Source organism: Crinia signifera, chromosome 11 (assembly GCF_055691185.1).
Source record: "Crinia signifera chromosome 11, ASM5569118v1, whole genome shotgun sequence".
Classification (NCBI taxonomy): Eukaryota; Metazoa; Chordata; class Amphibia; order Anura; family Myobatrachidae; genus Crinia; species Crinia signifera.
In genome coordinates, this window is record NC_139227.1 from 91,084,868 (window position 1) to 91,210,068 (window position 125,201).

Sequence of the window (125,201 nt, forward strand, 5' to 3'; positions counted from 1 at the left end):
GGAGGAGGAGGGGTAATTCCCTGTGGCAACGAGCATGCAACCCCTGGTATTGAGCATGAAACCCATAGCAACTGGTATTTAGGTAAGCATCATTTATGTCGGGCTTCTACACTTTCATCCTGGCTCCTAGATTAAAAAAAAAAAAAAGGGGGGCAGCATCTGTGCAATGAATGCCTGGCAGCAAAGTTGATACCACCTTGTAGTGGTTTGTCATGAATATTAGAATTTTTGGTACTCTTTACCTAGCACGGCGCCCATCGCGACCATCGCATGGACTAAAAAACGGGTGCGATGCGATGGCCGCGATTTCCCATAGGGACCAATGTTAAAAATCAGATTGGTCGCGATTTTTACATAGGAATCAATGTTAAATGGGCCACAGAGCCCTAATAGTCCCCCTGAAGTGTGAAATGGCCCCCACAATTTTTAACGCCACCCCACGATCAACGTGAACCCGAAGCGCAGCGGTACGCGTCCTCCGACCTTTACATACCCCCACTATCCACGTCGGCGTGGAGTTGAGAATAGAATAGTGTGGCGAGCGCAGCGAGCGGACGCGGATACCTTCACAGGTAAACGCGTCCCCTCGCGGGCTTCACAGGTGTCCGCGTCGCCACGGACACCTGTGAAGCCCGTGAGGGGACGCGTATAACTGTGAAGGTATCCGCGTCCCCTCGCGGGGCTCGCTGCGCTCGCCACGCTTCGGGCTCGCTGCGCTCGCCACACTATTCTATTCTCAACTCCACGCCGACGTGGATAGTGGGGGTATGAAAAGGTCGGAGGACGCGTACCGCCGCCCCCTCGCGGGCTCGCTGTGCTCGCCACACTTCGGGTTCACGTTGATCGTGGGGTGGCGTTAAAAATTGTGGGGGCCATTTCACACTTCAGGGGGACTATTAGGGCTCTGTGGCCCATTTAACATTGTTTCCTATGTAAAAATCGCGGGCATTGAGCCAATTAACGCTAAAATCGCGACCAATCTGACTTTTAACATTGATCCCTATGGGAAAATCGCGGGCGTCGCACCCGTTTTTGATTTACCCGCGATTTTTTACCCCCGACGCCCGCGATTGTAATCGCGGGCGCCGTGCTAGGTAAAGAGTACCGAATTTTTTTCTGGCCATGTACTGTGTTTTAGGGGTTGGATCACCACTTGGACACTCCAACCAAAAGAAGGTGCAGTAGTTCAGGGCAATACATCTTGGTAAGAAATATCAGTAGTGCCAGCCATTTCATCTATACATCCCAACGCATCTAATATATTTATGGGGGTTTTTGAATTATTGCTTTAAGATCAGGTTCTGGCTTGTGCATTCCCTCGTGAGAAAATAATTATCCGCATTTACACAATAGCTAAATCTTCCATTGAGGTGTCCTGTACAGTTGGAAATGAGTCGGGCTGGATAGCCTCAGCAGGCCTTCTGCATCTCAGCCAGGAATTCTACACTCTGGACCAGTATGTGAAGACATCCTTTCGAGCGTCATGAGCAAATCAGATGGGCTTGCTTCCAGAGATCTGCCTTTTTAGCAAAGAGGTTGCATCTTTTAAGTGTATAACTTCAGAAAAAGGGCACGATATTCTAGATTGAAATTGGCTCCTTGCTTCCAGATTCTGGTGGTGCCCCACCACCTACTGTGGGAAAACCAAATGTGGCTTTAAAGGAACAAGAAAATTGCATCATTTGTGGATCTTGTGATCACTAAATGTACCAATAAGTCAGAAACCGGCAAATCCTGGTTAGTAATGGAGAGGCTTTTCTAGATTACGCTCAGTGTCTTCCTATCTGCTTTATACACTAGGATCTCATTACTCCTATAAGTCAGTGAGTTCTGTTTTTCTTTATCCCTTGGGCACCTTCCCCCTCCTGAGTGCATTTTTTTTAATGGCCCATTCTTGTCGGTTCCAGTTACGCAACATTGCTCAATCAGGCCTTTTCTCTCCCAGAGTGCAACTAAACTTATCATCTACTCACTAGTCTTCTCACTGCTCCACCACTGCAATGTTTTCCCCACTGGCTCCTCCCATCTGTCCTTGACTCTCCCGCCACTCCACTCCTGCCACTCTCCTTTAACAAAATTTGCCCTGGCTGGCTCCCATTCCCCTTTAGAATCCTCTTCAAACACCTCACACTCGCATACAGGGCGATCTCTAATTTAATTTCTCCATATATCTCCAACCTCCTCTCCATACATACCCCCTCTACGATCGGCCGACGACTGTAGTCTCGCCTCCACCCTGATAACTGCTTCCCACACTAGAGTTCAGGACTTTGTCACTACTGCACCCCTTCAGTGGAACGCACTCCCTCGCTCCATTAGACTCCCCAACCTTGCAAAGTTTCAAACGGGCATTGAAAACTCACCTATTCATCAAAGTGTGCCTTTCTGTCTCATAACCAAGTCCCGAGGTTGGTCCTCCAACTCCTGCCTCATGCCTTGATCATCTCTGCCTGCTATTAAGCCACCTCCCACTTGCTTGCACCTCAAGTAATCTGTCTGTCTCCCCTTCCTACTATATTGTAACCTCCTCAAAGCAGGTCCCTCTTCCCTCCTGTTGTCAACGCTCTTCTCTTCACATTTCACTTACTGCTCTCCCACACTCAAACATTCAGCGACCATCTTCGTCCACATCTCCATCTTTTTCCACCAGCCTCTTGTAGTACGTTGATCACGTCCTCCCTACTTGCATCTAAGCTGTACGATATACTGAATTGTGGCACTCTTTACCTGTACTCTATTTTTGTTATTTACTTACTGTAATGTTAAGTATTGTCACCCTGTACTGTTCCTTTGTAAGGTGCTGCAAAACACTTGTGGCGCCTTTATAAATAAATATATAATAATGGAAATAAATTGTCTTAAGGTACCATTATGCTTAAAGCACCAGCTGTTCTACAAACTGGAGCACTCCATGTATATATTTTGTTTACTGTATTTGATGGGAAGAAGGATAGTTGACTTGGAAAACTACATCATAAGCTCTAATCCCAGCAGGCCTGCACTAGACTGATGCACTGGGGGCTCAGACAGGAATTGCCGGAGGAGGGAGTTTTTATGCTGGCAGAGGAGATGCTAATGCATCTTAATTATAAGTAAAATATATAGTAGTCATCTGAGAAATATAGGACTGCCTTCTTGGGTTATAACTTGATGGACTGGGGTCTTTTTTCTGTTCTTTTTTCTGTTCTTTTTTCTCTCCACTCTAATATCCCATCACTGCTGCTTCTTGATTCTCCTTGGTAAAGAGGCAAAACAGGAAGAGCTATTGGGCTGCCTTAATGTATCTTCCCTAAAATGTAAAAAACCTACATGGTGCCTGTGATCTATTTGTATTAGGTCTATTGATTAATGGAAAACTCTGCTCGGTGCCAGAGATGGGCATTATGAATGAATCTTGACCAATATGTTAGTTTATTTGGATGACGTTCTAACATTCTCTGATGCTTTCTGCCTACTACTGGTCCGTGTGCAATAGGTCTGCTCCCGTGTCAGAGAATCCTCTCTATGGTAAATTACAGAAATGCCTGCTTGCCTTCTGTGCACATTCTTGGTTACACCCTTCTCCTGAAGCACTGTGGGTGGTTTTAGTCTATAAAGGGGTCGCTTGGTTTACGCCTGCAGAAGTGCACCTCCCACGTGTTAAATGTCACAGGAAGCGCACAGCCTTTTTTGGGTGTTAGGTGTCCACCCTTAATAGGAATATCTCTGTTCTGACTTATCAGTTCCAATATACCGTCTATTCCTGCTGTAATCTCAACTCTCTGAACAGCAGGGGTCCAGCATCCTTCCCTCTGCAAGGTTATGGTATAGATCAGTGGTTCCCAACCCTGGTCCTCATGTACCCCCAACAGTGCACGTTTTTCAGGTCTCTGCACAGAATCACAGGCAAAATAATTAGCTCCAGCTGCAATCTTTTAAAATGTGTCTGAATAATGAGTGCATCTACCGGGTGACCTGGAAAACTAGACATGTGCAGGTTCTGATTTACTCTGATTTCAAAGCAGGGTCCTATTGGCTATGCCAAATCACATGACAGTTGTTGACAGGGATGGGAACCACTGGTATACAGTAGAGCACGCAGGGGGGGTTTCCGAGTAGCCAAAAACCCTCCAGAAGTATAAGGGCCATAGGCTGAAAGCTGAGGGTCCCCTCTTTCCATGGGTACAAGAATTTTACAAATCGGCCCTTGGGAACCGGAGATATATGACTTCAAAGCAGTAGTCCCCATCCAAGCCTGTTAATTGCTCTTCCCAGTCAGATCTTTCCGGTTCTGTCTGACTTAGAGTTTTTCTGAGGGTATATTCCAAAAGCTGAGACTCTCCCCCTTTGATGGATACTAGTAGCTTGTCTCGACTGTTCCCAGAACCAGAGATATCAGCCTTCCAGCAGCTGGTTACTGCTCCAGTTCCACACACCTGGTATGTAGTTTTATATACTCGTTGGCAGATTGCTCTGCCTCCTGAACTCTGATCCCCTAGTCCCCAGTACCATTTGGTAGGTGGGATTCTCTAGTTTTCAATTCCATTACAATCTAAGAAATCTATTTCCGGGAACTGGAGATATCTGAAGTCAAGCAAGCAGTCCTCCCACCAGAAATTTATGAATAATAAGCCCACTCCACTATACACCCCTCCTCTGCATATTAAACATCCTCTACCATTCTGGAAGTTATTTATCAGGGCCCCTTCATTCAGCCCAATGCCCCCTTCTCCCACCTCATCTCCCACCATCTGTGCAGTAAAGGGGTAATTAGTGGAAATTACTGATCCAGGCCCTACATGCTGAGCAGTTGATATAATACCCCCTACCACCTGTGGGACATCAAAGCTTCCCCCACCCCTACCGCTGGAGGATCGGTAGGGGCCCCAATACATTGCTATGCCCAGGGGCCTACACTGCTGTTGATGCCCCTGTATGTATATATATATATATATGTATGTATATATATATATATATATATATATATATATATATAGAGAGAGAGAGAGAGTCTGCGGCCCGGCACTCCTCTGTCTGGTCAGCTGCCCCGGTGCTCTTCCACAGGGGGATGGGTACAGTAGAAATAAAGGATGGCACTCAGGAGACTTTAAAATCCGTGCTGTATTTAACGTGCAAACAAAGAGACCAACGTTTCGGGGTATGTACCCCTTTGTCAAGGTGCTAGTGAGAACCCCTAGCACCTTGACACTCACTAGCACCTTGACAAAGGGGTACATACCCCGAAACGTTGGTCTCTTTGTTTGCACGTTAAATACAGCACGGATTTTAAAGTCTCCTGAGTGCCATCCTTTATTTCTACTATATATATATATATATATATGTATACATATATATATATATATATTTGTTTTTATTATTTATATACATTTGGTCTATCTATAACACTTTAACTGACCCGGCATATACTGGGTCACCTAAGTGTCCATTTCCGTGCTTTGCTCCGCCCCTCTGGAAACCCCCTTCTGAAAATCCTGCGTTTGCCACTGGTATAGATGATAGACAATGTCTTTAGGTCAGGCATGTCCAAACTATGGCCCTCCAGCTGTTGTGAAACTACAAGTCCCATCATGCCTTGCCACAGTTTTTCTATTATGGAATGCTAAAACTATGGCAAGGCATGCTGGTATGTGTAGTTTCACAACAGCTGGAGGGCCTACCTTTGAGAAAGTTGTCAGAGCGCAACGAAACGCGTCAGGTTAACCCTTGTCTGGACTTTGGATACTACACTCACCCCCCTTGAACCAGCTACCACTTTGCTTCCCCATGGACTCACCATCTTTCATGCCTGCACCCCCAAACTGGATGTACAAATCGGGTAACCAAATACCTGCTAATTTCTGGAGCCCTCTATCCGTGAAGTGAGGTATATACATCTTGCCCACCAATGGAAATAGAGATCAAGGCCTCCAGCAGGAACAACTGGACACCCACAAGTACAAGCTGAATCTGGAATCCCTCCACTAATCCACAGCCCCCACCTTCCCCCCACCCCCCCACCCCTCCTCAAAGCGGGGACTACAAACTTCGATAAGAAGGTAGCATCATCTTGGAACAAGCGGGACTCACTTAAGTATCCAATATTATTAACTTTCAATTATTGATTAATTAATTAATTGAATTAAGTGGTATACTGTATGCCTTATTACATCTCTCATAAGTGCAATTTAATTATGTTTTAAGCATAAATTTATGTGCATCTATATTGATTATGTTTTTAATTGACGTGATAATTAAATGAATTTTTATTTTGTGATACCCAGTTGATCAAATTTATTACTATTTTAAATAACATTTTTCAACTATAAGTGTAACAAATTGCCACAGCATTTATATTAATTTTTTGGCGCTCCACACACACTCTTGTCTTTTCCCCGGAGGGCCACAATTTGGCTGCTCTAGGTTGACCACTAATGGTTGACAGTTATTAGGTCGACCCGAAGAATAGTCGACATGGATGACATACGTTTTTCAAGTTTTTAGGTGTCTATGTCAAAATGGACACAGTATAAGTGTACGGTGTCCTCTCGCATGGCTGGCTGTGCTCGCCGTGCTTCAGGAACCCGTTGTCTACGTATTAAATCTCTTATTGCATTTTTTACTTTAATTCCACTTTGTGCTAAGTTATGTTTATCGGTTGTACCCCTGGATGTTTATATCCAATAAATGCTTGTCAAACCTCAAAGTAAATTGGGTGTCTGAAAGTTCATTATATTTCCCCCAATATATTTGTACATGTAAAGCATATCTCCCCAGGGTTGCCGACTTTTACAGTCTCCTCTCCGGGAGAACCAGGGAGAGGAGACTGTCAGCATCACTTCTGGGGGGCGGGGCCTGATGGAGACATCATCAGTGCCTGCTCCCAGTAATGCAAATCTCGCAATATGCGGGTCTCCGATGAGGGGCATGGCTAAATATGCACAAAAAGCTGTGAATCGCTGCAATTTAAAGCTTCTGCCACCAGGTACATAAGGGGGGGAAGGGGTTGCCCACCTTTCCGGGGGGCCGGGATCCTCCCGGCCATTCTTGGAGGGTTGACAACCCTGATCTTCCAGTATAAGTCTCTTTGCCAGCGTAAACATTACTAATTTGGCTAGTCTGTCCTCATAGCTCAATGACTCCTACCCTTTCAATAGCTTGGGTGCCCTTCTCTGGACTTTTTCCAGTTCTATAATGTTCTTCATAAGAGGAGCCCAGAATTGTACTTCAAATTCTAGATGAGGTCTAACCAGTGCCTTGTACTGTGGCATAATTATTAAGTCTTGTATCTTATTAGCTGCTACATGATACTGAGCACTGCAACCCTGCATCCATGCCTAACCTCCCTTTACATCAGGGATGGGGAACCGCCGGCCCTCCTGCTGTTGTTGAGCTGTGCCTCCCAGAATGCCCTGTACAGTTTTAGCATGGCCAAATATCAAAGCTGTAGCAGGGCATGCTGGAATGTGTAGTTCAACAACAGCTGGAGGGCCGACGGTTCCCCATCCTTGCTTTACATTGTGAGCAGAGCCTTCCTACCTCTGACTTATTACCTAGTTTTGTTTTTCCACTGTTACTTCCAATTGTTTTGTTTTATGTTGTCACTGTTTCCAATTGTAAAACGCGACCGCATTTGCTGCTTTATATTTAAAAAAAAAATAAAGCAATAAATAAATAATAGACAATGCAACACTACAAGAAGTGATGGTTGCATATTGTGCAACTCACAGTATGACATTATACTGTGGAATGCAGTTATTCCCACTTCCACTTCCCCCACACCGTATTTTCCAAATACAGAAACACACGTTCCAGCAATGCTCAGAAACCTTTATTTTGTAAGCAGAACAGCAGACAATTGTTTTCTAAATAATCTGCACCTTGGTATCCGTTTTGCAAGATTCTTCTCCTGTAGGGTTTAAGCCAAATATTAAATGTTAGGCAGTGGAATAGGTGAGAAACCATGTGGGAAGAAGACATAGTTGCCTACCCTCATTCATTCTGCAGGAGACTCCCTGAAATAGCAGCAATCTCCCTCTCTCCCTCATTAGTCTAGCCATCTCCCTCATTGCACCTAGCCCACATTACACTGTTACATTTTTGGGTAAAAAAGGAATGAGAGACAGATACATTTACATTGAATCATCAGCACCATTTCCCAGCACTTTACCAAGTATAGTAGCTCTTACTAACTGCTTTGGGTCTCATCTACATTTGGATATAAGTTTAATCATTTTAAAAGATTCCTCTCAGATGTAGCAGTACACACCCACGCTTCTAGGTGCCACATTCACAATCTCTCCATATATGGATCTAGACACGCCCTTTAGGTGAAAAGTTTACTACCAACTATAATCTCCCTGAAACTAGTTTTCAAAAGTAGGCAAGTATGAAACAAGACATGGAGCTTGTTCTTACCTATCGCTTGGCTTAAATTCCGCGTATATGTGCTTCATTATTTGCAAGGAAGCCACTTTGCCGCGGTTTCTGGATCCCGCCACGTGTCCAGCCTTCCTGATCTCTCCCAACAGGTGTTGGGGAACTGAACCTTGGGTCGATGAGAAAGAAGACTCATGAGGATAGATCTATTTGCTTTGTGTTCAGAAAATGTGCTGTACTACAAAACATAGGGGTTTCTCTCTCCTTTTGGTAAGCATCTGTCTGCTCATTCCGATTAATCTTAATGTTTTCCTGTTCTAGAGCATTTGCCAAGGAAGGTTTAGATGTATGACACATTAATCTATAACAAGCTGAGCAGTGACAATTTTAGTAAGAGTAATGGGGCCTACACACATGCCGATTTTGTGCCATTTTCTAAGCGATTTAGCAAGGTCGCTTAGAAACTAAGCATACATCTGTGTGTGTGTGGGGGCTAAACCGATATAGATGCGCGGCCCCGCGCGTCTAAATCGCATTAAGATGAAGAATGAGCATGTCCCATCAATCTAGCAAAATCGTTTAGCAAGACCCTGCATATCGGGTGCCTTCTGTTTGGTGTCTTTTTTTTGTGCTCAAGTGACCACCGATTTTGCTCATCTGGACACTCCCTGAAGCCCTCCTCTCCATTCTGCACATGCTGCTGCTGTCAGACACCACGCGCTGTGAACCCTCCGGAGCTGGTAAGTACTATGCTCTCCACTATGCACCACCAACGCACTGATCACAGGTGGGGTGGGGTGGGGTGGTAATGAGAGGGGTCCACTGTGCCACCAATGTAAACTTCATGGGTGAGGGTGTCACGTGATGCGCGCTGCACCCACTGTGCGCTGCCCCCCCAGCGCAAGAATATGGGCACAATGATGTTTGGGGGGATGAGAGGCGCCCACTGTGCCACCAATGTTATAAAATAAAGCATGGGTGAGGGTGTCACGTGATGCGCGCTGCACCCGCTGCGCGCTGCCCCCCCAGCGCAAGAATATGGGCACAATGATGTTTGGGGGGATGAGAGGCGCCCACTGTGCCACCAATGTCATAAAATAAAGCATGCTTCTGGGTGAGGGTGTCATGTGATGCCCGCTGCCCCCAGCGCAAGTTTGGAGAGGGGTGATGGCACATTGCTAAGCTAGCCATGTGGTTTTTGCTTGCATGCTCTGGGGTGTTGGCACATTGTAAAAGCTAGTCATGTGGTGTTTGCTTGCATGCTCTGGGGTGATGGCACATTGTAAAAGCTAGTCATGTGGTGTTTGCTTGCATGCTCTGGGGTGATGGCACATTGTAAAAGCTAGTCATGTGGTTTTAACATGCATGCTCTGGGGTGTTGGCACATTGCAAAAGCTAGTCATGTGGTGTTTGCTTGCATGCTCTGGGGTGATGGCACATTGTAAAAGCTAGTCATGTGGTTTTAACATGCATGCTCTGGGGTGTTGGCACATTGCAAAAGCTAGTCATGTGGTGTTTGCTTGCATGCTCTGGGGTGATGGCACATTGTAAAAGCTAGTCATGTGGTTTTAACATGCATGCTCTGGGGTGTTGGCACATTGCAAAAGCTAGTCATGTGGTGTTTGCTTGCATGCTCTGGGGTGATGGCACATTGTAAAAGCTAGTCATGTGGTTTTAACATGCATGCTCTGGGGTGATGGCACATTGTAAAAGCTAGTCATGTGGTTTGAACATGCATGCTCTGGGGTGTTGGCACATTGCAAAAGCTAGTCATGTGTTGTTTACTTGCATGTCTATGATGGGGTAAATGGTCTTACCAGACCCCCTAAAAAAACAGTGAACGTGTGCGCATGTACATGTGGTAGGGACAATAGATTGTAAGCTGACCTAGTTTGGACTGTTTATGTACATAATGGTGGATGCCTATTTGTTAATTATGTATTTACATTTTATACCATATTATTCACACAGAAATGGCAAAACAGAATAGCTCCAAGAAATTCACCACTGGGTTCATCGACATATATCGGGCCCACGAATGCCTGTGGCAAATTACAAGCAAAGACTTTTCAAACAAACAGAAAAGGGATCAGGCCTACAATGCTTTGCTGGCCTATGCTAAAGCCAACAGAAGTGATGCCACCATGGAATGTGTGAAGAAGAAGATAGCGAATTTGAGGACCGTCTTTGTGAAGGAGCACGCAAAAGTGACTGAGTCGCAGAGTTCTGGAGCCGGTGCCGATGACGTATACAAGCCAACGTTATGGTACTACGACCAGATGCACTTCCTGCTGGAGAAAGAATCGAAGACGCATGGACAGAATAGCATGGATCCTGTGCCTCCAATTAGGCAAGAGGAGGAGAGCCAGGATCTGGTAAGTGTGAACACATATAGATATGCTACATGTCATCATTATTCATGGTCCTAAAGTATTTTATTTTACAGGATGCTACTCCGGAGCTGTTTGCGGAGACGTCCGAGACTACAGCGGCTACAGATCTAGAGTGCGAGGAAGTGGAACCCTCGACCTCTACCCCCCTGCCAACGCCAACGCCACCACCCAGGCAGAGGAAGAAGGCAGCCAAAAGATCTGTTGCCGGCAGCTCAGAGCAATTTTTTCAATTTGCGGAGGCAAGGCTTAATAAGCCTATTGATTCAATTCGGCAATTTTCAAACACGGTAGACTCGGAGATGCGTTCTATGGATGACGACACCCGTCGGAAATTCAAATGCATCGTGTACGACGCAATAATTCGGGCACAGGATAAAAACATTCCTGATGACCTCAAATTAATGCGCGACCCGATGCATTACGCATCTGGCGGACCCTCACCACAGTATCCCTACCACCAACCCTATATTAATCCGGCGGCAAATCCTCCGCAGCTTGCCCCAGCTAACACGACGGGAGCCCCTTCACCCAACCCGCCCACATCAGCCACCACCAGCAGTCTGTCCAGTGGAATGTACTCAGCGTTCTCGAGTACACAAGGACAGGACGATGCTGTTTATTATCCATTATAAATTTCAAAACCAAAAAAATTCCAAATTTTAAAAGTTGAAAAAATTGCTCTTCCATGCGTTTTCGATTCCGTGTAGACTATAATGTCTGCTTGTATACGTCATTAGGCCCTGACTCCAGAATGATGCGTTATCAGTCACTGTTGTGTGTCCTTCACTGAAGACTGTCCTTACCTTTGCTATCTCTTCTTTGCACATTTTGTGAGTCATCACTTCTGTTGGCTCTAGTATACTGTTGTGAGTTTGTTGGCCTGATCCCTTTGTTTGTTTGAAAAGTCTTTGGGCCAGAGGCATTTCTCGGCCTGATATTGTTGATGAACCCAGTGGTGTTCAATTTTATACTTTTATAGTATTTATAAAAAATTATAAAAAACACGGTATGGTGTCATTTCATTTCAAAATGTTATTTATTGTTCATTTTAAGTTCAATTATGTACAGGTATGGTTCCTGTTTGCAACACTTCTCCTGACTTCTCTCCCCTTGAAAAATAATCTTTTTCAAGGGGTGAGGAGTGAAGAGAAAGTACTGCAAACACTCTGGTAAGGTGCTATTATGTACAGGTACTCTTTGCAACACTTCTCCTGACTTCTCTCCCCTTAAAACTCCCCAAGAACTCCCCCAGCCCTTTGAACTGCCCATTTTTATTTAAATGAGTTTTTTTTTCTTTTTCCCATGCTTGAGAAGAATCTGGCATGCTTAAATCGCTAAGCAGAATCGCTGAGGCATATCGTTGACACATTTTGCACGTTCTAAGCAATATAGATGATTTTGTGCTCAAAGGAAATCTGCTATGCTAAATCTGGCATGCTATATCTCTGGCCAAAATCGGGATGTGTGTAGGCCCTATTACAATAAAAAAAAGGAAGTGCTCTACAGTGCACACAGTGGACAAGAGTGGTACTGCAGTAGCTGTACTCAGGAAACTCACAGCTAATCCTTTACACTTTACATATGTCACCACCCCATCTTTAAGTCTCCTCCTTCATCTGCTTCAATGAGTCATCAGAAATATAGGCAAGTCTTTCCCATAAGTGCCAGTGCCTCCTACTTTCCTAAGTGTGCCTCTGCCTCCCATTGCCCCGTGCCATATAATCTCCCCTCCCCATATGTACTCTGCAGTGTACCTATGACCTCCGCATAAGTGCCTCTGCCTTCCCTATATGCAGGGCTATCTTTCAGTAGGCTCCAGCAGGAACTGAGGCCCTTATTCTAGTTCACTCTTTCTGACAAAATATTTCTTAGATGGACAAAACCATGTGCACTGAATAAGGGCCTCAGTTCCTGCTGGAGCCTGCAGAAAAATAACCCTGTCTATATGTATCACTGCCTCACCAACCGTGCCTCTGAAGCCTCTCCCCCACAAGTGCCTCTGCCTCCCTCCCTGTGTACATCTTCCCTTCCCATATGTACCTCTGACCACTGCCTCTCCATGAGCGCATGTGCCTCCTACCTCCCAATGTGTACGTCCCCTTCCCATATGTGCCCTTGACTCCTCTGGCCTTTTCCTCCACTTGTTTTCCTCTCTCCTCCCTCATTATATGCTCATCTCTAAGGGGCACATTTATCATAAAATATTTGCGCTAAATCCCAGAAAACACCCGTTTTCAGGGGTTAGCCACAAATATTAAGTATCCCCCGAATGTATCAAAGGGGGACCACAGCAGGAATCTCCGATCCTTACTGCGATCCCCCCTGCATCGCCACCAGACGCCTCCCCCATATCAACATCGGGCAGCCCGGCTTCGCATCCTTGGGCTATCGCCATTCTGAGCTGGCAATAGCCTATGTGCTACACACCGCACTGCCCCGGCGGCAGTGTGGTCGGCGGGGGGATAGCACTAACATCGCATGCGTAGACCCCCCAGCTTTGGGCTTACTACTGCGCTGGGATGGGCTATTTTCGGAGCCCTGTCCCTGCACCTCAGGTATGATACATACCACCGATGGAATCGCATTTTACAATGCGATCCTGGGCGGTAACATTCCGCCCAGATCGCATTGTAAATGCGATCCATGATAAATAGGCCCATATGGCCGCTGATCAGAAGCAGCTTGGAGATTAATCTATGACAAAATGGAGCCAAGCAGTGATGATATTAGTGAATCAGGTAAAGAAATAATCTGACCGAGCGGTGGATGATCAAAGGGGCACGTGTGGCCGGCCGGTGTGAGAGGATATACAGTACATGACTTGTCCACCGTAAACCAGTCTGTTGTGGTGTCAACATGTCTTTCTTTGAGGAGCTCTTTCATTAAAATATTGTATAACACGATGCTGAGACAGAAGGCAAATATAGGTTGTAGTAGACTTAAATCTACAATTGCTCCTGTGCACAGGTGGGGAGGGTCATTAGTATTTACTATGGTTGATTTTTATTGAATAAAATTGATCTTAATCAACGTTGGTCTACTAGGGTTAAATCACATATTTATTAACAGATTTTTTTTTTATATTAATCTTTCCATTTTAGAAAATGTGTGTTTTAACCGGGTATGGATCATTGGATAGACAAACATTAGGTCGACATGGGGAAGGTAGACAGTCAAAATGTCGACATGGTTTTTTTCCACAGTTTTTCCTTCAAAATGTCAACATGGACACCGTAACGTAGTACCGCGTCCCCTCGCATGGCTCGCTACGCTCGGCACACTATTTTATTCTCGCTCTAGTGGATGGTAGGGCATGGAATGCCGCCAGTCGGCGCGTCGGTTCAAAAAACTAAACCCCATGTCGACCTTTTGACTGTAGAGCTAACCCCATGTCATCCTAATGACCCTGTCGACCTAACCCCATGTCGACCTTCATGCATGTCGACCTTCAGAGATCGACCCAGTGACCATATCCCGTTTTAACCAGTTAGCCCAATATCGATTTAGATCCATCTAAAATTGACCTTTAATAAATATAACTGATAGTTAGGGTGGCCGGCTCCATCTAAGTCAGTGGTGTCAAGCGCATGCCCCGCCAGCTGTTGTGGAACTACACCTCCCAGCATGCCCAGCCACAGATTTTATATAATGGATTGCTAATACGGTGGCAGGGCATGCTGAGACATGTAGTTCCACAACAGCTGGAGGGCCTTGAGTCTCAAGCCTGGCATTGGGCATTTTTCAATCCCAAATCCAGGGCTTCAACAAAATGCCTGGGATTGGCCACACTACTCATAGGGGTAACTTTACTAAGATGGGAGTTCTGTTGCCCATAGCAACCAATCAGATTCTATCTATTATCTTCTAGAAGGTACTGGATATAAAGGAAGTAGAATCCGATTGGTTGCTATGGGCAACATCCCATCTTCAATAGAACTCCCATCTTAGAAAATGTACCTCATAGGTCCAGATGTATCAAGAGTGATGAACAACCAGCCAATCAGCTCCCATCTGCCATTTTTCAAACCCAGCCTGTGTACATGGCAGGAGCTGATTGGCTGGCTTTATTATCAATCTCCATTTTATAACTTTTTGAAGCTTAATACGTCTGGCTATTGTCTAGTTTGGTTTCACTTCAGTAACCAGCGGTCATTTACTGGACATGATAGGAGTACGCTCATGAAATAGAGGGTCTTTTGCAACCTGTATAATTGCTGAAGTAACAACCACATGAATGGTGAAAGCAGTAGTAGTTTTATACCATGGACAGGTCTAGTGGAGTATTGGTGTTTACCTATGGGACAAAACATTATACAGATATGATCAGTGAGGGACAAGTTGCTCTGTACAGTATACGGCACCTTAGGCTGTAGTCAGTCAGATAATGCTGTGGCGGCTCCTTCCCAGGCATTACATAGATATGATTATTGTTACTGAATCCGGACGGTTCCTGAAATAGCAAAATAAAAGCCATTCGTCACCCATTTTAAAAGTATTTTAACCTCAGTCAACCACAAGCACTTGTTTGTACTGACCTTCCTACCAACATACATTCTTCCCACAGGATCTTCTGTCTGCTTCGTTGTGGAAAGAGGCTGGAAGCCATCGTAAGGGGCCTATTGTATATTTATCAAGGGACAAATCAGAAGGTGAGGGTAATCACATCAAGATGGCATGACAATGGGATAAAGTATCTGAGTCTTACAATGGTATGACGAGCTTGATGCGACTCTCTGGTGAATCCACTGTCTCTTCCAGAGGTCCCGGACAAAGCTGGCAACAGCTCATTACCCTACAAGAGAATACAAAAAGGACAGATAGAAATAAATGCCAATAGAATAATGACAGTAAATCTCATAGCTAGAGACCATTCCATATGTATGATGGTGAGCAGAAGAAAATATATATGACACAGAGGGGTAGATGTATGAAGTAGGGATAAGGGAGAAGTGAGCCATAGGGCAACCAATCAGCTGCTTTGTATAATTTTATATTATGCAAATTATAGATGTCACATCAGTGCTGATTGGTTGCCATGGGCCACTTCTCCTCTGGCTCACTTCTCCCTTATTACTGCTTCATACATCTACCCCTAAATGCCTCTTATGTAGGGTACACACCAGGACGACCCGCTCACGATGCACATTGTGAGCGGGTCGTCAGTGTCTCGTCCGACCCGCTCACGGTGACGCGGGGGGGCACGACCCGCTCACGATGTGCACCGTGAGCGGGTCCGATCCGATGGCGACCCGCACCCGGCTGTATGGTCGTCATTGAGATCCTACCTGCAGCAGGTAGGATCTCAATAACGACCGACCGACCCGCGGGACCGTGCATCGGATCGGTATCGGTCCACACCAGGTCAGAAAAGGGCCCAATCAGCACACAATCTACATCCAATTGATCGGAATTGGATCTAGATTGTGGGGATCGGGCCCTAGTCGTCCTGGTGTGTACCCAGCATTAAGCCCCATAGACGCTGTGAGGGTACGAGTTCCTCAATCACTCAGACACCGAGCAGATGAAACCAGAAGAATGGTTTATTTTCCACAGCACGCACAAATAGACAATAAACAGTGGCAAAGGTAAATTGCAGAGTAGAAAGATATTCAGGTAGCAGGCCCAAACAGACAGTCCTTGTATAGTCACAGTCCCAGATCAGTTCCACAGGGCAAACTATCACTTATCCACACAGCTGTGATAGCAGAAAACTGTATAAGTCCACAAAACACTGGCAACTCCACAGAAGCGAGGATGAGGCGTTCCACAAGACACAGGTAGAGCATACCTCTGAACCTTAAGACTGCGACTAACCTCCTTCCTCCTCTCTTCTCCTTCAGTTCTCCTTCACATCTCTCCCTTCTCTTCCTGCAAACACCAACTTACATCCCAAAGGCACCCCTCTCCCCCTCCCTCAGGAATTCTTAACCCTTCCTATGCTGGGTGCAGTTGTATGAATATAACAGGGTCTCCTATTACCTGTCCAGGGGCTGATTAACTCACTCCCTTCATCTGGCTTTGAAGCTTGTGTATGTAAGGGATTTCACACCTTCATGTAAACAGATCTCTTCTCTGGAGACTGACCCTGGTGTTATCCATCCTTTAGCTTCTTGTTATTTGGGGGGGAAGTGTATGTCTCTGCCACTACCTGTTGTCTCTGTTACTAAACAGCCTATAAAGAGGCCCTTTGATCCCTGAACCAAAAACTATACACAAACTGACCAGATTGTAATCTAAGCATTTGGTCACTTCTAGCCGGACCATTTGTCTCCACATATACAGTTACAATATTTAAGTAATACGCATTTGGGAAGACTGCCATAATTAACTTCATAGTCACAAATCCCTTATTCATGATACCATCGCAGTTTACTAAGAACATTACCTGGAGGCAGTGACGTAACCACGGGCAAATGGTCTCAATGGTATAATGCTTACATGAATAAAGTCCTGGGAAATACAGACATACATAGGACTACAGGGTACAGACTGACTAAAGTGTACATTTTTCACTACAAATAATAAAATATCATAATTACAGTCTTACGGTCAGCCGGCTAACCTCACACTCCTCCCCCTACATCTTTAGTCACTGTGCCCAGTTGCTCAGGAACCAATAACAACCTGGAATAGCGGGATGCAGAGCCGAGAATCTGGGGTTTGGATGTACCACCGGAGTCCCACAGGGTGACATCATACCAAACCCATCTTGTAAAAGGCGGCTGGTTTGCCGAACCAGCAAGGGCATGATTACAGTCTGAGTCATACATTGGAACTAACAAGGGAGGTAGCGATTCCTCTTCTTCGGATTCTGGGTACCCCCTCTCTGCAACATTGTAACCTACTAATACTTTTGCCTCGGGCACAATGGGGCGGGGACCACTTTCCACCTCCCCCTCTTGCCCAAGGAACAGGGGCCAAACAGCAGGCCAATATAGGGGCTCTGGCCCTGGCACTTCCACCACCCCGTCATGTCCTTCCTCCCCCAAACCCAAACTAGGGGCATGGCAAATTTCAGTCCAGCATTTGTCCTGTTGGCCCCCTGCACCTCGTTCCGCTCTAGGACGGGGTCCTCATCGTCCTCCTGTCCAGGGTGTTCTTGGTCCCATTGTGCCAGCTTTGCCATTAATGCTGCTCTGGTGTCCAATGCCTCAAACTCAATCTGCCTCGTACGGCACAGATCCTGCAGTTGATCCTTTTTGCTGTATCGGTAGCATAGTGGTGCTGGATCCATTCCCTGAGGTGTTTATGACTCGTTGCTCGAAGGTTGGTGTCTGAGTGGTCCCGCCGCTGCCGCCAAATGTGAGGGTACGAGTTCCTCAATCACTCAGACACCGAGCAGATGAAACCAGAAGAATGGTTTATTTTCCACAGCACGCACAAATAGACAATAAACAGTGGCAAAGGTAAATTGCAGAGTAGAAAGATATTCAGGTAGCAGGCCCAAACAGACAGTCCTTGTATAGTCACAGTCCCAGATCAGTTCCACAGGGCAAACTATCACTTATCCACACAGCTGTGATAGCAGAAAACTGTATAAGTCCACAAAACACTGGCAACTCCACAGAAGCGAGGATGAGGCGTTCCACAAGACACAGGTAGAGCATACCTCTGAACCTTAAGACTGCGACTAACCTCCTTCCTCCTCTCTTCTCCTTCAGTTCTCCTTCACATCTCTCCCTTCTCTTCCTGCAAACACCAACTTACATCCCAAAGGCACCCCTCTCCCCCTCCCTCAGGAATTCTTAACCCTTCCTATGCTGGGTGCAGTTGTATGAATATAACAGGGTCTCCTATTACCTGTCCAGGGGCTGATTAACTCACTCCCTTCATCTGGCTTTGAAGCTTGTGTATGTAAGGGATTTCACACCTTCATGTAAACAGATCTCTTCTCTGGAGACTGACCCTGGTGTTATCCATCCTTTAGCTTCTTGTTATTTGGGGGGGAAGTGTATGTCTCTGCCACTACCTGTTGTCTCTGTTACTAAACAGCCTATAAAGAGGCCCTTTGATCCCTGAACCAAAAACTATACACAAACTGACCAGATTGTAATCTAAGCATTTGGTCACTTCTAGCCGGACCATTTGTCTCCACATATACAGTTACAATATTTAAGTAATACGCATTTGGGAAGACTGCCATAATTAACTTCATAGTCACAAATCCCTTATTCATGATACCATCGCAGTTTACTAAGAACATTACCTGGAGGCAGTGACGTAACCACGGGCAAATGGTCTCAATGGTATAATGCTTACATGAATAAAGTCCTGGGAAATACAGACATACATAGGACTACAGGGTACAGACTGACTAAAGTGTACATTTTTCACTACAAATAATAAAATATCATAATTACAGTCTTACGGTCAGCCGGCTAACCTCACAGACGCGAAGCGACTTTTTAAAGGATATTGCACCATTTTCCTTTTCTGAGCGATGCCGTTTAAAACATCGCTTAGTGTGTATGCTAAATATTGGAAACGATGTGTGCTTCCGCGGGTTGTTAACGATGCCCTCTGTTGTCCTGCATGTACAGATGAGGGAGTGCTTTGCTAACCGCATACCTCCCAACATGACCCTCTCCAGGAGGGACAGAATGCTCTATTCCTGGCCTTCTTTCTTAATTTATGATTGCCTTCACCTGTTCTAAACCGGTTATTTGTTAAGAAAGGTATTTCAACACAGGTAACTGTCATCAGAAATTAAGAAGAAAGTCCAGAAATATAGCATTCTGTCCTTCCTGGAGAGGGTCATGTTGGGAGGTATGTAACCGCTTCCCCCTCTGTCACTGCCAGCATCGGCAAGTTTGTATGCATTCACTGATGCCAACACTGCTGTGTCAATGCCACCACCAAGATGGCAGGGCACACACATTAGGTACTGTTTACACGGCTTAACATAGCATAGGAAGTGCCATTTCTCTGGTGTTTATTATAACAAAGTACAAAAGACTCAATATTAGGCCTGATTCACAGTTGATCGCAAATGCAAAATCTTTCTCAAATGGACATGCAGTGAGAGTTAGATTTGGGGGAGTTATTTTGTTTCTGTGCAGGGTAAATACTGGCTGCTTTATTTGTACACTGCAATTTAGATTTCAGTTTGAACACACCCCACCCTAATGTAAATCTCTCTGCACATGTTACATCTGCCCCACCTGCAGTGCAGCATGGTTTTGTCTATAAGGGAAAGATTTTGCAGTTGCGATCAGGTCTTAGGGCTCAATTCAGACCCCATCACAGGGCTGCAAATTCGCAGCACTGCGATTATCGAACGATGGCGCATGCTAGTCATCGCTGTCTGCTCGGAGGGTGATTGACACCCTGCCAGCATTTGGGGGCGGTAACCGTGCATTTACTGGGAGTGTTCCAGAAAACGCAGGCATTCCCCGGTCGTTGGGAGGGAGGGCCGATGATGTCATTAGCGTCCTGCTTCTCCCCACGGCCAACGCAGCCCCAAATAAGTCCTGGCCTACTTACAGGGGGAAAACCATTAGATGGAGAGTGATTGGGAATGGATTTCCCCTCGTGTGCATGGCTAGGATCACATTCGCAGCCGTGCACATGGGTGGGGGAGTGTGGTCGGCGGGCCGATGTTTACCTGATCAGTGCGCTCCGAAAACACGCAGCCCAGCGATCAAGTCTGAATCAGGCCCTTCATCAGGCCCATATTATCATGGATTATCTCCAGTGTCCACATAAACCAGGCATGACCAAACGATGGCCCTCCAGCTGTTGTGAAACTACAAGTCCCATCATGCCTTGCCACAGTTTTGCCATTAGGGAATGCTAAAAGTATGGCAAGGCATGCTGGGATGTGTCATCTCACAACAGCTGGAGGACCACAGTTTGGACATGCCTGACATATGCAGTTCAAAAGAAGAGTATGGGATTGATATACAATACTAATTGCTTGTAAATTATTACACATTATTCAAAATATCTGATAAATTAGCCCTCAGAGAATGTATTCTGGCGAATTCCAGGTATAGATGACAATATAGGGAAATATTAATGAAATATGTTGTGTAATAGTAAGTAGTCACAAGAAAATGAAAACCATGTGTAGCATCCAATAAAAAAAAACAGAATTATGACATTTTGGGGGGTTATTCTGATTCACTCAGAAAGGCACAATCACTCTTTGATAGACAAAACCATGTGCATTGCAGGTGGGGCTGATGTAACATGTGCAGAGAGAGTTAGATTTGGGTGAGTATTGTACTTTAAACTGATATCTATATTGCTGTGTAAAAATAAAGCAGACAGTATTTACCCTGCACAGAAACAATAAAACACCCAAATCTAACTCTCTCTTCGTATGTTACATCTGCCCCACCTGCAGTGCATATGGTTTTGTCCATTAGAGAGTGATTGCGTCTTTTTGAGTGAATCAGAATAACCCCCTTGTTGGTACAGAAGATTACCTTCAAAGTGGAAAGTGGCAGGAAATCAGTCTTGGTGATGCTGTGCCCCATAATCCGGTGGTTCCCTCTCTATATGACACACAAGCAGAAATGAACATTAAAGTGCTAAATAATGCACACACTCTGCAGAAGACTATAGGCGCGTACACACTATGTGATATTGTTAATGATTTTGCCCTAGCACTGTCTATGCTCTCGTACTACAAACCATATAGGGGGTTATTTAGACCTGATTGCAAGGCTGCGAATACGCAACCTGTGGGATAATCAAATGATACCGTTTAGCAGCCACATCCCTGTGAATGCTGTTACTGATGATATAGTCCAGGGTTGCCGACCTTTAAAGCTCCTCTCCGGGAGGAGCCCGGAGAGGAGACTTTCAGCAGGAGCATGGGGGCGGGCTTAAATGTGACATCATTAAGCCCCGCCCCCATGAAGGAAAGTTACAAAATTTACCTCTCTCCGTGGAGGGAGCGGGGCTAAATGACGCGATTATGCCGCTTTAGCCCCGCCCCCTCCCCGGAGATCTGCAGGCATAAGGTAATTTAAACGCCGCAGTCAGGGGGGAGAGCAGCAACCGAGGGGGGGGGGGGGGCAGCGGGGGTCCCCCAGAATCTGGGAGGGTTGGTAACCATGATATAGTCAAAATTTGGCTGCATGTACAGATGACAGGGGGCTCGTTAATGATATAGCACGTACACAGGACGGCATGCACTATAATCTCATTAATAATATTGTGCACATCGTTATAAAAAGTTGTATAGTGTGTTCGCACATTTAGCTGCTCAATATATCATCACAGATGCATGCAGGAGGCAGCTATTTCCTGTAGATGCCTCCTGCTGCAGTTGCATTTTAGCCAGGGTTGCCTACCCTCCCGGAATGGCTGGGAGTCTCCCGAAAATCGGGTCCCCCTCCTGGCCCACCGGAAAGGCCCCCCACTGCGCCCCCCGATCGCGGCCATCTTCCCCCGACGTCGGCATTTAAATGCCGCAATGAGCGGGTCTCAGGAGGGGGCGGAGATAAAACATCACAATCCTGTCATTTTAGCCCCGCCCCCTCCAGAGAGATCCATGAATTTGGCTATTTTGCATCCTGGGGGCGGGGCTTAATGATGCAACACTCAAGCCCCGCCCCCAGAACTGCTGCTGAAAGTCTCCTCTCCAGGCTTCTCCCGGGAGGAGATTCTTAAAGTCGGCAACCCTGATTTTAGCTGTACGGTGTTGCACAGTGAGACGCTTCCCTGCAGCATGCAACAACGTACAGTGCTGAATCCGGACCATTGTATGCAGGTTACAACTGCATTTTATTTTGAAAGTGTTAAAAACACGCATGCTTACATTCATCTATGTAATTTATCCCCTTCTGTTCCTGCCCAACAGCCCCATGACAAGAGCATTATGGGGGATAGATGGGAGTTCTATTTCAGATGGGATGTTTCTATGGGTAACCAGAATCTACTTCTTATATATTTGCCACCCTCTAGAAGATAATAGATAGAATTTTATTGGTTGCCCATCCCATCTAAAACATAACTCCCATCTTAGTAAATTTACCCCCTGTGTGTCAACCCCATTCTTACAGGCACATGGTATTGTGAATGAGGATCGTGGGTTATGGGTTCCAGGTTTGATCCTTCTGTGTATCCTGAATTCTCCATTGCTCCAATAACTGCGCTTTGAGAAGAGCCTGTGGAGAGAAAGACGATGTTCCTCTACATATATAATGTGACGTACAGGTGGAGACATTTGTGAAAATGTTCAAATTCAACTGTGTTGAAAATATGGTAAAGATAATCAGTCAGAAATGAAAAGCTAAGTAATACGGATTTATGAATATACAATATTTGGAAGCTAGTATGAATGCATTTAATAGTACATTCAATTTTAAAACTTTAACACACGGGTGTCAAACACAAGGCCCGCGGGCCAAATCCGGCCCGCCAGACCTCGTCATGTGGCCCGCGCGAGGAGATAGCACGCAGGGGCAGTGGGTCCCAGCTCCTGCCTAGGCCACCTCCTCTCACCCACCCCCCACCCAGCGCACACTCGCTCGCTCACCGGAGCTGCGGGGTTGGTTACTGGGACGTCACACAGCTGGCGATCCGTGCTGGACTGCTGGTAGTAGCGGTAACCGTGTGTGCGAGGCGGCTGACTGAAATAGGTTAGTAGTGTATAGCTCGGGCTGGTCGCTGTACGTGGGGATCTCTGTCACTGATGGTGACATTTACACACCAGGCCATGCTCTCCTCTAGTCACTGCGTGTCTATCTTGCTAGCCCACATTAAAATGTCTTTCCCAAAATGGTGTCACCTCCTCTAGCATCCCTAAGGCAGCTCTGTACCTTCTGTCTCTGTCTACCACTGAACCCTGCACCTCAATATAATTAGTACTGGATGTGGAATTAAATTTCTGCAGCATAGCTCTGTGTTTGATGGCCCACCATTTTTGTTATCGCATTATTGTTATATGCATGTCCTGTTTCATACTGCTTTAAAGTACACCTTGTACAAGTTTTCTGTCATTTGTACTTTTGGGGGGACCGGCCCTTTGAGGGTGACCAAACTGCTGATGCGGCCCCCGATGAATTTGAGTTTGACACCCCTGCTTTAACACATTCTTACTGGGTGACTTTGAGCTGAAAGTCGCTCAAAACAGCATGTTTGAGCGGCATTCTGTGTATGCTCCGGCGATGAGCGCTGCTGCTCGCTCCCGCATCATCCCCGGAAAGCCGCTCATCTGCTGGTTATACCAGCAGATGAGCGGATTTGAGGACGGCTTTGCATAACTCTGCGCTATGCAAAGCCATCCTCCCCCCTCCGTCGGCGCCGGGCAGGGGGAAAGCCGCTCAGTGTGTGTGCACTGAGCGGCTTTCCCCGCAGCGATGATAGCAATCATCATTGTCCATACATGCTGGGCATAGTCTCCCAGTGTGTATGGATGCCTTAACTCAGTGGTCTCCAACCTTTTTCGGGGCAGGAGCTACTCGCGACAAAATAAACCGCCCGAAGAGCTACTAAATTTTTTTTTTTTTTAAAAGCTGCATAATATCCAAAAAAATGCCCTTTACACATTATGCCACACACCGTAATGCCCCTGACAACTTATGCCACACACTGCAATGCCCCAGACACAATATGCCACACACTGCAATGTCCAATATGTCACAAACATACCTCCCAACACGAGGCAGAGGAGAGGAGACATATGTGCGTGCCTTCGGCACGCGGCAAAAATTAGAGGGTTCACCTACTACCGTGGAACTCCTGCGAGGCTACATCCCCCATTTTTTCCAATATGAGGGCATGGTCAGCTCTTTAAGAGCTGTAGCCACATGGGGTGCAGCCATGGAAAATGGAGGTGTGATACACATATGCCCCCAATAGTACAGTGCCAGATACACATGACCCCAATAGTGCAGTCCGTGATGCTCATTATACCTATGCCGCATACTGTGATGCCCATTATAAATATGCCCCGCACCGTGATGCTCCATTATACATATGCCCCACACCTGGATGCTCATTATACATATGCCACACGCATGATGCCCATTATACATATGCCCATTATACAGTACATATGCCCCACAACGTGACGCTCCATTATGCAAACGTTCCACAGCATGACGCTCCATTATACATATGCCACACACATGATGCCCATTGTACATATGCCCCACAACGTGATGCTCCATTAAACATATGCCACACACCGTGATGCTCCATTAAACATATGCCACACACCGTGATGCTCCATTATACATATGCCACACACATGATGCCCATTGTACATATGCCCCACACCGTGATGCTCCATTATACATATGCCACACACCGTGATGCTCCATTAAACATATGCCACACACAATACCCATTATACATATGCCACACACATGATGCTCCATTATACATAAGCCCCACAACATGATGCCCCATTATACATATGCCCTACACATGATGCCCCATTATACATATGCCACACACATGATGCCCATTTTACATATGCCACACACATGATGCCCATTGTACATATGCCCCACACATGATGCCCATTGTACATATGCCCCAAACATGATGCCCATTATACATATGCCCAACACATGATGCCCATTATACATATGACCAACACATGATGCCCATTATAGATATGTCCCACACATGATGCCCATTATACATATGTCCCACACATGATGCCCATTATACAGCAGTGAAAGCTGTATGCGGATCGGAGTCACAGGCAAATACGCACTGCACAGTTTAAAAAAACAACAGCAAAGCATACCTCCCAACATGACCCTCCCCAGGAGGGACAGAATGCTCTATTTCTGGACTTTCCTCTTAATTAATGATTGCCATCGCCTGTTTTAAACAGGTTAATTGAAAAGAAACGCGTTTCAACAGAGGTGATGGTAATCATAAATTAAGAGAGAAGTCTAGAAACAGAGCATTGTGTCCCTCCTGGAGAGGGTCATGTTGGGAGGTATGGCAAAGTGACAGTTACCAGCTACGGGAGGTGGTGGCGGCAACGGCATTGGGGTGAAGGTGTGAAATCTCCTGCTGGGAAGTCACCTCACGACGCACGATCGTGGAGCGGCAGGAAGTCACTTTCTGACCTCCTGCCGCCAAGCGAGGAACCAATACATGCCGGCAGAGCGGCAGGAGGTCACTATCTTGCGCATTTGACCTCCTGCTGCAAAGTGACACCGCGAGCTACCGCATAACACCCGGCGAGCTACCCGTCGCTCGCGAGCCCTGCCTTAACTCTTTCAAATGAATAACTGCCCCCTGAATATTGTGGTATATAGTATAGGGTTGTTCCATCCAAAAAAGACAGGTACTGTGGTACATGTATAATAAAATATAAATAGGCTTTATAGTCCCATAACAGTAGATTAAGATCATGACATAGATTTTGCATTTGGGAAGCGCCTGTAACTCCAGTAAGTTGATCATTATGTATATAGCGATGAGCTGTCCATATGGTTAAACTTGTGGCAAATGATCCTTCCTTGGAATATGAAGTAACAAGTAACAAGGTTATTAATAGTTTTAAATATTTATTGAGAGTTGTATCATAAGGATTGTAGAGCTGGCAGTTAGGAAGCTACAGACTGGTAGTGGAAAGAGTAGATGTTCCCTAGCAGCACGCAGCAGACATATGAGGCTCCTTTCATACTGACACAAGACAAAAGCAGCCCCAAAAGGCACTTTGCTATGAGTCATAGGGGGTCATTCTGACCTTATCGCAAAGCAGCATGGTGTCCAGCAATGTAACGTGCAGAGAGTAATGGGGCCTACACACGTAGTGATAAAGGGCTGTTTACTAAGCGATCTGACTTATTTTGACTTGAAAATTAAACCTACATCTTTATGCGTGTGTAGGACCCATAGTGATATCGATGTGTGTCACTAGGGGCGGGAGATGTATAACCAGCCGATAGTGGGCGATAGCGATCAGCCATCTGCATTAACTTGCTAAACTTAAATCTCCCACGCCGGTGCACATCGCTGGCACTTTCTGAGCGATCTCTCATGTTGGATCTCCCATGCTAAATCTCCAGCACAAATCTCTAGGTGTGTTATATTGTTTCTGTGCAGGGTAAATATTGGCTGTTTTATTCTTAAGCCATGTACACAGGGGACTCAGTCCCAGCGATTTCGACAGAGCGCCGTGTGTATCAAGATATAGTAACGCCATCAGAGAGACAGCTAACTACATCCTGCCAGCGGCCAAATATACAGTGTAGGAAGAATATTCTTGCCTGCACTGACTATTTGGCGGGCGATAGCAACGCTGTGGGGCCATGCATCACTATCGCCCGCTGTGTACACACAGGGCGATTCAGGCAAACCGCTTAGAAGAATCGCCCGTGTGTACACCCCTTTGCACTGCAATTTAGATTTCAGTTTGAACACACCTAACCCAAATCTAGCTCACTGCATCTTACATCTGCCCCACCTGCAGTGCAACATGGTTTTATCCATTTACTAAAACGCAGCTTTGCGGTCAGGTCTGAATAACCCCCATAGTTCATTATCGAACCTGCTTCCAAGTGCTGTCAGAGGCTGAGGGCTGATAACTCTCCAATAGTTGTGTTGTTAAAATGAATGATAAAATGTTAATTGTTAACCCATGATTAGTTGTCAGTGTGACTGTGGAATCTGATAATCATATAGAACGTGATCATCATATACAACTGGCAGGTGCAGCTGATTTGAGATGTGGCCTGATTTCTTCTTTGTATACAGTAGGGGTACACGCTTCTGTTCTCAGTTTATGGATACACCATTTACCTATAGGTCTCACCTGGGTGATGGAGCATCTGCGCAGTGAATCTGGTTTTGTATTCTGATGACATGAATGGACTCTGTGACAATAAGACAAATGTTAGAAGCTGAGAGTTTGCAGATTATTCCTGTCCATACTAATGGCAGCATTTTTTTCACTCCTGCCCAAAACTTTTGCACGCCAGTGAGTGTGTGTTTGTCTCCAGGGCAGACGAAAGGAATGCTGGGCCCCGGTAAAATTTTGGGGGCGTGGTCTAAGTGTGAGAGGTGTGGGCACCTCCCACACTTAGGCCACGCCCCCAAAATGTTTAGAGGAGGGTGAAAGAAAACTCTAAAAACTGTAATCTCAGCAGCAGCACACACCGACAGCATGTGCTGTGCTGACAGCAGGCTCAGCATGACCTCTCACGCTGTCAGTGAGACACTCATGCTGAGCCTGCTGTCAGCATAGCACATGCTGTAGGTGTGTGTTGCTGTTGCTCTCCGGGAGGGACGGATGGGGAAGGGAGGGGTCGGACCAGGGCCCCTGTGGGGCTCCTCCAGCAAGCCTGGGCCTGGGTAATTAGTACCCAATCCCCCCCCTCTCGGCTGCCCTGTTTGTCTCCAATCCGAATCCAAAGGACCCTCAATTTTAAGAGCTGAAACACATGCAATTTGACAATTTTCATCTGATTTCTTGGCCCGATCCGTCGGAATGGGATTAAAAGTGCCCAAAATCGCACTCGTGTCTGGGCACCTTTAGTATAAATCGCCACAATTCCCACCACTCACGGTTCTGGATCTGGGGTGGGTGACTTTAATGTTGTTAATGTATCCGCTTTGTAGGGAATTGAGGGTCTTGGGAAGTGGCTCAGCTCCTGTGACCTGTTGATGAGCGTTGAAATCCCTTTTAGTAATTGATGTGTAATTGTTCCGCAGCATCAGCCTGATATACAGGAGAAGGTAAGCAAGATGAGTATGTGTCCTCTTAGTAGAGGAGCCAATCATGGATCACAGAAAACAAGGTAAGAACAAAGGTTTCAGCAAATGACTTCATCAATTAATAGAAGAGGCAGAGAGGTGAATACGATATATAATACGGCAATAGAAAAAGAGGAATTAAAGGCTCACCCCATATGTGGGTTATCCTTTCGGTCCAGATTGGGTGAGTAGTATACAGCCGGCCTAAAGTTGGACTGGTACCCGGTACTGCGATGGGTGATAATGCCACTAGGATGGGCACTATCTGTAACCAACTCTGAGCGACCTGCAAGAATATTTTGTGAATAACTTTAATGTTCCATTACAGAGTATGTAGTATATGGCAGGGGCAGTATAGGGAGAGGGTGTGCCTGACTTACAGGGACAACTATATGGAGCGATATCGCTCAGAAGGGCTAAAATTAGTGATATCATTCATTTATTGCCCAGTGTGTATGGGGCTTAAGTCTTGAAAGTGCTAAAGTGGAGACAGATACCAGCCAATCAGTGGCGTAACAATAGCTCTACAGACCCCGCGGTGGTGGGAGTTGCTAACTAAGCGGGGTCGCCAGGGGCTATCGCTGCACAGCTGTCGCCTGCCAGGACCTGTCTTATTCCGCCGCATCTGTAGCCAGGACCCACAGAACTACTTGTCTGCAGTCTAGGTGCTCCTCCTGGCTCCTAATGAAAAATGTCCCTCACAAAATGTCTGCCCCCTTAGAGCAGACGGTTTTTGAGAGGCCACCTCTAGCATCCTTAAAAATGGTCTGCTGTTAGGGGAAGCCATTTTGTGAGGGTCATTTTTCATTAGCAGGAGCCAGGAGGAGTGCCGGGAACACAGACAAGTAGATCTGCGGGTCAAAGCTACAGGTGCGGGAGCAGCAAACAGGTGAGTTAAGACAGGGTTGGGGGGGGGGGGGTTTCTTAGCTTTACTGGGTGGGGGGGGGGGGGGGGATTTTCCAGCAGGGGTGTGGAAATGTTGTAGTTATGCCACTGCAGCCAATCAGCTCCTAACTTTCATGTGTTTGAAAAATAACAGGAGCTGATTAGTTTATGGTTTATTTGAGACCACTTTATCATTCTTCAAGTACATCAAACCATGTTTTTATAGTCCATGCTTTGTGCACTGGGGCACAGTCATGTTGAAATAGAAAAGGGCCTTCCCCAAACTGCTGCCACAAAGGGCAGTATTCAATGTTCCCGATTCACCGTTTGTTTTTTTCGGCGAATCGGGCTGTTTTCACTCCTTGTGGTGAATCTTTTTTCCTGAAAATCTGATCCACCCTATTCAATGTTCACTGTTCGCCGAAAGCGAACAGTGAATTCTGGCCAGTTCTCCGTTTCATGCTCGCTGCAATTCGCTGATGTATTTCAATGGGGTTTTCACTGGGATTCGCTGAGAGTGTATTCAATGCTAGGATGGAGAACTGCTTTCAGCATGATTTTGCCATCATTCACCGTTTTGCATTCGACATCTTTTTAAGGTGAACTGGAAAGTGATTTTTGCAGCACATGAATATATATTTAATTTAAAAAAAATATATATATTTTTTTTACACATTTGCCAGCAGGGGGGCGGGGAGCCGCTCATTAGATATTCACTTCACACTGGTCACGCTCATTACATATGCGCGAGCGGGACCAGTGAAGCGGCTCCCTACCCCCGTCCCCTGCCAGCTTTCCCGGGGGTCAGTTTCTGCTGCATGTGTCGCCGGGAGCACTCCTTCCCCCCACACATGCCGGCGCTTGCAGGGAGGCCTCCATCTCCCTGCCTACCGCCATTCCCCGGCTCCCTGCGGTGGTTAAAAATCGCCATCAGGGGCAACGAGCCCCTGCGGTGTTGAATAGGGTGACAGGGAGGGCTGGCAGAGAATGTGCAGCGAATCCTAAACAGGATTCGCTGCACATTGCTAGAAATTACAGTGAATATCTGCCAAAGTTGGAAGCATAACATTGTTCAAATGACATGGTATGCTGATTACCCTTCAGTGGATATATGAAACCCAGAAAAACAACCAAACACAAAGTATCCCTCATCTACCAAACATCACAATGGAGTCAGGCAGGTAATGTTTCCCTGGCCGAACCCAGACTCACCCATCACTACCAGAGAAGGTTGATTGGTCACTCCACACTTTTCCAATGCACCACAGTCCAGTGTGCTTTAACAGCAATTGACCCTGCTCTGTAATTTTACGCTGTGCTTTGCTTCATGACTAAATTGTTCCAAATAGCTTCCACATTCTGATAATGGGGCAAATGTATAAACTAGCGTTAAGTGTATATGCTGCCCTCAATGCTAGTTAACTGGGGATGATGTTTTTTTTTTATGTATTACCAGCGCACCTAACGTGCGCTAGGGACAGCAAGCCGATTAACGCTCCTTCAATCCCCTAGTCAGTAGCAGTGCAGGCGATGTATGAACAATGTATGAACAACCTCCTAGGCATACATCGACCAATAAGCCGCCCCGCAGGGATGCTGGCCCTGTCTCCCGATAATAGCTTATTCATTGAGGGTTTTCGGGATCTTCTGCTGCAGCAGCTCTTCCCTGCTGTGGTTGGGAAGGGAAGATGGATATGGTATGGATCATTAGGTCACCAGCATTATGGTAGACAAGAATTTGGTCGACATGCATTTAGGTCGACATGAGTTAAGTTCGACATGCAGGAAGGTAGAGATGACTTTAGGTCGACATGGGTAAGGTCGACATAGAAAAAGTTTTTTTTGTTTTTTTTTTAAACGTAATGTCAACACAGTCATCATAAACACTAAAACATAGCAGCGCGTCCGCTCGCCATGCTTCGGGTGCGGTGCCGCACTACACTTGGCACACTATTTTATTTCTCCTCCACACTCTAGTGGATGGTAGGGCATGAAATACCGCCTGTCGGCACATCTATGCTAAAGAAACAGTTAAAAAACCTATGTCGAACTAATGACCCTGTCGACCTAACCCATGTCGACCTTCCTGCATGTATACCTTAAGTCATGTCAACCTAAATAATGCATGTCTACCTAATGGTGACCTTCTACTTGTCTACCATCATGCTGGTGACCCAATGACCGTATCCCGGTGGATAGTTGGAGACTTGATCTGGCTGCTGCTGCATATGTATATATATATATATATATATATATATATATATATATATAAAACACAGTTTATCATTGGTCTCAATTTTAAAGCGCAACATAATTATCGGTGCTATATAAAAACCTGTTCATAAATAAAATTATAACTATTGGCAGACTATATGGGCTAATTGGTTCTTATCTGCCGTAAAACTCCATGTTAAAGGCAAATGCAGGCAGCCTGCTTGATGACAATAAGTGATTATATAGGTATGTCTCAGGTAGACAGAGGAAGAACACAGAGGGTTTTGGGGCACACTTACTAAAAAGATTAGTGAAACATTGAGAAAATAGGAGGTGGGAGAGAGAATTCGTATTCCAAAATGATAACGATGTAGAATGCATTCCGAAATCGGATGCGCTACATCGATGACATATTCATCATTTAGAAAGGTTCCCAGGATCAACTACTTACCTTCATCACCAAACTAAACGCGAATGACCTGAACCTAAGAAAAGTAGTTCGACAAGCATCACCTTTTTAGACCTACGCCTATACCGGGGTGAAGATAACAAATTGTCCATGGAGCTCTACAGGAAATCCACAAACAATCTGCTATACAGTACAAGCTCTCACTTTCCACCCACGGTTAAAAACCTGCCTAAAGGAGAATTCTTAAGAGTCCGTCGCAATTGCTCGGAGTTTGCAGCCAAATGTGAAGAATTATCATCTAGACTCCGAGAAAGACGATACTCCAACAGAACAATAAAGAAGGCGAAGCGAGCGGTTTAAACAACTCTGAGAGATGAAATCGCAAAGTTCCACCCCCCGCATCAGTGGGTATGTCCGCCCCGGCAGGTCTGCATGCCCCCCCTGCTGGATGAGCGGGTCCGCCCGCAATCCCGCCCCCCCCCTGCGCGAGCAGTGGGTATGCCAGGTATGCCTGCACAACCCCCCCTGGAGCAGTGGGTATACCCGCCCTCCCCTGGAGTGGCGGGTCTGCACTAGGGAAGCCAATCCCGGGGCATTTTTTCAATCCCGGGATTCGGGATTGAAAAATGCCCAATCCCGGGATTCCCGGGATCCCGGGATTGGCTTCCTATACAAAATCCCGCCCCGGCCGCCCGCATATTTACTTACAATTGCGGTGCGGCCGGGACGGTGGGCGATGGAGCTGGGCATGGAGGAGGATGCAGCCTGGGTGGGTGACTGGCTGGTTCGTCGAGCGATGCTTCGGGGTCCATTAAGAGGCCAGTGCAGGAAGCCTGGGTGGGCGGTATCATCAAGGCGGCTGGAGGTCAGTGTGGTGCGCACGGATGAGGCGGCTGTTTGTGTGGCCTGCGCAGCGTGACCTCTGACGCAGTCTAATCCCGAAATCCCGGGATTGGAAACTCCAATCCCGGGATTGGAAACTCCAATCCCGGGATTGAAATCCCGGCGTTTTAGGGGCCAAATCCCGGGATCCCGCCGATCCCGATCCCGGGATTGGCCACCCTAGTCTGCACGCACCCTCCCCTCCCCCCCCACCCCCGGTGCAGTGGGTCTGCCCGCACTCCCCCCCTCGCTGGAGCGGAGGGTCTGCCGACACCGCTGATCCAGCAGGGGGGGTGCGGGCGTAGCCCCTTACGACGGTGTGAAGAGCGCCCAGAGGGAATCACCTACTACCTATATAATCAATTTAAACAAAAATAGATTCTCAGTCAAACAGCGCTTTCAACCGCAGCTGGATTGCTATCCAGGAGCACCACTCCTTAGCACTTATACATAAAACAAAAAAAACAGGAATATCGTTCATCTATCATCCATTGGATCCAACCAGCGCTGGGAAGCTAACCTCTATTTTAGTTTTACCTATATAATCAGTTATCTTGCTTAACTCTTTTTGGGAGCACTACCGACCGAGTACGCAGCTAGATTTATTAGCTAAACAGGTCTTATGTTGGCTTTTTGTTACTTATATTTGCTTTAATTATTATATTATTGTGCCTGTAACAATCCTACCACTTAGTAAAAAAATTGATGCCAATAAGACCAACTTGCAAAATAAAAACAAGCAACACAGTATAGGGCCACAATTTTGGGGCTACAGTTCGTGCACAAGCCTTAAGCTAAGTACACACTAATAGATATATCTGCAGATCAATTTATCTGCAGATATATCTACAGATGGATCGGGCAGCGTATGCTCCATTCACAAAGCCTGATCCGTCGGGATTGACATCACATTTGGACACCCATTGAGCTGTCAATCACCTGCGGCTCCCTGGCGGCTGGCTGATCACCCGATATATTTCTAGATATATCATACCTCCCAACATGACCCTCTCCAGGAGGGACAGAATGCTCTGCTCCTGGACTTTCCTCTTAATGTATGATTACCATCACCTGTGTTGAACAGGTAAATTGCTAAGAAAGGTGCATCAACACAGGTGATGGTAATTATAAAGAGGGAAGTGCAGGAGCAGAGCATTGTGTCCCTCCTGGAGAGGGTCATGTTGGGAGGTATGGATATATTGTGTTGCACAGCTGACGTGATTTATGTGTGAACAAAGCCGTTGCCAGATATATCGCTCATACACACTGGCTGATGTTGTATTGATATATCGGCCATTCAATTAGACAGCAGATTTATCGGCCAGTGTGTACACCCCTTTACGGAAGGAAAGATCCACCCAGACACACACATTTCCTCTTACCATATGAGCTGTTGTAATTGGTACAATAAAAGTTCAAAGGGTCTCCACTTCCTTTCAAACTGCCTGGAATCTTTGGAGACATCCTGCCAGCTGGGAGAAGTCCCACTCCGGACACTAGGTTTTCAGAATACCTTCAAAAGTTTTCATGAACACACAATGCATAACAGAATGTTCTGACATCGGTAACTAGGCTGCAGTCACTATGGTAACGTAAACAAATGTGCAGAGTTCTACTCTCCAGAGATCAAATTCACCTTTACTCCAGTGCAGCAGTGGCGCTGTGCCTAGCCTAACTATACCATACCTCCCAACATGACCCTCTCCAGGAGGGACACATTGCTCTGTTTCTGGACTTCCATATTAATGTATGATTGCCAGCACCTGTTTTAAACAGGTTAATTGATAAGAAAGGTGCTTCTACACCGGTGATACTAATCCTAAATTAAAAGCGAAGTCCAGAAACAGAGCAATGTGTCCCTCCTGGAGAGGTCATTTTGGGAGGTATGCTATACTATACCTTTAGACATGGGGGTTATTCTGGTCTGTTCGCAAGGACCATACATTCGCATGTGGACCGATGTTTGGCGTATGCGCAGCTGCATTTCCGCACAAGTGCACATGCTGGGTGTGTGGGGCGGCGGCAGACAGTTCCGCCCATGGGAATGCTAGGCGTTCCCATGGAAATCGCCCACTGATGTGTGCGCCGGGGGCAGGCAGCTGACATAACCAGATGTCAGCTGCCCGCCCACTTCCTTCTGAATGCCCATCCACACCTGTTACCTCAGAGTAACCTTAGATATGCTTGTGCCACCCACATCATTCGATGGTGGGTGACCATCGAATAATGTAGATGTTCCTGCACAGCCTGTGAATGGATGTTTATGTTAGACATCCATTTGCAGCCCATGCGTACGAACACGGCACGCGAAGGGGGGGGGGGGGGGGGGGTGGAGCATGCGTATCGGCATTCACAGTGAATTCGCAGCCTAAAAATGAAAGAGGTGATGTTGTCCATAGCAACCAGATACTATAATTTATCTTTTGCACCCTAGAAAATTATAGACATTATCTAATTTGTTGCTATGGAAACATTACCTTTTTTTTTATTTTAGAAACTTTAGTAAAATGTCCCCATTGTTACTTTCAGCTTAGTTTAATCATGAGGGATGCAATACCGGTACGGTATTCATAACATTAATTTCATGTATGACTTTTTGTGTGGCTTAAAATGTTATTAATTAATTAACCTCACCCATATAAAGCCTTCCCATTGAAAGTATAGCAGCACCCACCTGTGCACAGGGTTCAGTGTTTTGGTATAGTTGGATTTATTAACCTTTTGAAGGCCAAATATTTTTTCATTCAAACAGTCTGGTTTAAATGAATCATATTTTTTTTTATTATTCAAAAAATGGTGTACATTGAATGTTGAACGATGTTAGTGTTCTTATTTTAAAGTGGCTCACCACTGGATCTGCTACTAGCACTAGGGCTGTTGAGCCTGACTAGACGTTGGACTTGAAAGGGTTAAAAAATGATTTGCTTGGTCCAACAAAATGCTGTATGACTGATGGTCAGTGATAAAGAAAAACATGCATCCACTTTACCAAACAATAATTATTCTGATAGTACAGGGGTAGTCAACTCCAGTCCTCGAGAGCCACCAACAGTTCACAATTTCCAGACCACCTAGCTGCTGCACCGGTGCACTCTTTATTCACTGACAAATTACAAAAGATCCACAGGTAGAGATAATTACTTAACTTGTGATTCTGTGAGGAGACCTAGAAAATGTTAAATGTTTGTAGCTCTCGAGGAATGGAGTTGGCTACCCCTGAGATATGTCACCCCGATTCATCATCGTTCTCCTCCTGCTCAATCACACAGACATTTCCAGCCCATACACACTAGAAGATTATCTTTCCAATCTGGCTGGTTGGAATGAAAATCTGGAAATTTTGGGGAGCAAATGACAATTGACCATTTGCTCCTAAACATGGAAAACAGACACAAATTGGTCCTACAAATTGGCAATTTACGGCACATACACACTAGGAGACATGAAAGAAGAAAGATAGTGATGAACAATTTCCCTTGAGCTGATCATGAAAGATATTGTGCATCCACACTGAATGATGGGTGCAAACTGCATGAGCAATAATGGTCCAGAAGATATCAATATCGTCAATGAGTGGGATGGGGGGGGGCATTGTTAATGTCAATGTCATTCAGAAGGCCCTTTCTAAACAAGATTGATGCCAATATCTTAAAGTGTGTTTGGTCCTTTATGCAGATTACCGCTTTTGTCCATTTTCCAGCGTTTGGGAGCATTGTAATTTGTTCCCAGAAAATTCCAGATCTTTATTTCAACCAGCCAGATTGGAAAGATAATCATCTAGTGTGTATGGGCCTTTACTCACACGTGTCTCTCCCTAGCCTGCGGCCGCTCCTGTATGGTTACATGCTCATTACGGCTTCTGTGGCAACATACACCAGCCCCTCACTACAATTGCTGTGGGACATATTATTATTATTATGTAATATATGGCGCCACAAGGGTTCCGCGGCGCCTGACAATACATAGATCAGCAAAAGAACAAAACAAGAAAATAGTGATTAAATGCAAACAAGAACAAGTACATGGTAAATAAAAGACAGTTGTAGCAGTGGAAACTGATGCATTTATACCAGCACTGGGATTGTCTGAAGAAAAGGAGAACAATTACACTGTAGACGCATGCCTATATGTATTTTAAGACAAACTTTTATTGATTATTTCTTAAAAAGAAAAAAGAGAAGTCCCTGCAGTCTTTTAATATATGGGATTGCAGCGGAAACTCTATTCTGAGGTGAAATTTTTAAGGATTAAAATCATAACATCACACAACATATAGACATAAGTTTTCACAAAAGAAGAATAGTGTATAAAGATTTAAAATTGAGGGGTTGGCTGTCAAATTATTTGGGATTATGTAGACTTCCTGGGGTCTGTGCAAAAAAGATAAATGATTATTTATACTGGGGAGTTTGTTAGTAATATGCTGATTTAGCATTCACTCATTCCCTTACTTGTGCTATATTGTAGCAACATTTACACTGTGTGGGGTTATTCTGGTTCACTCGCAACAAGATATTCACTCTCAGATGGACAAAACCATGTGCACTGCAGGTGGGGCAGATGTAACAGGTGCAGAGAGAGTTACATTTAGGTGAGGTGTGTTCAAACTGAGATCTATATTGCAGTGTAAAAATAAAGCAGCCAGTATTTACCCTGCACAGAAACAAAATAACTCACCCAAATCTAACTCTCTCTGCACATGTTACATCTGCCCCACCTGCAGTGCACATGGTTTTGTCCATTAGAGTGTGATTGTGCCTTTCCGAGTGAACCAGAATAACCCCCTGTGTGTGTGACACTTCCCAAAGGAAAATGCTGATATATAATATGGGGGCATTTCAGATCTGATCGCTCAGGTCCTAATTCGCTCCCCTGGCCAATGGTGGGGGTTTGCACATGCGCAAACCCTGGCACATTTCACACACACCGGGGGCGACCGCCCACCGTTTTATGGGTGCTGGGTGTACCTCTGCGGACGCAGACGTGCCCGATCATCCTCGGGGTGGGCGGTTGACGTCACATGACAACAGCACCCACCCAAGTTTGGCAGATAGCAGCTTCAGCGCACACACCTGTTGTGTGTTGTTTTTTTTTTGCTCCCAAGGAAGCCAGAGTGCTACATCCAGGGAAACGCGTTGAGCTTCTTCAATTTGCCCCCAACTGGCATCATGGTTAACATGCTGATTATTTGAGAACTCATCATCTGTCACTGGACACTGCATATGGGACATCTGCTTTGCCCCTAATTAACCAGTACAGCAAGTGGTTCCCATAGACTCCAGCAATCCTGGTAATTTACAATCTAATCCAGGGGTTCCCAATCTATTTTGAATCACGGCACCCTAGAGTATAAGAATTTTTCCACGGCACCCCTAGCCCCCCCTCCCACCCACAAAAAAAATATAACGAAGTAGATTGTGTTTATATGTGCTTCTTTGGTTCAGTTATGTGATAAAGGGTAAGATTTGCTGCTGTTTGTACACATTTTATGATTGCCAGCCACCAGCACTGGTTTTGTCCATAAATAATCGATCATAAATCATTTGAATTGGTCCTGGACCACCAACCCGTGGCACCCCTGCAAGTGTCCCGAGGCACCCCTGGGAGCCACGGCGCACAGTTTGGGAACCACTGATCTAATCATATGAAGATTGAGGGGACACGTTTTGCAGACATGGGACAATCAATCCCCCATCATTTCCAATGACCATAAAACAACTGAACATCATGGAATAATTCTATCAGCACAATTCTACAACCGTTGACTGGTAATATCAACCCTCTATTATTTATCCAGTTGGAACTGTTCCCTTATAGCAAATATAGCACCAGATACACAAATTCAATGCCTGTTGACGACCCGCTGGTATGATGTTTCACAGGGGGCGAGCCGTCCATCTCCGGCAAACAGCGCAGATGGAGGTTGCTGTAATGCCAGGAATCACAGATGTTTGGACACAGTGCAAACACTCACCCAGGTTGCAGTGGCTTGAATTACCAGTCGGACGCCGGCTGTTTGTTGATGACAACACACTGGGGAGGTTACTGTGGAGCAGCTTGGAGATTTTTGAGGCAGATTGAGACAGATTGTTTAGCGGTTGCTCTGAGTCGGCTGCACGGAGTGCAAACTGGTATAATCCCTTGGCGCGTTTCTCCGCTATGTAGATAAGCAGCGGTTTCTTCAGAAGGTAGATAAAACAAGGTTTGTGAGCCAGGTTATTTAAAGGGCTGTCATCCAATCATCTCTATGCACTAATTAGTGCTTCTAGCAAATGTCCCAGTGCAGGTTGTAAGTTAACCCATTAACGGGTTGGGTTTAAATAGAAGCACTTTTTGCTTGATCATGATATATAATATGGGGGCATTTCAGACCTGATCGCTCAGGTCCGAATTCGCTCCCCTGGCCAATGGTGGGGGTTTGCACATGCGCAAACCCTGGAACGAATGCCTTTGGCACGTTTCACACACCCCGGGGGCAACCGGCCACCATTTTATGGGCGCTGGGTATACCCCTGCGGACACAGACGTGCCCGATCATCCTCGGGGTGGGCGGTTGACGTCACATGACAACAGCACCCACCCAAGTTTGGCAGATAGCAGCTTCAGCGCACACATCTGTTGTGTGGTTTTTTTGCTCCCAAGGAAGCCAGAGTGCTACATCCAGGGAAACGCGTTGAACTTCTTCAATTTGCCCCTAACTGGCATCACGGTTCACATGCTGACTATTTGAGAACTCATCATCCGTCAATGGACACTGCATACGAGACATCTGCTTTGCCCATAATTAACCAGTACAGCCAGTGGTTCTCATAGACTCCAGCAATCCTGGTCATTTACAATCTAATCATATAAAGATTGAGGGGACACGTTTTGCAGACGTGGGACAATCCATCCCCCATCATTTCCAATCATCATAAAACAACTGAACATCATGGAATAATTCTGTCAGCACAATCCTACAACCGTGGACTGGTAATATCAACCCTCTACAATTTATCCAGTTGGAACTGTTCCCTTATAGCAAATATAGCACCAGATACACAAATTCATTTATTATATGTATTTTTTTTAATCATTTATCTTTCTAAGGTTATTGCGATACATGTTATTAACCCCTTCACGACATTTGACGTATATATACGTCATGGCCGGGAAGTACTTCCCGACCGTTGACGTATATATACGTCATGGCTTAAAACTGTCACTGCGTCTAGAGACGCAGTGACAGAGGGACGATGTCTGCTGTCCCTGACAGCAGACATGTCCGTGCATGCCCAGGGGGGGCGGCGATGCCGCCCCCCCGTCGGCGATCGCTGTGATTGGCTGTTCATTGTGAACAGCCATTCACAGCGTTTTCTGTGTCACCGGCGAATAACGTTCGCCGGTGACACGGGATCGGAGGTGATTGGTGCTGTAAAGTACAGCACCAATCACCGCGGGGTGTAAGGGTGACACTGGTGTCACCCCACCTCACCCCTCCCGCCCCCAAAGGCCGTGATTGGTTCGTCGGACCGACGGACCAATCACAGCCATGGAGGGGGGTTTAAACTAACGGTGACTGCACTGCAGACGCCATTCCGGTCTGGAATAGCGTGCAGTGCGGTCACCGTGCCCAGCTGCCGCCTATACTGACCAGAATCCATCCAAAATACTTACCTGATCATTGATATTGCTTATGCTTGTGACATCTTGTGACATCCTGTGACATCTTGTGCTGCTGCGATTTATTAGATAGAGAGAGAGTTAGAGAGAGAGAGATAGAGAGAGATAGAGAGGCCTAGTGCTATATTTTGTGCTGCTGCAGTGTGATAGAGCTATAGATAGAGAGATAGAGAGAGATAGATAGAGAGAGATAGAGAGATAGAGAGAGAGATAGTGACAGATTGTGCTATATATTTTTTATATAACTGAAAGAGATAGAGAGAGATAGAGAGGCCTAGTGCTATATTTTGTGCTGCTGCAGTGTGATAGAGCTATAGATAGATAGAGAGAGATAGAGAGAGATAGAGAGAGAGAGATAGAGAGATAGTGACAGATTGTGCTATATATTTTTTATATAACTGACTGCTGCCCCCCCTTTTGTGCTGATCAGTATAAATTAACTGATCAGCAACTTTTTGGGGGCGCAGGTTTTTTTTTATATATAGATATACCTGTCAGTGCTGCTGCTGCAGTGTCATAGAGTGATAGATAGTGAGAGATAGAGAGATAGAGAGAGATAGTGACAGAGAGTGATAGAGAGTGCTAAATTTTGTGTCTGCTGCCCCCGCCTTTTGTGCTGATCACTATATCTGAGGTGATCAGCAACTTTTTAGGGGTGCAGAGGTTTTTTTTTTTATATATACCTGTCAGTACCACCAAAGGTTGTGCACCTGCTGCCCCTCACTGGTAATCAGTGTCGCATCACTGATCACCTTTTTTTATTTTTTGTGAGTGCTGTGGGGTCTTTTTTACATTTTTTTTTTTTACACACACTGTGATTTTGTGTGTGTCCTGTGGCCACTGTTTCCGCTGATCAGTGACGTACATCACTGATCAGCTTTTTCGGCACAGGGTTGATCTATTTTTTTTTTTTTTTGGATCAAATTCCTGTTGCCTTTGAGCGCTGTTCAGTGACGGACGTTACTGACCAACATCTGTGCTCAATTTTTGGCGCAGGACCTTTTTTTTTTTTAACCCCTTCCATTTTTTTTTTAACCCCTTCCATTTTTTTTTTTTTTGAACCCTTCAATTTTTTTATTTTTGTATTTTTTTTTTTCTGCACTACATACATACACACTACACACTACATACCCCCCGGGTTGAAATAAAGTTTGTACCCCCCCCTACACTATACACGTGTTGAAACATTTCACTACCAGTAACACAAAAATATAAATGGCATCCCAAATGTCATCCCAAATGTCGTCCCAGTCATCCAGGAGAATGTATTCGGTGGAGGAGGCATATGCCATGCTTGCCTCTGACTCTGACACAGCCAGTGAGGCAAGCGGGGAATTTGAAGGATTTGTCTTAAGCTCCTCTTCCTCCTCTGATGATGAGGGACCCCCTCAAAGACGCCCCCGTAGAGCAGCTGAGACCCCCCCCCCCCAATAATTGATCTCGTATGGACCCCACCACCAGACAATTTTGAGCCCCAGGTTCCTGAGTTTTTGGCCATCCCAGGAATCCAATTTGATTCAACAGGTCTCAGAGAAATTGACATTTTTAAATTATTTTTCTCTGATGATTTTATAAATTTAATGGTGGACCAAACTAATTTATATGCCCAGCAGTTTATTGCTCAAAACCCCACGTCATCATTTGCTAGGTGGACCCCTGTAGATGCAGTAGAGATGATGACGTTTTGGGGTCTGGTGTTACATATGGGCATAGTAAAAAAGCCACAAATTAGGCAATATTGGAGTACAGATGTTCTGTACAGCACCCCATTTCACCGTATGGCCATGCCCCGGGCTCGTTTTGAGGCAATCCATAAATTTATACATTACACCGATAATGCACAGTGCCCACCCAGAGATGATCCCACCTTTGACAGGCTATTCAAAGTCAGGCCGGTCATTGATCATTTCAGTGCCAAATTTGCAGAGCTATACATCCCTGATAAATGTATTAGTATCGACGAGTCCCTTATACATTTTAAAGGAAGGGTTAAATTCCGCCAGTACCTTCCCAGTAAGAGGGCAAGGTATGGCATAAAAATGTATAAGCTGTGTGAAAGCACCACAGGGTACACCCACAAGTTTAGGGTATATGAAGGGAAGGATTCAAGAATTGAACCACCAGAATGCCCCCCCTCCCTCGTAGGTGTTAGTGGAAAAATTGTCTGGAATTTAATGCACCCCTTCCTGGATAAGGGTTATCACCTCTATGTGGATAACTTTTACACCAGCATCCCCCTGTTTAAGGCCCTTGGTTCAAGAGGTACAGCAGCTTGCGGTACTGTGCGCAAGAACCAAAGAGGCCTCCCCAAAACGCACATTGCCCAAGTAATGAGAAGGGGTGAAAGCAGGGGAATATGCACCGAAAATTTGTTGTTGGTCAAATATAAGGACAAGAGGGATGTCCTTATACTGACAACAATTCATGGAGACAGTACCACCTCCATCCCTGTACGAGGTACCAGTACCCACACCTCAAAACCAAATTGTATCCTAGATTACAATAAGTACATGGGCGGAGTGGATCTTTCAGATCAGGTACTGAAGCCGTACAGTGCCCTGCGGAAAACAAATATCTGGTACAAGAAGCTGGCCGTGTATATCATCCAGATGGCACTGTATAACGCTTACGTGCTATTCCGTTCTACCGGCCAGAGGGGGACATTTATGCACTTTCAAGAGGAAGTCATAAAGAGCCTAACATTTGGGAATCAGCAGGCAGAGGGCCCCAGTACTTCTAGTACTGGCCCCCGTATTGTACCAGGGCAGCATTTTCCCAACGAAATCCCCTCCACTGCAAGAAAGGGCAGGACACAAAAAAGGTGCAAAGTTTGCTATAAAAAGGGAATAAGAAAGGAAACTATTTTCCACTGTGAAACTTGCCCCGACAAACCCGGCCTATGTATAAAGGAGTGTTTCAAAATATACCACACATCTATGGATTATTAGGTTCATCATTTCACCGTGCTTCGGGGGTCTTGCTAATGCCACATAGCACCCACCATTCATTCCACCAGAATCTGAGCTGCAAAAACCAAAAATCACTCCTTCCCTTCTGAGTCCTGCCATGCACCCAACTGGTATTTTTTGGTCACATGTGAGGCATTGCCGTACTCTGGAGAAATGGGGGCACAGATTTTGGGGTGCTTTGTCTCCTTCATTCCTTGTGAAAATGAAAAATTTTGAGCCAGAAGTACATTTTTGTGTAAAAAAATGTATTTTTTTCATTTTCACTGCCCAGTTGTACCAAAATTGATGAAACCCCTGGGGGTTTGAAATGTACACTATACCCCTAGATGAATTCCCTGAGGGGTGTAGTTTGCAAAATGGGGTCACTTGTGGGGGGGTTCCACTGTATTGGTAATGCAACATAGCACCCACCATTCATTCCACCAAAATCTGTGCTGCAAAATCCAAAAATCACTCCTTCCCTTCTGAGTCCTGCCATGCACCCAACTGGTATTTTTTGGTCACATGTGAGGCATTGCCGTACTCTGGAGAAATGGGGGCACAGATTTTGGGGTGCTTTGTCTCCTTCATTCCTTGTGAAAATGAAAAATTTTGAGCCAGAAGTACATTTTTGTGTAAAAAAATGTATTTTTTTCATTTTCACTGCCCAGTTGTACCAAAATTGATGAAACCCCTGGGGGTTTGAAATGTACACTATACCCCTAGATGAATTCCCTGAGGGGTGTAGTTTGCAAAATGGGGTCACTTGTGGGGGGGTTCCACTGTATTGGTAATGCAACATAGCACCCACCATTCATTCCACCAAAATCTGTGCGGCAAAATCCAAAAATCACTCCTTCCCTTCTGAGTCCTGCCATGCACCCAACTGGTATTTTTTGGTCACATGTGAGGCATTGCCGTACTCTGGAGAAATGGGGGCACAGATTTTGGGGTGCTTTGTCTCCTTCATTCCTTGTGAAAATGAAAAATTTTGAGCCAGAAGTACATTTTTGTGTAAAAAAATGTATTTTTTTCATTTTCACTGCCCAGTTGTACCAAAATTGATGAAACCCCTGGGGGTTTGAAATGTACACTATACCCCTAGATGAATTCCCTGAGGGGTGTAGTTTGCAAAATGGGGTCACTTGTGGGGGGGTTCCACTGTATTGGTAATGCAACATAGCACCCACCATTCATTCCACCAAAATCTGTGCTGCAAAATCCAAAAATCACTCCTTCCCTTCTGAGTCCTGCCATGCACCCAACTGGTATTTTTTGGTCACATGTGAGGCATTGCCGTACTCTGGAGAAATGGGGGCACAGATTTTGGGGTGCTTTGTCTCCTTCATTCCTTGTGAAAATGAAAAATTTTGAGCCAGAAGTACATTTTTGTGTAAAAAAATGTATTTTTTTCATTTTCACTGCCCAGTTGTACCAAAATTGATGAAACCCCTGGGGGTTTGAAATGTACACTATACCCCTAGATGAATTCCCTGAGGGGTGTAGTTTGCAAAATGGGGTCACTTGTGGGGGGGTTCCACTGTATTGGTAATGCAACATAGCACCCACCATTCATTCCACCAAAATCTGTGCTGCAAAATCCAAAAATCACTCCTTCCCTTCTGAGTCCTGCCATGCACCCAACTGGTATTTTTTGGTCACACGTGAGGCATTGCCGTACTCGGGAGAAATTGGGGCACAGATTTTGGGGTGCTTTGTCTCCTTCATTCCTTGTGAAAATGAAAAATTTTGAGCCAGAACTGCATGTTTGTGTAAAAAAATGTAATTTTCCATTTTCACATCCCAGTTGTACCAAAATTGGTGAAACCCCTGGGGGTTTGAAATGTACACTATACCCCTAGATGAATTCCCTGAGGGGTGTACTTTGCAAAATGGGGTGACTTGTGGGGGGGTTCCACTGTATTGGTGCTTTGGGAGTCTTGCTAATGCAACATAGCACCCACCATTCATTCCACCAAAATCTTTGCTGCAAAATCCAAAAATCACTCCTTCCCTTCTGAGTCCTGCCATGCACCCAACTGGTATTTTTTGGTCACATGTGAGGCATTGCCGTACTCGGGAGAAATTGGGGCACAGATTTTGGGGTGCTTTGTCTCCTTCATTCCTTGTGAAAATGAAAAATTTTGAGCCAGAACTGCATGTTTGTGTAAAAAAATGTAATTTTCCATTTTCACATCCCAGTTGTACCAAAATTGGTGAAACCCCTGGGGGTTTGAAATGTACACTATACCCCTAGATGAATTCCCTGAGGGGTGTACTTTGCAAAATGGGGTGACTTGTGGGGGGGTTCCACTGTATTGGTGCTTTGGGAGTCTTGCTAATGCAACATAGCACCCACCATTCATTCCACCAAAATCTTTGCTGCAAAATCCAAAAATCACTCCTTCCCTTCTGAGTCCTGCCATGCACCCAACTGGTATTTTTTGGTCACATGTGAGGCATTGCCGTACTCGGGAGAAATTGGGGCACAGATTTTGGGGTGCTTTGTCTCCTTCATTCCTTGTGAAAATGAAAAATTTTGAGCCAGAAGTACATTTTTGTGTAAAAAAATGTAATTTTCCATTTTCACATCCCAGTTATACCAAAATTGGTGAAACCCCTGGGGGTTTGAAATGTACACTATACCCCTAGATGAATTCCCTGAGGGGTGTAGTTTGCAAAATGGGGTCACTTGTGGGGGGGTTCCACTGTCTTGGTGCTTGGGGGGTCTTGCTAATGCGACATAGCACCCACCAAAATTCCACCAGAATCTGAGCTGCAAAATCCAAAAATCACTCCTTCCCTTCTAAGTCCTGCCATGCACCCAACTGGTATTTTTTGGTCACATGTGAGGCATTGCCGTACTCGGGAGAAATTGGGGCACAGATTTTGGGGTGCTTTGTCTCCTTCATTCCTTGTGAAAATGAAAAATTTTGAGCCAGAACTGCATGTTTGTGTAAAAAAATGTAATTTTCCATTTTCACATCCCAGTTGTACCAAAATTGGTGAAACCCCTGGGGGTTTGAAATGTACACTATACCCCTAGATGAATTCTCTGAGGGGTGTACTTTGCAAAATGGGGTGACTTGTGGGGGGGTTCCACTGTATTGGTGCTTTGGGAGTCTTGCTAATGCAACATAGCACCCACCATTCATTCCACCAAAATCTTTGCTGCAAAATCCAAAAATCACTCCTTCCCTTCTGAGTCCTGCCATGCACCCAACTGGTATTTTTTGGTCACATGTGAGGCATTGCCGTACTCGGGAGAAATTGGGGCACAGATTTTGGGGTGCTTTGTCTCCTTCATTCCTTGTGAAAATGAAAAATTTTGAGCCAGAAGTACATTTTTGTGTAAAAAAATGTAATTTTCCATTTTCACATCCCAGTTATACCAAAATTGGTGAAACCCCTGGGGGTTTGAAATGTACACTATACCCCTAGATGAATTCCCTGAGGGGTGTACTTTGCAAAATGGGGTGACTTGTGGGGGGGTTCCACTGTATTGGTGCTTTGGGAGTCTTGCTAATGCAACATAGCACCCACCATTCATTCCACCAAAATCTTTGCTGCAAAATCCAAAAATCACTCCTTCCCTTCTGAGTCCTGCCATGCACCCAACTGGTATTTTTTGGTCACATGTGAGGCATTGCCGTACTCGGGAGAAATTGGGGCACAGATTTTGGGGTGCTTTGTCTCCTTCATTCCTTGTGAAAATGAAAAATTTTGAGCCAGAACTGCATGTTTGTGTAAAAAAATGTAATTTTCCATTTTCACATCCCAGTTGTACCAAAATTGGTGAAACCCCTGGGGGTTTGAAATGTACACTATACCCCTAGATGAATTCTCTGAGGGGTGTACTTTGCAAAATGGGGTGACTTGTGGGGGGGTTCCACTGTATTGGTGCTTTGGGAGTCTTGCTAATGCAACATAGCACCCACCATTCATTCCACCAAAATCTTTGCTGCAAAATCCAAAAATCACTCCTTCCCTTCTGAGTCCTGCCATGCACCCAACTGGTATTTTTTGGTCACATGTGAGGCATTGCCGTACTCGGGAGAAATTGGGGCACAGATTTTGGGGTGCTTTGTCTCCTTCATTCCTTGTGAAAATGAAAAATTTTGAGCCAGAACTGCATGTTTGTGTAAAAAAATGTAATTTTCCATTTTCACATCCCAGTTGTACCAAAATTGGTGAAACCCCTGGGGGTTTGAAATGTACACTATACCCCTAGATGAATTCCCTGAGGGGTGTACTTTGCAAAATGGGGTGACTTGTGGGGGGGTTCCACTGTATTGGTGCTTTGGGAGTCTTGCTAATGCAACATAGCACCCACCATTCATTCCACCAAAATATTTGCTGCAAAATCCAAAAATCACTCCTTCCCTTCTGAGTCCTGCCATGCACCCAACTGGTATTTTTTGGTCACATGTGAGGCATTGCCGTACTCGGGAGAAATTGGGGCACAGATTTTGGGGTGCTTTGTCTCCTTCATTCCTTGTGAAAATGAAAAATTTTGAGCCAGAACTGCATGTTTGTGTAAAAAAATGTAATTTTCCATTTTCACATCCCAGTTGTACCAAAATTGGTGAAACCCCTGGGGGTTTGAAATGTACACTATACCCCTAGATGAATTCCCTGAGGGGTGTAGATTGCAAAATGGGGTGACTTGTGGGGGAGGTTCCTAACTTTTAGCACTTATGGTGCCTAGAAACCTACATGGTGCCTAAAAAAAAATCTCATAAAAAGGAGGCTCCAAAATCAAGTAGGTGCTCCTTCTATTATGAAGCCTGTGGTTTGGTCAACGTGCACACTAGGGCCACATATAGGATATTTTTGAAAACAAAAGAATTGGGGGAATCAATTTTTAGTCACATTTCTCTAGTAAAATCTACTGTATTCGTTAGAAAAATGTATTAAAATTGAAACTCTGCAAAAAAAAAGAAATTTTGAAATTTCACCTACACTTTGTTTTAATTCCTGTGAAACACCTAAAGGGTTAACAAACTTCCAAAATGCTGTTTTGAATACTGTGAGGGGTGCAGTTTTTGAAATGGCATCATTTATGGGGGTGTCTCACATACAAGTCCCTCAAAGTCACATCAGAACTGAACTGGTCCCTAAAAAAATCAGTGTTTGAAATTTTCATGAAAATTTGAGAATTTGCTATTCATATTGTAAGCCTCCTAGTGTCCAAAAAAATTAAAAGGAAGTTGAAATAATGATGGAAACATAAAGTAGACATATGGTCTATGTTAGTTATTAACTATTTTGAGTGGTATGATTATTTGTCTCACAAGCAGAAAATTTAACATTTTGCAAATTGCTAAATTTTCCATTTTTTCACGATATTTTGGTATTTTTCACAAAAAAACACAGACTGTATCGACGAAAATTTACCACTAACTTGAAGTACAATGTGTCACGAGAAAACAATCTCAAAATCACTGGGATAAGTAAAAGCAAAAAAAAGTTATCCCCACTTAAGTGAGACATGTCAGATTTGAAAAAAAGGGCTCTGTCATGAAGGCACAAACTGGCTCTGTCATGAAGGGGTTAAGAACAATTGTTCTTTCATTAGAAAATAAATATATGATTTTATTATCACCGTCTAGTAAACCAATCAGCCAGCGCTGGTACATTTTTTTTCTTTTCTTGTATACAAAATGATTAGGGGAGTGACTACCCCAGTGCCAGCTGCTGTTAATTGCGCAACACACAAATCTTCTAGTGCACATCTGCTTCCATGCTTGTGCGGGGACTCTCGCAGGGAGGGGGGGGGGGGCGTCTTTTTTTCAGCAGGGCAGTGTCTTTTCTGAATCGGGCTCAATGTAGTCATACTTCTTAGTAATATTCATGGAGTCTGTGTTGCACTATGTATACTTGCTTTGGTGTGGTTTTAGTATATAATGTACCATGTCAATAGATACACAGATTTGTGATAAATAGAAGTTTAATTTGTATATCAGCGCTTCACTTCTGGCTTTAAATACTTAAATGAAAGTGCATTACACCCACCACAAAGACTTTCACATCGCAGAACCCCTACGGTCCACGCTGCCAGGAGTTGCATCGTCTATGTCCCTTCTTTGTGGAAAGTGCACAAAGCAAGAAACATCTCTGTTTACAGATCATACGTAATTGAGCAGGATAGTGTGCATGAAACAAAGAGCTTACACTCCATGCATTCATCATGCTCATATCGGCCCGCAGGTTTCCCTGTTAGGAGGCAGATCCTCCACTGACACACAGACAATGGCTGGGGCTTGCAGAGAACAGCAAAAGCACACACACCCATCACACACCTCTCTCTATATATTCTTATATACATGGGTGACTTTTGTAAGTCGGACTGTATACAGGGAGGTGTCAGTTGACAAACTAAAGCCCCTCCCCCATATCACTGGGACTTTTGGAATAGATATTCCAGGTCTGGCTGCCTGAGACGTTGTTCCATGTCCCGGTTCTTGGCAAATTCCTGCAGCCAATGCATTATCTCGTTGTCAAACTGTTCTGGGACATCCTGGGCTCCTGCAAACAGAATGACAGAGATACTAAGAACAGGTCACAGCAAGAGAGCGGGGATACAAGATTGCGTTTATCATGGCAGCTAACCTGTGACCCAGTAGTAGATGTCCCAGTCATTGCTGGGCTCATTGATTAGCCGATCGTACTGTGACAGCTGGCTGTCCGTCATGGTGTTCAGATGTTTCTTAGCAAACAGACTGCAAAGGAGACAAGATTTACCTTGAAGACATGTAAGGAACCTTTCACAGAAGACAAATACGGACAATAGAAGAGTACTGTATATGCTACACCTCCATGTCTCCACATGGTGGCGCTGAAGGTTGACTATAGAGACACACAATAGGAGACAGACAGCACCCTACTTGGGAAATTCACTCATGTGTAATGTGTAAGACATAGGAGTCAAACTGCTGGGTGTAGTATATTATTATTATTATTATTATTAGTTATTATTGCCAATCGTAGGCCATTGGGATGTCAATCTTCTGAACCTGTCGACAAAAAACACAGTCGACCTTTTATTCGTCAACCTTTTGACCAGGACTATTACATGTCGACTTATTGACTTTCTAACTAGACACTGTCTATCCACTGAACGGGACACATACTGCCAATAAAATACATACATAATTCTATGACAATAGCTGGGCTTCCAGGGATGAAGAGGAGTCTGTGACAGATAACAGAAGAGGAGTCAGGGATTTCAATGTGGAGGTTATGTCTCTCATGCAAAATAGTCAAAAACTAAAATTATAACGAGTGGGATAATTATTTTAAAAAGTGGTAATACCTTAAGTATGTCTGTCAAGGCATATTTCTATATAATAAACCTGTGTAAGCCATATCAACCAATCAGCAGCTACAGTTTAATGATCTACAGTAATACTATGCAAGCCAATCACTGGCTGGGCACAATGATGTGTTGCATATCACAGTGGGGCAGATGTATTAAGCTTTAACAAGAGATAAATGCAAGGGTGATATGGAGAGATAAATGTCCAGCCAATCACCTGCTAACTGCCATGTTACAGGCTGAGTTTGAAAAAAGTCATTAAGGAGCTGATTGGCTGGACGCTTATCTCTCCTTATCACCCTTGCAGCCAATCAGCTCCTTACTGACTTTTTTCAAACACAGCCTGTAACATGGCAGTTTGCTGGTGATTGGCTGGACGTTAATCTCTCCTTATCACACTTGCATTTATCTCTTGTTAAGGCTTAATACATCTGCCCCATTATGTGTTAAGGTCCATACTGGACAATTTTGCCCAGCCTGTTTGGACAGCGATGATGGGGAAAATCACTGGGCTGAAAATCGCTCAGTACATATATACTGAGCGATTTTCCTGGGGTGGACGGCTTTCCATAGCAGGACGCTATAGGCATTATTCTGGTTCATTCGCTGCGGCCGCTCGTTCGCATCGGGGATGGATGTTTTGCGTATATGCGCAGCAGCATTTCTGCACATGTGCATACGCTGGGAGCATGCAAACTCGCAGCTTAATCTGTTCGCCGATTGCACGCTCCTTGTCTTCAAAGCGGGGGGTGGAGGGGGGCGTGGGGTGGTGGCCAGGGGCATTTGCATATGCCCAGCGTTTCGTGAGCGTTCCCAAGAAAATGCTGGGCGTACTTATGGTTATGCGGTCGTGACGCACGTGCGGGGGGTGGGCAGCTGACATAACCGGATGTCAGCTGCCCGCCCAGATCACTGCATTTCATAGTTCACCGGTATATAGGCGTGTGCCTTTCCCATTATTTAATGGTCGGCAACCATCGATAGATGGGGGAGGTTCCCACTGGCATGCAAATGGTTGTTTATGTAAAACATCCATTCGCGTGCCAGACGAACGAACCCAGCGTGCGAAGGGGGGCGGGTGTACCACCATTCGCCAGGCACGTTCTGGATGACTTGCAAGGGGGCGAATTCGTGCCCAAGCATGTCATCCAGAATAAGGCCCTCTGGAAAGCCATCCACCCTGTCACTCATCTGCTGGTAATACCAGCAGATGAGCGGCGTCCACGGCAATGATGCAGGATTGAGCATCAGCGCTCACTGCTCATCGCTGCTCCGTACACACTGGGCAACTTCTCAGCTGAAAGCAGCTCAAACGACAAAACTGAGCTGCTTTCAGCTTACAGTCGGCTAAAGTGTATGGGCCTTTAGCTTACAGCAGTATCCGTCCTTATTAGGTATCCTGTGGACACAGGACATGGGAGTATCCCTATAACACACAGCCCATTACTAACCTAAGCAGTATACAGTTTTCCAGCATGCCTCTTTTACGGCTCTCATATAAGAGTCTTGCTCTCTTTATCTCTGGTGTTTCATTGATGCGCTCTTTCCAAGCGGGCAGCTGGATCTCAGTATCATTTCTCCTTCTACCGCCGGTGGTTATAAACCTTGGTCCCCGGCAAATAAAGATGGAAGACAGAAGAGCACTCTATAAGAAGAGAATACGGAATGTTAATCCACGGCTCTTATAGGACAATACAAGTATACTGCAGGTTGCCTCCCAATCAGCTCTTCTATCAAGGCTGTAAGGGGACAGTTACCCAATGAAATGCTTTTCCCAGGGCTGTATGGGGACATTTACCCATTGAAATGCTGTGTCCAGGGATGTAAGGACACAGTTACCCAATGAAATGCTTTTCCCCAGGGCTGTATGGGGACAGTTACCCAATAAAATGCCTTGTGAAAGGTTTTCCTTCGACAAAGCATTTAACTGTGAAACGCACATACGAAACTTATTTCAACGTATTTGCTTTCTTGGTTTACTCTAAAGGTGTGGATCAATAGTTGACATTGACAAAAGATTGACATGACAAAAAGTTGACACAAGCAAAAGGGTGGCATGGAAAAAGTCGACACTTGGTACTATTCTGGCGCAGTAAGGTACAGCTCTATACTGGTGTAGTATCTGTTACTGGTGCATGAAGGTTACATAGTTACATAGTAGGTAAGGCTGAAAAAAGACTTGCGTCCATCTAGCTCAACCTAGAATAGATTATCCATTGCTGTTTAGTAGGTTCTGATATTTTAAAGACAGATTATATTTCTTATTTGTACCCATGGATGTTTTTATCCAGTAAGTGTTTGTCCAACTTTGTTTTAAATGTATTTATTAAGCCAGCCGACACCACCTCTCCAGGAAGAGAGTTCCAGAGTTTGACTGCTCTGACCGTAAAGATTTTTTTTCTTCTAGCTGAACCAAATCTTTCTTCTAATCTATACTCATGCCCTCGCGTCCTAGATTTCTTTCTAGTAGAAAAAAGGGTGTGTGACAGTTCCTTATATTGCCCCCTGATATATTTGTACATGTTGAGCATGTCCCCCCTTAAACTTCTCTTTTCTAATGTAAATAGTCCCAAATTGCTTAATCTCTCCACGTATCTTAAATTCTCCATTCCCCTAATAAGCTTTGTTGCTCATCTTTGGAAATTTTCGAATTCTATGATGTCCTTTTTATAGTGTGGGGCCCAGAATTGTACTCTGTATTCGAGGTACGGTCTTACCAATGCTTTATACAGTGGCATAATTACCCTTGAGTCCCTAGTTTCCATGCCCCTTTTAATGCATGCTAAAATTTTGTTGGCCTTTTTTGTTGCAACATTACATTGGGCACTACACCCCAGTTTGCTGTCTATTTGGACTCCTAGATTATTATTATTATAATTTTATTTATAAGTCGCCACAAGTGTTTCGCAGCGCCGTACAAAGGAACAATACAGGGAGACAAAACTTGGCATAACATTGAATAAATAACAAAAATACAGTACAAATAAAGAGCGCCACACTTCAATACACATTACAGATTAAATATAAGTTGTGAGGACTCAAACATACTATAAGAGGCTTGAGGCCAATGATGGAGAAGAGTATGCAGACGAAGATGGTCACTGAGTGTTTGAGTATAGGAGAGCTGTGAGTGAAATTTGAAGAGTAGTGGGCTTTGACAACAGGAGGGAAGAGGGTCCTGCTCGTAGGAGCTTACAATCTAGTAGGAAGGGGAGATAGACAGATTACAAGAGGTGCAAGCAAGTGGGTGGTGGCTAGATAGCAGGATATAAAAAGGCAAGGGGTCGGAGAACCAGCTAGTTCACGCAGTGGAAGGGTACGCTTTGATGAAAAGGTGAGTTTTCAGTGCCCGTTTGAAGCTTTGCAAGGTCGGGGAGAGTCGAGTGAAGCGAGTTCCACTAAAGGGGTGCAGCACGGGCAAGGTCCTGTACTCTAGCATGGGAAGCAGTGATCAAGGTGGAGGAGAGACGACAGTCGTCAGCCGACCGTAGATCCTTTTCGAGTATGGAATTACCCAATTCCTCTCCGCTAAGGTTATAACTAGCACACTGGTTGTGTCTCCCAAGGTGTATAACCTTACATGGTACAGCTCTATACTGGGGTAGTATCTGTTAGTATAGCTCTATACTGGTGTAGTATCTGTTAGTGGTGCAAAATGGTGACACGGCACAGCTCTATACTGGTGTAGTATCTGTTACTGGTGCAGAAAGGTGACGCGGTACAACGCTACACTGGTGTAGTATCTGTTACTGGTGCAGGCAGGTGACACGGCACAGCTTTATGCTGGTTTGATATCTGTTACTGGTGCAGGCAGGTGACACGGCACAGCTCTATACTGGTATGGTATCTGTTACTGGTGCAGGCAGGTGACACGGTACAGCTGTATACTGGTGTGGTATCTGTTACTGGTGCAGGCAGGTGACACGGCACAGCTCTATACTAGTGTAGTATCTGTTACTGGTGCAGGAAGGTGACACGGCACAGCTCTATACTGGTGTGGTATCTGTTACTGGTGCAGGAAGGTGACACGGTACAACGCTATACTGGTGTAGTTTGGTATCTGTTACTGGTGCAGGCAGGTGACACAGCACAGCTCTATGCTGGTGTGTTATCTGTTACTGATGCAGGCAGGTGACGCGGCACAGCTCTATACTGGTGTGGTATCTGTTACTGGTGCAGGCAGGTGACGTGGCACAGCTCTATACTGGTGTGGTATCTGTTACTGGTGCAGAAAGGTGACACGGCACAGCTCTATACTGGTGTGGTATCTGTTACTGGTGCAGGCAGGTGACACGGCACAGCTCTATACTAGTGTAGTATCTGTTACTGGTGCAGGAAGGTGACACGGCACAGCTCTATACTGGTGTGGTATCTGTTACTGGTGCAGGAAGGTGACGAGGCACAGGCCTATACTGGTGTGGTATCTGTTACTGGTGCAGGCAGGTGACGCGGTACAGCACTATACTGGTGTGGTATCTGTTACCGATGCATGCAGGTGATGCGGTACAGCTCTTTACTGGTGTGGTATCTGTTACCGGTGCTGGAAGGTGACGCGGTACAGCTCTCTACTGGTGTGGTATCTGTTACTGGTGCAGGCAGGTGACGCGGCACAGCTCTATACTGGTGTGGTATCTGTTACCGGTTCAGGCAGGTGACACGGCACAGCTCTATACTGGTGTGGTATCTGTTACCAGTGCAGGCAGGTGACACGGCACAGCTGTATACTGGTGTAGTATCTGTTACCGGTGCAGGCAGCTGACACGGCACAGCTGTATACTGGTGTAGTATCTGTTAGTACAGCTGTATACTGGTGTGGTATCTGTTACTGGTGCAGGCAGGTAACACGCTACAGCTCTACACTGGTGTGGTATCTGTTACTGGTGCAGGCAGGTGATGCGGCACAGCTCTATACTGGTGTGGTATCTGTTACTGGTGCATCAAGGTGACACGGTACAGCTGTATACTGGTGTGGTATCTGTTACTGGTGCAGGAAGGTGACACAGCACAGCTCTATGCTGGGGTGTTATCTGTTACTGGTGCAGGCAGGTGACGCGGCACAGCTCTATACTGGTGTGGTATCTGTTACTGGTGCAGGCAGGTGACGTGGCACAGCTCTATACTGGTGTGGTATCTGTTACTGGTGCAGAAAGGTGACACGGCACAGCTCTATACTGGTGTGGTATCTGTTACTGGTGCAGGCAGGTGACATATCACAGCTCTATACTGGTGTGGTATCTGTTACTGGTGCAGGCAGGTGACACGGCACAGCTCTATACTAGTGTAGTATCTGTTACTGGTGCAGGAAGGTGACACGGCACAGCTCTATACTGGTGTGGTATCTGTTACTGGTGCAGGAAGGTGACGAGGCACAGGCCTATACTGGTGTGGTATCTGTTACTGGTGCAGGCAGGTGACGCGGTACAGCACTATACTGGTGTGGTATCTGTTACCGATGCATGCAGGTGATGCGGTACAGCTCTTTACTGGTGTGGTATCTGTTACCGGTGCTGGAAGGTGACGCGGTACAGCTCTCTACTGGTGTGGTATCTGTTACTGGTGCAGGCAGGTGACGCGGCACAGCTCTAAACTGGTGTGGTATCTGTTACCGGTTCAGGCAGGCGACACGGCACAGCTCTATACTGGTGTGGTATCTGTTACCAGTGCAGGCAGGTGACACGGCACAGCTGTATACTGGTGTAGTATCTGTTACCGGTGCAGGCAGCTGACACGGCACAGCTGTATACTGGTGTAGTATCTGTTAGTACAGCTGTAAACTGGTGTAGTATCTGTTAGTACAGCTGTATACTGGTGTGGTATCTGTTACTGGTGCAGGCAGGTGACACGGTACAGCTCTACACTGGTGTGGTATCTGTTACTGGTGCAGGCAGGTGATGCGGCACAGCTCTATACTGGTGTGGTATCTGTTACTGGTGCAGGAAGGTGACACGGTACAGCTCTATACTGGTGTGGTATCTGTTACTGGTGCAGGCAGGTGACATGGTACAGCTCTATACTGGTGTGGTATCTGTTACTGGTGCAGGCAGGTGATGTAGCTCTATACTGGTGTAGAAAGGTGACGCGGTACAATGCTACACTGGTGTAGTATCTGTTACTGGTGCAGGCAGGTGACACGGCACAGCTTTATGCTGGTTTGATATCTGTTACCGGTGCAGGCAGGTGACACGGCACAGCTCTTTACTGGTGTGGTATCGGTTACTGGTGCAGAGAGGTGACACGGCACAGCTCTACACTGGTGTGGTATGTTACTGGTGCAGGCAGATGACACAGCACAGCTCTATACTGGTGTTGTATCTGTTACTGGTGCAGGCAGGTGACACGGCACAGCTCTACACTGGTGTGGTATCTGTTACTGGTGCAGGCAGGTGACGCGGCACAGCTCTATACTGGTGTGGTATCTGTTACTGGTGCAGGAAGGTGACACGGTACATCTCTTTACTAGTGTATCATGTTACTGGTGCAGGAAGGTGACATGGTACAGCTCTTTACTGGGATTCAGTATTGAATCCCGGCGTTCAGAATCCCGACAGCCGAAATGCCGACAAGGGGGGGACGTGGATCGCCCCCCCTTGCGGGCTCGCTGCGCTCGCCACGCAGCGGGCCCGGTGCCTCGCTACGCTCGGCACACTAATTTATTCTCCCTCCAGGGGTGTCGTGGACACCCACGGAGGGAGAATGTGTCGGCATTTCGGCGTCGGGATTCTGAACGCCGGGATTGTAACTGCATCCCCTTTACTGGTGTAGTATCTGTTACTGGTGCAGGAAGGTGACACGGCACAGCTCTATACCGGTGTGGTATCTGTTACTGGTGCAGGCAGGTGACATGGTACAGCTCTATACTGGTGTAGTTTATGTTACTGGTGCAGGAAGGTGGCACAGCTCTATACTGGTGTGGTATCTGTTACCAGTGCAGGCAGGTGACGCGGCACAGCTCTATACTGGTGTGGTATCTGTTACTGGTGCAGGAAGGTGACACGGTACAGCTCTATACTGGTGTGGTATCTGTTACTGGTGCAGGCAGGTGACATGGTACAGCTCTATACTGGTGTGGTATCTGTTACTGGTGCAGGCAGGTGATGTAGCTCTATACTGGTGTAGAAAGGTGACGCGGTACAATGCTACACTGGTGTAGTATCTGTTACTGGTGCAGGAAGGTGACACGGTACATCTCTTTACTAGTGTATCATGTTACTGGTGCAGGAAGGTGACATGGTACAGCTCTTTACTGGGATTCAGTATTGAATCCCGGCGTTCAGAATCCCGACAGCCGAAATGCCGACAAGGGGGGGACGTGGATCGCCCCCCCTTGCGGGCTCGCTGCGCTCGCCACGCAGCGGGCCCGGTGCCTCGCTACGCTCGGCACACTAATTTATTCTCCCTCCAGGGGTGTCGTGGACACCCACGGAGGGAGAATGTGTCGGCATTTCGGCGTCGGGATTCTGAACGCCGGGATTGTAACTGCATCCCCTTTACTGGTGTAGTATCTGTTACTGGTGCAGGAAGGTGACACGGCACAGCTCTATACCGGTGTGGTATCTGTTACTGGTGCAGGCAGGTGACATGGTACAGCTCTATACTGGTGTAGTTTATGTTACTGGTGCAGGAAGGTGGCACAGCTCTATACTGGTGTGGTATCTGTTACCAGTGCAGGCAGGTGACGCGGCACAGCTCTATACTGGTGTGGTATCTGTTACTGGTGCAGGAAGGTGACACGGTACAGCTCTATACTGGTGTGGTATCTGTTACTGGTGCAGGCAGGTGACATGGTACAGCTCTATACTGGTGTGGTATCTGTTACTGGTGCAGGCAGGTGATGTAGCTCTATACTGGTGTAGAAAGGTGACGCGGTACAATGCTACACTGGTGTAGTATCTGTTACTGGTGCAGGAAGGTGACACGGTACATCTCTTTACTAGTGTATCATGTTACTGGTGCAGGAAGGTGACATGGTACAGCTCTTTACTGGGATTCAGTATTGAATCCCGGCGTTCAGAATCCCGACAGCCGAAATGCCGACAAGGGGGGGACGTGGATCGCCCCCCCTTGCGGGCTCGCTGCGCACGCCACGCAGCGGGCCCGGTGCCTCGCTACGCTCGGCACACTAATTTATTCTCCCTCCAGGGGTGTCGTGGACACCCACGGAGGGAGAATGTGTCGGCATTTCGGCGTCGGGATTCTGAACGCCGGGATTGTAACTGCATCCCCTTTACTGGTGTAGTATCTGTTACTGGTGCAGGAAGGTGACACGGCACAGCTCTATACCGGTGTGGTATCTGTTACTGGTGCAGGCAGGTGACATGGTACAGCTCTATACTGGTGTAGTTTATGTTACTGGTGCAGGAAGGTGGCACAGCTCTATACTGGTGTGGTATCTGTTACCAGTGCAGGCAGGTGACGCGGCACAGCTCTATACTGGTGTGGTATCTGTTACTGGTGCAGGAAGGTGACACGGTACAGCTCTATACTGGTGTGGTATCTGTTACTGGTGCAGGCAGGTGACATGGTACAGCTCTATACTGGTGTGGTATCTGTTACTGGTGCAGGCAGGTGATGTAGCTCTATACTGGTGTAGAAAGGTGACGCGGTACAATGCTACACTGGTGTAGTATCTGTTACTGGTGCAGGAAGGTGACACGGTACATCTCTTTACTAGTGTATCATGTTACTGGTGCAGGAAGGTGACATGGTACAGCTCTTTACTGGGATTCAGTATTGAATCCCGGCGTTCAGAATCCCGACAGCCGAAATGCCGACAAGGGGGGGACGTGGATCGCCCCCCCTTGCGGGCTCGCTGCGCTCGCCACGCAGCGGGCCCGGTGCCTCGCTACGCTCGGCACACTAATTTATTCTCCCTCCAGGGGTGTCGTGGACACCCACGGAGGGAGAATGTGTCGGCATTTCGGCGTCGGGATTCTGAACGCCGGGATTGTAACTGCATCCCCTTTACTGGTGTAGTATCTGTTACTGGTGCAGGAAGGTGACACGGCACAGCTCTATACCGGTGTGGTATCTGTTACTGGTGCAGGCAGGTGACATGGTACAGCTCTATACTGGTGTAGTTTATGTTACTGGTGCAGGAAGGTGGCACAGCTCTATACTGGTGTGGTATCTGTTACCAGTGCAGGCAGGTGACGCGGCACAGCTCTATACTGGTGTGGTATCTGTTACTGGTGCAGGAAGGTGACACGGTACAGCTCTATACTGGTGTGGTATCTGTTACTGGTGCAGGCAGGTGACATGGTACAGCTCTATACTGGTGTGGTATCTGTTACTGGTGCAGGCAGGTGATGTAGCTCTATACTGGTGTAGAAAGGTGACGCGCGGTACAATGCTACACTGGTGTAGTATCTGTTACTGGTGCAGGAAGGTGACACGGTACATCTCTTTACTAGTGTATCATGTTACTGGTGCAGGAAGGTGACATGGTACAGCTCTTTACTGGGATTCAGTATTGAATCCCGGCGTTCAGAATCCCGACAGCCGAAATGCCGACAAGGGGGGGACGTGGATCGCCCCCCCTTGCGGGCTCGCTGCGCACGCCACGCAGCGGGCCCGGTGCCTCGCTACGCTCGGCACACTAATTTATTCTCCCTCCAGGGGTGTCGTGGACACCCACGGAGGGAGAATGTGTCGGCATTTCGGCGTCGGGATTCTGAACGCCGGGATTGTAACTGCATCCCCTTTACTGGTGTAGTATCTGTTACTGGTGCAGGAAGGTGACACGGCACAGCTCTATACCGGTGTGGTATCTGTTACTGGTGCAGGCAGGTGACATGGTACAGCTCTATACTGGTGTAGTTTATGTTACTGGTGCAGGAAGGTGGCACAGCTCTATACTGGTGTGGTATCTGTTACCAGTGCAGGCAGGTGACGCGGCACAGCTCTATACTGGTGTGGTATCTGTTACCAATGCAGGCAGGTCACACGGCACAGCTCCATACTGATGAAGTATCTGTTACCGGTGCAGGCAGGTGACACGGTACAGCTCCATACTGGTGTGGTATCTGTTACCAGTGCAGGCAGGTGACATGGCACAGCTCTACTATACTGGTGTAGTATTTGTTACTGGTGCAGGAAAGTGACATGGCACAGCTCTATGCTGGTGTGGTATCTGTCACTGGTGCAGGAATGGTGACACGGTACAGCTCTATACTGGTGTAGTATCTGTTACTGGTGCAGGAAGGTGACACGGTACAGCTCTATACTGGTGGGGTATATGTGTCCTGCCTCCAGCAGGCAGGACACAGGTATATACACAGAACCATCCCTGTCTCACCCCGCGGGCTCTGATCACCGCTGCTGGGAACATCCCGCCTGATGCTGAGTGTCCAGGTCCCGGCTGCGGATCAGCTGCTCAGAAGTCAGACAACGGGCAGTGACGTCACTCCCGGGCCCGGAAGTTGAGAGAACGGGAATCTCGCGGAGCGGAAGTTCCGGTGGGCGCGGGATCAGCGAGTAGACTGTGTGTACGGACAGCGGCAGCAGGGCCCGGGGACTGAGCATCATCAGTACGGGCGTGGGGAGATCACCGGGTTACAGTCCGGATTCAGCATCCGGAGCCGGGGATGGCGGACGGGACTGACCTCATAGATATCTACGCCGAGGAGGAGTTCATCCAGGTGGGGGAGGCCCGAGCGGACGCAGAGACCGATGAGCAGCTATTGATACACCTGCAGGTGCTTTTGCCTTACACACGTCACGTACACTGCTCTTCTATATCTCATGCACACACAGGATTTATGTACGGCACAGGCACAACATGTACATATGATGAATGCACGACACAGGCATGTTATGTACCTACAGATATGATAATGATCATTATGTGCATGCAGACATGATAAATGACGGACCCAGGCATGCCATGAACATGCACACACATGATGCATGGCACATTCATCTCTGCCACACACACACAAATTAAATACACGGCACACACTATAGATTTGGGTGGACTCACCATAATTCCCACACAGCCTGCATCTCACAGGCCATTACTTAAGCCCCATGGTCTTTCAGGGTACACGTGATAAATGCATAGCACAGGCATGTCCTGTTCATGCATATTCATGTTACATGCATGGCACAGGAATCGCCTGACCCCACATTTATGATAAAATGTATGGCGCAAACATAATGACTGATTAATGTACAACACAGATATGATCTATCTTTACATAAATGATAAATGCATGGCACGTGCATGACCTATCCGTGCACATACATGATAATTGTACAGCACAGGCTCAACCTGAACATGCGCAGACATGACAAGAGTACGGCACAGCTATGACTTGTACATGCACCCATGATAAATGTGCGTCAGAGGTATGACCTGTACTTGCAACACACACAAACAGGACACGGCACAGGTATGATCTGTACATGTGCACACATGACTAGAGCATGGTTTAGGCTGGGTCACACTAGTAGATATGTCTTCATATGTATCTCCCGGCTGTCTGTCTGTGAATTACATTGTTCAGTTGTATTACTGGTGCACACTGTCCTATGAGCCATTGATAAATCTTTGATTCCAGTGAATGGCCAATATGTCGGCCAGCATGAGTATGTCTAGGTATAACAGCCTGCATGATGCATGTTGGTTTGTCATATATGTTTAAAATACGGAATTCATGCACAGCCTGTATCTCACAGGTTATTACATAAACCCCATGGTCTCTCCAGGTACACATGATAAATACACAGCACATGCATGATGTCCATCCACATTTATGGTAGATGCATGACGCAGACATAATGACTGATTCATGTACGACATAGGCATGATATATCCGTGCACACGCATTATAAATGCACAACACAGATTTGATATGTTTTTGCACACAAATGATAACACCTGACTTCTAAATATGTGCACACACAATAAATGTTATGTAGTGTGAGCTGTACATGCGCCTACATGGTATATTCTGACAAATTGCGTGAGGCTTGTCCCATATATGAACACGCATGAGAGATTAATGATGGAGACGTTCTATTGTTCACAGTAGGGGCAAGGTGATGATCAGTGAGGAGGGCAGATTTTAATTTTGAAGGGCAACATTTTAGGCATTGTATATCTGTGGTTGAAATGAACACTACATGGGGGGAGCAGCATGCCTTCTGTGTGTGCACTGAACATGCCAGGGGGGGGGGGGGGGGGGGAGACACACCTGCCCTGCTGCTGGGGACCTGCTCTGCATGCCCTATATGTGTACAGTGTACATGCCAGGGGGTCTGCATGTCTTCTGAATACCGTACATGCTGGGGGGGCTGCATGCCCTCTATGTGTACACTGTACTTGAATGGGGGGGTCTGCATGCCCTCTATATGTACACTGTACATGCTGGGGGGGCCTGCATGCCTTCTGTATGTTAACTGTACATTCAGGGGGTCCAGCATGCCTTCTGTGTGTGCACTGAACATGCCGGGGGGCCTGCACTGCTGCTGGGGACCTGCTCTGTTTGGTGGTACTAAACCCATGCATTTGGCCAAGAAAATGCGAGTAAGTAATGTAATGGGCACCCATGGCACTTGCAGGACAATTGAATATTGCCCATTGAGGATAAAAATTTTGCTTTAAATTTTTTTTGTAATTTGATCACTCTGCCAGTGGTTTAGCTGAATCTATAATTTGTGTGTGCTTTGCATTGTAAGCTTCTGAGCTGGACCCTCTTACCTCCCTTTTGTGTGTTGTTGCTAGTTTCAGTTATAGGCCCTTATTCTGGTCCATTCGCACGGGGACCAATGTTTTTGCACTGCGCATGTGCACACGAACAGACTGTTTGCCGGGTGCACGCACCCAGGACAGAGGCTGGGGGTGGAGAGGGGCATGGGGCGGCCCCATTAGCATATGGGCAGTGATGTAGCTAGGTGCCACGGTACAAGGGCATCCCCCCATTTGTAGAAAGCTGCTTAACATTATACCACACACTGTAATGCCCATTGGACATTTTAGCGAATTTTGTAATACCCATTACACATAAAGCCACATGCCGTAATACCAATTACACATAAGGCCACATGCCGTAATGCCAATTACACATAAGGCCACACATGATGCCAATTACATACTATATAACGCCCTTTGATGTCTCTGCACCCTGAGCTCATGCTCCACCGGGTCCGCCCTCCCTATGCCCCTGCATATGGGTGCCCAGCACGGGGTGGCCCCATAGCTGGGCGTTCTCATGCTAATGAAGCCATGACACGGGGGGCGGGCAGCTGGCACCACTGGATGCCAGCTGCCCGCCCATTTCCTTCCCAGCATGCGCACATATGTAAGCGACTTGAGAGCCCCTTTTTTATATGCGTGCACCTTCCACATTTTTCGATGCCCCTGCGAGCGAGTCTCCCTTGTGAATGGGCGGCCCCAGCCAGTCATTCCCAAGCACGGTGTGGTGGACTCGCAAGGCTGCAAATTCAACCAGAATAACCCCCATAAAGTTCGGGTGAGTATGGTGCAACATTATATACGGATGACTTGTAGACAGTGTCTAGGTTTGACAGACAATTGGTCGGCGACCTATGGTCGACACAAGCACAATGTCAACATGACTGTGGTCGACACCATTTAAAAGAACTCCATCCATGCAAACTCTGATTGGGAACAACAAAGTAGGCCAGAAGGAGTCCATGTGCTCATGTGTTGACGGTTTTGCCCCCCAAAAAGAGATACTCACGTTGACCCTTTTGTGTCGACCTAGACACCACCGATATAATATACCACCCCCATTATATACATTATATGAGGCAGTTATATGCTGATGCTTGTTGGCTATTGAGTGCATTGCTGCTTATAGAAGAACTAGACAGACACTATATACTATACTGCTGCTAATATGAACACTTCCACACTGGAGACATTTGAAAAAATTGGGGCAGATGTATTAAGCCTAGTAATGGGAAAAAAAGCAGTGATCAAGTGGAAGGTGTTAACACACCAGCCAATCAACTCCTAACTGTAATTTGAAACACAGCTGATTGGCTGATTTGGAGAAATGGCTCCAGGCTCATCACTTCAAACACAAGTTGTCATGTTCTCCTGCACTAAGTTGTTCATGTTATTGGGCTGATGAGACATGTCCTGCATTGTTGGCATGATTGCTTCAGTCTATCCACTGATGATGGCTTTCTCTTCTTAGGAGTCTGAATTTGCTGCGGAGCAGGTGGACCTGTATGATGATGTACTGGCAGTGGCATCTCTTGGCTCTTCTCACAGTGATGGAAAGGGTAATGACCTAGAGCCAACCTCCCCTGTACAGGCTACCTCCGCCAAGTCTAACAACCGGACGCCGGCCATTTTGTACACGTACAATAATTTGCGCAAGAAAGCATCTGTATATATTGGCAATTTTTCATGGGTGAGTACAGTATCAAATGTTTTCTTTTTTTTTTTTTTTTTCGTTCCTGTACTTGGAGCTGCTGGTGTAATCCGAAAGCAGAGTTGGGGCTGGTAACCCGGTTGTGCTTCTTTCATCGACTGACGCTAAGCTTTAACCGTTTTCCTTTTTCATTCGCCAGTGGACGACAGATCAGCAGCTCCTCTCTATCATACGCTCTGTCGGCGTACGGGACCACGTGGAAATAAAGTTTGCCGAAAACCGAGCAAATGGCCAGTCAAAAGGGTGAGGAAGGGGCAGGAGCCGGATTATTTAAGTACTTTTGTGAAAAATAATAGTAATAAAAAAAAAAAAAAGTACATTTTGTAACATTCACAAATAAGTTTCAATACCTTAATACTTTGAAAGGGTCCATAGCCCAAAACCTATTCGCTTTAAAACATTGTCAAGTTAATACAGTTGTTAGCTGTCAAGTAAGCTGCCGTATTTGGACCACTTTAAGATCACACATTTGTATTTGTCTGCACAAATTGTCTTGTTGATGCCATTGAAGTATACCGGAACAGCCCTTTTTTTTTCTTGTTCGCATTAGTAGATGTCGGTCTCTCTTGTATGGAATTTAAAAGAATATGTAATTCTGGGTAGCTTAAGCTACAGTATTCTGAACTCCTGAGTTTACAACATACCATCATACGTGCTTAAAGTCGGTTCTCTATGGGCCAGGAGGTTCTACCTCTGAATCTGTTTCTTGCCATATTAGGAAACTTGGTTACATGTTAATTTACCGGATCCTCACTTAAACTTAATGGTAAAGATTAACCTGAATTACAGATAGGTCCGATAAAACATGCCATCTGTAAAAGCAATGGACCTTTCAGCAGCACTGCCTGGATTGCATTAATATAATTACCTAGTATTCAGCGGATCTGTGTTGATGGTGCCCAGCGCATATTTTGGTTCCAGTTCCTTAATAACACAGTTATACAGTGTGTTCTGGCTGCTGTTGTGCTTTGTGAGTTGTGGTTGTATGTGTGCAGTGGAGCCGATTTGAAGACTGGAGTTTGTAGTGCAGTACCAGGCAGTGTTACCTTATTGACTTTGTAATTCTCTGCTTGCTAAGGAAATGGAACTTGAAAGTATACTCACCACTGCTCTGGGCCCCTGCATTGTATTTGTTGACCAGCATTTCATAGTGACATCGTAATTAAGGCTGAAAAAAGAAGTTAGTCCATCGTGTTCAATCTATCAATCCTTTATTGTGTTGTCTTCCGCCCCCGCCGATACCAACCCCTTTAAATCACATAATAAAGTTCTAATACCTAATCCTGCCAGCTTTGAGAGAGCGGGCGCTGCCGCCAGTCAGTAAGCACTCCGATTGCAGGACTGATGGCATAAATAGTTTTTTTTTTCATTACTTTTAAATTGACTTTAAGCCTCCAACTTCAATATGAAGGTTTAATTGAAGTGTTTTCATTTTTGTGTTTAGTTGTACATTTAAGGCAGTTGAACACAGGGGGAAGCAATGTTCCTTTATCCTCTCAAGCAGGAATCTATGAATAAAGTTCCCATAGCCCTGGAGGAGTGCAAAGGAAATCCTTTCCTCAACCCTCCCTTCGGTCTGGAAGCCACACAGAATTTCATATTTCTTATGTCCTTCCGAGGTATGGAAACGCCAACATATACGTTTGTGAATGTTACCAAATGCTTTTCGTATAGGACTAATACAGAACTTTGACGTTTTACCATGCTTGCGCTATTGTTAATGGTTTCTGTAACACAGGTACGCAGAGGTGGTGGTCTCTTCAGATACGTCTTTGAATCAGGTTCTGGAACAGTTGCCGCAAAAGAAACTCAATGGGGAGAAACTTGATGTTCGGCCGGCCAACCGCCAGAACCTCTCATTTTTTGAGGCGTTAGCACGAAAAAGTAAGACCGCCCAGCACCCATCAGAAATAGGTCATAAGCCTTTCCTGTGCCCTTAGGAATGATGGTTAAAGAGCTTGTATCCTTCTACAGGACTCTTCTCTGCAGCTGCTGGTAACATGTCAATAAAGGTGGGCATACACTGCGGCGACTTCCCCCTTTGGAGAAGCTGCCAGCGATCCCTCCTTGGGCAGGGGGCAGGATCTTATGCGATCCCAGCCCAAGCATGCCGGGCTCAGAAGCAAATCAAGAAATTGCTTGCACAGCCAGTGCGACTCGCAGACTCCGGTGCGATGTGATTAGCATCGGACCTGCTGTCATTCACCTGCAATTTGGGCTCTTTTCCTGCGATTAATCTCCGCAATCACGGGAGAAGTCCCCAAATCGCAGGCGAATTACCTAGTGTATAGGGACCTTAAGGCTTATTCTTCCATCACCTTTCAACCATGCACGTAATAGTCTGCAGAGCTGATTAAAGCAATCAAGAGGCTAGCTGTGTTCCATCTATTTCCAAGTCACTGTAAGGACATACCATGGACAGCTATGTCACATGTACTATTGAGTCCCCCCAGCATATGAGAAGATAGCTCATAGATTAATGTGGAAGCAGTGAAGCAGGCCAAGTACTATATTTAGAAGGCAGTCAGCCGATCCTTTACAAATGGTTCAATTCTGTTTCAATAAGTTCTCCCACAAAGTCCTAGCTTGGTCCAATAATTCTGGCTATGCATCTGATGTCCTATTTTACTAGCTTAGCATTTGTCTGTTATCTCTCCATTGTGGCAGATACTTTATCTGTATTCTTATGTTACTTTCTGTTCTCTGCAGAAATACCCCCAAGAGCTAATTCAAAGGGTTCCGTGGACTCCGCAGATGGCTCTCCTACCCCAACTGATACTGTTGTGTCCTCGCCGCTTCCAGAGACTCCCAAAACTATAATGCCGTACTTTATACGGCCACCGTTCATTGACAACCCTTCCCGAATCCCTGTCATGTCCCTCCCTCGACCCCCAATGTCACTTCCTCCCCCACCGTCACCCGCAATGCAAGCTGCATACAGAGCTCCCCCATTACCTCCTATGCACTATCCCCACTTAATGCCCCCACCGTCAAGGATGCCGCCTCCATTAGGCATGCCACCCCCAACTGGTGTGCCCCCAGCTCTCCATCTAAACCCCGCGTTCTTTCCCCCTCCAAATTCCTTTGGGGCACCTACGCATGATCAATTCAAGATGCTTGCCAACAACCCCTATGTGAGAGGACGGTAAGTGGAAAGACATAAGGGAAGGAGGGTGATGCCAATTGTTTTTCTCTGAATGCTGTATACATAAATCTTTTTTGTATTTTGATGTGTCCGATGATTGCGGTTAGGTACTTCATCTTTAAAAAGATTTGTTTCTTAACACTTTCGGTGGCATGCCCGGAAATATTCCGGGCTCTGCTGTGCTGCTGACTGTCCCGGGAAATTTCCAGCCATACAAATATTCTGCAGTACGTGCGCGCCAGTGGTGCCTCCAGCTGTGCACCTGCGCACCATCTCTAGGGTCCCACCCTTCCAGTGTACAAACGCCGGGGTGGAGGTGAGGGGGGGCCTACGTTCTGTGGTGGGTTTTGCTGGGGCAGGACAAACCTACCCTGGTAGGTTTGTCCTGCCCCAGCAAAACCCACCACTCAAGGGATTAATGCAGCTCTCTTTATTTAAAACCTGAACTGAATGAGGAGGCAGCTCCCTTAGTGACTGTATGCATACAAGCATCCCCGTTATACCATTTATAACACACTTTTATATGGCAGCCATTGTAACCACTTCCTTTTTGACTTCCTAGGGACATGAAAATGCAGCTCCCTGTCAGTGACGCAGAATTCGAAGAGTTAATGAACAGAAACAGAGCAATCTCACGGAGTGCGCTTTCCAATGCAGTATGCGGGGCCACATCAGGTTCTGATTTTTAGTTCTTCCCTAAATGACCTTTATCCCCGCTATCCTTTTTGACTAAAACACCTCATAGTATCTGGCTTTTAACAATGCTCTTTTCCACACAGGGGATTATGGGACTGCAATAAAAACACTCGAAACAGCAATTGCCGTTATTAAGGAGTCTCGAGTGGCCAATGATGAGCGCTGTCGTGTCCTCCTGACCTCTCTGCGAGATTGCCTGCATGGAATACAGGACAAGGCCAACTCTTCCAGGTACTGATCACAGATCCCCAGTAGTATCGATCCGACCAGTGAGGCATTGTATGTATGCATAGGTAGAGACCAGGGTACACCAATAGAGGTAACTGTTTTATTCCGCTTTTTGTCCTGACAGCAGGAAGCGTCACCGATCCAGAGACAGGTCACCTAGCCGATCACGAGAAGGCAGCAGCCGACGCCACAGAGACCCACATGAAGACCGGTCGGATGAATATTACCATGATCGTCATCGCGACAAGGACAGACATCGCTAACAGGTGGGTGTCTTGTTATGAGAGCACTTGCTGAGCTATAGTTGAGCTGTGAAATGCCTCGCTCCGATTGGAAAGGTTATGTCCCTGCTAAATACTCCGTACAATGTAAAGTGACGACATATTTTCCTTTATAGTCCGTTTGTCACGTCCAAGGGTATGAGCCATCGTCAGTCCAGCAGCTAGTAGCAACTTCATCACAGTTTACAAATGTGTTTTTTTTTTTTGTTTTTTTTTGTAGACCACTAAGTGGCAGATTCAATTAGCTGGCTTATCTCTATAGTGTTAGTGCTGGAGGTGTCCAGTGGAACCTGATGTAATATTTGCTGTTTGATATACACTTTATGGAAGTATATTAAATGCTGAAATGTCAGGTCAATCCTGTTTTCTTTTTAATTTTTCAAAGGGTTATTGTCATTTTTAACTACTGTACTAGGAGCTATAAAAAGAAGATTATCAGATGTTTATTCAGTACAATATATGAAATTAAGCAATATTTTTCTCACGGCCGGCGGTGCTTGGTGGGAATTGGGGGGTATTCAAGGAGCGGAGATAGAGGAGAACAACTTCTTTTAGGAAGTGCAGCCCGTAGCTCCTCCCCCTTATACCCCTTCCTGTCCTCAGAAAACATTTTTTTTCATTGGTGCTCTGAGTACAGGGGACCATTATTAGGAGAGGGCTGTTAAAGCCCTGATTTTACTTTATTTTAAATATCTTTTTTTTTCCTTGCACTCGTGTCTGCTCTGCAGCAGCAATACACTGACACCCACCCTGTCTTCTCCCCGGCGACTGGTGGACGGACCCCACGGCCGCTCACACCAGTCACCTCCCCGCACTTGGAGGGAGCCGCGGCTGAGGGAGAGGCAGCAGGTAAGCGAGATGGAGACGTGGCTCACACCATCGGTGGGGGGGCGGCGGTCCTGGCAGATGAACTCAGCTCATGCAGAGAAACTGCTAGACCACCAGAGAATGTTTACCTTAGTACAGGGCCTTAAGCAGGGGCTTCCTGGAGGGGGTGGACTAAGCCTTGTTTGTCCGTCCTCCCTTCTTTCCTCTGCTATGGCTCCTCCTGGGTTCCTGCCGAGGGCGCTCCTCTCCTCCCACCTCAGCACCTGAGGGAGGCCTTTTTACGCTGACAGATGGGTCTGGCTGACCACAGGAGAGAAGCACATTAATCGTCCTTTTGCCTTCACTGTGTTCATTGACCAGGTTTAACTCCCTCACCTCACTTATTGTGTTGGTGCTGGGAATAAGTGCATTTGATTTTCTTCAGTTTGTTATTTTTCTTTAATATGCAGATTCATATCTGCACATCACCCTCTGCTGGCTAGCAAAGTATACAGTATATAGTCGCTAATTTCTTTATTAGTGTCTGTCCAGTACTTTCTTACTCCCCTCCTCCCACTATAGTCTGTATAGGACCTTGATGGCTAACCTTGACACTCCAGCTGTTGTTGAACTACACATACCAGCATGCTCTGCATCAGATTTAGCATGGCCAAATAGCAAAACGGAAGCAGAGCATGCTGGGATGTGTAGTTTAACAGCTGGAGTGTCAAGGTTAGCCATCAAGGGTATAGGGGGGTTACATTTGTGGGAAGTAATAGCCACAGGTTTCCTACAATGTCTTCTAAGGGTTCAGGAAGGGGAAAGCTCCAGCACTGCGCGCCTATTCGTGCACTTCATGTCATGAAAATTTTGCATGTGCTGAGCAGGACCACACTGCCATTTGTGAACGCTGCTCTCTGACGGGACCTAGTCCGCAGGCCGCTGTGGAGGTTCCCTGCTAGCCGGACTGGGCTACTGCCTTGTCTTCAGCAATGAGGGAGTTTGGACCCTGATACAGATGCCCCAGTGGAGGATGATTCCATGGCCGGTGAGTATCACATGACTCAGGCCAGGGTGGATAGTCTGATTAAATCTAACCCACTGACCTTACAAATCAAGGAATCAGATTCCCAACCTCCTTCTGAGGCCCTGCTTTTTAAGCAGAAAAAGACAGATCCGGCAGTGTTCCCACAGTCTTTCCAGCTAGACAAAATATTTCAGGAAGCTTGGAAGCATCCAAATAAGAAATTCCTGCTTTCCAAACGCATTTCCACCTTTTTATCTTCTACCTGAGGATCATAAAAAGTGGGAGGTTCCTCCTCCTGTGGACACCCACATAACCAGGATAGTTAAAGCTACCACCCTACCTATACCGGATGTAACGTTTCTTAAAGACCCGATTTAATAAGAATTTAAATCAATTTCTAAAATCAATCTATACTAATGCAGGGGCTGTCATTCGTCTAAATTTTGCAGCCGCTTGGACTACCATCGCAGGGCTGATGCTTTAACAGAAGGTCTGCAGTTGGGTACACGCAGAGCAGACCTCTTGCCCCTAGTGGACAATATACGAGAATCAGGCACCTACCTCAGTGAGCATGTTTTCACTTCTAATTTATCAGCGGTTTTGGTGGCAGCAAGACAGGCTCTCTGGCTCAGATCTTGGAAGGCGGATAACGACTCCAAAAAAGTATTGGCAGCTTTACCTTTTTTAGGATCCGTGCTTTTCGGTCTGGAATTGGATAAGATTGTCGCTTCTATAGCTGCCTCTAAATCTGCTTTCAGGAATTTCAAAACTAAGGCAACAGTCCTTTCCGTTTTTTTTCGACCCCAAAGTAAGGCAAGAGCTCAAACCTCTACAAGAGTTCAGCCTGCCTTTTCAAAAAAGAAAAAATCCAAGCCTCGACAAGGCTGGGCCAGTCATTAACAAGCCCCAAAGCAGGCTGATAAGGTTGCTGCCTGATGCGAGAATACGATATCCGGCTGTGTCGAGGGTAGGGGGTCACTTTCTTCAATTCCCAGGGTTTTGGCCAAACTCAACGTCGGACTCCTGGCTGTTGGATGTATTGTCACAAAGCTACTCCCTCACCTTTTTGGTCCAGACTTCCAACACAGTTCTTTAAATGGGTCTTCCGCCCTCGCGACAGCCATATCATCTGTCTTGGAATCATAGGTGATCGTTCTGTTCCTCCAGCACAAAGAGGAACAGGTTTCTACTCAAACCTTCTCTTAGTCAACAAACCGAACGGTTCATTCCACCCCATACTCAATCTAAAGAGATTGACTCTTTTTCTTGGAGTGCCAAAATTCCAGATGGAATCCCTCAGGTCAATTCTACACTCCTTCGAACCAGGAGACTTTATTGTACCCCTGGATATCCAGGACGCGTACCTTCACATACCCATAAAGTTAGCGCATCAGCGTGTTCTCCAGTTCGCAGTGCTAGAGCGCCACTTCCAATTTCAGACACCCCATGTCTTCACAAAGATCATGGTGGTAATGGCAACTCACCCCACCTACAAGGTATACGGATTCTTACCTACCTGGACGACCTTCTCTTAGCTCATTAGACTGAAATTCTCTGGTCTCATTTACAATTGACGATGGACCTCCTCCAGTATCACGGTTGGATAATCAACTGGAAGAAGTCCAGCCTGGTTTCCTCCAACCTCCATGATAAAACTGAGGGCTCTCATAGACACAATATCAGAGGTTTTTTTTCTACCCCGAGACAAGATGATGGAATTACAGGCCTTAGTTCAATCCTTTCTGAAACATCGCATGTAGCGATACTAGTTTTCCCCCTAGAAATTTTTTGGGGCAGGGCACCGCTGTACGGGATGGGTGCGGCCCGGGCCCTCCGACGTCATCGTTGGAGGCGTGCCCGGGCCGCCGCGTCACCAGAGGCGGCGTACCGTGGCCGCCGCGTCACCAGAGGAGGGGTGCCCGGGCTTCCTCCATCTGGCCCCGCCGAAGTCCATGAGCTGCCGGGGAAGCCTAGCGCCGCCGAGATTGCGGTGCCTGGAGCTTCCCCGGGCACAACATTAGTCAGGCAGCAGGCTCTTTTAGCGGGGCGCTGCTGGAGGGGCAGGGCGCATTTTGCCCTTTAGAAATCGGGCAGGGCGCAGCGCCTCGCTAAAACAGCCTAGCGGGAACACTACGATACTCCTATGCATGAAAGTGGTTGCGAAACCTGTGTCAAGCTTTCCCATGGTCAATTTAATTCTCGCACTCTCCAGCTCGCACTAGTAGGTTGCTGGAATCGCTCACATCTCCACCTAAAAACACAGTTTCTGGTGTTGTCAAGGGATGCTCGGATCTCTCTTATGGTGACTGCATTAAGCAAATCTCATGAAAGGTCATTCATTTGCCAGTCACGATTGGGAGATAATGACCACGGATGCCAGCCTGCACGGATGGAGCGCTGTGGTAGAGCATCACTCCTTTCAGGGACTTTGGGCGCGTCAGTAGACCACCCGGGTGTTTGAATTGGAAGGCCGACTTACTGAGTAGTCAAACAGTACACTCCGGGTAGTGGTCTTTCCATCCCAAAGTTTTCTCTCTCCTGTGGGATCATTGGGGTCCTACACAGGTGGACATCATGGCCTCCCGACACAACAGAAAACTGCCCTTGTACGGCTCGAGATTAAGAGACCCTCAAGCCTGTCTTGTAGATGCTCTATCCACCCCATGGCACTTTCGGATAGTCTGTTTTCCCTCTGGTTGCTCTTCCGTGCCTCATTTGACACAGCAAACAGGAGGCAGTGGTAGCAATCCTGATCGCACTCAATTGGCCAAGGCGGTCGTGGTACCCGGACCATCTACAAATGTCCCAGGCCCCTCCAATTCCCCTGCCACTAAGCTGGTTGGCTTTGACGGGAGGGCTGTTGAGCAGTCGGTCCTGAGGGCTAGGGTTTTTTTGAGCACGGTTATCAGAACCATGCCTGAAGCCAGGAAACAGTCATCTGCGAGGGTTTACCATCGCTTTTGGCATAAATATTTTCTTTGGTGTGAACCTACAAAATGTAACCTTTAGGTCTATCGTCTATCCAGAATTCTAGCATTCCTACAATCGGGCCAGGCCTTGATCTGGGCCTTAGTCAGGCCTCCTTGAAAGTTCAAGTGTCTGCTTTTTCTGTCTTGTTTCAGCGGAAGATAGCTATGTCATCTATGGTTCATACTTTTTTGCAGGGAGTTTCACACCTGCAAATCCTTGGGACTTATCTTTGGTTTTAAGATATTTGAGCAAACCTCCGTTTAAACTTCTAGTCAGTGGTACTCTCCTGACTTACTTCGAAGATATTGTTTCTATTGGCAATCGCTTCGGCTAGCAGAGTCTCTGACAGGAGCTCCCTCTTGTAGATCTCCTTTTTTGATCTTCCATGAAGATAGAGCGGTACTCCGTACCAGACTATCTCCCCAAAGTGGTTTCTAGACTCCACAATAACCAAGAGATTGTGGTCCCCGTTTATTCTCCATCTCCTTCCTCATTGGATGCGGATAACCTCTCGTGGTGGATGTTCTCCATCTCCTTCCTCATTGGATGCGGATAACCTCTCTTGGACGTTGTTAGGGCCTTGCGCCTTTTACGTTTCCAGGACTGCAGCAATCAGAAAATCTGATTCTCCGTTTGTCCTGTACGATGTTCGGAAGCTTGGTTGACTGGCATCTAAGCAGGATTTATCCCACTGGTTGAGATCCACAATATGACAGGCGTATTTAGGTTTTATGTTAGCAGTTGATTATCTGCCCTTTTTTGTGTGTTGTGTTGAATGATTCTTCTCGCCTATCCTTTATTCCTCGGCTTGTTAGTTTAAAACTAGTCTCTTAGGACAGGAAGGGGTATAAGGGGAAGGAGCTATGGGCTACATATTCCAAAAATAAGTTGTTCTCGTTGGTGCCTGGTCCTGGAATACCCCAGAATTCCGAGCATCCACCTTATCCTACGAAAAAAGGATTTTATATGTAAGAACCAAAAATCCCCTTATATCATCAGACGGTACAATCAATACGTAAATGCATTGGTAATATAAGGTGGATTCGGCATGCACAGGAACATGTTAGAATATAATATAAAATACTAATTTGCCATCTACAAATGTGAGGATCGCTGCATTTGCAAATGTATTTCATGTACAAAGTTCTACTCCTTAATGTCATGCTGCTTTCAGACCGCATAACTGGCTTTGACCCTGTATTTGGAAACGTTTCCAAAAACGGGTCTGCCAGATAAAACCCCTTTCACACCGCAGCACTTAAACGGTATATTACCGTTTAAGTGCCGATTTTTTTACACTGGCAGACCCGTTTTTGGAAACTTTCCAAATACAGGGTCAAAGCCAGTGCAGCCTTCAGCCCTCCCCTCCGTGCAGCTCCCCCCCCCCTCGCGTGTCGACCGAGAGCATGTCGACGCCCCCCGCGCGTGTCGACGCCCCCCCCCCCCCCCCCCCCCCCCCCCCCCGTGTCGACTTACCCCGTGCCGGTACCTCCGTTGTGGACTGCAGCTCAGTATGCTTGGAAAGCACTTATGAAAAAAGTGTCTTCCAGAAAATGGCTGCCCCATAGGAAACCCTGTTTAAAAAAACTGTCTTCCGTATGGGGGGCAGCCATTTTCTGAAAGACACTTTTTTCATAAGTGCTTTCCGAGCATACTGAGCTGCAGTGCCGGGAACCACAACGGAGATACCGGCACGGGGTAAGTTGACACGGGGGGGGGGGGGGCCGACACGCGCGCGGGGGGGGTCGACGCGCGCGGGGGGTGTCGACACGCGCGGGGGGGGCTCCAGTGCTGTGAATACTTAATGAGCGCTCATTAAGTATTCACTGTGCTGAATTTAGGACCCAGCTCATTGGCTGGGTCCTAAATACCGTTTCTGAGCCGATTTTTGCGCTAAAATACCGGTTCAGAAACTGGTAGGACCCTGCATTTTAACCGGTTAGAAAAAACGGCATTTTCTAACCGGTTAAGTGGGACTGGACCTTTCAGACCGCACACATTACCGTTTTAAAACGGTAAAAAAACGGCAATTTACCGTTTTAAAAGTGCGGTCTGAAAGGGGCATCAATTCTTGGCCAGGTAATATACATTTGAAGCTGTTAGTATGGCTTAAAGAGCCAGCATTAGTATACCAGTCGTTCACGTGCAGAGTAATAGCAGAGATCTCCCAGCTGCTGGGGAAATCTCTGTGATACAGCCTTCAAGGTAGTGGTAGATTCCAGTCCTCTGCAAGCCTCATCAGTATAAGACCAAGGATTACCAGCTGGTGGCTAGTGCTGCCTTCACATGTCCCTTAATGCATTTCCCCCAACTCCACAAATGTCCAGTAGTCCACCAAAGGCTTCTCTGCTATTACTCTTCATGTAAAAGGCCTTAAAGGAATACTAATGCTGGCTCGTGAATCCACACATCCTCAAATGTATACTGCTTTGCCAGGAATGGACATTCTGTGGATCATTAAGTAGAACATGAAGCCTGCTGCATGCGGAAATGAATTTCACTAACCAAGTGGTATTTTATATTCTATTCCAACACTAATGCTACTTTCACACTGCAAAACCGGCTTAGACCCGGTTTTTAAAACGTTTCTTAAAACGGGTAAAAGCACCCCACTGAGGCATCCTATAATTTCTCTCTCCCCCCCCCCTACCTTGGCAAAGCAGGGAAGGGATCCAGGCAGCAGGGTCAGGTTGGCAGTGCTGGTGGGCAGGGGGGTCCCTGTGGCGTGTACGAGATCAGTGGCAGGGTCCCTGTGGCGGATGGGAACTACTAGTTCGCCGCAAGGACCCCGCCACTGATCTCACATACGCCGTAGGGACCCCCTGCCCGCCAGCGCTGTCGACCTGATCCTGCTGCCTGGATCCCTTCACTGCCTTGCCCAGGTAGGGGGAGAAGAAATGATAGGCATCATCCTCCCCCCCCCCCCACTGGGGTCACAAGGGGGGGGGGGGAACCCCAGACCTCTGTGCATATCTAATGAGCGGGCCCCCACCCGCTCATTAAATATTCACTGCACTGGGTCCTGCTCATTAGATAGGCACAGAGTGGGACCACTATTGGCTGGGTCCTAAATACTGTTTCACACCCGTTCAGAAAAAAAAAAAGAATCTGAAACCGGTAGGACCCTGCTTTTTTACAGTTTCCAAATACCATTTTTTTTTTTGGAAACTGTAAAATCACTGTGGACCTTTCAGACAGCACATATTACCGTTTTGAAACTGTTAAAAAACTGCAAAATACCGGGTAATATGTGCGGTCTGAAAGGGGCATAATTGATTTAATGGTTTGTTTGACGTCAATACTTTTATCATTTGTATTTTATATTGATGATTACCATCCGGTGAGCTATAATCTATATTGTTTATTAACCCTATGCGTGCCAAGGTTGCTCTGAGAGATCCTTAAAATATCCACTAAAAATGCCAGCGCCCCTCACAGCGACTCTTTTTTTTTTTTGGGTGCAATATTTAAACTTTAAATGAATTGACTTGGCTGTATTTGTATTTATACTAAAAGAACAGTCACTGAGCGACGTTAGCATTTTTTTTAGTGGATATTTGACGATCTCTCACCGCAGCGTTGACAATCAAAGGGTTCAATGTTATATAATGTATTACATATCTTGTCAACCATCACTACTTTTTACATTTTATTATAAACTTTTTAATGGTTGAGAACCGTTGATTAGGAGCTGCAGGCTTCCAGATTAGCTGCACATCTTGGTGATTAGCGCCAGGTGCCTATCATGTGCGTTGGTGCACTGCATGATAGAATCTGTGAGACCCTTGGAACCAACACGTAACCAGTGCTCTTCTCTCCGCAGGTCTCCGGAATGCTGCACAGATGCATATTGTTTGTTTTCTTTTTTTTTCTTTTTAAAGTAAGAGACTCGCATTTTGTTGTCGTGTCCTAGAAATGATGCCTGGCCCTCCAACACAGTGACATCTGTTATTGCAGCCCCTCTGGGAGTTGTTCCATTTCATGCAGGGACCAACTAGTGCACCAGTCTCAACCAACCGCTCCCAACCAACAGTCTCGCCTGGACACTCAGAAAGCCGCACAATCTCTCCACACCGCTGACCCAAAGTTCTTTTGGAACATCTGTGCATCTCCCACCATTATAAGCAGTGTCTATAGATCTCTCTTTCCTTGCATTCTCCCCAGTGTTTTAGTCCTGTTGCATTTTGTTCATGTTAAGAGGTTACCTATATAAAGTGAAATGAACTTCTCTACAGTGACGTATGTAACTTTCATGTCTGTCTGTAAGTGCCCGGAGTTGGTATGTCTGATCCTTATTTTTTTTTTTTTATCGTTTTGTTCTGGTCGGCAGACTGAGGTGAGGACATGTTTGCAGTGAGTGCAGAAAGCGGTGTTGGGGGGGACCGGGGGGGGGGGGGAGACTAGTTACTGTGTGGATGGTGAACGGAGATCCCTGTACTATCCATTCATAATCACATTATTTGGTTGTGTAGATGGGACTGCCTTTAGCTGAGATTCGGAGGGGGTGAGTTCAGTGCTCGGTCTAAAAAGTTTTTATTTTTAATTTTTTTAATTTTTTTTGTTAGCATATTAAGAGAAAACAATCATCAGGATTTTTAGTTGCTCACCTTAATGAGGGGCTTTGTACTAGCTTATGGGACACCATTGAGTGTCTCTGCCCTCTCCTCCCCCCAGTTGCAAGGAATTCACCCCTCCCATAATTATTCATTTTCTCCACCTGGAAATTGTGAATAAACTTGATAATGTTGTCAATCTTTTACATGAGTTGTCTGATTTCATTTTTATTTATTTTTTTAATTACAGGAGACCATGTTTGTGTATAAGCCTCATTTATCAAAGCCATGTCTTTGGTTATTGTTATAATAAATATTTTGTTTAATTGGAAAAATTAAAGAAGTGAATTATGAAACCTTTTACCATATTTTCTATCTAGCCACAATCAAGCTATATTCATTACCATCCTTTTTATGGCATCACCAGGGTTCCACAAAATACATAAACAAATACAACAAGAAAATGAGTCATTTATAATACAGGACCATGGTGCAGATGTATTAGGACGATAAAGCGGAAGGTGAGAACACACCAGCTAATCAACTCCTAACTGTCACTTTCAAACACAGCTGTTTGGCTGTATCACTTTCAGCTTTATCTCCACATTATGACGTCACCGGGCTTAATACATCCGCCCCCATACGAGACAAGTACATGGCTTATAGAAATTATTGCAGCAGCAGAAACTATGGGTTATAGGTACCATTGTAGGGAGTTTGGAGTAGATAGCATAAACACAAAGCACATGAGGATTGAGGGCCCTGCTCATGAGAGCTTACATTTTTTAAGGGAAGGGGCAGAAGACCGGGGTGACACAGATGGGTTGACAGTAGGCTAGGATGAGAGATGACTGGGTTAGATGAAGATGTGGGTGTTGAGAGCCCATTTGAAGTGTAGAGAATTGGAGAGTCTGATAGGGAAGATAATTTGAGAGGTAGGGAGCAGCACAGGTAAATTCTTTACGGCAGGAGAGGTGTAATTTTATTTGGGGAGCAAAGAGGGCGTGAGTGTGAAGGAAGATGAGGTCATATATGTAAATTTGAGAGGAGCGGGTGAGTGCTTTGTAAGTGATTTGTGAGAAGCTTGAATTGGATTCAAAAAGGGAGTTAGGGATGTACAAGAACAAGGATGAGTTGATGAAATTTAATACAGAGCATGAGGAAGAAGTAGAAAAAAATAAGTTCAAATGTGTGTAGCACCTGCCTGTGAGGGGTGTAATCCCTGTCTGGATTTAAGTCCCATCACCTAATGATGCTGTTTTAAGCTCCGCCTTGTAATGTCGACTGCTGTCACCAGTAGGCAAGTCTTAAGGAAGAGGCAGACTGCAGCAAGGGATGGGTACAATACTGGCTCTGCCCGTTACCAGATAGTGCAGGTATGGCTGCTACTACAGAATTATTTATAAGCCATGAGTAGCTTCCAAACTCGCTCGTTGTGGCCAACTCCAGGTTTCCTTCATTTGCCATCCTTGGCCAGAATGAATGTACCCAAAAATGGGAGTTGAGGATAACTCAGACATTCGTTCTAGTTTGTGGTAGAGGTCATTATAAATATTATATATGAATAACTTGTTTTAGGGGTACATATGTCTGACTGGCAGTCAATATATCTCAAAGGATGGAATCCCAACAGGGGTCAGGTAAGTATACTTATAGTGGCACCTGTAAAGTAAAGGGTTAAGTATTTTTTTTTTTTATAAACGTCATACAATATTTACAGTCCTTGCGGGTTCCGGGTATGATGGGCCATTGTCCATAAACCTAAAGTTCTATAAAAAAAAAAAAATCTCATTATATAAACTTTTGTGTTTTTCCATCTATACAAAAATGTCTTTTTTTTTTTTTTTTTTTTTTACAAGCTCACCCGCTTTAAAGACACTGCGGTTGTGTTTCTGCATCCATCTCTGAATTAGACCGAGTTGCTGAGGGTAGGCAAGGGAGCATGTCACATGTGACCTGAATTCTACTAGGGAAGAACAAGAGGCTTAAGAGCATAGGTGAATGTAGAAATATGGTAATAAGTGGTCCCAGATCCAAATACTAAAGCAGGTTGGACCGTTGTGTGTCAAAAAGGGGGCGTGGCCTCATGGAAAGGAGGTGTCATCACAAAAAGGGGCGTGATATTACACATTATACCACACACCCGTAATGCCCATTACACATTTTAGCAAACTCTGTAATACCCATTACCAATAAAGACACAAGCCATAATGTCAATTACACATAAGGCCACACACCATAATGCCCACTACACATTGTGCCACACATCATGATGCCCATTACATACTATATAACAAACCGTAATGCCCATTACATATTTGACACATAAGTGCCGCTTACCTACATGCTCATTGCTAGGGGGTTCTTGCTTAATGCCAGGGGCTTCATGCTTGTTGCCAAGGGGGGAATACATGCTTGTTTCGAAGAGGGAGTTGTTAAATGCTCTATGCAAAGGGGGAGTGGAGATTGCTAGTTGCTAAGGGGGAATTAAATGCTGATTGCAAAAGGGGAGTGAATTTGCTTGTTGTGGGGGGAAATTTGCTCGTTGCCAAGGGGGAGGGGGATTGATCATTGCCAAGGGGGAGTGACACCTGGCGCACACAATTTATAGAAATGACAGACGGGCAGAGCTGTGCAGCGGGAGCATTGAAGATATCGACGGACCTGCTGCTTTCCTTAGACATTGACTATACAGCCGGGCAGTGCACAGCTCTTTCTGTCCGGCGGTCATTTCTTTAAATTGTGTGTGTGGTGGCAGCGGCTGAAAATCGCTCAAAACAGCAGGTTTGAGTGTCTTTCAGCTCAAAGCCGCCCAAACCAGATGTTTCTTTCTGTGATGTCAGGAGAATGTCCCGGTAAAACATGCATGACCAAACTATAGCCCTCCTGTTGTTGTGAAACTACAAGTCCCATCATGCCTTGCCACAGTTTTGCTATTAGGGAATGCTAAAACTATGGCAAGTCATGCTGGGATGTGTAGTTTCACAGCAGCTGGAGGGCCACAGTTTGGACATGCCTGCGGTATAAGCACCATTAGATAAGCATATGAATAGAAAACTTCTCATGCACTGTGCTCTGTTTCCATGATATCAATTGAATGGTGCTTTCTATAAATAATAGAATAAATTAATTAAATGAATATGAATATACACCACAATGTTCTGCTTTTATGATAAAAAGCACCAATAAATGAATAGAATAGAAATAGCTACCCAACGATAACATGCTATGTAGATTGTCATTGTAACGGGATTGAGGTGGATTCAGTTTAGAGCAACTTGCTATCTTTTACTATCTCGTCTAGTGTGTATGAGGCTTAACACAGGAACATGGATTGTGATGTCACTTTAGGTAATGCTACGGTGGGAAATGTTTTCTATTTGTGAATCATTGATATGAAACCCTGATTTCTGTGTATAGCTAGTGGAACGTCCTTGCTCTGTGGTGTAACTTGGCACTGGACAAGGTTGCAATAAATGTGAGCCTGGGTATTCATAACCTATAGCTGTGCAATCTAACTATTATTTGCCCAACACTTTGAAGCCATACTGGTAGGTTAGTTGGATTGTGGCTATAGTGTATGATTGCAAACTCCACTGAGACAGGAGCTGATCGATATTACTTATACACACTGTGAAATATGTATGTCACTATAATCTATATAATAAGTTGAATATGTGTATGCGTGCATGTGTGCGTGCATTACGGACACACCGTGGCACTCAGAGACACCAAATTCTGCAACAAGGTACCTCTGGACCTTGTGGCATGCACCTCCAAAGCCGTTTTTGGGAAATTTCACTTATACCCCTTTTACACCGCCGAAAAATCCGGGTCAGCAGCGGGTCAGACCCAGATCTGCGGCGGTGTAAATGGGGTCAAGCTGTGTCCATTTACACGGGTCCTCTACCCAGGTCCTGACCTGGGTAGAACACTGTTAGGACCTGTGTAGAGGCCGGTGTAAATTGTCCCACTGCCGGTTGAGGCACCAGCAGCGGTGTCCGTGCACAGCGTGCAGCGCTGGGGAAGCTGTCCCCGGAGGGAGATGGAGGGGATGCTGGCCACGGGTGCTGCTGTAACTTCCCCCTGCAGCCGCGGGGTCCCTGCGGCATACGGGCTCTCAGTGGCGGGTTCCCTGCAGCGGATGGGAACTAGTAGCGCTTCCCATCCATCCACTGCAGGGACCCCGCCCGTTACAGCCCACCGGCTGCAGGGGGGAGTTACAACAGCAGCTGCGGCCAGCAATCCCTCTGTCTCCCCCCCCCCCCCCCCCCCCGCAGCAGCCTGACAGCTTCCCCCCCCAGAAGACGCAGACACCCTCCTCCTCCCGCAGTACAATAAATGAATGACAGACAGCAGGGTCTGGGGGTAGTTACAGATATAATATATATATACCCCACTGCACTGCCTTGCCCTAATGCTCTCAAGATGGCCCTGCCCCTTGGCAACGAGCAATTTCACCCCCCTTGGCAATGTGCAATTTCACCCCCCTTGGCAACAAGCAAGCATGTTTAATGACATCCACAAGAACAAGCAGGGCTGACCCAGGTCGAAGTGCTGTGTAAATGGGGTATAAAGAAGGGTCAGATCCTGGAAACTCCAACGTTCAAAGACCAGGGTCCGACCAGGGTTTGTTGTGTAAAAGGGGTATTAGAAATGTAAAAAACACCAAGGTTCAATTTGCCTTTTTTGATGAGCCAGGGAAAAGATTGATGATCTGGGAAACCAAAGATGAAGGAACAACACCACACCTGATCATTGCTGTCATTGAGTATAACTGTGTACACACGGTGCAATATATTTCTCAGTGTCCAGTTTTCATCAGCGACCAGAGATGGTCGCTGATGAACAGGAGACTCTGGCAGGGGAGCCTCAGAGGGAAATAGCTGCGACCAGCGACCATTAGGAGACTGAACACGGGAGCGTGCACCTGGAGATTTATCGTTGCAGCACAAACAAATCACTGGCAATATGGTCGCTCAGCAATCATATTTCCAGCGATATTGCACCCTGTGTACACAGCTTATGAATGCAAACACATTCTAACATTATGGTGGAGGCTTTCAACGATTGGGAATAATTGGGGAAATACATAGACCACACACACACACTGTACATGCACACACAGCACACAACACACACATATATACGTAGCACACCTCACACACTTACACATTGGACAGACAACACACACACACATATACATAACACACCACAAGCAGTACAAAACACACCCATATACACTACAACACACCCAAAAACAGTACAGCACACACAGAACACACACATACTTTTACACCAAAAATCCCAGATCCGACCCAGCATTTGGAACACGGATCCAAGCCAGGTCAGATCTGGGATTAGCACCGTTTACACTGTGGTGCCTACCTGCAGTGTAGACGGAGGTGGTGCTTGAAGATGACCATCTCCAAGTGCTGGGATTGCAATCACCCCTGACGGGACTGCCGATCATCGCGCTGGGGGCAAGCCCAGCACCAAGGTAAGCTGCTGGGCAGCTCCCGTGCACCCACCAAGCCACTGTCCGCGAGGTGAATGGATGCCATTCGACGCCTCCGCTGCTGTCTGCATACACACTGAGCGTCTTTCCCCCTGCCCAGCGCCGACAGAGGGGAGAGGACGGCTTGCATAGTGCAGAGCTATGTAAAGCCATCCTCAAAGCCGCTTATCTGCTGGTATTAACAACAGCTGAGTGGCTTTCCCAGCGATGATGCAGGAGCGCGCAGCAGTGCTCCCCGTTCATTGCCGGGGCATACACACTAGATGGCTTTGAGCTGAAAGCCGCTCAAAAATGCTGTCTTGAGCGGCTTTCAACTCAAAGTCGCCCAGTGTGTATGGGCCTTAAATCTTCTGGTGCAAATGCAAGTGAGAAATAAATATGCTATTTCTCATAGTAAACAATCATGTAGTAATCTTCATCCAAGGGTGGGCAATAAGTGGCCATCCAGCTGCTGGTGAACTATGCATCCCACCATGCCTTGCAACAGTTTTAGCATGCCCTGATAGTAGAACTTTGGCAGGGCATGCTGGGAAGTGTAGTCCCACTATAGCTGGAGGTCCGCTTTATATAATTCTTGGTTTATCATTGGTACCAGTAGCGGTTGCAGCCCCTGGGCTACGATGACGACTACTAGGGTGGGTCACTTAGCACATGTTAGGGCAACATGGACGGTGTAACGGTTAGCATTACTGCCTCACAGCGCTGAGGTCATGGGTTCGATACCCACCATGGCTCTAACTGTGCAGTGTTTATATATTCTCCCTGTGTTTGCGTGGGTTTCCTCCCACAATCCAAAAAATATACTGGTAGGTCAATTGGCTTCCAACAAAAATTAACCCTAGAATGAATGTGTGCGTGTACATGTGGTAGGGAATATAGATTGTAAGCTCCACTGGGACAGGGACTGATGTGAATGTTCAACTATACTCTGTACAGCACTGCGGAATATATGTGCTACTGTATATATAAGAAACTGGTAATAAATAAATATATAATATATGTTGGCTGGTTATTGTTTCATGGGAGTCTTGGGGCGTGTTTAGGAGAGTGAAGCCAAAAGCTGAGTTCCAGGTGTCATACGCCGCCTGTGATATACACAGCTCAGACGATACCCAGCCAGCACATATGATACATACAGCATAATATGTTGAGATGTGCTATAGGCCCCCTTCCCCTGTGATTTCCGCTGGGTTGGTAATGTACAGTACAGAGTACACATTACTGTGCATTATGACTTCAGTCATGCACCTCCCATTGTACAGTCTCTGGTAGCCTGAGTGTTTGTCTCAGAGCCTCTCTAGAACCTGATAATGACTATATTTTATTCTCCTTATTTTGCTGTCCCATGAGTATAATGCAGTGCCTATTAAGAACAGCAGGTGGCAGTAACAGATCTTTTTCCCCTGTTACTTGGAAACAGATTTGTTGTATTGATGAATAAGTACAGGCAGAGCCAGTGCAGTAACACAGGGACAGGTGCACCAGAGATAATGAAGAGTGCTGGCAAAAAAGTAAAAGTGCATAATACAAAAAAAAAAGACCTTAAGTGCGTTGAGGACACCGAGAGTCAAACAGAGCAAACAGGTGAGAGCGCAACAGATCTGATGCCAATAACCTGTTGTTCACACACATTGTAAACTGTTGTAGGGTGTAAGGGAGAGAGTTAGCAAACCTTGGAGAGAGATAACGCACCGCACAGCTGCTGTCATTTGTCTAGCCCAGCATGTAAGATGACAGGCACGGCCGCTATACGTCAGAAGGTTGTGTGGCGGGCAACGCGAGCCTGCCGCCGATGTGGTATAAATCACAGACAAGGTCTCATTACACAACCTCACTTTTTTTGGTGTTAATGTCGACGCCTGAGCACATTATACGGCTTTCAGACCGCAAATGCCGGGTCGCACTGGAACTTTGAAATGGTCCAGACCTGGAGTGACCCTGCATTTTGGTCCATTCAGATCGCTTCATATATATATACACACACACACACACACCTGCTCAGGGAGGTCAGGCTACTGCTGCCTGTACTTACACTCCTGCCCGGCTTCATGCAACAGGGGAGGGGAGGTGGGATCCGGCCCCTCCATCGGGCTTGGACCCAGGTATTTGGTATAAAAGGGATATTATAAAGCTATTATGGTTGTGTTATGGTGGATGGTAATTTCAGTGTACAGTACATTAATTTTGCCTGTGTGTTGTGTCAGCACATAATATAATGCATATGTTTTTTTCTCTTAGAAGTAGAGAGTCACGTGGAAGCTGTACACAAAGTAAGTTACTGTGTTCTAGACAAAGACTACAATTCTCAGCCAACGCTGCGTATCCTAATGGTGTTCTCAGCCAACGCTGCGTATCCTAATGGTGTTCTCATCCAACGGTGCACATTCTAATGGTGTTCTCAGCCAACACTGCACATTCTAATGGTTTTCTCAGCCAACGCTGTGTATCCTAATGGTGTTCTCAGCCAACGCTGCGTATCCTAATGGTGTTCTCAGCCAACGCTGTGTATCCTAATGGTGTTCTCAGCCAATACTGCATATTCTAATGGTGTTCGCAGCCAACGCTGCGCATTCTAATGGTGTTCTCAGCCAACGCTGCACATTCTAATGGTGTTCTCATCCAACGGTGCACATTCTAATGGTGTTCTCAGCCAACACTGCACATTGTAATGGTTTTCTCAGCCAACGCTGCGTATTGTAATGGTGTTCTCAGCCAACGCTGCGCATTCTAATGGTTTTCTCAGCCAACGCTGCCCATTCTAATGGTGTTCTCAGCCAACGCTGCACATTCTAATGGTGTTCTCAGCCAACGCTGCACATTGCAATGGTGTTCTCGGCCAACGCTGCGCATTCTAATGATGTTCTCAGACAACAATGCGCATTCTAATAGAGTTCTCAGCCAACACTGCGCATTCTAATGGTGTTCTCAGTCAACGCTGCACATTCTAATGGCGTTCTCAGCCAACGCTGCACATTCTAATGGTGTTCTCAGTCAACGCTGCACATTCTAATGGCGTTCTCAGCCAACACTGCACATTCTAATGGCATTCTCAGACAACTCTGCACATTCTAATGGCGTTCTCAGCCAACGCTGCACATTCTAATGGTGTTCTCAGCCAACGCTGGGCATTCTAACGGTGTTCTCAGCCAACGCTGCGCATTCTAATGGTGTTCTCAGCCAACGTTGTGCATTCTCGTGGTGTTCTCAGCCAACGCTGCGCATTCTCGTGGTGTTCTCAGCCAACGCTGCGCATTCTAGTGGTGTTCTCAGCCAATGCTTACATTCTAATGGTGTTCTCAACCAACGCTGCGCATTCTAATGGTGTTCTCAGCCAACGCTGCACATTCTAATGGTGTTCTCAGCCAACGCTGCACATTCTAATGGTGTTCTCAGCCAACGCTGCATATTCTAATCATGTTTCACTGTCATTCAGGACCCAGCAGTGTTTGAGGGTCTTTGTGAACAGATGCTGTCAGCTCTATGCCTTCTGCAGACCAGTGTATCTGAAGTAAGAACACTTGGTGGTGAGACATTGGTGAAGTTACTGTCCAGAAGCTGCGGCCCACATTGTTTTAATTTCCATCTCTAGGTCCTGGATGTGAAGGATGAGCTGATTCTGCATAATGTGCCCAGCTCTGTGCAGGCTCAGCTCTGTCTCTCCACGTCAAGGCTTTTTAGAAGGTGACTAGTATCAATTCAACACTATTTTTGTGCGTTTGTGTTGCTTATTTTATCCTATAATTTGTTCTTGCAATTCTGTAATGGATTTGTTGTCCTTCAGTCTGACAGATCTGTACGTCCCCAGCACAGAACTTGTCCGTATGGTCCGTGTGTTTGGACCTCAATGGGAACAGAAACGTCTAATCCTGGAACAGCTCCAAGGAGAACATGAAAGGTGATAATGGGGTAAAGAAGTTTAGTATGGTGAAAAATCCATAGTGCAGAGTAGCCCTGAACAGCAGATTGTCATTTACAAGAAGTATTGTACAGTATTTACATATTGCATGGGGCTGACAGGTTGCGGTAAATGTTGGGGTTGGGATCATTTAGTCTACAGCATGATGGTCGACAGTCATTAGGTCGACACCATTAGGTCGACACGGGAAAAGGTTGATATGGGTGTAGGTCGACATGGGAAAAGGTCAACATGGTTCTAGGTAGAAAGGTCATTAGTTCAACAGGTCGTCAGTTCGACAGGTCATTAGTTCGACAATGTCTAGGTCGACAGTCAAAAGGTCGACATGGGGTTTCTCAGTTTTTTTTTTACCTGAATGTCAACACAGACACAGTTTAAAGTGCACCGCACCGCATCGCTCGCTGTGCTCGGGTTGCGCCGGGCTCGGGTTGCGCCGGGCACTATTTTATTCTCCCACCAAGCCCTAGAGGATGGTTGGGCATGAAATACCGCCTGTCGGCACATGTTGGCTCCCAAAACAGTGAAAAATTCCATGTCAACCTTTTGACTGTTGACCTAGACATTGTCGAACTAATAACCTATCAACCTAAAACCATGTCGACCTTTTCCCATGTCAACCTAGACCCATGTCAACATAATGACTGTCGACCACAATGTTGTAGACCAAATGACCGCATCCCAAATGTTGCTGTGGGCATGTGCTTCCGTGTCCAAATGTTTTTGTATGTGACCAACAGACTCCAGCGGCTCCTGTCCTTGTCTCTCCGACGGGTACAACATTTAGAGGCTCAGGTACAGTAGCTATGTCTATGACTATAACTTTATAAAGACAAATACATCTCCAGATCTCCTCTGTAATAAATAACTGACTATAGTTTCAATGTTTCCCTCCGCAGGTCCAGAGGGACGCGCAGTCCCAACAATACAGGAACTGGGAGAAGCTCTTTGTCAGGCTAATGGTAAGTGGCTATTCTACAACAGGCCCGGCCAACCGGTAGATCTCCAGCTGTTGTGAAACTACACATCCCAGCATGCTCTGCCACAGCTTTAGCATTCCTCAATGGCAAAACTGTGGCAGGGTATGCTGGGACCTGCAGTTTCACAGCAGCTGGAGAGCCACAGGTTACCCAGGACTGTTCTAGCCCCTTGTCACCTTGCTAGAAAAAAACAGCCACACTGATGTATTATTAAATAGTATATGGAAAGTCATTTTGACTTTTTCTATCTGCTGCCTTAATCCTCTTTGCAAGTTGTCCCTCCATACAGTCAGGGGCATGTTACACAAATAAGAGGGAATAGGCAAACTCAGCAGGAATCCTAGTCTCTGACAGAGTGCATTTCTGCTTCCAGTAAAATGGTGAAATGTTATTCAACATTTTAGAGATGACTTTATTGGACATTTAAACATGCGGCAGATTTGTTTAATATTAAAGTTTAATAGAGCAGCGGTTCTCAAACTGTGGGTCCTGACCCCCAAGTGGGTCCCGACCTTCTCAGTATGGGGTCGCAACTATTCAAAAATCTTTTGAATTGTTTATTTTAGACTCTTCCCATCATGTTTTGCCTCCACAATGCTGCCATGCAGGTGCTCTCTGATGACTACACATGTTATGCAGGGTTGCCGACCCTCCCGCATTTCGCGGGAGTATCCCGCTTTTTGATTCTTTCTCCCGGTCTCCCGGGAATCTACTGGATCCTCCCGGATTTTAGCCGGCCTGGCAAAAAAATCAGTGACTGCCATGCGCAGGTCACAAAGCGCAGCGCCGACGGTAACCTCTGTGCGGCTGTCCTATTAAATGACAGCCGGGGACCGGATGTGGTCACCATCATAGCGGCAAGCCGGCAGCAGCAGCACAGCATGGGGCAGCCGTGGGATCATCAGCAGAGCACAAGCGAGCAGCAGAGGAGAGGAGGCAACAGGACTCAGGAGCAGCAGAGGGCAGGCCGACAGTGCCGCAGATGACAGTAAGATAGCGGCTGACTGCTTCGGCACTTCCCTCCTGCTTCTCTCCCACTGCTCCCCGCTGCGCTGTTTACTTTAATAAGAATCAGGCTGTATCTCAATCCCCCGCCCCCCTCAATACAGACACCAAAGCTGCCGCTGCTTCATAAAAATTGTTCTCCTCCCCACTGCCTTATAACATTTTTATGAAGCAGTAATGAGGGTGCAGGAGGAGAGGAACAATTATTTTTATAAAGCAGCAGCAGCAGCAGCGTGGAGGGAGAGAGGGAGGAAACAAGAAGGATTCCAAGTTTGAAAAATGTAAGTAGCGCTAACTTTCTATAGTACCATCTGAAATATACTTTGGATAGCTCCGCCCATGGCCCCACCCCATTTACATGCCGTAAATGGGGTGGGGCCATGGGCGGAGCTATCCAAATTACAATTGAGTGCTCCCACGCCCCCACTCTCCCGCAAAGCCCAGCTAAGAAGTCGGCAAGTATGATGTTATGTGATCTTCTGCAGTAACTTTCTGGGGTCCCGTAATTATTTTTATTGTCTGGTGGGGTCCCAGAGCAAAATAGTTTGAGGACCCCTGTAATAGAGCATTAAGTATCAGTGAATGAAAACGTATTATATGGAATGATGTGCTCCCCATTGATAAATAAAATGACTTGCATAGAAGCTATTGGAAGCGGATTGCTAAGGAGCCTGTTGTCAGAGCTGTCTATAGTCTGTTTCCAATGTCAACAGAAATGAATGGTAAGCAAGCCTGATATATTGTATCTTACGAGGTCAAATCTGCAATGTACCGTCACTTTGAGCTGTGACAGTTTTTAGCCCACAAACTCTCCACCTCACTCCCAGTCCCTATCTGCTCCTACCTCCAGTCTCGGTCTTCACAGCTCCCTCTCTCTCTCTATATCCAGCAAGTTTGAAACAGATCAATGTCCCTGCAAAATTTCTTTCACTTTCTGTTATGGCATATTTTAGCACATAAAGGAGTAATTTGGTCTGTCGAAGTGGCCTCTAGTGGTCACTGGCAGTACTTCACCTCAGAGGTGAGGAGTAGTTAGTCTTTTATATATAGATATCAGGGATGTGATGATTTCAATGATTGGTGGCTTTAACAACCCCCTCCATAGTATATCTACCCCTTGGCATCTCTCTTACAGGTATAGAGTACTTAGCCTAGGAACCCAAAGGCTCCGTACAGTGTATGTAAGATATTGTGTACCACCAGCACTGCAATCAGTACGGCTGGTGTTGGCAGCATGGATGGTATAATGGTTAGCATTATTGCCTCACAGCGTGGAGGTCATGGGTTTGATTGATGGGTTTGATGGATATGGTCCTACTGTGCAGAGTTTGTATATTCTCACTGTGCTTGCGTGGGTTTCCTCCGGGTACTCCGGTTTCCTCCCACAATCCAAAAATATATTGGTAGGCTAATTGGCTCCCAACAAATTAACCCTGAAATGTCTGTGCGTTCACATGTAGTAGGGAATATAGATTGTAAGCTCCACTGGGGCAGGGACTGATGTGAATGTGCAAATATTATCTGTAATGCGTATGCGCTATATAAGAAACTGTTAATAATTAAATAATAATACAATCAGGCATCTTTAATGCATAAAAGTTGTATAGTCTGACACAGAGGGGATAATGACACTGTGTTATGTTGTTTACACAGAGGATAAAACCAAATGAAACATCTTGTGAAACTCAAAAAGACTGGGACAGTACTAGGTGATGGACAATCCCCGCCCAGGTAATAGTAATGATACAGGGAAGAGGCAGTAACTCTCTGCAGCTCAAGAAAACATCAGTGCAACCTGTCTACATTAGCCCTGGATGGGGGATGCAGTTACAATCCTGGCGGTCGGGATCCCGGCGTTCAGAATCCCGACGCCGGAATCCCGACCGCCGAAATACCAACACATTCTCCCTCCGTGGGTGTCCACGACACCCCTGGAGGGAGAATAAATTAGTGTGCCGAGCGTAGCGAGGCACCGGGCCCGCTGCGTGGCGAGCGCAGCGAGCCAGCAAGGGGGGGCGATCCACGTCCCCCCCTTGTCGGCATTTCGGCTGTCGGGATTCCGGCATCGGGATTCTGAACGCCGGGATCCTGACCGCCGGGATTCAATATGAATTCAAAATGAATCCCTGGATGGTATTAATAGTAAGTCAGACTTAGGCCAGATGCACTAACCTGCCATGTCACAGACTCTGTTTGAAAAATGTCAGGTAGGAGCTGATTGGTTGGTTGTTTATCATTCTCCATTTGATCACTTATGAAGCTTAATGCATTTGGAAACAGTCCCTGCTGGGAATTGTAGTTCCCCTACAGCTGGAGAGCCACAGGTCGCTATGTTCTGCTCTAAGCTTCCATGTTTGGCTGATGTGTTCTCAGCTGCACTTTAAATAGTATCCAGTTTGTACAGTATTATACAGGTTATGTAAGAGGATAATTAGAAAACCTTTCTCCTTCACACTTCATGGCAGCCTTACAATGGGTTAATCCCTTATCTCCTAGTATGTAGACAGGTAGTTTTTTCCACGTGACACTAGGATCCTCCCCTTGCTCCTCCTCCTTATGGTATATCTGCTCACTCCCCTGTTCCCCCTCAGTCTTTTTCCTGTCTCCTTAGGAGTAGGTGTAGGTAGATAGGTTTATTATTTTGTTACCTGATCGGTGTGCTGGTTATGCGGCTGATCCATGGGCAGCAGAGTGGGATGGCGGTGCCGATATCCCAGCGCTTGGTCCGGGCCGGTGGCAGTGACATGTGCGCAAGTAAAAGTCTCTCCATACCTGAGAAGTTGGAGCGTCTCAGCAGGACGGTATGTTACAGCGTGCACGCTCCCGGCGGCTATTAGTGCTGTCCGGTGGGATGACGCACTTCCGCTTCCGGGTCTGGTGCGTTCCACGATATCGGCGTGCGTTCCAGCTAGCGGAAGGGCTGTTTGGACGCGGCAATATCAAGGGTATTTAAGCCACAATGCTGTGTATGCTGATGTGTGCTAACACTATGGCGGAGCCCTCTAATACTGTGATTGCGCTGCCCAGGTAAGTCCTCATAGAGGACTGGTTATTAGTTTAGTAATAGGGAGTTGTTAGTAAGTATATTTTCTTTATTTTCTTTCTTTTTTGTAGTGTGCCTTCAGCACCAAAAAAGAGGACGGCTAAGAAAAAATACACATCTAAGCAATGTTTGTCATGCGATGTAACCTTTGTGGGATGCATAGGAGCCACATTTTGTGAACAGTGCATTAAATCCAAAACTCCTGCACAAGAAACACATAATGTCCCTGCTCAGTATTCTGAGCTAATTGAATGGATGAAAAAGAATTTCATGTCCAAGAAGGATTATTTATCCACTTCTAAAAGAAGTAGATCTCAGGCAAGCCTGGATCAGGATTCAGAAAATCTTAACCCTTACTTGTCAGATAATGCTGATTCCTTACATACTTCTATAGAGTCAGGTGAAGTGGTGGAGGATGACTGTACATTTAATCTGGATATTGTGGATGTGGTGCTCAAAAATCTGTACAAAACCTTTAATTATAAGGAAACAGTTAAAGAGGAAAGTGATGTTCTTTTTGAAGATAGAGATAAAAAAGGCAGACACTTTCCAATACATAAAGTAGTCAAAGACATACTGACAAAGGAATGGCAGAATGCTGAGAAACGTATTGGGAATATGAAAAGAATTGATAAAATGTATCCTATTAAGGATGAAGAGTTTTTAAAATGGTGTACTGTACCTAAGGTGGATGCTGCGGTTGCAGAAATAACCACTATTCCTATAGAAGACGGGGCATCCCTGAAAGATCCTATGGATCGCAAAATGGAAAGTGCATTTAAAAGGTTGCATATTTCAAATGCAGTTTCTATAAAATCTGGTGTGGCGGCGGCCTCAGTGTCTAGAGCATTACGGTTGTGGTGCGCTTCTCTGCAACAATCATGATAGAGTGCCTAGAGAACAGATTGCAAAAAATTTGTCTTCCATTCAGGCGGCAGTGGATTATATCTGTGAGGCATCTTTGGATACACTAGATTTCTCAGCAAAATCTATTACTTCCGGTGTAATAGCGAGAAGAGCGCTATGGCTCAGATCATGGGCGGCGGACTCGCACTCCAAAAAGAAGTTGGCAAATTTACCTTTTGAGGGATCATGCTTGTTTGGCACTAAATTGGATGCCATGATTCAACGCATGTCAGGGGGAAAAACGGTTACATTACCACAGGATAAACGTAGCAGATATGGTGAATTTTCATCTAGACAGACATTCAAACAGGTCCTGGTCGGTCCTATAGGGACAGATATGCTTCAGTCACGACGAGATCATTTTTTTCGTCAATCCAACAGTGACTACTTAGATCCTCTGGTTACAGTAGCGGTGGCAGGAAGACTCGTGGGTCTTACAAATTGTAACCAGGGGGTATCAATTGGAGTTTGCCACAAAGCCAAAAAGAGACACCTTCATAGAATCCAGTCTTCCATGTCAGAAGACAGAAAGATCAGTATTATGTCAAAGTATACAAGAGCTGGTTCTTACAGGGGCTGTGGAAAAAGTGCCAGTCTCGGAAAGAAGAACAGGATTCTATTCAAGAATATTTACAGTAGAAAAAGCATCCGGAGGGTTCCAGACAATACTAGATTTACGAAGGCTAAACGAAAGAATGATAAAGAAAAAATTCTATATGGAAACTCTAGATTCCATTATTTCAGGAATAAGGAAAGAAGACTATCTAATCTCAGTAGATTTAAAAGATGCATGTTTCCATGTTCCAGTGAAAACGGCAGACAGAAAATATCTAAGATTTTGTGTGAAAGGAACACATTATCAGTTCACTTGTCTGCCATTCGGCCTCACTTCTTCACCAAGAATATTCACAAAAGTTTTAGTAGCATTAATTGCTTATCTCAGAAAAAGAGGAATAAAAATGTGGGCGTATCTCGACGATCTCCTCATCACAGGGGCCTCAAGAGAAGCGGTAATGGCAGACACAGCTATGGTATTAGAAATACTCCAGAAGCATGGATGGCTGATAAATTGGAAAAAGAGCCAACTACAACCGTCAAAAATTATCCAATTTCTAGGGGTAATAATAAACACGACAGAATTCACAGTAGCTCTGTCAGAAGAACGGTGTGCAAAAATACAACAATTAATAGATATCGTCCAAACAAGAAAACATATTCAGCTAAAGGTGGCAGTAAGTATTCTGGGAATGATGTCATCTGCTATCAAAATTATTCCTTGGGCCAGATGGAGGATGAGAGTTTTTCAGTGGAGTCTGTTGAGGTATGCAAGACATCAAACAGCGCAAAGTTACTTCATAACCATTCCAATAGAAGCAAGAGATTCTCTAAGCTGGTGGAACGGAAATCTTCTAAGGGAAAGATTCTCATCTCTAAAAATTCCTCAATTTGTCGTCATCACCACAGACGCAAGCGCAACAGGTTGGGGTGCTCACACGAGGAACAAGACTTGTCAAGGGACGTGGTCTCCTCAAGAAAGCGAACTTCCCTCAAATCAAAGAGAATTAAGAGCGGTGTGGAGAGCTATGTGCGCATTCAAAGATCAAATCCAAGATTCTCATGTAAGAATGAAACCATTGAAAAGTCGTTCAAAAAGAATTGGAAAATTCTACTAAAAGATCCCATCATAGGTACCCACCTACCGAAGAAACCTAAATTTATTTATAAGAAGGCACCGAATATCAAAAATAAACTGGTAAGGAGTGCCTTAAATACAGCTAATACCAATGGCAGAGTTCGGACAAAGGGTTTCCACAGGTGTGGGCTGTGCAAAGGATGTCAAACAATCAAAAGTAATGGACATTCAAAAACAACAGAATTGACAATAAATGGAAACCCCCTTCAGATAGAAAATTTCATTACGTGCAATACCCCTAACGTAGTGTACGCCATCGAATGCACTTGCAAACTTTTTTATATAGGTCGCACATCCAGACCGCTCAAAACTAGGATCACAGAACATCTGAACAATATTAAGAAGGGCCTCGAGACGCATAGCCTGTCACAACATTTTAAAACCGTGCACAATTCAAACCCCAATCAAATTGTCAGATTCCTGGGCATCAAGGAGATAAAGGATGACCCGAGAAAAAAGAATAAAACATCAACACTGGCCAAGGAGGAAATGAAATGTATTTTTAATTTTAACACATTACTCCCTAATGGTCTTAACAAAGACTTTGAAATCAAATGGTTTTTATAGTCCCTTTTTTACCATCCCTAAAATAATTTTTTATCATCCGTAGTATGTATCATTTTAATTTTTGCATCAATTGTATTTTTATATGTTGTGCCGATTTTATTCTAATTATGTTCTCCCTTCTGTCTATTTCTCCTCTGAAAACTATTCGTTGGAGGAGAACTTTTCCACATAATACAACTTCTCATCGCTCTGTTTCTTTGTGCATATACACTCTGATATGGATATTTTGTGGAAAGCAAAAGATAGGACGTATCTAGAGGTCTCCGGGCGCTGCTGGAGCGTCTACAACGAAAACCGGAAGTGTGGCAAAAGACGCAACACCCGGACAAGACGGAAGTGGGGCAGCACCAGCGCTGACTACTTCCGTCATTCGCATCCAGGAACTGTTTTTGGCGCGATCAGACGGACTACCCTGATTGGCCATAGACCTTCATAAATAGAAGAAATGACAGCCTAACATTACATCCTTGAAAAAGACCGCAGCAGGCGGTTGAAACGCGTCGGATCTTTTGACTACCGATCTGGGGACTTGTTGCCGGAATAACGGAGGGTGTCTACCTGCCTGAAGTAAGAGAGTTTCCGGGACTCCAATCCTCCACGCTCGTTTGAGAACTTTGTCCACCAAGTTCTCCACCCATTCCGGTAATTGTTCGATTCCCCCCATACGGCTGTCTTTTATACCTTCACCACAGAACTTTTTATTTGATTTGGTTTTTAATCATTTTGTGTGTCCTGAATAAAATTGTGTTACACTATATCCGATTATATCTCATTTCCATATGGTGTCCCGATCTATGGCCTGATATATGGGAGAAGAAAGGATATTTATGCGAACAGGTGTATGACCAAATTATATTACCTCGGAGAAGAGGAGACGTTAAATCCCTTTTAAGGGGCGTACGGTACCTATAAAGTGAGGTGCAGGGGTGCACACTTTTGTTTCGATATTTGATGAAATAAGAACACACGGTGAAATAACTTGTTTATATCTAAACCTTCCTGAGGCGGAGAAGAGGAGCGTTCCTTATGATACAGGGACGTTACTCTCCATCCATATACCCATTGTGATAAATTGCCTATTTACTTATCGTGAGGCGGAGAAGAGGAACGTTCCTTTTGAGATAGGAACGTACTTTTTCACTCACATATCCACAAAAGTTCGCAGGAGGATTTTTGGAGTGCAACAAATGTGTCTTGTACACATTACCTTCTAAACTCTATTTTTGTGGTACGGGGTTTACCACACGCATTCCATATCCACCTGCAGAACTTTAGCGCTCTGTTTCGGTTCACCGTCTTTTGTGTCTCATGTAAGAATGTCAGACAATATTACTACGGTGACATATATAAACAAACAAGGAGGCACAAAGGGGCAGATGTATTAAGCTTGGCAAAGAGATAAACTAGAGTTAACGTTGAAGGAGATAAAGCACCAGCCAATCAGCTGTGTTTGAAATATGACAGTTGGGAGTTGATTGGCTAGTGCGTTATCTCCTTCCACTTTATCTCCAGTTTATCTCTTCACCAGGCTTAATACATCTGCCCCAAAAAGTGCAAACATGTTGAAAGAGTTGGAGAAGATTATGTATTGGGCAGAAGCAAACCTGCAATCAATATCGGCCTTCTATCTTCCGGGCAAGGAGAATCAGACGGCAGATTTTCTGAGCAGAACAGCAATATGTCCAGGAGAATGGGAGCTGCAGAATTCCTTGTTTCAAATGATAGTGCAGAAGTATGGAAAACCGGAAATCGACCTGATGGCAAGCAGCAAGAACAAGAAGGTGAATCATTTCTTTTCCAGGTATCAGATGCAAGGATCATCAGGGATAGACGCTTTGGCTCAGAAATGGGAGTTCAGACTGGTGTATGTGTTCCCACCTTTTCCTTTAATATCCAAGGTGTTAAAGAAAATAAGGGAGGAAAAAGTGCAAGCTATAGTGATTCTCCCTTATTGGCCAAGGAGATCTTGGTTCCCGATGGTTCTAGACATGGCACTAGAGGAACCTTGGACCTTACCGACATCCCCATACATGTTGAGTCAGGGTCCCATCTCCTACCAGGAACCTCAAAAACTGGCTTTGACGGCATGGAGGTTGAAATGTGATTATTGAGAAGTTAAGGTCTTTCAGAGTATATTAAAGGACTCCTTCTTCAGGCAAGAAAGAAGGTAACTTCCGAAATTTATTATAGAATTTGGAAGACTTTCCTTGAATGGTGCAAGAATAGATGTGATGTGAACAATTTGAAGATTTCAGATATCCTTCAATTTCTAGGTGATGGTTACAAAAGAGGTTTGGCCAGTTCAACGCTAAAAGTACAGATTTCAGCCTTGAGTATTTTACTGGATAAAAAACTGGCAGAAGAAAAATTAATTACTCAATTTTTTTAAAGCCATGAGAAGGATAAGACCTAGAATAAAATCAATTATACCTCAGTGGGACCTAAATTTGGTTCTTAATGCTCTTATGCGGCCTCCATTTGAACCATTAGATAGAGAAAAATTTAAATTTTTAACATGGAAGACTATATTTTTGATTTCCATCACTTCAGCTCGAAGCAAGGGCGTAACTACCATAGGTGCAGGGAGTGCAGCTGCTATGGGGCCCAGAGCCGAGATGGGCCCACTTTGCCTGTCAAAGTATCATGTGCTGTATACATATTTCAGCATTAGGTGATAAATAGGGGCCCTTGCAAACTTTTGCTATGGGGCCCACATGTATCTAGTTACGCCACTGGCTCGAAGGATTGGAGAAATACAGGCACTGTGGGCGCAGGAGCCTTACTTGAAGATGTTTAAGGACCGTATAGTGCTCAGAACAAATCCATCCTTTTTGCCAAAGGTAGTGTCAACATTTAATATAAATAGAGAAATCATTCTTCCATCCTTCTATCCAAAACCATCAGGTAGAAAGGAACAGGATCTTCATACTTTAGATGTGGTGAGAGCAGTATCAATTTATTTGAGCAGAGTCAAAACATTTAGACATTCGGAAACATTATTTGTTATTCCATTGGGCATAAGAAAAGGTTTTATGCCATCGAAACAAACCCTATCCAGATGGGTTAAAGAGACTATTACATTCTGTTATAAGAAGGTTGGAAGACAATTACCAGGAATTGTAAAGGCACCCTCGGCAAGAGCAATGTCTGTATCTTGGGCTAAGGAAGCAAAAGTGTCCATGAAGGACATTTGTGAAGCTGCGACGTGGTCTTCTATTCACACGTTTGCTAAACATTATGAATTGGATGTGTCTAGAGAACAGTTCGGGAGACAGGTTCTCAATAAAGTCATGTCCTAAAGGTATTGTATTGCCCTCCCTCATTTATGCTTTGGTATGTCCCATTGTAAGGCTGCCATGAAGTATGAAGGAGAAGATAACGGATTATACTCACGATAATTCCTTTTCTTCGGAATACTTCATGGCAGCCCGTATATACCCTCCCTCTATGTGTTTTTTCACGGCTAGGATCCAGAGGAGACATTCAAAGACTGAGGGGGAACAGGGGGAGTGAGCAGATATACCATAAGGAGGAGCAAGGGGAGGATCCTAGCGTCACGTGGAAAAAACTACCTGTCTACATACTAGGAGATAAGGGATTAACCCATTGTAAGGCTGCCATGAAGTATTCCGAAGAAAAGGAATTATCGAGAGTATAATCCGTTATCTTTGCTTTTATTTTGGTCAATATTCAGCAACTGCCCCATGGCACCTGATCTCTAGTCCCTGATATACCCTCTAGGACTGGAATGAGGAACCTTTGGCCATCCAGCTATTGTTAAACTAAACATTGCAGCATGTCTTGCAACAGTTTAAGCATGGCCAAAAAGCAAAACTGTAGCAGGACATGCTGGGATGGGTATGATATAAGTCCCCATACCAGCGGGTGCTGGATGAGTGACTGACAGTTGTTTCTCCGACATCGGAATCCTCGCTCGCCACCTTATTCTGTTCTGCCTCTATGGGGGTCGTGGACCCCCACGAGGGAAAATAGTCTGTGTAAGTCGGGATTCCGTCTGTCAGGCTCCGAACAGTTGGGATTCCGATGTCGGAGAAACGACCATCAGGATCCTGACTGTCGGTCACTCATCCAGCACCCACTGGGATGTGTACATCAACAGCAGCTGAAGCGCTCAAGGTTCCCCGTTCCTGCTCTAGGACTAGTATGAAATTGTGAAAGCATACTTATGGTACTTATGCCGATGGCCTGGGGACTCACACTTATATTGTTCTTTCCATAGATCACTCAGTTATAAAGACACATAAAATGTGAAGTGTATAAAGCCGCAAGAATTTTAAAGCAAGAACAATGAAGGGACTCTCCATTCACCCGAGAACATTAAGAGTACGTAAAGGATATCTTCCGCTGCAATGACGCGTGTGTCTGAATATGGAAATTAAACAGTTAAATGACAAACTGGGGACACGTGTCCAATATGATGAATAATCACACACAATTGTTAAAAAAAAGCGCCATTTTTATTTCTGCCATGTCACAGAAAAGAATAAATCACACGCACGCGTACACGCAACCCCATCCAAACACACATGACCAGAGGCTGCTATTCAGTGATCCAATCAAGTTCTTTCCAGCAGTGGGGAGGGTCACTTTACAGCACTGAATAAGAGCCTGCATAGAAGCCCAGGGCTCCTGCTATTTGCACAGCAAACAGAGATGAGACATTCAGGAAGCAGGAGTCATCCTGGTAACAGTTCTGGTCCCACTAGTAACTTGGGTCTCTACAGGAAGGAAGAAGAAAGCACAAATGTTATATCCTTAAATAACTCAAGTTGCCTCCCTGCCTCCCACCCCTGCATGGGGTCCCAATTTTTTGCATAAATGGAACACTATGGGTGAAATTTAATAGGATGAGAGATTCAAAAAGTGAGAGATTTGGTAAGAAATTGCCATTTTTTTTTAAAGCGGCAATCATTTACACTGCAAAATCAAACTGGTTTATGATTGGCACTTTAAAAAAACCCTGAAGATTTCTTATCAAATCTCCTACTTTCTGAATCTCTCATCCTATTAAATCCCCCCCCTATTTGTTATAGAACAGTTGGCTGGGAAAATTGACAAATAGATTAGAAGAATTACCGTAGAATGTTCTTGAAACTACAGTTTTGCGGTTTTACAGCGAATCAGGTTGAGGCGACTTGTATAGAGATTGCTATAAGGCATTACAGTCCAGGTTTTAAGACTATCCATGCTTGAATACAGATGATTAAATTAAATGTACTAATACACTAATTAAGTATACTTAAAATCTGATCTGATGGGGGGGAAAATGTATTCAATTGTCAGTGATGTTCACGAGGTACCAGCACTCGGACAACTTTTCCGAAAACAGGGTGCACAGAAAAGCTGCTGTATTGGTATATCACTAAGTGGTGTGCGCCAATGCCACTAGCTACATTGCCCTATACCTATGTCACATTATGAGAAAAGGTTTGTTAAGTGCTGGAAAGTTTCTGTGCCTCTGGCTGGACACCCAATGGGATATACACTTGTAAGCAGCAGTACCCACACACCTAATAGGTGGACAGGGAGGGGATCTAACTGTACATGGCTGTATAAGCTAATAATTAATGCTGGGGTAAGGGCAGATTTATTAATTTAATGGTAAGTGGGTGGTAATTATGTATTTGTGGGGCTATGTGTTTGATGGTACAGGCTATTAAATGAATAGTTGATTATTTAGCTTAAGTGGGGAACGTTTCCGTCAGTTGGATTCACTGCAGTTTTCGACCCATTCCCACTGTAACTTAACAGCCGGTATTTGATGTTCCGACTGTTGAAACGGACGCGTTTTGTCAGAAGGCTTCAATGCTGTCTGAAACGGCAGCATTGAATAGGCGAGTGCAGCTATTTCTGCCTGTGGAAATAACGGCACAAATTGAATGCCCCCTGTTTTATAGTGATAGTGGTGGCTGCAAAACCTGAGCAAGGAGAGAGCAGAATAGTTTCCCAATTCTGTTGGGACAGCCCTGACTGAGCCCTGCACTTAATTTTGCTTTACTCATAAGCAGTGTTCCCTCTAAGCTGTGCGCACGTGCGCGCGCACACAACTCGATGAGCGTGCGCACAGACATTATAACAGAGCGCACAAAGCAGCAGTGGTCCCTTTTTGCAGTTGTGGACTCAATTAATGTGTGTTTCACCCATTAACTACATTGTGTGCTGTGTTTTGAATATTTAAATGTTCAATATCTTTTTGAAGTAAAGTTAACACAAATTCTGAACGTCATTTTCCAGTTATATATAAGTGACACACAAAAATTAAAATTTCCTGCCAAAGTTGCACAGCCAAAATCTTTTGCCGCACACAGCCTTCGTAAAATTAGAGGGAACATTGCTCATAATGGGAGTGTTGCATTTACCTTATATACCCTTTCCACTGCACAATAACCTGCGTTACTGCCGGGTTTACCTAAGTCACTGCATGGAGGAAAAGGGTCAATGATAAAGAACTGTAGGCAACCCAGGTCGGACCCTTGTAGCTACCAGGGTTGGATCCAAGTAGCCTGTGGTTTAAACGGTAGTGGCTAGTTCCTATCTTGTGAATGTAGTTTGGACCACGTGACCGATAGACTATATAATGTGGCAGTGGCAGCAGCAAAGTCAGTGGAACACCAATTTTATTATCCAACCCACCACCGGTTGCCTTTAGCCTGAGAGGGAACACTTTATGTGTCCTCTTAGCTACTTTCAGACTCCCCCTACCCTCACAGCTCCCTTGGTATGTCCCGTCAGTTGGAACATTTACTCAGGAGACTACATACACCACCCTAAAAGAATAGAGAGAGACCAGATCACCGATGCTTGGAGATGATTTCACCTCCAGGCGCCAGCAGAATAGAGACTGCACAAGGTGCAGTCTGAAAGGGGTCTACCAGCCTATATGTTGAGTCTAGTCTGCGGTGTGAATGGGGTCTGACCCAGCTCTGACACTGGTTGGACCAGTGTTCGAAAATCTGGGTCGAAATCTGCCTTTTGGCGGAAAGGAGTATAACTGCACCCTGAATTCCCTGTGTATTTGAAACAGATGTGTAGGGGTAGTAGAGCAACCTAACAATGGCTAAAATAACGCTGGTCATGCCCATTCTGAACCGGTAGTATGGGATAAAAACCCCATTTAAAAAAACTGCATTTTCCCAGATGAGTGATTAGGAATTACCTGCAGAATGTGATGAGAGCAGCACAACTCAGGATGATTTCTAAGCCATAGAACAGCAGGATGATGCAGCTCAACACAGTCTCAAGCCGTAATGCATAGGTTTGGAGAAACAGGAAGTATAGCGCAAGCAATGCAGCTGGAATGGTTAGACCAACACTGACCACCAGAGGGAGTTTGCGCTCACACTGGTTACCACGGCATCCTAGCAAAGAGATTAACAAAACAGTTATATGCAAAAATTTTGAATACCACAATTAAGTGGGTAACAGCAATGTTGGCTGAACCAATAGTCAGTATATTCAATATTCATGAAAATGCAGCCTATGTTCTCTTCTGCACTTGAGCCACTTGTCTAAATATAACATCAGAAAGAAGGAACAGCGGTGGGAGGAGCCTGCTGAATGGTGGTGGGGAGGAGCTCTGCACATGGGCTGCCCAGCCCCTAAAAAGCCTTTTACTAGTCATGAAGTTTCTGTGTGAAGTCACTGTTTCCTAATGAACTGACAGGACGACTTTCTCATTGGCTGCCTACACTGTAGGTTGTCCTAAATCGGAATTTCTCTTCCGGACACAGTGTTGGAGTAACTTACAATAGGCAGCAGCACTCCAGTAGCTGTAGATGGCTGTGCTATGATTATACACAGTGTTGGAGTAACTTACAATAGGCAGCAGCACTCCAGTAGCTGTAGATGGCTGCGCTATGATTATACACAGTGTTGGAGTAACTTACAATAGGTTGCGTCACTTTAGTAGCTGTAGATGGCTGTGCTATGACCAGACACACTGTTGGAGTAACTTACAATAGGTTGCGGCACTCCAGTAGCTGTAGATGGCTGTGCTATGACAAGACACAGTGTTGGAGTAACGCTTCGGGTTCACGTCAATTGTGGGGTGACGACGGGGCCATATATAATGTGAAATGGGTCATATTGGCCCATTTCACATTTTTTACTATGTGAGATGGGCCAATATGACCCATTTCACATTATATATGGCCCCGTCGTCACTCCACAATTGACGTGAACCCGAAGCGTGGCGAGCGCAGCGAGCCCGCGAGGGGCGGCGGTGCGCGTCCTCCGACCTTTTCATTCCCCTACTATACACGTCGGCGTGGAGTTGAGAATATATAGTGTGGCGAGCGCAGCGTGCCACCGAGCCCGAAGCGTGGCGAGCGCACGCGTATACCTGTGAAGTTATACACGTACGCTCGCCACGCTTCGGGCTCGGTGGCTCGTTGCGCTCGCCACACTATATATTCTCAACTCCACGCCGACGTGGATAGTAGGGGAATGAAAAGGTCGGAGGATGCACACCGCTGCGCTCGCCACGCTTCGGGTTGGCGTCTATCGGGTGGTGGGGTTTACGTTGTAAAATTTGGGGGTCTAGGGAATATTTTACATTGAATCCAATGTAAAATCGGGTCCCAGGGACCCTATTCACATTTGATTCAATTAAAAAATCGGGTCGGTCGCATCGCATGCGATCGACGCGATTTTTCCGACACGACCACCCCGATGGAAATCGGTGTGGCCGTGCTAGGAAACAAGTACCGCATATTCATACCTGCGCACACGTGGTTAACCCAGATAGACTCTGGCACTGACTAATACCCCTTTCACACCAGAAAATGCAGGGACCCACCCGGGTTGGCCCCTTTCACATCAGAAAAGTCCCTGCATTTTCTGGTGTGGAAAGGAGGCGGAATGGCGGGCGGAGAGCACTCATCCCGGGTTGCTGGTCCTCGGTGCAGGCCGGGGATACACACAGGCGGCGGGTGCAGATGACGCAGCTCTCCAACTGCAGTGAGGGCGCCAGAGAGCTGCTTCATCTGCACCCCCCGCCTGTGTGGATCCCCGGCCTGACAGCACACCGAAGACTAGCAACCCGGGTGAGTACCCAACCCGGCCAGGAACCCGGGAACAACCCTGCTCCATATGTATGCGCTATATAAGAAACTGTTAATAAATAGCAGGGTTGAAATCCCAGCAAAATTTCTAATTTTCCTGGCCCAACCCAGGAATTTAGGCTGGTGTGAAAGGGGTTTAAGCCACCTGTGCCCAAGCATGGATATCCTGAAAACCTACACTGTCAGGGTGCCTTGAGAAGTAATGCTCTAGTATATTACTCTATAATGTCTAGCAATTTAGGGTGTCATTTAAAGTAAAATAAACAGTTTTTCATCATTAAGGATCTAATCCATTACTGGTCATGAAGAGTTGCAGACAATAATAAGAACACTCAGGCCATGCCATAATATAGTATTTCTGGCAGTGTGGAAAGTGTAATAAAGGAATAATGGCTTACATACAGTGTCGTAACTGGAGATGCTGTAAAACTTTCCTCACAATGAGATCTAGTAGGGCTGGTAGTGGGGTCAGGTGACATAACAGGCACACATTACATTTTAATGCCCTCATCAGACAGTTGTTCATTTCACACTTCACCAGTTCCACAGCAAACTGCTTAGCAACCTTTCCCTGCCTCATCAAGTATTAACCTCACACAGGACGTCCTATTGTCTAACACCCTCCAACAAATGGTGATGCCGGTGTTCTCAGACTGTACAGCAATAAGTCATGATTGGGTATAATGTATAGAAGGTAATCCGGTCTGAAGAACTAACCCAAACTGAATCCATTGCCGACTTACTGCCACTGCCCCTTATAGAGATAAATAGGGGAAACCCTCTATTTACACAGACTACTCACCGAGAAACAATCGCGTGACCTCAATGCCAAGGTACAAGAAAAGCAGCACCGCTTCCAGTATGATGTTAGATGTAGGGTACGGTAGGATTAGACCTATAGCCATGAAACAAAAGAGGATTTATCAAACCCAACAGGCCTCATTATGGGGGTTATTCTGGTTCACTCCTTCTGGCAAATTCCTTCTCAAATTCACAAAACCAGGTGCACTGCAGGTGGGGTAGATGTTACTTGTACAGAGAGAGTAATATTTGGGTGGGGTTTTACTTCATAGTGGCCCTTATTCAGATCTGACAGCAGTACAAATTTGGAAAATGGGCAAAACCATGTGCACTGCAGGTGGGGCAGATGTAACATGTATAGAGAGTTACATTTGGGTGAGTTATTTTGTTTCTGTGCAGGGTAAATACTGGCTGCATTATTCTTACACTGCAATTAAGATTTCAGTTTCAACACACCCCACCCAAATGTAACTCTCTCTGCGCATGTTACATCTACCCCACCTGTAGTGCACTTGGTTTTCCCATTTTCCGAACAAATTTGTACTGCGATCAGATCTGAATAATGGCCAGTGACTCACCCAAAAATTCTCTCAGCACATTTTACATCTGCCCCACCCCCTGCAGTGCACATGGTTTTGTCCATTTCAGAAGGAATTTGCCAGTAGTGAACCAGAATAACCCCCAATGTCTTATTCATATTCTCAGCGTTGCTACTGCACTTACATCTAACCAATTAGTGTGCCTGTTCTACTTTGCAAATGTTTCTCATTAAGGCATGTTCTACCGTGTTAATCAGTAATATTATTGTATTAGTAATCGAACTGTGATTTATGGCTAACATTTTGCCATATACATGGAATGCTCTGTCGCCAGTGCAAGCAGAATATGGGAGGCAGGAGAGAGTGTACCCAATAATACTGCATTAGCCATGAGAGCAAAGGGTGTGATCCCTTCTGCTGGACTGCGACATACTTTATGCTGCACTCAGAGTATACAGCAAAACAACGGTACAATGCAATGTGTACATGTTAGTGCACGGAACAGGGAACTCACAGGCTGTAGTACAGTATAGTAATAACCGACATTTCCATCCTTCAGGGATTACCATTAGTGATTCAGCCCCAAAGGGATCGGAAATGTTAACCATTACTATGCATTAAATTGAAAGAATCATTTACAGGTTGAGTCTCCCTTATCCGTATATTCCAAAAACCAAAATATTGCGACAACCGTGGTTTTTCAAAATATTTTGTATTTTTTTTTTAGTTGTGTCGTTTTCTCCCCCACCTTCTTTTTTTTCTACTTACCTGGTCCCAAGGATGCATAATGCACCCCCTGGGACCAGAGATGCCTCTGCAGAGGATTCCAAAGGCCACCGTGGATGCCAGGGGACAATGGGTCACCACCGGGGGGACCAGGTAGCTAAGAAAAAATGCAAAAATCCCTCATCCAAAATGCTTGTGTTACCGAGCATTTCTGGATAAGGGATACTCAACCGGTAATTTTTTTTTTTTTATTATTATCTACATAGCTGTTGAGTGCTGTATTGTGGACTATGAATGCATGCTGTATGCATGCATGCATGTACGTACGTACGTACTTACGTATGTATGCCCTACTGTGTTCCTAAAAGAACACCCCTATAATTGGATCATGTTCAGCCCTCTACACACTTGTCGACTCCCCCCGGACACAGATACCAGTGGCGGTGGGAACACACTTGCCAATGCTGGTGGGGGAAGGGAGTGACGATGGGAGGGGGGGTGTGCACTGGCCATGCTGCTTGGGCGTAGATAGCGAGGACCTCCTTCGCCTGAACCAGCGATATTAAGTGCACACACTAGAAGATATTGTGAACAATATTCTGAGTGATACTGTACTGTTCACAATATTGTCTAGTTTGTATGGAAATTAACTGAGTGTGTATTGTGTGTAACTCAGATGTATATATATTTACTTATGTTATTGCACTGCCTTGCTGCTGTGCAATACGATACAACTCTCAATCAGGCCCTATGTCTACATAATGTCTGAATATGTTAATCAGTTATTGGAAAGTGAATGCAAATAACAGAATTACATGACGTATATAACATAAGACTATAACAGACAGTCATAAAGTAAATGAACTTGATACTCACCTTTATATATAAATATGAGAGTCTCAATTAGGAAGTAGGAAGCACAGTACCATCCATTGAGGAATAAGAGCACTTCCAGGGGGGTGGAGGAAAGCTATTCTTGTCAAGAAAATATCTTTAGCATGTACTTGTAGATATCATTACACACATCTATCAGAAAAGCATGCAGGTCTAATGATCACAGAACAAATCAGAACTTATGGGGCCTACACACGTGGCGAATGAGGCGTATTCTCTAAGCTAGGACAGGCCAACCTGTGGCTCTCCAGATGTTGTGAAACTACAAATCCCTGCATGCCTTGCCAGTTTTAACACTCCCTTATAGCAAAACTGTGGCAAGGCATGATGGGATTTGTAGTTTGACAACATCTGGAGAGCCACAGGTTGGTCAGGCCTGCTCTAAGCGATCTCACTAGCTCACTTAGAAAATGCCTCTACATCGCTTTGTGTGTAGGGGCCATAGCGATGCGTGGACAACTGCATTGCTATCGCCCTGGTGAGTAATATCCAGCATGCCGGATAAATTTAGAATCTTTGGGGTCAGGACCAGTGTTCTCACGGCTCTGACCTAGAAATATCACTTACACTGCATATATACCTCAATAATATCTACACATTATAAAAAGGTACAGGTTCCATTTTCTGTTAAGTATAAACATCACATATAATGTGGGGGGGGGGGGGTTTACGCATTTTTAAGGGTCTGCCCACTTATAGGCATTTCATATAATGGTTGAACCCATATACACGAGACATTTTAGTCTGACCACACAGTGAAACGAAAAGCTATTAGCTATACCAATTGTTAAGACTAACAGTGCATACATACCTCCTTGTCAATAATCGTGTTCATTCTAGCACCCGTTATCTTTGAATACCCATGCAGTTCCTCTTCCCTGCCTGGGGTGTTGCTGTCTGCTGTAGTGCTTCTAGCACAGTGTGGTCTGTATATCAGCACTGATATGCAAAAACAGACCTGTGCTAGAAACACCACAGCAGACAGCGACACCCCAGGCAGGGAACAGGAACTGCATGGGTATTCAAAGATAACGGGTGCTAGAATGAACACTAAATAAATATATATTAGAGCAATAATCCCATGAAACAAAAACACTTATTAATGTATGTAGGATTCTGGGATACCATGGTAACCACAGTAACATGATACATATGTGAGCAGATTGACTTTGAAATGCTCCACTGAAACATACTTTATCTACCATCACATAACATGCTGACATTAGTGAGACTGTTGGTTTTGGTGGATGGAACTGTAGTCTTCCTGAGCATCCCTTGTAGGCTGCCTGGGTCCTTCTGGGTGTTCCCAAACACCTGTGGGTAATTTGGTGAGACTGCCAATGATAAGCCCTGTACACATGCATCGATTTTTTCCGATTTTTTTATTTGATTTTGCTTATAGAAGCAAAATCGACTCCTTAACGAAATCAAATGGTTTTTAAAGAGAATTTTAAAATAATATGATGGCGTTTAGGACAATAGCTAAGGAAACAAATGGCAATCTGATGCATACTCAAAAGGTACTTGCCTATTAAATAAATATATATGTGTATATATGAGTTAAGTACCTTTTGAGTTCCAGAGTGCAGAGAGGGTTCCATTTAGATCCATTCTCCACTTTTTGGGTGTGCTTTAGACCGGAGATCTAACTATGGAATTTGCAAATGGGGTGATTATTGAACGACTGCACATGCAAATGAGCAAGGGTGATTAGCAACTGAAAATGTGTATGGCTCGTAAACATTATGTGGCTGGACGTTCACTGACAAGAAGCCAGCATTTGGAGTAGAAACCTGCTGTATTATTTTTTCTGTCTGGGCGGCGGCTCGCTCCTTGAAGTCCAGTGCAAATTCTCAAAGTAGCAGACAGGTCTGAATCATGCCCTGTGTGCATGTTTGTAATCAGCTCCCGCATGTACACTAAATAAGCCCCATACACACTGGGTTAAGGAGCATCTGAGCGATAGCTTTTAAAAAGTCAAGTGTGGACACTTAATATTGTGGTCCTGCGCTTCATTAACAACCCCCCCCCCCCCTCCCTTCCCGTCAGCTGAACACAGGGCTGCCATCAAAAATTGTGGGGCCCAGGACTGCTAAATAGGCAGGGTTCCCGTTCCCCCCCCCCCCCCCCTACCCCTTGTGGAACCCCTGGTGTGTCTAGTTAGACCTCCCATGTCCACAGCACTGGCCGCACTACTTAACCTCTACAGGTACTGTACATTGCATTAGGTGAAATTAGGATAAATTATACTAGATAGTCTCCAGTCCTGGGCCCCATTAATGTTGGGGCCCAGGACTGGAGTTCCCACAGTCCCCTCCGATGGCTGCCCTGGCTGAACATGCAGTTCAATTTTGGCTGTATAGCCAACAAACTGAATGTTCAGTGGGTCCTGCTGACAGCACTGAACGGTATCATTCAGTGTGTATGCTCAATGGATTTACCCACAGCTGCGGACGATTATCATTAATGACATCCACCACAGTGACAGTGGTAGGGGCATCGGTCAGCAAGTAAGCAATGCTGAACATTTTTAAATGAGGTAAAAACTGGACCCTGAATACCGGACCAGACCAGACATGCTCCATACATCAAAATGCCATTCGAAAGCTTGTAGAGTACCGTCCAGGGGATGCCTAGCTATGACAGCTGTCACCTCGGAGACGGGGAAGAACAGATTACAGCCTCCCTGTATGGTCAGGACTGTTCCAGTTTTTACTACATTCCTGGACCATACAGGGAAATTGTAATATCTCGCTCCCCATCTCTCTGGTGACAGTTGTCACGGACATCCCCACCAGAAAGGACACCCTAAGAAGTTCTGGAACGGCACAGTTTGATGACTGGAGCCTGTCTGGTCCAATGTTCCGGGGTCTGGCCAGCATTCCAGGGTCTGGTCCGTTCCCATTTTTTTTTACCCATTCCCAACACTTTTGTATCCACCTTCAGCAATTGCAGCCAGTTGCACACATAAAGGAAATGACGGATGATGGGGCTTGGTAATAAATAGACCCCTATGGGAGAGATGTACCAAATCTTATAGAGAGGAAAGGTGGAGACGCAACCAATGGGCTTATAGCTTCCATTTTATAGCATGATATAGCTAAATGAGAACAAGACACTGATTGGTTTCTAGGGGTCACTTGCGCTCTTTAAATGGTTGGTTACATCTCCCCTTGTCTGCTGGTGACCACAAGTCCCAGCTGACCCTGACAGGATGCACACCATGTAGAGAGACCGGCTACACCCGGTGCAGACCAGCGATACTCCGCCGGCTGCTGACAGCCCTCTGCGTCCCGCGTCCCAGCAGATGAAGGATACAACTCCGCGTCTTCTCCCTGGTAGACAAAGCACAGTGATACGTGGGGTTTATAGGCGGAACACGGTGGGTAAGGGGTCGGGGTGCTGTATGAGGGGGATAGCGGTCACCGGGACATACTGCTACGATGTTCGTATGTATCGGCTAATCCGCAGATACTAACCTCTGGACGCCATCTTGGTGCTCTAAGGACGCGTCTGACGTCACTTCCTGGATACAGTCAGAAGACCCGCCTCTTTTCATTCAGCTGCATAGATTACACACTGTAGCCAGGTGACATGGTTATCAGTGGGTGGCTCGTGTGTGTGTATTGCATTGTACTATATCTATAGGATAATATACATTACAATGCAATATCTATGTTTGTGGAATTATTGGATCCCCATATAGGTCACATATATTTTGGGCAAGGACTGATGTATATCTTGTATAATGTGCTGCAGAGTAAGTGCACTATATAAATAACTGGTAATAAATAATGATACATGCTCAAAAATCGTTCACTGACGTCACCCACCTATCCAATATTGATGACAGGTGAAGTCATTAACGATGAGCAGAGCATGCAATTAATGATGTTAGCACCATAGACACAGCCTGTGCGAGTGCCCACCCCCCTGTCGCCGCCCGTTTCACTTGTTAACAATGAAGACACATCCCTTTTATGTCTCCACAGCAGGAGAAATGAGTTCTCCTGCCTTCACAAATAAAAGTCAGTGGAAACATTTGTGTCCGCCAAAGACTAATATCATGGATGATCAATTGCAATTGATACTCAGGGCTATTGATACCTCTGCCCAGAGGATTATGGATAAACTTGGAGATGTGATCGATATGCTTATAAATCCTCAGAATATGGCCTACACTACGTTGGAGTCTACAAATATCCTGGATCCGCCCTGTCAGTTTGAGAAGTCCCTCGCTGTCCCCGAGGACGGGTGCCTTTAATACCGGGTGGTGCCGTATCAAAGTGAGATGTCTCCTGTTCATATTTTGCTTCCTAGCAGAGGATATCGTCCGGATGTTTGTCCTTCACTTGGGTTATGTGACCCATTTATATTTATGCCATCCTTTACATCAAGTGAGCCCGCGAATCCCCTTGATATATGTGGCAGGTCCGGGATGTCTTCTGCGCCTCCAGATGCCGGTGTCAATATTTCCTTGATTCCATTCTATCTTACTGAGTTGTCTCATCCTGTTCCTGACAATAGTTTGCCTCCTACCAGATGGTGCTGCTCAGTCATTTGTTACATGACCTTGGTGGAAATTTCTGCTCTCCAAGATTCCTTTTATCCCTGCCTCTGGATCCAGTTTACATCTTCTCGGTTTCACTACATGACTCTGCTCTCCTTGCTGCAATACTCCTGCTTCCCGTATGTGTACCCCTGGGTGCGTACTAGGGAAACTACTATCCATTTGGCTCTGGTGCTCCAGAGGGCCTGGCCGGACTAATTAATATTTCTTACCCCTGTGCTTACTATTCCTATTTTATTTTTGGTATAAGATATATTTAGGATAACTAGTACATTTCATTCCCTTTGACATGGACAATTCTGCTAATGTTTTTCCAATACTGTTTTAAGCTTACTTTACCCATGAAATCTGTGTTCATTCATTTTATAATGTGTGCCTTGCACAATGTGGGTGATGGGAAAACCGAGTTAAGTGTTTTCTGTTCCACATATCCTGACTCTCTGAGTACACTCAAAATATTTGCGGCTTTATTCGATTCAGACTTCAAGGGCTCTGCTACTTTACACCCGGACAATATGGGTGGGCTACTCCGAGCAGTGTTGGGGGCTTTTAAATATTCTTATTTTAGCCCCTGTCAGATATCCGTATACATATCCTTCCTTACTTGGGTGGGTGGGATGGGGTGGGGTAGGGTAGGTTAGATTAGCGTTAGATGGGTATTATGGGAGAGGAAGGTTAGCTTTTTTCTGGCTCAGCTAGCTACCATAGAAGCTAGAGGCCACTAACTTACTTGCTCCTATGGTCCCCATAGAATTAGATATAGTTGGGTGGGGTACAGTTAAGGGATCCACGTACACCTCAGTTGGGGGCGGGTAGTACAGGGTGGGGGGTTATAGGGGAGGTTTGTTTTGGGTTAGTGATAGTGGGGTAAGAGTTAGGGGCTCCAGGTATGCCTAAGTTGGGGGTAGGTTATACAGGGTGGGGGGTTTTAGGGTAGGTTTGTTTTGGGCATTATTTTATTTATAATTTTGGGTAATTGGGCATATAATAGGTACTCTAAAGTCTATTTGGACATTGAACAATATAGCAGGAGTCCCCTACTAAGTGGGAGGTTGATGAATACTCCGATCCGTAATTAATATTATAATATACGTTTTTTATGTACATGCTTGGTCATCCCCGAATGGCGCCTTCGGGAAATGTAATACCATGATTGCTCTATATGTATCCTGCTGATGATCACAAGACCATTTACTCATACTGTATTTCTTCATGTCCACCTTGCAAGTTTATGTTGTTGCCCTAATTGCACCTCTATGTATAAGGGGTGCTGTAGTTTTGTTATATGAAAAATCTCAATAAAAAATATTGAATTAAAAAAAAGACAAAGATGGGGGGAGCGGCTGACATCCTGTGACATCATACGCCCAAACAGGCAGGCATCAGCCCGTCCGTGTACCCATAGATACGCCCAGGGTTTTCATGGGGATACCCATAAAACCCTGGGCGTTCCCATGGGCAGCTCTAGTCCCCGCCGCCGTCCGTCTCTTGGCCACCCCAAACTTTGTGAACGGCTTGGCAACTATGCCAGTCACCAAAGCCACTCGCAAAGGGGACCTGCACATGTGCATAATACACCGTGCGCAGATCCCCTAACATTGGCCCCATCCAAATGAATCAGTCACCCCCTATATGTTCTAATTTACATTTCCACGGGAGCATGCAGTACCTCCTGATAATTGATTACCCCCCCCCATAAACTGCCCACATGCAATGGACAAAGCCAATATGGCTGGTGCCGCCTCTTTTCAGTATTCACGCAATTCGTTATTATTACCTGCAAGATGTGCGTTTTATATATAATAAAAGTCTGCCCCCTTCCCCTACCAAATCTTGTGTTTGCCCCTGCAAACTTACAATGTGACTCAACTCACAACAAAATTTGGGACATAGATATAAGTAACTCAAACTTATCATTGGGTAAAGTTAATTATTTATTAAGTAAATACATTTTGGACCATGGCCATAATGAGTGAAACTGAACGGTTATTTCTGGGTAAATATCTAAATGATCAGGAAGTCCCATCATTCTGACATACATCAGTTATTATATATGCAGTCACTTAAGAGTGGCAGCGGGGAGCATTTTGCACGCCCAGTTGATCTGATGCAAAGATAAAATTAAAAGACTTTGCAGTCAGACAACTTCATTGTCATTCATATAACACATTGGCTAAATTACCCCAATTTCTGGTTGATGTTTTTATATTGAATTAAATCAGAAACACCATCACATTATGAAGACACAAGGTAGATATCATTGGTTTAAATGTTTTGTCCACACCTTTGCAGGGTACACAGATTGTCCCCTGTCTGAAAGGGGGAAAATGGAGGCCTTTAATTAGTTAACTGTTTAGTCCCACAAGGTGAATTCACTGCACATTTGCATTGTGAATTACAGTAGTCAAAAATGGCAAATATGAGGACAGTAGCATGATGTAACTCTATTAAAAGGAGCTTTTAAGGGTTTCTTCACCCATAAAGTTAATGTTCATTCTAGCACCCTGCATTATTCAAATGTGTGCAGTTCCTCTTCCCTGCCTGGGGTGTCTCTCTTTGCTGCAGTGCTTTCAGCATTGGTCTGGTCTGCTTATCAGTGCTGAAATACAGACCACGCTGTGCTAGAAGCACCACAGTAGAGTGTGACACCGAGGGAGGGAAGGGTTTTGGAAGATGCAGGGTGCTAGAATGAACATTAAATAAGGTATTCAATCATGTATACCGACTGTCGGAATGTCCCGTCAGTCAGAATCCTTGGCAGATTTCGTTTCTTTCGGTTGACGTGTTACAGTCGGAATTCAATGTTCCAGCTGTCCATGTGTCGGAAACTCCACGCATTGGCGAAAATGGCCACAGATTGTTAAACATCCATTAATTGGACAATCCACGTCAGTTTCAGACGTAACAGATCCAACTTTAAAAAGTCGGACCGGACAGTCTTCAATGCTGTAGTTAACAGCAGCATTGAATAGGTGAGTACCAATATTTCCCCTGTCGGGAAACATCGCCACAGATTGAATAGCCCCCAAAAAGTTAATAGATATTTCTTTTATAATTCAAAGACTGAGTTCTAAATTCCTCTATAATGTTCTTCCACCTGTACCTTTGCTGAAAGCACAAACCCTAAAATGTATATATTAAAATAAAAGCAACCCGATTCTATTCAATAGTTGCACATAGGCAGTTGTTTTTGTAAAGTAAAAAAAAAAAGTATCAAATCTGTTCTTATTCAGATAAAACAAATATAGACACCTTTTAGTAAATACATTTATTGTATCAGTTTTCCTGTTCAAATGAGATTTAAAAAAACAAACAGACAAATAAATATAGCCACATTCTATGTAACTGCAATAATTACAAATATAAAAAGCTAAAACGCCCAAAACATTTAAATATTGACACATGCACACTTGTTTAAATAGCAATTTAAAAAATATAATCTAAAAATATATATTTATCTGAAAATACTGGAATCTTTGATGAATTAGAATGATGCGTGTTCTTTGGAACGTTAGAGGATTTAAGGCAAAATCTTGGGTAATGTTGTTGCCTGATCAAGTTCATGTAACAGTTCAACAGGAATGTGTGTTCTGTTTCCAGAGGCCGTCAGGAGACCCTTCATGACTTGTCCAGAAAGCAGTGAGGTCTGTGCTCTCCTCCAGAACAGTGCAGAATGGTATACGGGTGGCTATGGTCTTTTCCTTAGTGTGTGCTGTTAACAGATGCTCCATTTCTAGGTGTTCTGGAAGTTTAACCTCGTATTCGTGCAAACTCATTGCGTAGCCATAGAGAGTCCCGGTAGTAACAGGGATCCCCCAGATTTAGAGCCGCCCTTTTGTAGAAGTAAAAATACAACACAGCCACTGTGGGAACATAGAAGAGTAAAATTACATGGTGCAGGCTCAATGGGCTCCGGGTTAATATACTGGATTCAGCATTCAAAAGTAATATGTGACACAAGTACAAAATCCTATGTTCACGCATCCCATCACACCTAGCCATGTATGTTTTATTTCTTCATACGTTACAAAGGCAATGTCAAGATTCCACTAACCATTCACCAGTGTGGGAAACACAGGGAGGTTTAGGACGCGGTAAGCTCTAGGTCAATAAGCATCGTAATTGGTCAGGAGACTTGACAGGTGCAGGAAATACCTTACCAGAGAGGGCATAAGAGACCTGGATAGGACACAAGATCACCACCCCTACCCTGGAATATACTCTCATCAATATACTGCCTTCTACTGCCAAGCCTCCTGACCATCACAATCAGAAGATGCTGTATTTCTATGTCCTTTGCAGAGTTCCTCTTGTTCTCTATTTGTAATGCTGCTTTCCCTGGTTGTGGAGGAAAGGGCAATCCTTCACAGGTCACCGGCAATTAACTGCACCCCCCCCCCCCCCCCCCCCGCCTGATAATACCAATACTGCTAGCTTTGTAAATTCCCATAAAGAGACACCTGTAAGGTATTTGTAGTGTACCTATTGCACACTCCACAGCCCAAACACTAGTGCAGTCCACAGCACAGCCTCCGATCTCCCCTTTCTGTCTCGTTAAATCAGCTGTGTGGCACACAGGATCCAGTATTACATTTATTGGCAATTATGTCTATTTTATGACCATAATTTACATAAATCATAGTTTCCATAAATGTTCAGTGTTACTTTACCACATATGGCACAATAATAAAAGTCTAATCTGAAATATTATCCATGTAAAAAGGTTCAAGATGTGACACGGTTTCTCAATACAGATGGAGGGAATAATCTCCCAGCACTACACTGTAGCAATCTAATCCATCAGAGGCCACGCATTAGGTGTACAGTATACAAGGCTGCCACCACCTACATGCGCACACTCACCGAATCTCTGCAGAACAAACAATGCCTGCAATCCATCAGACCAGATAAACACATTACCATTTTTCCAGCGTAGATTCTATGGAGAGAACAAAAACCGTGTAAGAGGTATTACATAGGGGAGCTACAACAGCAGGGTGACTATTTATCGGCGCTGGTCTTAGCATGATCCACACATGTAATGATACCCTAAGGATATGGTCTTACCATGATCTGTACATGTAATGATACCCTAAGGATATGGCCTTACCAAGATCTGTACATGTAACAATACACTGAGGGCTATAGCCTTACCATGATCTGTACATATAATTATGCACTGAAGGATATGGTCTTACCATGATCTGTACATGTAATGATACCCTAAGGATATGGCCTTACCAAGATCTGTACATGTAACAATACACTGAGGGCTATAGCCTTACCATGATCTGTACATATAATGATGCACTGAAGGATATGGTCTTACCATGATCTGTACATGTAATGATACCCTAAGGATATGGCCTTACCAAGATCTGTACATGTAACAATACACTGAGGGCTATAGCCTTACCATGATCTGTACATATAATGATGCACTGAAGGATATGGTCTTACCATGATCTGTACATGTATTGATGCACTGAAGGCTAGGAATTTATCCTGATCCACACATGTAATGATACAGGACATTATTCTGGTTCACTTGCTGTAGAGGAGTTGTATCTAATTGCAGTGTGTGAATGTGTTTGCCGATAGACGTTGTGGCGGTTTTCCCAGTTGTGCATGAGTAGTGAACGGCTTCGCCTCAGTTTCTTTATTTCTGGAAAGTTGTTTTGCGCGGTCGAATGCATGATGGATTCCTCAACGTAGAGCAGCGTCTCGCATGGCGCACCATTTGGGAAAGAGATACTCCACAGCTGAAATCGTGGCAGTGTTGGTGACAAAGTGCGCATCACTGGGCCGTGGCAAGTCCTTGATGCTTTCACATCCCACCTCATAACGCTGCCACCACCGGAATATGGTGCACCGTGCGAGGAACTGCTCTCCGTACACCGCCGTCATCCTGTGATAAGTTTCTGAAGCATGACCGCTTTCTGCTGAAGAACTTGGATAACAGCTCTTCGCTGATCTGGTGGAATACATCATGCATCCGACCAACTTTCCAGGAATGAAGAAACTGAGGTGAAGCCAATGCAATTAGATACAATGCCGCTACAGCAAAAATCTTCTCTTCATTTGGGCACATCTTATACAATGAGGGCTATGGCTTTACCATGATCTATACATGTAATGATACACTGAGGGCTACGGATATACAATGATATGTACATGTAATTATGCACTGAGGGCTATGGTTATACCATGATCTATACATGTAATGATACACTGAGGGCTACGGATATACAATGATATGTACATGTAATTATGCACTGAGGGCTATGGTTATACCATGATCTGTACATGTAATGATGCACTGAGGGCTATGGTTATACCATGATCTGTACATGTAATGATACACTGAGGGCTATGGTTATACCATGATCTGTACATGTAATGATACACTGAGGGCTATGGTTATACCATGATCTGTACATGTAATGATACACTGAGGGCTACGGATATACCATGATCTGTACATGTAATGATACACTGAGGGCTATGGATATACCATGATCTGTACATGTAATGATACACTGAGGGCTATGGATATACAATGATCTGTACATGTAATGATACACTGAGGGGTATGGATATATAATGATCTGTACATGTAATGATACACTGAGGACTATGGATATACCATGTTCTGTACATGTAATGATACACTGAGGGCTATGGATATACCATGATCTGTACATGTAATGATACACTGAGGGCTATGGATATACCATGATCTGTACATGTAATGATACACTGAGGGCTATGGATATACCATGATCTGTACATGTAATGATACACTGAGGGCTATGGATATACCATGATCTGTACATGTAATGATACACTGAGGGCTATGGATATACAATTATCTGTACATGTAATGATGCACTGAGGGCTACGGATATACCATGATCTGTTCATGTACTGATACACTGAGGGCTATGGATATACCATGATCTGTTCATGTACTGATACAGTGAGGGCTATGGATATACCATGATCTGTACATGTAATGATGCACTGAGGGCTATGGTCTTACCATGATCCATACATGTAATGCCACGCTTAGCGCCAAGTGAAGAGCGCAGAAGAAAACGGTGACCTGAAAGCGATGAAACAGTAAGCCAAGGAGCCCGGCTTGGAAAACGAAGGTGTTAAACAGCATAAGGAACAGAACAATGGCTGCAAATAACGTGCCCACATCCTGCAATCTGGAACAGACGTAAACACTGCTGAATGACACTGGCGGAGGACACAGTACAAATTAGATGTATCTAGAACATTAGCAAACTGACACTCAACATCTGGATGTCCTAGATTTCCAGGTAGATAATTTTTATTTTCTTTGAAAAAAATAATATATATTTTTTAAAGTCCCAGTTTTTTCAGAATAACCATAATGGGAGTAAATGTCTACATTTTCCATATATCAGAAGCAAAAGTCAGTATTCTTATTATCTGACCATTTAGTTACTATTTAAAAAATCCAAAAATGGAAACCATAATGAAATATGGAAATGGAGTCTAGAACATAAAAACCCTGTCAGATGCGTGATCTGCTTGCATGTCTCTGTTTAGCAACAAGGCGTCCCTAGAATTTATTTTAGAATGACATATGGGTGCGTATGCGCTAAGAAGCATTACTTACATGAAAAGCACTAGCTGAATAACTGGCGCTGATCGCAACAGCTCAGAGAAGGAATTCACAAATAAGTCATATATCAGCAGCAGGAACTGTAGAGCAAGCACTAGGCTGTAATTACCAGGTTGCAGCATCCTCTACTGATACTGTCCTGCAGATGGAAACAAGAACATGGTATAGTGTAAAGCAAAACAAGTGACAGGAAAAGCGAGGCAGAGAAAAAGTGAGGTAGGGGAAAAAGAGGCATGGTCGAAAGTGAGGCCATCTAAGGAGGCGGGGCAGGACAAAGTGAGGCGGAACCAAGGAGGCAGGAGCAAAAGAGTGGGTGGATGAAAAGAGGCAGGTAAAGGGGAAGAGTAAGGTGTAGCCAAAGATGCAGAGAAGTGACCACACACAGGGGAAAGACAAAGAGAGGGAAGCTTATCTAAGGAGGCAGGGGCAAGAGTCACGCGTAGCTACTGAAGCGGGGGCAAAAGAGTCACGCGTAGCTACTGAAGCGGGGGCAAAAGAGTCACGCGTAGCTACTGAAGCGGGGGCAAAAGAGTCACGCGTAGCTACTGAAGCGGGGGCAAAAGAGTCACGCGTAGCTACTGAAGCGGGGGCAAAAGAGTCACGCGTAGCTACTGAAGCGGTGGCAAAAGAGTCACGCGTAGCTACTGAAGCGGTGGCAAAAGAGTCACGCGTAGCTACTGAAGCGGTGGCAAAAGAGTCACGCGTAGCTACTGAAGCGGGGGCAAGTGTGAGGCGTAGCGAATTAAGCGGGGGCAAGTGTGAGCTGTAGCCAATGAAGTGAGGGCAAGAGTGAGGCGTAGGTAACAAAGCAGGGGCAAGTGTGAGGCGTAGGTAACAAAGCAGGGGCAAGTGTGAGGCGTAGGTAACAAAGCAGGGGCAAGTGTGAGGCCTAGCGAATGAAGCAGGGGCAAGAGTGAGGCGTAGCGAATGAAGCAGGGGCAAGTGTGAGGCGTAGCGAATGAAGCAGGGGCAAGTGTGAGGCGTAGCGAATGAAGCAGGGGTAAGACGAGCATGTAACCAAAGAGACAGCAGCAAAAGTAACGGGCAAATAAATACACAGTGCTAAGAGAGAGAGCTATAAAGAAGGAGCTGGCAGAGGCAATGAGCTTGGCTGCGCACAACAGCCGGAGGCGAGGACGAGGGATGCCGTCTGGGCAATACTATACAGCGGAGGTGGTTATGGTGAGTCTATGGAGAGAGGTGGGTGGCAGCCAGTAGGGCGTCGACAGAGGAATAACACACACGGGAGGATTACGGAAAGTTGTCGCCGCCTCGGAGGCCCCTAGTCTGTCTGTACTGCCGCCATAATCCTGCTGGTGTGCTCGCTTCCATGACAACCATTATCTAAGGTTATCCGTCATTCATAAAGTCCGCCGCTAGAATAGTTCCTCTACCAATAGGAACAGACTTGTCGCAGCGTCGTCAGAGGTAGTGACGGCCCTATTGGATGTGGGCAGCGCCCGCACTGATATATGCCAGCAGCCAGCTAATAGAAAAAAAATAATAATCTGCCATCAATGGGAAAAGTAGCAAAGCTAGTGAGAGTCTGGGCGTCGTGGTGTGTAGAATAGAGATGCATGCCATGCTGGGATTTATACTTCCTCTACAAGGGGATAGCCAAACTTTGTTCAGAAATTAATTTCCTTACAACTGTGTTGCTGCATTCTTGTGAGCAGACTGTAGTGATCATGTTATAGTGTCCAATCAGGGCCAGATTAAGGGGAAGGGGCACATGGGGTTCAGTATCCCTGGACCCCCCTCTATCTATGGTTGTTATGGTTTTTTTTTAATATAGATTTTTAGCTAAAGGTATTGTGCATGGGAGTGGGGTAGTGCTGCTGCATCCTCTATCTGCCAATGTGACAATGACATACCCTCCAACAGTACCGATTTAGCCGATACAGTACCGTTTTTTAACCCTCTGTACCGATTGTACCGATTTTTAGCTGCACTCCAGTGCAGCGCTTGACAGTGACACAAGAACCTCCTCCCGCGGCCACCTTCAACTCTCTCTCAGCCGAGGACTCTGGGAGGTGTAGTATACACACCACCATCTGTTCAGCTGAGAGTTTGAGTCCACCAAAAAGGACTGCAAATCCCGAGGTAACCCAGGGGGGAACGCGGCGGTCCAGCCTCCCCCTGCTCAGGGTGCTGCAGCGGGATCAATGTCAGCCTGTGTGGAGTGTGCACAGGGACAATGAATCACTGGTGCAGAAGAAGAGGAACGGTGCCGGGCGGGGACGTGGGGCTACCCTGGTAAGGTGATTTGCACGAGCTGTGTGACACGTGCTGCTGCCACTTACATACAGTGTAAGGAGGGGGCACGCTGGGCATCAACGGGATGCTGTCTCCACAGGACAGTGCTGGGGGAAATGTGCAGGATCGCCCATTACATACCCTCCAACTGACCGTACCATTAAAAGTATAGGAGAGGGGGCTTGGCCACGCCCCCTTTGCGATTGTGTACCGATTTCTCCCACTCAAATGTTGGAGGGTATGCAATGATTAATGGTGCTGAGCATCGGGAGCGAAGGCACACTGACTGCACAAGTGTGCTGTGCATTACAGGGATTTGACTAAGTCCCATGAGACTATGCACAAGAGGTCAGAGGCTTAGAGGCTTGTGCTGAGCTCTGCTTGGTGGAGCTCATCATATGCTTCTCGGCCCATGGAGGAGAACAGCAGCAGCAGAGGCCTCATCATGGAAGGGTTTTTAATTAGAGGCAGCGCTGAGCCTGTCAGGGCTTCTATAGAGGTAAGAAATAGAAAAGCACTCTCTTTTGTTTGGGGACAAAGAGTGCTTTTCTTCTTCAAAAGGTGCGTACACACGGGGGCAATTTTGTACAATATCGCGGGAAATATGGTCGCTAAGCGACCATATTGCCCACGATGGGAGTGTGCACCGGCGATATATCGCCGGGTGCGCGCTCCCGTTTTTACCCCTGTAGTGATCGCTGGTCGCAGGAACATGCTCCTGCGACCAGCTGATTACCACTGCCGGGCTCCCCCTGGCAGTTTCTTTTTCATCAGCGACCATCTCTGGTCGCTGATGAAAAGGTGAAAATGAGCAATATATGCTCAGCCATATATTGCACAGCAATATATGGCTGAGCAATATATCTCCCCCGTGTGTACGGGGCTTTGTTCCATATTTCTCTCAGGGAAGCACCTCCACACAATAAAATAGTACCGGTGGTACGTAATTCCATTTGATTGTGGAAATCCTATATCATTTTGACACAATTCTGGCATATATGTGTGGAGCTCGTGCACAGGTGTATTCCCCATTCCCTTTTTCCCTGGTATATATAGGGCTGTTACAGAGTAAGGTACTGAGGGACAAACACAGGATTTTCATGTGGTATTTTATATATATGTATTTATGTTTATATTAATCCCCCCCCTGCAGTTACACATTGACCAAGTTTATACTGCCGTTACTCTGTGTTTTGACAGTGTAATATTCTCCCGTGCAGTTTGCGAACAGTAATGACAAGTCTAAAGTGACCCCAGGCCCTCCGAAGGCTTAATCTGGCACTGAGTCCAATATTAGGGAAGCTATGGAATTTCAGTGGTTTTGCATCGAAATTTAAAGAATGGATCAATTATAAACGTGGGGGTGAGATGTCTTGCTAGCCCTCCACCTCTGAAAAATGTATTAATACTGTGCTGTACTATTCATGATGTTGGGAAGTGGTAATGTATGCTGCGCCGGGGACAGTTCTCCTGGGTCATTGGGTCAACCCAATTTACGTCGACATGCATTGGGTCTCCCACTGAAGGTCGACACCTTAAATAGGTTGACATGGCTAAGGTAGTCAGGGTTGGAAAGTCAACACAAGCCTTAGGTCGACAGTCAAAAGGTCCACATATGTTGTTCACCCGAATGTCAACATAGTCGTCATGGACACCGTCAAAGTACACTGCTGCGCTCGCCATGCCGGGCACTGCTGCGCTCGCCGGGCACTATTTTAGGTACTTATGTAGTATCTGGGCTGCCGATTTTTTGATTGTATGCCTTAAGTTAAGGCATACAATCAGATGCGATGCGATGCGATATCGCATCGCATCCGATATCGCACCCGATTTTTCCATAGGAATCAATGTTAAAATGATTCCTATGGAAAAATGGGTCCTTTTCATACCCCTACTATCCAAGTGGGCATGGAGTTGGATATAAACCTGTGGCGAGCGTAGCGAGCCACCGAGCCCGAAGCGTGGCGAGCGAAGCGAGCCCCGCGAGGGGACGGTATTCGTCCGCTCGCCACGCTTCGGGCTCGGTGGCTCGCTACGCTCGCCACAGGTTTATATCCAACTCCATGCCCACTTGGATAGTAGGGGTATGAAAAGGACCCATTTTTCCCATTGAATTCCATGTTAAAATGGACTCAGTCCATTTTAACATTGATTCCTATGGAAAAATCGGGTCATCGCATCGCATCGCATCG

General features: G+C 45.6%; 5 protein-coding genes and 1 long non-coding RNA gene across 10 annotated transcripts; 2 read left to right on the forward strand and 4 right to left on the reverse strand.

Moving 5' to 3' along the window:
• Positions 1–7,792: 7,792 nt before the first annotated feature.
• SAXO4 (stabilizer of axonemal microtubules 4) lies at positions 7,793–34,489 on the reverse strand. Its single transcript, XM_083165741.1, has 11 exons — positions 34,201–34,489; positions 28,578–28,713; positions 28,239–28,392; positions 27,487–27,547; positions 22,761–22,867; positions 21,179–21,247; positions 15,454–15,540; positions 15,284–15,364; positions 15,110–15,198; positions 8,395–8,524; positions 7,793–7,885 (listed from the first exon to the last, which is right to left on the reverse strand). Exons 1-10 carry the CDS (start codon positions 34,280–34,282, stop codon positions 8,407–8,409), a joined length of 984 nt encoding a protein of 327 aa, XP_083021867.1. The 5' UTR covers positions 34,283–34,489; the 3' UTR covers positions 7,793–7,885; positions 8,395–8,406.
• Positions 34,490–49,360: 14,871 nt separating this feature from the next.
• On the reverse strand, positions 49,361–61,279 carry SDHAF2 (succinate dehydrogenase complex assembly factor 2). Its single transcript, XM_083165746.1, has 4 exons — positions 61,041–61,279; positions 52,198–52,391; positions 50,041–50,150; positions 49,361–49,956 (listed from the first exon to the last, which is right to left on the reverse strand). The coding sequence occupies exons 1-4, from the start codon at positions 61,071–61,073 to the stop codon at positions 49,826–49,828; spliced, it is 468 nt and encodes a 155-aa protein (XP_083021872.1). The 5' UTR covers positions 61,074–61,279; the 3' UTR covers positions 49,361–49,825.
• Positions 61,118–79,064, forward strand: CPSF7 (cleavage and polyadenylation specific factor 7). Of its 4 annotated transcripts, none has more exons than XM_083165745.1 (9): positions 61,118–61,383; positions 64,912–65,130; positions 65,291–65,394; positions 66,890–67,035; positions 67,861–68,296; positions 68,859–68,971; positions 69,076–69,223; positions 69,348–69,486; positions 78,129–79,064. In XM_083165745.1, exons 1-8 carry the CDS (start codon positions 61,330–61,332, stop codon positions 69,481–69,483), a joined length of 1,356 nt encoding a protein of 451 aa, XP_083021871.1. In that variant the 5' UTR covers positions 61,118–61,329; the 3' UTR covers positions 69,484–69,486; positions 78,129–79,064. The 4 variants fall into 4 exon arrangements, with proteins under 4 accessions (XP_083021871.1, XP_083021869.1, XP_083021870.1 ...); XM_083165743.1 differs by having other exon boundaries at positions 61,121–61,440; XM_083165744.1 differs by having other exon boundaries at positions 61,133–61,383; positions 69,345–69,486.
• Positions 79,065–87,753: 8,689 nt separating this feature from the next.
• On the forward strand, positions 87,754–101,352 carry LOC146046450 (uncharacterized). Its single transcript, XR_014465893.1, has 6 exons — positions 87,754–88,057; positions 88,158–88,271; positions 89,030–89,084; positions 89,189–89,251; positions 91,928–92,005; positions 100,724–101,352. It is a non-coding gene; the product is annotated as an uncharacterized LOC146046450 (long non-coding RNA).
• Positions 100,940–112,110, reverse strand: TMEM216 (transmembrane protein 216). The gene is made up of 6 exons (XM_083165747.1): positions 112,006–112,110; positions 111,845–111,861; positions 108,509–108,602; positions 106,369–106,461; positions 103,661–103,862; positions 100,940–101,222 (listed from the first exon to the last, which is right to left on the reverse strand). The coding sequence occupies exons 1-6, from the start codon at positions 112,016–112,018 to the stop codon at positions 101,207–101,209; spliced, it is 435 nt and encodes a 144-aa protein (XP_083021873.1). The 5' UTR covers positions 112,019–112,110; the 3' UTR covers positions 100,940–101,206.
• Positions 112,111–116,349: 4,239 nt separating this feature from the next.
• Positions 116,350–122,139, reverse strand: TMEM138 (transmembrane protein 138). Of its 2 annotated transcripts, none has more exons than XM_083165748.1 (5): positions 121,996–122,139; positions 120,748–120,892; positions 120,139–120,310; positions 117,960–118,035; positions 116,350–116,959 (listed from the first exon to the last, which is right to left on the reverse strand). In XM_083165748.1, exons 2-5 carry the CDS (start codon positions 120,873–120,875, stop codon positions 116,847–116,849), a joined length of 489 nt encoding a protein of 162 aa, XP_083021874.1. In that variant the 5' UTR covers positions 120,876–120,892; positions 121,996–122,139; the 3' UTR covers positions 116,350–116,846. The 2 variants fall into 2 exon arrangements, with proteins under 2 accessions (XP_083021874.1, XP_083021875.1); XM_083165749.1 differs by having other exon boundaries at positions 122,009–122,119.
• Positions 122,140–125,201: the final 3,062 nt, after the last annotated feature.

What these genes read in the sequence shown, in the direction of transcription:
- SAXO4 (XM_083165741.1), bottom strand. Translation starts at nt 34,282, where the DNA reads ATGTCTCCAAAGATTCCAGGCAGTTTGAAAGGAAGTGGAGACCCTTTG. An exon ending in TGCCACTTTCCACTTTGAAG is followed by an intron (nt 15,541 to 21,178) that starts GTAATCTTCTGT and finishes ATTCTCTTGTAG; the next exon opens with GGTAATGAGCTGTTGCCAGC. An exon ending in ATCAAGCTCGTCATACCATT is followed by an intron (nt 15,365 to 15,453) that starts GTAAGACTCAGA and finishes AATATACAATAG; the next exon opens with GCCCCTTACGATGGCTTCCA.
- SDHAF2 (XM_083165746.1), bottom strand. Translation starts at nt 61,073, where the DNA reads ATGTTCCCAGCAGCGGTGATCAGAGCCCGCGGG. An exon ending in CGGTGATCAGAGCCCGCGGG is followed by an intron (nt 52,392 to 61,040) that starts GTGAGACAGGGA and finishes CTCTTCTTATAG; the next exon opens with AGTGCTCTTCTGTCTTCCAT. An exon ending in GAAAACTGTATACTGCTTAG is followed by an intron (nt 50,151 to 52,197) that starts GTTAGTAATGGG and finishes TCTCCTTTGCAG; the next exon opens with TCTGTTTGCTAAGAAACATC.
- CPSF7 (XM_083165742.1), top strand. Translation starts at nt 61,330, where the DNA reads ATGGCGGACGGGACTGACCTCATAGATATCTACGCCGAGGAGGAGTTC. An exon ending in AGCTATTGATACACCTGCAG is followed by an intron (nt 61,441 to 64,911) that starts GTGCTTTTGCCT and finishes TTCTCTTCTTAG; the next exon opens with GAGTCTGAATTTGCTGCGGA. An exon ending in TGAGGCGTTAGCACGAAAAA is followed by an intron (nt 67,036 to 67,860) that starts GTAAGACCGCCC and finishes TGTTCTCTGCAG; the next exon opens with AAATACCCCCAAGAGCTAAT.
- TMEM216 (XM_083165747.1), bottom strand. An exon ending in TCTCATATTTATATATAAAG is followed by an intron (nt 106,462 to 108,508) that starts GTGAGTATCAAG and finishes TCATGGCTATAG; the next exon opens with GTCTAATCCTACCGTACCCT. An exon ending in GGTCACGCGATTGTTTCTCG is followed by an intron (nt 103,863 to 106,368) that starts GTGAGTAGTCTG and finishes TCTCTTTGCTAG; the next exon opens with GATGCCGTGGTAACCAGTGT.
- TMEM138 (XM_083165748.1), bottom strand. Translation starts at nt 120,875, where the DNA reads ATGCTGCAACCTGGTAATTACAGCCTAGTGCTTGCTCTACAGTTCCTG. An exon ending in ATTCAGCTAGTGCTTTTCAT is followed by an intron (nt 120,311 to 120,747) that starts GTAAGTAATGCT and finishes CGTCTGTTCCAG; the next exon opens with ATTGCAGGATGTGGGCACGT. An exon ending in GTTTGTTCTGCAGAGATTCG is followed by an intron (nt 116,960 to 117,959) that starts GTGAGTGTGCGC and finishes ATGTTCCCACAG; the next exon opens with TGGCTGTGTTGTATTTTTAC.